This window comes from Tamandua tetradactyla, chromosome 1, assembly GCF_023851605.1.
Source record: "Tamandua tetradactyla isolate mTamTet1 chromosome 1, mTamTet1.pri, whole genome shotgun sequence".
NCBI lineage: Eukaryota > Metazoa > Chordata > Mammalia > Pilosa > Myrmecophagidae > Tamandua > Tamandua tetradactyla.
Window position 1 is genome coordinate 183,423,803 of NC_135327.1, and position 144,179 is coordinate 183,567,981.

Consider the following 144,179-nt stretch of genomic DNA (forward strand, 5'->3'; position numbering starts at 1 on the left):
CTTGATTTCACCCACCTTTATCCCAACCAATTTTTTTTTCTACACCTAAGCTTTTGATATAGCTCCATATCTGGACTCCAGTTTTATTTATTTTCCTAGCTGTTGTCAGGGTAAGTTATGTAAAACAAAAATCTGACCTGTTAAAAATCATACAATGGTACATCATGTACAAGTTACTTTATTTAACAACTGCCAAGCACCTCAATGATCTAGTAATACCAAATGCTTATCACTCACCTATCCCTAACAGTCTCTTGCCTCTGCCTCTGGTCATAGCAGCAACTCTGCCTAACATATCCCATCATCCCCCAACACACATATTCCAAGAGTCCCTGATCCTTTCCCTTCTCAGGGACTTGAAGAAGGCCCCCACTTCAAGGGGCCCCCACTAGCTTCCTCCCACTCCCAAGTTAAATGTCCTTTTTTTTTATGCACCCATGATATCAGAAACAGTGTCTGTCTTGTTCAAGAATCTCTCTCTAACACCTGACACATAGATGTCACCCAAATATTTGTCAAATATGAACAACTACCCCTGCAGCTCTTTCACTCTATTACTATAACTACCTGTGTCTCTATTTCTATTCCCACTGGGCTGAGGTCCTGGAACATGAGTGCTCTTAAGCCCCTGTATCCATTTCCACATCTCAGCCTCATCATGCCAATCACCCTTCTGTGTTCTTTCCTCTCTTTCGGCAGGTACTTTTTCCCTTCCTCAAATCATTTCCCAGGGTTCAGCAAGTAGAAAAAGGGCACACAAATCAGAATTGTAGATATAATTCAGATTTTTTCTTCCAAAGACATTTTATACAACTTTCAACATGTATATGTTCAAAGAAAATGGTCAAAAAATACACTGAGTGCTAAAAAAATCAAAACAAAAGTAATACAATTTTAATTTCAATATTTTAAAATACAGAAATTGGAAAGTAAGAATACCCAATACAACTTTAAACAAGTCACTTGCTCCCCTCAATAATAACCAATGTAAGCTACATAAAGACTTACAAATTTAAAGTAAAACAAACAAAATAAATACTGTACACTTTCCCTGCCTGCAGGCAAAAGATGGGAAATACTGTTATGAATCGAAAAAAAAATGCTCTTAAAGCTTCAGCATCCCATTTCCCAGCCACACACCACTCCATTGTAACACAGTGCACTTTTGTATTAAAAGGGCACACATGTGCACACACATTGACTGCCTATACAAATAAACGAGACACTATTCCGCAGACACCCTAGGAAAGAAAAGATAACAGTCATCTTAGACCATGGGCATAAAAATCAGTAAGGAAAGTCAGTCAGGCTAGTAAAACATTGCTACAAAACTAGTAAATACCATAGCCAACAACTGTTCTCTTTTCAAATTTCACAGATTTAAAACCCCTAAAACCAATACTACCCCTTCCCATTGCCACCCTCCACCCCCTCCCCTGACAAAAAACCTGCTGAAGCACTGGTAAAGTTAGACATTTCACAGTAAATGTGAAAATGCATACATATAATCTTTTAAAATGAACCTTTCACCCTCTCTCCACAGCATGAAACTGTTATGGCTTAATTTATATTAAAAGTAGAAAAGTCTTTTCTGAAGGAAATACAGTTTGCAAAGATGCATATGCATTTCCTGATCAGTGCTATTTCATATCTAACAACTGCATGACTTGCTTTTGCAGTCAGAAGCTGTTTTTGGAATAATTGAGGTTATAGCTTTTGATTCAGTCTAACCATAAACTGTAAGGCCCTTAGTTTGGTTTAGGTTTCTTTTGCAAGATAAAATAACCTTGGGGTTCACTTAGCAAGTTACACCTCAGGTCCCTGACTATAATGTGGAAGTTATATGTATGTATTGCAAAAATAAAATATTACTTATGAATTTTAGAGGGAAGAAATGCTTTTAGGCAAGGAAATCAACGCCTCATTCTATATTACATTTAATGCTGGTAATTTTTACCAACCAAAATCTACCAAAGTAATATGAATATGTCTGGGTTATTTTATCCCTGCAAAATATTGTATGTTCCAGCAGTTATGATCATTGTTTTGGTGAAAAATCTTGGGGTAAAAACGCTGACATTTTGAAAAGGAAAGGCCAAAATAAAATGGAGTGGAGGAAAGTTTTACCTTTATGACTAAGTTCCATTTAGGACTGCTTTCTGAAATAAAGAATGAATGAATTCAGGATGTCACAGGTTTTTGCATAGGTAAACTACTTGGAGGTCAAAGGCTACGTGGTAGCCAGGGTTTATTAGTGAAATAGTGCAGAGCAGATAAGCATGTTGGAAGAATCACTGAATACAATTTCAAAAAGATTTTAACTAAAAAATTAAACGTTGCACTTGTTAAGACAAAGCCTCAGGGTAATTAATAGAAGGGGGCACCAAGAGCGTGAGAGAATCTAAGTGGTGGAATGCAGGTATTTCAAATGAGTATTATCTTCCTTTACCTGCTGAAGTGGAAAAAAAAATACTATAAAAGAATAAAACTACAGCCTATCAGAGTAAGCTAACTACTTTGGAAATAGGCATTTGCTTCTTAATGACCTTCATTTTAAATTTATTAATGCAAAGGAAATCAAATATTTGACTTATGGCATTTGCTGGCATGCCATTAACTGAAAAACAAATTAAGGGAAGGGTTTTAGTAAGGCTACAGTATTAAAATTATATTGAGTTCATGAGCAATACAGTGAGCTTATTAATTCTTCCCTTTCTTTCCAAATGGCTTCAAGGAGGCATATCAACACCATCCACCACAGGACAAGCAGAGGCTACAGAGTATCAAAGATCGGGGGGTGCTTTAAGAAGCAAGGTTATCAGACATCTAGTATCCACTGTGTGACTCCAGGGAAATCATTCTATTTAGGTTTTACTTGTCTACTTTATTTATTGTGACATTGCCTAGGCCAAAGATCTTATGCTCGACCTTCTCAAGATTGCTTTTTATTAAGTTCTAGGACTTCAGGAAATGACTGGTAATATTTAGCTTCTGAGAGCAACTATTTTAATATTTAATGAGAAAAATGAATTTTTGAAAAAATTTCAAATTTACCCTATTGAAGCCCTCATATCAAAGTGAAATGTTTTAAATGTTTACCTGCTACAATCATTACTTCTAACAGTAGTATACTCGGACATAATTATTCTAATCAGCTCTTTGGGGAATAGTCTTATCATAGACAGCATCTTGTGAAAAAAGCAGAATATTTTCTTTTGAAGATGTCCAGTTGAGTCTCCTTTCCTATTCTATTACACAACTGTGGTCTCTCTTTACCCAACAAGTCACTGTTACTCATGAATCCCATCTTTCTAATCACCTTATTTTTATTTTCTTCTACTTCCATAGGTAATTGCTAAATTTTATTCATTCCATGACTTGTTTCACTTTTATCTAGTGTCTGAAGAGTATGCCGAACCTGTGGGGTAGTGCTATCCTCATTTCTCTTTAAGAAAAACCTAAAACTATCTTTCAATTGCTTTAAATCATCTTAATGTACTTAAGGATAAGCATTCTCATTCTGTTATCCTAAACTATCTCACTTCTGCTTCTTTCACTTTAAGAACTGAATCTGATTTTAATCTAGCACCTTGTTAGAGATTCTTCAGATTTTTTAGGTAGCATGCTCTGGGTATATATTTGATATGAAGCAAAATCTATGAATAATGCAGTTTTAATTTTAAAATGTTTATAAAGGTACATTCATAAATAATCAGCTGTAACTTAAATGATAAATTCCCTGCAAATGTGAAGTGTTAATAGATAGAGGAATGCTTTTCTTTATATTTTTCTTAACTGATAATAGAAAGTACATTTTTATCCAAACTCACAAATGAGACAACAGAGACTCAAAAAGAACAACAGATGTACTCAAGGTCACATAGCTGATACATAAATGGCAGAACTTGCAAAAAAAAGTCCAGATCTTTTGCCCTCTTCCATACAGTAGAGTATGCCCCTCTACTGCCAATATTAAAATCCTAACTTTTGAAATGTTTCTTAAATATTTACAAATAATTCAGGTCTTTTTTCAATTTCTACTTCTATAGTAGTATACCTCACTACAGGGAAACTTGATTAGTGAACCTAATAACATCAGGCTGTCTTTTATGAATGGACCCTCTTTTGCTTAAGTTTCCTTAGAAGTGAAAATAATACTGCGTCTCTCTACCTTCAAGGGCAGAGACCTCAACAACATTGTATTTCCCCACAGAACTAAGTAACGCTGGGCACATAGTAGATGTTTGATAAATACCTGATCTCCTATGAATGGCGTTCATTAAAAAGGCAATAATAGGATTATTTAAAAATAGAGGAGTATTCAAGTTAAGTATTTAACTAGTGATAAAGATGAACTTGTTTCCTCTCTGGGTTTATAAGATGATTTCCATCAGAATTTCCAATTTTATAGGCTTTAAAAATTAACTGATGTTTAAGAAGTTCAATATATTTATAGTATACTGAACTATTATAAAATTGGAAACTTTGTATTGTTTACATCATTAATCAATACTGGAGAGCATAATGTGAGATTGTGAATTACAGTACAGTGGTTCCCACATTAAAGAAGTCACTTATTGGAAGATAGGATAATTATCTATTACTACTATTAAAACTACATTTGTTAAATCATGATTCTTAGTTTTACACATGTATATTTGCTTAGTAGTTGAATGCTATCACTGCTATCCTTCTATCTAAGTGTCTGTATGGTAGTAGTGCTTACAAATGAGACTGAGAGGAAGAAGAAAGGTTGTCTGTTACAGATGAGCCCAGATACTGGCTGCATTTACCTCAAAGTTCAGTCATTCCCATGAGGGATAAAGAAATGAATCATAGCCAGTGACTTTACAAGAGGTTCAACTGGGAAAGTCACTGGATCAGTGGCTGGATGTTCATTAATTCAGAAAATTAGGCATGTTTTCTGTTATAGTGGTTACATTACCTTTCTGAAAGTCTTTTAAATTAGCCAGTTAATGGGTTAAAACTGCCAAAAACAAATCCACAGTATCTTCACTTAAAAATTCCATATATTGCCTATTCAAAATCAGTATTCACTGGCCTTAGTATACAGAATAGATACTGGCCACAATTTTAATCCATAAAAGTAGATTAAATTTTATTTTAAGTTTTATGGGTAAAGAAAAAAGAATCAGGTAACTAAAAATACTTAGAGCTGTGAAAAGTATAAAGAAAAAAGCAAAAAAGGAAACCCAGATCATGATGCAACTAGAAAAGGAAATTATAGTTATTTCTTAAACCAAAACAAAAGCAAAAAACAATAGTGTGTACTGTAACATACAGTGTCTACAGAAAACCAAAACATCACAATAATATAGTTTGGGGGTGGTAGGAGAAAGAAATCAGTCAAATCCAAATTTTACATCATTGAGATAAAATGGCCAATCAAATGACTGACTATATACATTTCTTAACAAGTTTTGGCAGAGTGTAGACAGTGTTTAAGTATCATTTACAGACCTTTAGACTATCCATAATGATTCTTCTTCCTAACCCCCAGATAATTTTCAGGTTTGAGCCAAGTCACTTTGGCCCAGAAAGGTTAATTTATGAGTTATTTTTTACAATTATTGCATGAAATCTTGGAGTGGACCCAGAGTAAGAAATATTTCTTTGAAACATTTGAATGCAACCATGAAAGATGATGGTACAGATTTTCTTTCTTAGCTTTTCAAGTAATATTTAATATAGAAGGTAAAGTCCAGTTACCTTGCTGAGCAAAAAAGAAAAATCCATAGTATGGCCAGATTTCTTCTCCATAAAAATACATTTTATCCTATTTGCCTATATGATTTTTACTGAGCTTGTAAAATGCTTTACTGTCATAATTGGGACTGTCTGCACCCCACCCCCAGAAATTATTTTTATACCATGGGAATTAAAAAGGAAGACATAAGCTATTACAAGCAACAGAAAAATGGCGTTTTGTAAAAATTATGCATAAAGGAGATAAATGATTACCATAAAGTTCAACCAGATACTTAATATGCACTGGTTTAAGCTGGGATAGATGGAAGAAACTGTAAAAAGCACCCATTTTACTCCAAATTCATTATATCTTAAATAATTCAGTAGAAGGATAAGAAATAAAACACACACACACTCACACACACACACAATCTATTCCAACATGCTTGTTTCTATATAACTTAATATAGTATAATCCTATTATATTATGACTTATTATTATGCAGATTTGAATATACTAAGTCAAATAATATTTTTCAACAAATTACGTACACAGAATAAAAGCATCGTAAAATATAACCTATATGGCAGGTATCAGTCCTGTCCTCCAACACCAGCATTATAAAGAAGATCCACTGTAGTTACAAATGTATTTGAAAAACTACAAACATGACAATTTAACCAAACTTATAATACTTTTCCCAGAAGTAGGAAAAAGATATTAAAGCTTTTCTCTTTGGGACCCATATATGATCAGCAGAAATGAAAATGCAAGAAGCCTGGTTTTATATTTAGAAGGAAATCATAATGCCAAACAAAATGAGAAACGTGGGATCTTTTATGTAATTCTTACACATTGGCTATGAAAGTGTTTCCCTGCAAAGAGAAGTCTTGTTGGGTTGTCACAAAATGATGGAGTGCAGAGGGAAGGTGGGATATAAGGTAATCAACCTGGATAAAAGTATGCACCTTGGATATTAGCAAAAGCGAAGCTGATAGCTTATAAAAAGCACATGAAATATATAAAATAAAATGATTTTCATATACATCTTAATTTAAAATAATTAATGCATCAAATCCCTGTTTAAGACTTTAACCTGAATATCAAATTTAAGAGTCCAGACTAGTTACTGTTACTGTGGCTCTTCCCCACATGTAACACATACACTATCAAAAATAATTTAAAAACCTTCACATTCTTAAATCTAAATTAGTGAGATATTTCTCCAGAAATCTTCCAAATAAATAGTTTAAAAAAAGAATTTAAAAGCTGTTAACTTAAAAAAAAATCTGTTAAATAAATTACTGATAATTCTTTACCCTACCACTGAAAATAAATCAAGACACTACCAACAACAAAATGAAATTCAAGCCCTGACAAGAGACCCTTTACAGTTCAAGGTCTCTTTTTAAGGTTCTACCCTCCTTCTTTCTCTCCCCCACCAGGTCCAAAATGGTTATTGCTGAGTGGGTGTGGCACAGTGAAAATGCAGCATCAGGTTCATTTTGTTCTTCAGGCAGTGTTTTCTATAGTACATGCAAAACTGCTTCAGGAAGAGGGATAGCGGAAGCTCCAGGCTCCAGTACCCCCAAGACAAGTCCCCAAAGGGAAGAGTAGCTGCAACAGCAGCTACTTCACACAAAGAAACGTGCATGGCCATTTCTGTTCAACTTAAGGATCTTCCCAAGACGTTGTTTGGCTGTTGCCATTCCTTTTTTCGGACGTTTACCTATAAAACACCAAACAGTGCAAATCAGTAATGATTTTAAAAGCATACTTGAAAGAAAAAAGCATACTTGACAGAAAACACCAGGAAGACTCGGGTTTTAAAGGGAAAATTATTTAATAACCCTTTTAGGTATTCTGAATGGAAAATTAGACACTTCTGAAATTCTACAGCTTAAAATCTTTCCATCTCATTACAGTTGGGTTAACAGCCAAGACTTACAAAGTCCTCAATCAGTCTGATCTCAGCCTACCCCTTTGGCGTTAAGCACTTACCATATCTTACATGAAACTATACTTAAGTAACAAAATTGACTGTAATTTCATAAATATCCCATATACTGTTTCTCACCTTTGTACCTTGGGTTATGCTATCTCCTGTGCCTTCAATGCTGTCTATCCTGACATCTTCCCCAACTCTGTATGGCTAACACTTTGTTGTCCCTTTCAGGATCCACCTTCTGCTCAGAAAGCCATTCCTGATCCTCAGAGGTGAGTTAGCTATCCTTCTTTTTTGTTCCCATAGTAGCCTGGGCATAGTGCTATCCATAATGCATTAGATTGTGAACAACTTTCTGAGCACAGAGGCTATATCTAAACTGCCATTATTACCATTATGCACACTGAGGAATATGGTTAATCTATAAATGTGTAAAGTTACCTTTTGTGGCCTGATTGCTGATAGGTGGTGGATTTGATGCAGGTCTCTTGGTGGGGTGAAGGGGCACTGAAAAGGAAGTTTCACCAACTGGCCTTTCTGGGCTTTGACTGCCATTATTTATCTGACATTGCCCCGAAATCAAGCTTGAGTTCTGTGTATACTTTCCATTCTGAAGGCTTGAACCACCGCTGTCCACAAAATTTCTATTTTGTACCTTCTGACTTGCTTCTGATAAACCTTCCTTTTTGATGTACTTTTGGCCTCTACTTAGATCCTGAAGAAGAGGTAAGGAAATAAAGTTGAATTTCTATGGTTCGTTTAAGATAAGTGAGGTATTTAACTTCTCCATGCATGAGCAAAGTCGAGAGAGAGAAAAAATTGACTACCAAACTTTGTCTTTCTTAATATGTATTAGCCACAGAAGACTACCCCTTTATCATGGTCATCTAATATTTCAGAAAGATTCAACTCCTGAAGTGAAATCATAACTTCAGTCAAAAAAAAAAAACAATAAAGAGAAAGAGAAAACTATTTCACCATGTAGAGTGATCTGCTTACCATTCCATTCAGTGAGGTGAACATATACCATGGAGGGAATTCAAGATGAGAGAAGATGTGGACCTACCATTTTCTTAGAATGTCACAGTTCCTGTATATCACTCATGGTGTGATACACTATGTTTTTTTAGAACCTCACTTCTATAAGGTTTATTTCCACTGTACTTAAGTTGTTTGCTAAACAAACAAACAAAGAAACAAAAAAAACCCTAGACCCCAAGCCTCAAATCCAGTTTTTCTCTAAGGACAACTCCTCCTGCAGACTACTGGATGGAATATTAGAAAACCACCACAACAAAACTACCTATTGGTGGGTCTTGAAATCAACTGAGAAGTTTGTGACCGGCATTAAAAAGAGAAAGGAATAGACTAGATTTGAAAAGAATACATTTTAAGTAGGTGTGTGCTGGTTTGAAAGGATGTATGTTCCCTAGAAAAGCCATGTTTTAATCTAAATCCCATTTCACAAAGGCAGAATAATCCCTATTCAATACTGTATGTTTGAAACTGTAATCAGATCATCTCCCTGGAGATGTGATTTAATCAAGAGTGGTTAAACTGGATTAGATGACAACGTCTCCACCCATTTGGGTGGGTCTTGATTAGTTTTTGGAGTCCTATAAAAGAGGAAACATTTTGGAAAATGAAGAGATTCGGAGAGAGCAGAGAATGCTGCAGCACCACAAAGCAGAGAGTCCATGAGCCAGCGAGTTTTAGAGATGAAGAAGGAAAACGCCTCCCAGGGAGCTTCATGAAACCAGAAGCCAGGAGAGAAAGCTAGCAGATGATGCAGTGTTCGCCAGGTGCCCTTCCAGCTGAGAGAGAAGCCCTGACTGTGTTCGCCATGTGCCTTCTCATTTGAGAGAGAGAGAGACCTTGAACTTCTTTGGCCTTCTTGAATCAAAGGATCTTTCCCTGGATGCCTGTGACTGGACATTTCTATAGACTTGTTTAATTGGGACATTTTCTTGGCCTTAGAACTGTAAACTAGCAACTCATTAAATTCCCTTTTTTAAAAGCCATTCTGGTATATTGCATTCCGGCAGCTAGCAAACTAGAACAGATGTAACTGTTTCATGAAACTAGTTTTAATTATATATGTGTTGTGATACAAAACAAATCTCTTACTCTTGGTCATAATCATCTAAGCTTCAGAAACAATATTAAACACACTTGTTTCAAATTGTTCTTACAAATATTCTTCAGCATGAAGAAATAATTGTTATGACTTGGCGTGGCATTATAATAACTCTACAGATTATAAGCCAAAAGAAATTTGGTTTTCTCTAAGGTAATCTTGCTAATCATCTGTCTTCTACTTTATTTATTTTCAGTCAATCTTAAAAACAACAGCCAGGTCTAAATATTAGCTTACTTTTGGTACTGAATCCTATAACGGTAGTAACAGGTGATAAACTTTATGACCAGTTTCAGTGAAGTATTACAAAATCACACAATGAATAAGTGAAGCATTTCTTACTTGACCTCTGACTCTGGAGCAGATTCTTCTGCTCAAAGAACTTGCACTCACAAAGCATTGCCTTAAAAAAAATAACTTGGCTCTTTTGCTATTATAAAAGTAGTTGCTAAATATTTAGAAAATAGAAAATATAAATATCACTCAAAGAAAATAAAACCACCCACAATTTACGACTCAGAGATAATGATGTTAAACATTTAGGGGTATAGTCTATTAGTCGTTTCTGTCTATTTTACAAATATAACCACCTCCATGGGTTTTGGTCTATACCTCCAACTCAACCCAGGGCTCTGGAAAAGGCAAAACCTAGAGGCCTTTTCCACTGAGGTCTCAGTGGTATATAATGGCTTTTATTCACATGAAAATTTTCTTTACATTTTCTTAAGCTGCCTATTCCTCATTCTACCACCCTGCCAGAAAATATTTCTTTCCATACTGGAGAGAACTAGTATTTCTGCTTTTGCTGATTTACTTTCTTTCTTAAGTATGTTTGGGGTAGGAGAGGCTTAGGGGCCCCACTCTGCCACATTAGCATTTTCTGATTCTTTCTTTGGCTGCCATTTTCCAAGCTGTTCAGCAAAAGGTTGTATCCCTTTCCTTGTTTGGTGCTTCTGATAAACTTATGTTTTTTAAAAAGCTGTTTTTGGGGCGGGCCGCGGTGGCTCAGCGGGCAAAGTGCTTGCCTGCTATGCCGGAGGACCTCGGTTCGATTCCCGGCCCCAGCCCATGTAACAAAAAAAAACGGAGAAACAGAATACAATAAAACAAGAAAATGTTTAAAAAATGTTTCCCTTTCTTCCTTCCTTCCTTCCTTCTATCCTTCCTTCCTTCTCTCTGTCTTTCCTTTAAAAAAAAAAAAAAAAAAAAAAGCTGTTTTTGGTTCATTATGTTTGGTATAAGCATTAACATGCCGGGATTCTAAGACATGTATTTTCTTCTGTAAGAGCAGGGGTTATTAATTTGGAGCAAATGGATGATGGGCTTGGGGTAAAGAGATTATAAACCATGAGAAAATGTAAGCAAAAGTAAGTTAGTGTTTATGATGAACATTTTTTCTGGGAAGAGAATCCATAACTGTCATCAAATTCTTAAAGAAATTTAATACCCAAAACTATCCAAGACCCAATGTTAGAGACTTAAAAAGAGAGTCTCATGGTACCATTCTTCCTTTCATGTTCATTCTAACCAGATATAACCTATAGGTGTGGCTGTATCGTGATTTTTAACTACTTCCTTGAACAAACTATTCTTTTCCAGATCACATTCTATCCGTGAGCCTTGGAATCTCTAAAAATAGATAGTTCATCAAATGTGTATTTAAGGGGTGCATGGGAAGTTCAATGGTAGAATTCTTGTCTACCATGAGGGAGGCTCGAGTTTGATTCCAGGCCCATACACTTCAAAAAAAAAAAAACCCAACCAATGGTGTTGCAAAAATGGGATAATTACATGGAAAAGAATGAATTGTGACACCCACAACACAGAAAACAAAAGTGCACTTATAATTGCAATATTTTGCCTTACAGATCTGGTGGTTGATAACTAGTTGCATAAAAAAAAAGTAAAAACAAATTAATAACAATTCCAATCTCCTTTTAATGTTCCAAACCTTGAAAATACCTGAGGATTAAATCTGGAAATTGTATCAAACTGTTTAGTCCAGGACGAATTCCTCAAGTCTTGATCTCCAGTCTTGACTTGGTATCCTAAAGAGAAGTTTTAATTAAAGTATCTTCACACAAACTTGCTCTTGAAGGAAAAAGTTTGCCTAATACTCAAAATTGAAGGCAAGTTTACTTTACCATTTTATTTTAAAATAAATACATTAACTCTTTAGACATTTATTCATACATATCTTCATTATACTCCTTTTTCCCTCAAAAGCAAAAATAAAAGTCACCAGCTCACTACCAATGATGTTAACTTTTAAAATTCTCTCAAAGACTATCTTTACATGACAGGTTTGTATTAGATGCCAGAATATCTAGAGTCAATACTATGGCCATCTGCTGTAGATGTAAAACCAAACACAGCATACACTTTCTAAAACTCATATATATTACCATTCAGAATGAAGGTATATATTTGCCTGAATTTTGCAGCATTTCCGTAAAAGCTTTCTTTTCAAGGGACCAAAGAGATTATGGGAACAGTACAGAGGAAAGACAGATAAACCCAGATTTGAATTTGGGTTCTTCTACTACCAACGCAACTTCAGAAAAATTATTAACTTCTCCAAACATCAGTTTCCTCTTATACAATAAACAAAGGATCTGGAGGTCAGATGACCCTGGGTTCAAATTGCAATACCACTGAATAATACCTGTGTTAAGTGTGGGCAAGTTAACTTCACTAGGTCTTATTTGCTTTACCTGTAAAATGGGATTGATATCACCTATACCATAGTGCTAGTTCAAGGATAACTGAAATGCATGTCAAGTTCCTGGTCTATATTACACTTAATTAAGTGGGAACAAAAACTATTGTTACAATACACATTTTTAATGTTGTGCCCTCTTCTCCTTCCTCCTCCTGACTTTTATGGAAACAAAAAATTTCCCTAAAGGCACAGGCAAGAAAACACTATGTAGTATCATTGCCATTGCCATTGATTCTGCTCTTTCCAAATAGTTTCCTTTCAAGTAAGAAAGAAGATATCTTCAAACAGAAAAACAGTTCAACACTTATTTTCCCTTTTCATAAAAGGAAAAAAGGTTGGTTGCTAAAGCTTAGCAGACCATTTAAGGTACCAAATATTCCTTTCACTCCAATTGGCTTAACTACTGGTAAAAGGGAAATAATACTGACTGTCTTGCAGTAGAAATGGTAGAATTATGCCAGTGAACACAATTCTCAATCCCAGGTAATTTACATTTTCAGTTCTTATACTTGCATCCTTATATGACTTGTCAGCATTATGCATTTTTGTTAGCCAATATTCTTTACACTATTTCCAGCTAAACATGTGCAATGAGCAGTCTTTATTCATAATCACTAACCTAAACTAGGATTATAGAGCTATTAAATTGGGTCATATGTTGATTTTTAGAGACTGATAATTGATGTTTCTTACCACATTCCACTGGTTTATCATAGCGACACAACTGTCTTTCCTCATGGTTACTGCTGAGGCAACCGCTGGGATCCTGAACCGAGTTTCTTTCAACATTGCAGTCTGTGCTGTGAATTTGCCTTTGTAAACATGTGGAATAGTGCAACCCTGCCATAGACAGCATGCCCTGAATAGCTTCTTCCTCTGTACTCGTCGAGGTAGGACATTCTCTAAAGAGCACATAATAAAAAACAAGAGCCTATTTTTTTCTGATAAAACTTTTGATAAAATTTGAAACTAAAAAAAATGTTTTCACATTATTCATCACAACGCAATATGACTACTACTATCAGCAAGCCTACCTTTTAATTGGAATTTCACTTCTAGATGGCTTCTGGCTCTTTTGAAGGAAGCTCCTCATCACAATAGATTCCTCCTTAAAGTTTGATGTTATTTCTTGTTTCTTTTCGTCACCTGAACTTTCAGACTCTTCAGTGGTAAAATTATTTTTCTGAGATAATAAAGAATTAGGCAGAAGCAAAGCTGCATAAGACATCTGACTATATCTGTACAAACCAACAAAAAGACTTTATCCATTTAGGAAAAGTTGACACTTAATTATCATGGATTCATTTTATATTTCATATTAACAAATGAAAATCTGAGTAACTATAGTAATATAAAACCTTAATAAAAATACACAGTAAAGATTTTCTGTAAGGCAAAATGAAGTATAACCTATGGGAAATACAAGAATAGTATAAGCAGAACAGTCTCTCCTTCCATCCCCTTTAAAACCAAACAAAAACTGTATTTATCAATTATAGTCATAATGGTACGTATATATAATTACGACTGCGGTGAAAAGACTCTGTGACACAAAAATCAAAGAAATCAAGCTTTTAGAAAAGCTGTCATTTACTTTAATCCTGGGTCAAGATGAATGGGTGGTCATCTTTCCATGAAATAATGTAAAAGTCAGAGGGCTTCAGGCTTACCAGTGCAGTACAATCAGGCCCAGAATCTTCTGAATCAGAAATATCAGAATATTCTGATGATTTATTCCTGAGTTCTGACTTCACACTTGTAAAAAACCCTGAAAAAGAGGGGAGAGGACAAGAGAAAAGGAAAAAGTCACTCAAATTTTATGAATAAGATGATCACTAAAGTAAAGCTTTTTATTATGTCTCCATCCTACCACCCTGTCCTTCTTTTTCACTGCTTTCATCTCTCCACTTCTTTCCCCCTCCCAAGGTCTTTCTCCCTAATTGACCAAGACATTTTAAAGATATTTGTTGTATTTGTTGAATACAACTAAATTTCCTCATTTGGATGGGCTGACTGTTATATATTTCTTTCCAGGAAAAAAAACTCCAAAACTAAAGTTAGCTGCAAGATGTTTTTCACTTTTCCTTTTGGGTTAGTGCCTTCAATAAAACACAAGTAGATACTTCTCCTAAACCTAGAAAGTATCCAAATAGATAGTGAATTCAGCAAGCTTGCACTCTGGGCTTGAACACTGCCGTTTTCTTCCATGCAGCACTGGCTACAGAGCAACTGTTTGGTAAATACCCATTGATTAAGCTGCCTTTTCCCTGGCATATGAGCAAAGGCAGAGTAACCAACTACAGCAATACCAAATTTACTTGGAATTAGCACTAACTCGTGTATTTAACATGGGATAAATAAACGTTAGTTATCTAAAGCATTTAGTTGTCAAATACCAACATTTTAATTTTAATTACTTTTTAAAAATAGAAGGGTATAGGTAGGCTTTGCAAAACTGGAGAAATTAAGACTATTTAAAGAAGACCTCAAGAAAAAGGAATTGCTCTTTCGTCACACTGATGATAAACAATTAAAAACCAAGTAGAGGCATTCCTATCAAGAGGCCAAAACAAACAAACAAACAAAAACCAAACCACTAATAGCTCAGATCCACCAGTTATTTATATATGTAATATCTATATTATATATATATAGATATATAAAATCTTCTAATTCTGAAATGATAAATACTTCAGCTAAAATTATATATGAATTAGCAAAGTATAATAAATCACAACTTTTATTATTATTTGGAGTAGAACCCCATGAAATGAGTGAGCATCCAGGTGACTTTTTTAAAGCCTCTGTCACTGGATGATGGTAGCCCTAACCCCACCTACATGCTCATCATTAAAACACGTTCACCGAGCAGTGCTTCACTTGGCATTCATACTCAGTATTTCCCTGATGGATGATCTAGTAAACACTTCAGATTTTTCAAAAGAGTATTAGAGACATAAAAAATTTGAATCCTACTTACAAACTTCAGAACATTAAAATTAGCAAACTGTTGTTCATACTATCATAGTAGCAATGAACAGACCTTTAAATGAGCATTAAAACAAACGTACTGTTAAGCGGTTTTTGAGAGTGTTCATTCTCCATTCCCTCTATTCCTGAACTGTCTTCTATCTTCATTTTTGCCTTTTTTGTCCTTCTCTTATCCTCTTCATTTTCACTATCTGCTGTATAAAGACTCTGATCAGTGAAGGGCTGTCTTTCATCTCTGTGGCATAAGGAAAACAGTCAAGTTGGAAAACAGTACAAGACTATGAAGCCAAACAATATCAGACTGTCCTTTAATTTATATATTTGCATATTTAGTCAGCTGTGGAGTAGTAAGAACTAGGGATTAAGTGAACAAAGGGAATCTACTGAACATTAATCTATGATACTCAGATCTACTTTACATACTTAATTATTCTTCCATTTGTCAGCAGTAATCGTAGATCATTATCTTTTGCTCTCCATTCAGGTACTGTGGAAGATGGCTGGAGATGTTTGTTGAATTTTCCATTCAGTTTTGAGCTCAAGATGTCCTTAAAGTATAAAAGCAGAACTTACTTAACCGCCACATTCAAACATGCCTGCCTGACCACAGGAATACAGTGTATCTGTCCTTCTCCACCTTTCCTGCCATGAACCTCGAGGGTTTCAAAACCCAAAGCGTGGCTATGGTTCATCTTTCTGCAGGGCCATTAACAGTGAAACACACTCCATAAAGTAGAATATAAAATTTGCATATAATGAATTCAAAGAAATTTCTTTCTTGCAGAAGACTGAAAAGCTGGACAAGCAATGCCTTAATATATTTTAATTCTCATCCCTTTGCTTTTTCCAACTGAAGTGTTAGCTGCTGGGTCCCTCACATTCATCCTATCCTGAACCAAATACCCAGTCTTCCCTACCAGGCATATTAGCAACTTATAGGCACCACTGAGCTATCTACCATTAGGACAAAGGCCACTACGTGACATAAAAGTACAGAAACAGCTGAGTTTTAATACATAAAAATTAATGCTTGTTTTGGTAATTTCTTTCCTGTATAAAAAAATAGAACCTTTCATAATAAGCTAAATCTTCCCAAGATAGTTATGAGTTAAATAGGTTTAGAACATCAACACAATCTGAAAACAATATAAATATAATTGTATATGACAGTAAATTCCATATAATTTTTTCCTGTATTTTAAATTCAGAGAATACTTTTATCTTAATTCATTTTAAATAATTGCTAATCCTCTACTTAAAATATAAAATTAGATGATACAAACCTCATCATAAACTCTTTATCATGCCGTTATTGCCTCCCACTCTCCCACCTTTGTCCATTAGGCCAGTATTTCCCAAACTTTAAAAAGGTTATGAATCTCCTGAGTGTCCTGTTAAAAATGCAGATTCTGATTCTCATTTTAACATTTCTAACAATCTCCCAGGTGATTGATGTTGGTTCAAATATGGGCTTTCTGCATTTGTTCATCCCCCTGCCTACAATGCTATTTCACAAATATCTATATATCCATCTGACTTCTTCCATTATTTAAGGGTCAGTTTCAATGTCACCAGAGGCTCTCTGACCACCCTAGACAAAGTAGCCAGCCACCTCCATCTCCTTTATTCTATTGCTCTATTGTTCTGGTTTCCTTCTTAACACTTACTAATATCTGAAATTATATTAAATTATTATATGTATTATCCTTACAACCTTAACTAGACTGGAAGCTTCATGAGGGCAGGACTTAACATTTTTTTCACTCTGGTATCTTTTCTAGAGTCTAAAAGAACATATGGCACTTGGTAAACACTCAATAAAACTTGTCAATGAATGAATGAGATATATTTATCCTATCTCTAAACTGATACCTAGAAAGATTAAGCACCAGCCCCATTAACAGGTCGGCATCTATGAGGCTACAACAGCAAAGATGAGCTAAGAACTGTCAGACCATTTTCTTTTTATTACACTTTTGAAGAATTTTAAGGGAACAACCAAGTTCTGTTATGTTTTCACAGAGAATAGAACTTGCCTCTTCCCATGGACACATCTCTAGTCTCTTGAGGACCTCCCTCGTATGGAGCTCTAAGATGTCTAGATTAGAAGGAGTTCGGACATTATGATCTCGAAGTTTCCTCATCTTTCGTCGGGAATGGTACGGAGAAGTTGATTCACTTGAGGATCGTGAAACTGGACACACAGTAGGAATTCCCTGAGATTTAACTGGTTTGCCGTTTTCCTCCTTTAAGGATTAAATTCAGAGTATTTATGTAACTAGATATATACATGCCTGAATCATCAGCCATAAAAATATTCTAGCAAACAAAAAACATTCAATTTAATCATATAAAAAAGCCCAAATCATAAGAAGCAAACTTTTCTTTCCTTTTTTCCCTCCACTGTGAGCTTATTTTCTTAATTTTCAATATCATTTTAAAGGCTGTAGCATTACACTGTATGGATGGAGCATAATTTACTGACCAAATACATTACTGGTAGCTATTTTTAGGTTACTGCCATTTTTTTCAATGTTGAACATTCTTTCAAATATATATTTGCATAAATCAATAGTTTTTACATCAGTCACACATATATGTAGATTTAAAAATTAAATACTCTTTATAAAGCATATAAAAAAATCACAGTTGTGTTCTTCTTTATCCCCAAATCCCACTTCTCCAGAGGCAATCATTTATAGCTCTTATAGCTATCTTTTTTTTCTTTCAGTTATTTGCCTCCAAATTTCTAAATAACCTTATTGTTATTTCTTGGTTTTTCAGTTTCAGACTTCCTACTATGCAAGATGAGCTCTTAGCCCTTGTATACTTCTCTCCAAATGTACACATTTCTCTTTCCTTCAATACTCATTATTTAAATTGGACTCAGTAAAAATTTTAATATTATTATATTTCCTTTCTTTTACATCCTTTGATTTTTTCCCTTGAGCTTATAATTATCTTATTTTCCACCTACTTAGTTTTCTATGTATTTATTATGAATTAACCACAAATTCTCCAAATAAACATTCAAACACACTAGGTCATCTATCAATATAATATTTTTCTTTGGAGCCATCCTTCCTGGGGAGGACTGCCAGATAAAGCACAGGACACCCAGTTAAATCTGGATTTCAGATAAATAACAAATTGTATAAAAATATCCCATGCAGTATTTGAGAAATACCCATACTAGGAAAAAAATAATTCAGTTTGTCTGAAACGCAAATTCAACTGTATCTTTATATGTTAAATCTGGACTCATTATTCCTGGAATCTTGTATTCTCCTGATCCAAACTAGACTGGTTGCTCTCTGGAACTGCACATGTCATCAAAGGCATTTTCTGCCCTGCTCCCAACCCCATTTTATAATTGCAATTTCTACCACTATCTCCAGCTGTCATTCCCTAGCCCTTCCTACTCTGCTTTGTTTTTCTTCATAGCACCTATTAATTCCTGATATACTAAAACATTTATGATTTGCCTCTTCCTATTAAGCTCCATGAGGGCAGGCCATTTGTTTTGTTCACTGCACTAAGCCCGTCCTAGATAGTATATAGCGCAAAGATGGTACTCAGTATTTGTTGAGAAAATGAATCCCATGTCTCCATTCTCTTTTTCGGTTTATTCCTTCTTTTTGGAATAGTACATGCTCTAAGAGTTTCCTAAGAAAGGGTATATGGGAGATAAATTTTTTGAGAGCTTGTCTCTTTGACATCTTTATTCTACCATCGTATTTGATAAATGCAGAATTCTAAGTTGATACTTCCACTCCCCTCCCCCAACAGAATGTTACAAAGACATTTCTTCAATGTTGTCTAGTATTTTCAGTGTTATTGTTGAGAAATTTGATATTATCACATTTCCCAATTCTCTGTATATTACCTATATTGTCTTCTCTAATGCTTTTTTAGAGTACTCTTTGTTATGTGTAAGCTAAAATTTCACCACAATGTGACTTTGGTATAGGTTTTTTTTCACCCACCACACTGGGTTTTCAGTAGGGGCTCTCAGTCTGGAAGGTTGTGTCCTGGAATTCCAAACGCTTTTCTTTGATTATTTCTTCAATAATCTTATTTTCTTTGCTCTCTCTGAAACTCCTATACTTTTATGTTGATGTCATAAAATAACGTGATTTTTCTCTCCTTCTTTCTTCTTTTTTTTCCTATTTTATGGGAGACTTTCTCAATTTTCTCTTCCAATCTGAATTGTGTTTCTATTGTATTTATAATTTACAAAAATGTTCTTTTCTTTCTTCTCTGAATGTTCCTTTATCATATCCTGTTCTTTTTTCATGGAGGAAATATTTTCTCTCTTGAGGATATCAATTATATTTAAGTCTTATTTATTGATTGGTTTGTGACATCATTTTTGGTGATCTACTCTTTGCGGCTCTCTAAGGACTTTCAAAGGAGAAGCATTAAAAAGCTCATTGGTTTAAAAAAACGGTGCTAAATTTCACAATGTATCTGATGCTCCTTTTATCTAGGATATGGACAGATGAGTAAAAATATGGATAAAACATAAATAATTGGGAGGAAAAGGTTAAAATAAATTGGGTAGATGGAAATACTAGTGGTCAACGAGAGGGAGGGGTAAGGGGTATGGTATGTGTTCTAGTTTGCTAGCTGCTGGAATGCAACACACCAGAGATGCAATGACTTTTAATAAAAGGGGATTTGTTTTGTTAGTTCTTCAGAGGAAAGGCAGCTAACTTTCAACTGAGGTTATTTCTTACGTAGGAAGGTTCAGGGTGATCTCTGCTGGCCTTCTCTCTAGGCCTCTGGGTTCCAACAACTTTCCACGGGGTGATTTCTTTATGCATCTCCAAAGGCCTGGGCTGAGGTGCTTGTGCTGGGATGAGGTATGCTGAGCTTGGGCTGTGCTACGTTGAGCTCGCTCATTTAAGCACCAGCCAATTAAATAAAAAATCATTCATGGCAGCAGGCACACCTCCTAGCCGACTGCAGATGTAATGAGCAACAGATGAGGTTCATGTATCATTGGCTCACGTGCACAGCAACAGAACTAGGCACCTTCACCTGGCCAAGCTGACAACTGAATCTAACTACCACAGTATGCATGAGTTTTTTATGTTTTCTTTTTCTGAGTGATGCAAATGTTCTAAAAAATGATCATGGTGATAAGCATACAACCATGCGATGATATAGTAAGCCACTGATTGTATACCATGCATGGACTGTGTGTGTGTTAAGATTTAGCAATAAAAATATTCAAAAAAAAATCCCATAGATATTCTTTGGGATAGAATTCTATGGCCTGTTGCACAAAAGACAAAAGAGAAAAAAAGGTGCTAGAAAACCTAGACTACCAAAATATGTCTTGACCTACCTTACACTACACACACAAATTCCATATTGATTATTTACCTAAATGTAAAAGTTTCAAATATCTTCAAGATTTTGGGGTAGGCAAAGATTTCTTAGGACATACACAAAAAATACTAACTACAAAAGAAACAAATGATAAATTGAACTTCATCAAAATTAAAGACTTCTGATCATCAAAAGACACTATTTAAGATAATAAAGAGATAAGTCACAGGCTGGAGGAAAATTTTTGACATATTGTACGTATATCTGACAAAGAACTTGAATCCAGAATACATAATTAACTGTACAAATCAAAAATAAAAGCAACCTAATTTTTAAAACAGGCAAAAATCTCAAACAGATATCTCATAAAAGATACACAGAACAGCTACACACATGAAAAGGTGCTCATCATGATTAGTCTTAAAGAAAATGCAAATTAACATCACAGTGAAGTAACATTAATACTCTCTAGAATAACTAAAATTAGAAGACTGAAAATAGCAAATATTGGCAAGGATATGAAACAAGTGGAATTCTTATACATTACTGGTGGGGAAGTAAAATGGTACAATCACTTTGGAAAACTGTTTGGCAGATTCTCATATAGAGTTAAAAAATTTAACCTATCCTATGACTTCACGGTTCTACTCTCAGAAATTTATCCAAGTAAAATGAAAACATACATTTACCATAAAAAGACATAAAAGAATGTTTATGGTAGTTTTATTCATAATGGCCAAAACTGATACAAGCCAAATATCCATCAACAGGAGAATGAGAAACAAATTACACTATATTCATTCAATGGAATACCACTAACAAAAAAAAAAACCCAAATATGTAATAACAGGGATGAATCTCAAAAGCATTATGCTAAGTGAAAGAAGTTAGACACAAAAAGACTATGATTCCTTTTATCTGAAATACAATAACAGGCAGAACTGATACAACAGCAACAGAAATCAGAACAGTGGCCCGCTGGAGTCAGGGCTTGACTGGAAATGGCATTTCTGGGGTGATGAAAATGATCTACATCTCAACTGGAGAGTTGATTACAAGAGCATATACATTTGTCAGAACTCAAATTGCACTTATGATCTGTATATTTCACTGTATGTAAAATTTACTTCATAAAAACAAAAAGCTAATTGGGAGCCCATGTGAGTGGGGTTTTGTCAACTGGGTGGGTTACACTCAGAGATCTGTCTGGGATGGGCTGTTTCATTGGAAGATTTCCAACTGGAAGTATCTGTGAATTTTCTTCTAGGTCTGGGAGGTACAACAAGCCAGGCTAGCAGTGTTTTGGTAGCCAAGTGGAAGAAGAATCACTGGCTATATATTCTCCTATTTCAATACGGTACCCATCTGTGTTCAGAGTCCCAAAATCCAGTTTCACATTCATCTCTCAAATAAGCAACTCTCTAGTTTTCTGCAAGTGTTAAGGAGGGAACTGGAGATCTACTCGCTTTTTGTAAACAGCTTTTTTTTTAACACCAGGAATCGAACCCGGGTCTCTGGCATGGCAGGTGAGAACTCTGCCTGCTGAGCCACCGTGGCCTGGCTGTAAATAGAGTTTTGATCAATCCTATTTTCAATCCCATATCCATTCTCATATTTAGAGGGTCCTAGTGTCCCCAATTCCTAAGAGTTCTGAAGGTTCTGCTGTATAAATAAGCCCATTTCTAATCTTCACCCATTGTCCACAGAGGCATCAGCTCTCTCTGGCTGCAGAATCAGTTACCACTTGTCCATTTGCTTTCCTGCTTCCAAAACTTTGTTGGAGGTTTTGTCTCTTTAGGGATGTATATTTTGTGTGTTTTTTTAACTGTCATTTTAGTTTTCAGAGGTGGTAGTAATAATAAGCAAGTATGTTCAATTTACCAAGTTTAAATGGAATCCTTTATTAGATTAAAATGGATCTGCTAAGGTCAAGCGATATGTCATCTAGAAAGCATAAACTAATTATACTACCTACCAGTAGAGTAAGAGTGTAGCCATTTCACCACCACTTATTTTAGCAGATTCCTGATATCATCTTTTCTTTTGATATTTGCCAATTGATAAATGATTATATGAAGTCATAAATTATTTGGCAAAATGTGGTTATACGTTTTCCCCACACTTTGAGACCTATGGTTCCTTTAATATAAACAATTTTTTTAATTAAAAAAGATCATATTTTAAATTTGTCTATAGAACTTTAAAAGCCTGAAAACTGAGAGTCCTTCAAAAACCTCAGCTCATTCTATTTCCTTCAAGTATTCAAGAACTTTGAGATGTTTAATATGGTGGTAGATTCATTTGCTTCTCAAAGCAGAAAGCAACCAAGCATTTAGATGATAGTTTCTACTCTTACCTCTATTGCTCGAATTACTTTAGAAAGTTCTTTAATAAGATGTCCAGGTCTAACATTGTCTGGAATTTCAAAAGCATGTTCAGATACAAGCTGTATTTGGATTAACAAAGATAAGAAAACCAGTTACTTAATATGTAAATATTTTACTTTAATATGTAAAAACTAATTTACTAAATCAATCTTGGGGTTCTTTAGATTTTATACACATAGCTAAATACCACAGTGCTCCTTAATAAGCCAGGTCTCAGAGTTCATGTAGGTGGTATTATACCTTCTAAGGAGAGCCTCATTAACTCATACAATTCTTTTAGATTCGGTTAAGGAATGGAATTGCCTCACAACGAATTTTGTTTTATATTACATTGAGTGGTAAACTTGTACTCCACATCTCAAAGTCTACCAAAATTCTAACTACTACTAGTTAGTAAAGTAACTAATTAAGTCTAAAATTTACTTCACCTCACATAAAGGATTGGAACATAGGCACTAAAAAAAATCCTAGTTCTCATGAGAAGTCTAATTTAAATAATTTTTGCTAACTTTTCCTACATAAAGGATTTTATGTAGGAAAAAAATCCTAGTTCTTATGAGAAGTCTAATTTAAATAATTTTTGCCAACTTTTTTTAAGAGTCAAAAACAAAATAGGAAAAAGATCCCTTCAATGCGAAAGAGGAATTAATTGATGAGTTACCCTGTCAAATGAACTGTCAACTACTGTCATTATTTATAATGTCCATTTCCAAGTATTAATCTCTACATCTAAGAACATTTTGCTTTTTCAGAGACACTCAATATACCGGTTTCTACTTTTGTTTTGCACACTTCCTCCTTGATTGTAGCGTAATTTTAAAAACAAACCAGTAACAAATAACAGTTAAGTGCTAATTGTGCCAGGCAAGATACTGTTTGTTCTAAATACTTTACAAGCATTAACTCATTTAGCTCTTCCAACAACACTAAGACATCAACACTACTATTATTCCCATTTTACAACTGAGGGAACTGAAGTAATTTGTCCAAGATCCCAAAGCTAATTTATTAGTAGCAACACTAAGATTTGACTCCAGATTTTTTATAGCAGTTTTAATTGCTATGTTAAGCCTCCTCTCACCAATCTTAGAGTAAATTTAACAGATATTTAAATATAAACATCCTTTTTAAAATGCATTTCAAATGTAATATATTAACAGTATTTATTATCTACATCAAATTTTGGCCTGCATCAAAATCATCCACAGAGTGTGTTTAAACCAAAAGATCCAGATCCTATCTCAGACCTATTAAATAAGAATCTTTATAGGAGGACCAACAGGTTTTACTTTTAAAAAGCTCTAAAGGCATTTGGATATATGCACACAAGTTTAAAAACACTAGTCTAAAGCGCTGAGCAAACAATCACTCACAATTTTTGCAACATATCTTTTGTTTTAACGTCATTATACAGTTTTTAATTTTTTTTGTACTTTTGCATTTCCTCTAGATGGTGAGGACTCTGACAGCAGAAACATGACTTTTACTTTTTTAAACCCTTCCGCAGTAGATACATAACAATGATAAAGTGAAAGGGAGTAGAAAATTACTGGGAGCATAAACTATTAATTACAGTCTCCCAATATTTCTTAAGAGCAGGATTTTTATTTCAAGTGGGCATTAAAGAAATGAAAATGTAAATGTATTTTCATCAGGTCACATATCTATCATTTATCAAAGTGTTGTGTGCAAGTTCCATAGGGGAAGTATAGATGTGAGACAGTACCCAATCTTTAAATGTTCATAAACCTATTTAGGAAGACATGGATACATTACTTTACATCTTTACATTTAAATCCTACTACAACACTGGCACAAGAAATATGGTATGGAAGCATAAGGCAAAGAAATATTAGTTCCAAATGGAGATCTGGGATGACGTCTTGGGGGTAGTGGGATTCAAATGCAAACAACTAGACAGCATTTTACTGAAAATGCAAAGTTATGCTTGAACCTTTAATTCTCCTCTCCTTCATTTTTATATATGTTCAGTAGAGTGGTTAGGAGCATAGGTTTTGCAATTGTTGAAACCTAGGTTAAGTTCTAGCTCTACCAGTTATCTTAGGCAAGTTCCTTAAGCTCTTTGAACCTTACCTTTCCCATCTGTAAAATGAGATAACTAGCATCCAGATCTCATAAACTGCTTTGAGGATTAAATGGAATTATGTGTGTAAAGACTTGTCACAGTATTTAGCAGCTATAAGAGCTCAATGTTATCTACTATTATTCTACATCTACTCATTTCTTAGTCAATATCCTAGATATATTTGAACTTTCTTTTCCAGATTAAAGGTATACCTAAGTACTTTATTCTCCTAAATATAAATATAAACTAGCACATTTGTATACACTGTAAAATAAAATTCACATTGTATTTAAAGCACTTTCCATTCCTTTTACTACTGTCACTCACAAGTATTGCCAAAACAGTATAAGGAATCTCTTTTCCTAATCTTTGTCACATGAAATACAAAAATTATTTCACCAAAGCACAGTACTTACATCTTTTTTCATCCATAATTTTAAAGCAGTATGCAGTGCTTTCACTCCCTGTACTAGGTAAGTCTGAGGCTGGTAACCATCTTCTCTCAGTTCTGTGGAATTGCAAATGGGGTAGGGCAAAGGAGTTAAAGTGTTATCTTCATCTTCTTCTCATATTTGATTAACCATTAAGAGAACAGAGTCAAACTGCATAACTTCAAGTTAAAAGGAAAAAAATGGAATAAGAAACAATTCAGAAAGCAAGAAAGAAAAAGAAACCGAATTAAATATAATTGCACTTAATGTTACAGTTAAAAGACTGTCCCACCACATTAAAAATTAAACTCAAAAGACATAAAAAACATAAAAAATACAGAAAGACTGAAAATTAAAAGATGGAAAATGGGTAGACTTTCAAAAGAAAGCTGATGTAGCTATCTCATTAGACTGTCATTTTAATAAAGGATTTCATAATGATAAGACATTCAATTCACCAAAAAGACATAATCTTCTAAAATTTGTGTAGACTTAATAACCTAGGCTGAATATATAGAAACCAGTAACTAGACAGAACTATAAGAATTAATGTTATTATTTAATAATAACAGTAGGAGGTTTTAACAAACCTCTCTTGTAGGATTTACATTTAAATGCTACTACAATGTAAATCCTACTACAACACTGGCATAAGAAATATGGTATGGAAACAAAAGGCATAGAAATATCAAGCACATAAGATTCCTCAACTATGTTTTGTCTCTTAGTGAATGACAAAATAAGAAGATCCCATTTGCAAAAGAAAACCCCCAAACCAGTTGGCATACATTCAATTTGAAAAATATAAGACGATTCAGTGGTCATAAAGAGAAGACCCTACCGAGCAATTACAGAATATATATTCTTTTCAAGAGAACATTTACAGAAGCCATTCGTGACCCTGGGCAGTAAACAAATCTCAACAAATGCCTGAGGATCAAAATCAGACATAGTATCTTCTTCAGTCACAATGCAATTAAGCTAGAAATCAGTACTTCAGAAATTAGTAACAGAAGATAATCAGAGAAATCTAGTTTTGGAAATTAGGAAATACAGATACTAAGAAATAGATTTTTAATATTTGGATCAAGCAAAAGTATATTGGAAATAGGGAAAATAGCTTGCTTAAATAATAATGAAAACGTCAAAATGTGTAACATACCATACATAGAGGGAATGTAGAATCTTAAATACTTATGTTAGAAAATAAAGAATGAAAATTACTAAGCCCAGGACTCACTAAAAAAAAATTAAAAACAAACAAAACAACAACAATAACAAAAGAAGCTGAAGAAAAAAAAGACAGGTAAAAATTAACAAAACAGAAAACAAATAGAGAGGATTAATAAGCCTCAAAGTGGTTCTTTAAATAGACAATAAACTCCAATGAACCTCTTTTATTGCTCAGATGAGGTTTCTCTCTCTCTCTCTCTCTCTCTCAGGCCAACTCTGCAAGTGAAACCACTGCCCTCCCCACTGCATGGTACATGATATCCAGGGATGAAAGTCCCTGGCAGAGTGGGAGATGACCCCCCAGAAATGAGTCTGGTCCTGCCACCATGGGCTCAACAATGCCATCCAGAGAAGTGTAGCAAATAAGGTATTGGTGGAGAGAGTTCAAATAGAGTTGAGAGGCTAATCTGGAGGTCACTCTTATGCAAACTTCAGTTAGACATTGCTATCATCATAACTTGCCAAAGCCCAACCAAAACCATTCCTGCCAATCCTAAAGAAGACCTAGGGCATTATGTAAGATTCTACAAAGGTGCCATGCACTAGGGTAACTTTCCAGAAAGCCACAGCCTTCAGATGGGTCTCTGGACCACATAAATCCTGAAACCTAGAGGGTCCAACCTCTCCAGACATCAGCTAGTTCCATCTCCCTATCCCATATTATTGACAGTCCCTTCCAATATGAATGTTAGAGTGGCCACAGTCCAAATACTCCTAAAGAGCGGGAGAAAGATCAAAGGTGATAATGGAGCTGTACACAGAAGGTCGGGTTTAACAAATGAGTATGAGTGCTGAATCAGTCTATTTGATATTTCTTTTAGTCTTCAGTACCTTAGAGCAGCTAGAAGTAAAAACCTAAATTATGGAATTGTAACCCATATCAAACTCTGAAATCTGTTCTACAACTAATTGTTGCAATGTACTTTGAAATTTATTGCTTTTTTGCATATATATTATGTTTCACTAAAAGGAAAAAAAATAAAGAAAGAGTATAATAGAGAAGATAGGATTTAACAAATGAATATGACTGCTGAATCAATATATTGATCTTTCTGTTGGTCTCCAGTATCTAAGAGCAACCAGAAGAAGAAAATGAAAAATTGTGGAACTGAAACCCATACCAAAGTTTAAAATTTGTTGTATAACCACTTGCTAAAATGTACTTGGAAATTTATTGTTTTTTGGATATATGTTATTTTTCAAAATTAAAAAAGACATTTAAAAAAAGACAATAAAGCTGGTAAGAAGAGAAAATAGACAAATACCAAAGAGACATCACTACAAATGCTACAGTTGTTAACTAGTTAAGCGAATAATACAAACTCGATGCCAATAATTGTAAAAATTTAGATGAGACACATTTCTAGAAATTAATTTATCAGAAAAGACTCAGCAAAAACTAACTTTTCAAAAGAACAGAAAAAGAAGGGACAGTCTCAGCTTTTCTGAAGCTAATGTAACTTTCATGCCAAAACCCAACAAAGACAATGTGAAAAGGCAAAATTATGGGCCAATTTCACTCATAAATATCATGCCAAAAGAGAAAAAAACTTTTCTCTCTCTCTCTCTCTATAAAACAATATGTATACATTTATAATTATAATTTATTATATTATATAAAACAATAAATGTATATATGAACACATATGCAAATATATAATGTAAATAATATTTTAATCTAACCCACAATTATATAACCATGATACTACATCAGCACCAAGGTCGGTATAATATTAGAGAATCAAATAAATGTAACAAATAAATTAACAGATTAAAGAGAAAAATCATAGGACTAATATGTGCAGGAAAAGTTCTGATAAAATTCAACCACCACTGATAGTTTTTTAAAAAGAAAGAAAAAAATACCACCTTGCAGTGGTTAGGTTCAGGTGCCAACTTGGCCAGTGAAGGTGCCTAGTTCTGTTGCTGTGGACATGAGCATGTGAACCTCATCTGTAGCCGGATTACATCTGTAGTCGGCTAGAGGGAGTGTCTGCTGCAATGAATGACCTTTGATTTAATTGGCCGGTGCTTAGTGAGAGCTCAACACCACACAGCCCAAGCAGTTCAGGATACCTCATCTCAGCACTCGCAGCTCACCCTAGGCCTTTGGAGATACACAAAGGAATCAGTTGGAACCCAGAGACCTGGAGAGAAAGCCAACAGAGATAGCCCTTTGCTTTCCCGTGTAAGAAAGAACCTCAGAGGAAAGTTAGCTGCCTTTCCTCTAAAGGACTATACGTTTTTAACTAAATAAACCCTCTTTTATTAAAAACCAATCCATCTCTGATGTGCTGCATTCTGGCAGCATTGGCAGACTAAAACACACCTTTTTGCCAACTTCAAGGAGAAAGGAACTGCTCTTCAAATCTAAATAAAGTTATCAAAAAAAAAAGCTTTTTTAAAAATAATACTTAATGGGGAAAGGCAGAAGGCTCTCCCTTTGAGACTGGGAACAAGATTAAGGAGCTGACACACCACTTCTATTCAAATTGCCCTGCAGGTCCCAGCTGACCCACTGAAGCAATAAAAATAAATAAAAGATGTAAAGATTGGAAAAGAAGGAGTGAAACTGTTATAATTCAAGGAGGATGTGTGTATTAGAGAACCCAAAAGAATCTTCAGACAAATTATTAGAATTAATTATAATTTTTACAAGGTTAGATAAAAAATAAGTAAAAAATTAACTGCTTCTGTATTCCAGCATCATATGGTTATTAGGTTGAACCATATGAAATTGCCAATATATGACCACTTTTGACCTACAAAAATAGTAGTTTCATATGTTTCCATCATATGTATATAATTTTATACATAATAATGATTACTATAATGATATATATATAATTTATAATAGCACTAAAGAATATGAAATACCTAGGAATAAATTTAGTAAGAGTTGTATGTTCAAGATTTTTATCAAAATTTTGAAAGACATTAAAGAAGATCTAAATAAATGAGAGGTCTCAGGATTAGTTCTAGAAAACCCAATATTGCAATGATGTAAAATTTTACCAAAATTATCTCTGGATTCAATATGGTCCAAGTCAAATCCCAAGATATTTTTGTTCATTTGCTTGCCTTTGGGGGGGAGTGTTGGGAGGTTCAGTTTGCAATAAACTAAAAAATTTATATAAAAAAGGCAAAGAAAAGCCAAGGCACACTTGTTGAAGAAAAATAAATCAGTAAGACATCAGATATCAAGTTTTATTACAGTGCTAATAAGATAATGTGATTAAAGTAGAGAGAGACTAACAGACCAATGGAAGAGAAGAGAATATGTTGAAGGACAGGTATATATATCAATACTTGATATAGGGCTGGACTAGTATTCTCAAGAATAGAAAAGAATGGACTATTTAAAATATGGTACTTGAATATACATATTCAAAATAATCCTTATCAAAATTCCAAGGGCATTTTTTGTAAAATAGATAACTTCATTCTAAAATTCATATGTAATGTCAAGGGACCCTGAATAGCCAAAATAATCTTGAAAAAGAAGAAAAAAGATGGAGGATTCACACTCCCCTATTTCAGAATTTACTACAAGCTACAGTAATTAAAATAGTGTGGGAAAGACATATAGAATAATGGAATAGATTTGAGAGTCCAGAAATCAACCCATATATTTATGGGTACCAAGACCATCTAATAGGGGAAAGAATAGTCTCTTCAATAAATGATGCTGGGAAAACTAGATATGCATATACAAAAGAACAAAAGTGGGCCCTTACTTTATATCACATATGAAAATTACCTCAAATGGATCAAAGACCCAAATTCAACAACTAAAACTGTAAAACTCTAGTTTTTCTGTTTCTAGCCCTGCCTACATGGAGCCCTTTTTTCTCTTTTTTTTTTTAGGAGGGTCTACTCAGATATTATAGACCCCTGTCAGATTTCCCAGACCAGACTGGCCTCCTCTCAGGAGGAAAGAGTCACCTGCATCAGTTTTTCCTGAGGGTGAGACCCAGCAGGTTGACAAAATTTCCTATGAAGCCTCTAGATTCTGTTTTTCCTATTCTGCCTGGTACATGGTGCTTGTCTGCCCGCAGCTTCTCACCAGCATAAAATGATGTGGTGCCTTTAACTTCATCAGACTCTCCCCGCCGGGGGATGGGATTCCACCTGAGCTGGGCCCCACCCCTCTCCTGGAAAAGGCACAGCCTTAAGAGAATTAACTCCTTTCACCTGTCCAGATACTTTGTCTCTCAGACAAGCTTAATTCTGCCCTGTAAAACTATAAGATGAAAGCACAGGGGCAAATCTTCCTGACCTTGGATTTGGCAACAGTTTCTTAAATACCATACCAAATGCATGGGCAACAGAAGGAAAAAGTAGAGAAATTAAATTTCATTAAAATAAAAAACTTGTACATTAAAGGATACTATCAAGAGAGTGAAAAAATAACCCACAGAAAGGAAGAAAATATTTGTAAATCATGTATCTGTTAACAGTTTACCATCCAGAATATATAAAGAACCCCTACAACTCAACAACAGAAGGAACTCCTATAACCCAGTCCAATTTAAAAAATAGGCAAAAGACTTGAGTAGACATTTCTCCAAAGAAGATAAAGAAACGGCCAATGAACACATGAAAAGATATTCAACATCATTAGGAAAATACATATCAAAACCACAATGATATCACTTCACAGGGATGGCTAGAATAATAATTTTTAAAAAGGAAAATCACTGTTGGAGAGCTTGTGGAGAAATTGATCCCTTGTATATTGTTGGTGGGAATGTAAAATGGTTCAACCGCTATGGAAAACAGTTTATTGGTGTCTCAAAAAGTTGAACATAGAATTAACATATGACCTGGCAATTCTACTCTTAGGTATATACCCAAAAGAACTGAGAACAAGGACTCAAGCAGATACTTGTGTAACGATGTTCACAGCAACATTATTCACAAATAGCTAAAGGGTGGAAACAACCCAAGTGTCCAATAGCAGATGAACGGATAAACAAAATGTGTTATGCCCATACAGTGGAATATTATTCAGCCAGAAAAAGGAATGAAGTTCTAATATATGCCAACATTGATGAACTTTCTTAGACTTCATGTTGAGTGAATTAAAAAGTAGATTAGAGGTTACCAGAGATAGAGGGGAGGGAGGGTGGGGAATTATTATTTAATTGGTGTAGTTTCTATTTGGAGTGATGAAAAAAATTTTGGAAATAGAAAGCGGTGATAGTTACCCACAATTGTGAATGTAATTAATGCCACTGAATTGTACACTTAAAATGGCAAATTTTATATTATTATATTATACCACAATAAAGATATATGCAGTACTGCAACAACCAGATATTTGCAAGGAATCATATGAAAATATATCCCCTGCCTTACATCATCCACAAAAATATCAATTCCATATGCGATAAGGACTTAAATGTAAAACAAAAAACTGTAAAGGCTTTTAGAAGACAAAGAATATCTTGGGATAAGAAGGAACTTCTTAAACAAGGCGTAAAAAGTACTAACTGTAAAAGTTGAAAAAACTATTTTTTAAACGTTTTAATTGTCAAATATAATATATATATAAAAGGCAATAAATTTCTGAGTACATTGAACAAACAATTACAGAACAGATTTTAAAGTTTGTTATGGGTTATAGTTCCACAATTACTCGTTTTTTTCTTCTAACTGCTCCAAGACACTGGAGACCAACAGAAATACCCATATAATGATTCAGTCATACTCATTTGTTAAATTCTATCTTTACTGTTATACTCCTCTTCTTCAAATAACATATATACATAAAAGCAATAAATTTCAAAGCACATTGGAACAATTAGTTGCAGAACAGATTTCAGAGTTTGGTATAGGTTATAATTCCACAATTTTAGGTTTTTATTTCTAGCTGCTCTAAGGTACTGGAGGCTAAAAGAAATATGACTATAGTAACTCAGCACTCACACTCATTTGTTAAACCTGACACCCTCTGTATAACTTCACCATCACCTTTGATCTTTCTCCCACTCATTAGGGGTATTTGGGGTATGCCCATTCCAATTTTCTCATGTGGGAAGGGACCATCGATAATATGGGATAGGGGGATGGAACTAGTTGATGTTCTTGAAGACTGGCCCCACTGATTTCAGGATTTACCTGGTCAGGGACCCATCTGGAAGTGGTAGGTTTTGCAAAGCTACCCTAGTTCATGGAATATTTGTAGAATCTTATATAATGCCCTAGGACTGGCAGGAATGGCTTTGGTTGGAGTTTGGCAAATGAAAAAACAATATTTAAAAATTAAGAAATTTTGCTCACCAATAGACATGAATTAAAGCCAAAATTGAAGATGTCTGCAACATGTATTATGATGGGACTAGAATCCAGAACCTTCAAAGAACTTCCATAAATCAAATGGAAACTACCAACTTAAAATACTAGCAAAAGACCTGAAGAGGTATCAGTAAAGAAGAAATCTGATAGGTCAAAAAACATGAAAAAATGCTGAACTGCATTAACAATCAGGGAAATGTACATTAAAAGCATAAAGAATACTACTATATACCCATCAGATTGTCCAACATTAAAATTTGACAATACCAGGTGCTGGCCAAATGATGAGCATCTGGAATGCTTATAGCCTGCCACTGGAAATGTGAATGGTGCATCCTCTTTGGGAAACAATTTGGCACTAACCAATAAATTCTGTCTGTGACTTAGCAATTCACTCATGGGTCTGATCTCTATAGTAGAAAAGGGCCTTTCTTTCTGTCATGTGGCTTTTAGTGAATTTAAAATCATACATAGTATCATACAATAAAATATATAAATTATCAATTACCTTTCAGGGTTTCCAGCAAGTTTTTGGCTACAAACCAACATATGGCTTCAAAGAAAGGGAATTTGAAAAGATCTGGTGTTTTTAGCCTTTTTTCCATCTCATAACACCTAAATTAATAAGGTAAAATTTGAAGAAATATTTAACATTAGCATTTCAAAATTAAATGAAGGTGTACTGTTAGTTAAATTAAATAATACAATATTATAATATTCTTTCATCAATTTTAAGAAATGAGCCACACTAATGCAAAAGGTGTCAATAATTAGAGCGTTTAAAAAAATTAAATGGAGGTAACCCACTTAAGGAAAATAAGCAGTCCATGACATGTAAGACTAATCAAGTATTGTGTATTTCTTAACAATATTGCATTTGGACAAGACTGAATTGTGATGTTATCCAGGTTCTGACCTTAGCAAATTTGACAGCGCACCTAAAAATTACTTCGGGCTTCATAAAACATCATACTTTGGGTTTATATCCTACTTTTAACAGAAGGAATTTTATGAGCAGTCCGCTATAATAAATAAAACGATATGTTTAGAAAAAGCTCCATGTGTTAGACAACTCTCAGTTAAGTCACATGTCTACCATGAGACCACATGGCACCAATTTTTAAGAAGATGAAGACAAGGAGCAACAGCTTACCACAGTGTTAGTCTTCTGTGGGAATCCTTACTGCAGTCCATATAGCAGGAGCTATCTATCTCCCAGTTTATAAAGATGAGATCCATACTTTGCAGGTGTGGGAGCTGCCCTGGCTTAAAGCTTGACGCCCCATGAAAGCCAATGACCTTTGTAATATTAGTTTCCAGGGTTCTCACAGGGCTTCCGGCCAAGTATTTCTAGTTCTCCCAGCCTTGATGAAGTTTATCAATTAGGGATTATTTTACCAGAAACAATGTTGTCTAGTAATATGCTAACCTCATCAGGCAACCAGGGTAAGAGAACTACCCCAAAAGTCAATTCTCACATAGAAGGAAAGAGAATTCTTAATCCTTTACTCACAGCAAAATTAAAATGGGTGTTTTCACTGTAATCCTGACTTAGAGATGTTTGTTTCCAGCACCATATGTCACACCTATGCATTTGACTGGAGTTAGTTCATTTCCTTCATTGCAATAATAGCTAAAGGAAAGCACATGCATTTTTATAAATTTTGAAATTTGGGGAGATACTCAGTTCCAAACTGAATGAATTTCTTTGTTTCATACTTGAATTACATCAAGGTCTCCTGATAAAATTTCAAAACTTTTAAAAGTTCTTATTCCTATTCATCTCTCAGGGCCTGTCTCCATGGGATTTAAATTAAAATATGTTTAAAATATATTTTTGAAACGTTTAAAGAATGTCCTATTTAAGAAAGGACAAAATACCAATAACACAAACCTGAGCTGCATGCCAATGTTAAGGTTGTGTAGAAAGTTCCCCCCAAAAGCCATACAGTCCTGAGAAGTGAGCACAGCATGAATCCACCCTGAAATGGTTAAAAGTATATAAATCAGTGATTTAGACCAAACAAATGTGTATCTACCTGTGAAACAAAAAACTAATTCAAAATGTCCACATGAATTTACTTCATATTCCAGTGCTAGAGAAGTTAATGTCTATTACAACCTATAGATTCAGCCATTTAAATATTTATTAAATGCCAGGCTTTGCACACAGTATTGAGAAACAAAGGCATTGATCCAATTACACAAAAACAGGATAAAGGATAAGGTGAAGAATTTTGTATTGCTGTCATTTTTGTTTCTTGGTTTAAAAACAATTTACAGTCCCATCCCAATCAAGATGGTAGAGTGAGACACTTCAAGGCTCCATCCCCCACAGAAGCTTTGAACAATGAGCAAAATCTGAAAAAAACATCTTTTTCAAGCTACAGGAAACAGTTAAAGGACTGTAGTAACAGGGTAAGCACCAAATCAAGAAAAAGGCTACTTAAAAGGGATAGGATCTCATGGCACCCTTGCTGACCACTCCCCCACCTTAGTAACTCACGCATGGGCTGGCCCTTGCACCCAATGCAGATCCCTGGTTGTAGTTCTGTAGTGAACAGAGTAACCTCACACAGCTGCTAGGAATAAGTCTTCTGGCCCAAGCTGTCTGGTGGTGGCCTGAGGGACATATTGTCCACAATTTTCCCTGAAGGCAGCTCATACAGCTATCCTACAGAACAGCTGTGGGAGAGCAGTCAAGTTGTGCTGCCTGGTGCAAGGGATTGCTGGCTGTAGGATATAGAGTGTGGTGCCCAGGACTGTGAGGAACTGCTTTCAAAGGAGAAGACATTCATATCCAAGTAAATGGGAGAATTCCTAGGGCTACATGTGCATGCCCTAGATAAGATGCATGTGCAAAAAGGATCAGGGAGACCGCTGTTCTTTGGCTTCAAGCTATTCTGTAAATACACTGTACAGATAAACACTGAAGGAGAGCACTTGTATAGGTCAATCTGCAAAGCTGGAAAAACTGTTTTCTCCCCCCACCCTTTTCTTTTGGTTAGCACTTGGCATTCAAGGAAAGCTCTGTCATAACACTAGCTGGATACAAGCTGAAGGTACAGATGACTCAGAGTCTAAATTCCAGTAATAACACATTAAAATATCAACATATCCAGATTTCAACAAAAGATTACAAAACATACAAAGTAACAGGAAGCAATGGTTCAAGCAAAAGAGAAGATTAAAGCATTAGACACCATCAATGAGGAGGAGCAGACCTGGGACATATCAGATAAACTATAAAAAAAAAAATTATCCTAAATACACTCAAAGAGCTAAAGGAAAACATGAACAAATAACTAAAGGAAATCAGGAAAATGACAGATGAAGAGTATATGCATAGAGAGATGGAAATTATGAAAAGGAACTAAACAGAGCTGAACTAAAGATCACAGAAATTAAAATTCCCTTAAGGGGTTCAACAACAAATTGATGCTAGCAAATGAAAGAATCAGTAAACTGGAAGATAGGACAATTGAAGTCACCCAATTTGAGAAGCAGAAGGAAGAAAAAATGTCAAATGTCAAGGTTAAAGAGAGAATGCTGAAAGCTTCAAGGGAGAGGCAATGTGAAACATACAAAGTAAGCCTCGATAAGATTAAGTTCTAATTTTTCATCAGAAACCACGGAGGCAAGAAGGCAGCAGGATGACTTATTTAAAGTATTGAAAGCAAGAAACTACCAACCAAGAAATTTATGTATCCAGCAACACCGTCTTTCAAAAATGAAGGACAGATTTATTTTGGACATCATCCATGATGCCCAATAGATGGAGATGGCTGAAGGGTACAATGACTGAGAAGCAGATAGGTGAACTGTAGTGTATATATATGATGGGATATTGTGCAGGTACAAAAAGGAATGAAGCTGTGAGGCAGGCAATGAGGTGAAAGAAACTTGAGGACATTACGTTGTGCAAAATAAGCTAGAAACAAAAGGACAAATATTGTATGGTCTCTTTTAGAGAATACTTATAAGAAAATTGGGGCCTAGACTGTAAACTCTTATAGCAGTCATGTTTATTCCTGAGCTTTAAATGTTACTTCTAGATTCTGAAATGCTGTGTATAATCTGTTATTTTCCTGGAACTTTGCGTATCTGTGTGAAACCTTAGACTCAGAGTTTTGCAGCTCTGAAAGTCAACATTGTTATATACAACTGTTAAAGTACCAAAAAAGAGATCAGGCTTCAATTAGAGGTAACAACAAAGCCAATCAGGCTGGGACTAAGGTAAATCAGAAGACAAGGTAAAGAATGACTGTCAGTATTTTAGAATTTCACCTACTGTCTGAGACCAAAGGAAGAGAGCTTTATTTTGTCCAAAACTTAAATTTTCTGGAGCACACAATCTAACTCAACCTGTTTGAATAGTTTATTTAAACAACTCAAACACATGGAGCCCAGAATAGGAACAAGGACTTGTAATTCTGTATAGATTAATGTAATACCCTGATATATCCCTGAGTATGTTGGGCAGATAATTTAAAAGTATTGGTAAAGTCCCTTGAGAGACTGGAGAAAAAATATGGAACTATTAAACTTTCCCACCCGGGAAACCCCTGAAACTCTCTCAAACACTAGTGACTCCCAAGTTAATAGGCCAAGCCTCTGATCTTGAGGCTTGTTCTTATAAAATTTATTTCTGTAGCAGGGAAGCTAAGCTTCCACTATAAATCTCCCTGGCAACATGGGACAGAACTCCTGGCATGAGCTGGGACTCGGCATTAAGGTATTGAGAAAGCCTTCTTGACCAAAAGAGGGGAGGAGAAAAGAGACAAAATAAAGTTTCAGTAGCTCAGAGATTTCAAATAGAGTTGAGAGGTTATCCTGGAGGTTATTCTTATACATTATATAGATATTCCTTTTTAGTTTATGGTGTATTAGAGTGGCTAGAGGGAAGTACCTGAAACTGTTGAGCTGTATTCTAGTAGCCTTGATTCTGGCAGATGATTGCGTAAGGGTATGCTTTTTGCAATGTGACTGTGTGATTGTGGAAACACTGCATCTGATGCACCTTTTATCCATGGTATGTACAGATGAATAAAAAATATATGAATAAAGAATAAATAAATAATAGGGGGAAATGGGGTAAAATAAATTGGGTAAATTGAAATATTAGTGGTCCATAAGAGGGAGGGGTAAGGGGTATGGGATGTATGAGTTTTCTGTGTTGTTCTTTTTATTTCTTTTTTCTGGAGTAATGCAAATGTTCTAAAAATGTTCTTCATGGTGAAGAATACACAACTATGTGATGATATTGTGAGCTACTGATTCTACACTATGTATGTACTGTATGTGTGTGAAGATTTGTCAATAAAAATATTTTTTAAAAATCCATGGGAAAGTGTACAACACAAACAGTGAATACTAAGTTAAACTATGGATTATAGTTAATAGTACAATTATAAAAATGTGCTTTCATCAATAGTAACAAATGTACCATACCAATACAAGATGTTAATAATAGGATGGTATAAGGGAATTCTTTATTTTATGTATGATTGTACTGTAAACCCACAACTTCTCTAACTAAAAAAGAAAGAAAGAAAGAAAGAAAGCAAATGACAGAAAACACAAACCCAAAATAAATCCTAACAGCAAGAAGAATCCTCCTAGGGAACAAATGCATTAAAACCAAAGGTTCTAATTAAGAACAAACTCCATGTGACCGAGGATAACTATGGGGGGATGGGATTAAAATCTTACCTGTAGGAACAAATAAGGTATGTCCCTGCTTTACCACACATTTATAGCATTTGTCCACCTTATCTCCAAAGAATACCTCACTCTGGGTCACAGATGAACTCCAAGATTCATAAAGGGCCAAATTTTCATCTGTTGGCTTTATCAAATAAAAAATTTTCTCACCCTAGAAGGAAGAAATCATACTATTTTTTTAAAAAGGAAAAGCCATTCTTCAGGATGGCGTACATTTTCCACTATGACATTCTAAATTAAATCAGATAATTATCAAATTTTTTAGGCTCAGAAAGATATTTTTCACATACCTGATCAGTAGCTATTGCCCTTAAAAAGCATCTTCACAGGTGCTCAAACTTCCCTTCCCAAATATGATAAGGCATCAATAAAGTAGTGTTGAAGAAATAAAGAGGAAAGCAAAGAACCAATACATCCCACTGGTCTCCACTCATTTTTAAGGCATGAAAGTAAATACATATTAACAGTTCCCAAGTTAAAGAGACATCTTTGAAAACTTTGCTCTTTCTTCTACGATCTATACTAAAGTGATTATTTTTAAAGACCTGTAAGTAAACTTCTCTAATGAACTATTCTTTGCTTCCTGATGGAGAAAAGGAACAGGAGCTCAAGCACACAAGGTCAAATATAGTCCAGAGCATTAGTGAAACATAGACATTTGAGGTAGAATAAGATATGATACTAGATAAATGCTATCCAGTAGAATTTTCTGCCATGAAGGAAATGTTTAATATCAGAGCTATCCAGTACAGTATCACTAGCAAGATGTGGCTACTAAGCACTTGAAATGTGGCTAGTACAAATGAGGAACTGAAATTTTTACTGTATTTATTTTACTCTTTTAAATTTAAACAGCTACACATGGCTCCTATATTCAGTATTACAGTTCTATATAAAGCAAGGTGAATATAAGTTGGGAAGAAAAAGAAAGTATTTTTATGGGCATTCTTGCCTTATCTAACTAGTAGTTCTAGTTCAACCTTAAGGCCAGAAACAATTGTTACTGCAATTTGGCTCCTTCTCAGTTACATGACTCCAGCATTAACTGATTATTGGCAAAGGGGAAGAAGAAACAAAAAGAGACAATGGGCTAAGAGAAAAGAACTTTAAAAATAAATTAAGAGAAATGAACTTGAAAAATAAGAACTTCTGTCTCTTTCATTACTTGAGATAGAAAACGTAAGGTACAAAGAGATGAAAAAACATTAATGAAAAAAAATAGAAAGCATTTTATTCCAATAGTTCATTCCTAATAACTTGTTTCATCTCAAACAATTAATCCTTCATTTACTTAAAATCCTCAATTGTTCAAAAAAAACCATATAAAAATACAAAAACATTTCCCTTCATAAATGTCATTTACAGCAAAAAAGCTTACCACTAGAAAAATATGGCTATATTTTTGGTCAATAGTAGAACAAAGAAATACCACAATCTTACCCAGAGGACATGGTACCAAACTGAAGTTCCACCAAAGTCAATGTGGAAATCCGTATAGCTGTCTTGAACTCCCATTAAGCAGTATTTCTGAACAAATGGCTTGGGAAAAACTGAATCATCTGGCCAATAATTTTCGACCCAGGAAAGTTTTTTGGCTATATCAGGGACCTCCACCAATTCAGACATCCTTTAAAAAAACAAACATACACATACATACACACACATAATGCAAATTAAAACTTCTTAAAGCAGCATCTCCCCTCTCAAGCCAAACCATGTAATTAAATGGTTGCTCAAGGTTACAATAATAAAAGTTTAAAACATATCTTATTTCTAAATATTCTCTCAGTATTCCAAATAAAAAATTACCACATTGCTACTACTGGACCGCGTTAAAAGTAATAATTAGTTTCTTGATAAAATATATTTATCACTTAACTATATTTAGCTTAGCTAACACCCAGAATGCTAAATCCAAATGGCTAGAGCTACTCACTTAGTGTCTGAAAATTCAAGGCTGATCACGTTTAACACTTTTGGTCTGTTAGGATTCATGAAGTATTTAACATAATTGTGAAGTGTCATTTTGCTGTCTGCCTGTCTTGCTACATCAATGACATCTATCACTTTGTCACCACCTGCAGAGAGAAATTAGTCTTATTATTGGGCTTAAGAGTTATATCAATAGATACCCTAAACAAAAATATTTAAAGAACATATTTACTTGGTATGATAATTAAGTTAACTATAAAACTACACTGCCAAGACAAAGATTCTTTTTATAGTCTTACTTTTTAAGTCCCATTGGGACTTTTGAAAAAAAATGGACATTTTTTTTGAGGGAAAGAATAAAATAATTAGACAGCACCACATAATTAACACCGAGTATAAAAATTTACAGGGCTTATAAAACTTTCTATATACCAATGATTTCTTATATATAGCTCATAATGACAAAAATGCATTATCACATTGTATGTAGAAATTGTGCAATGTTCTCTGGGTTTCAATTTCTTCATTCATAAAATGTGCCAATGATGAATTAGTAAACAGGTTGACCAGGACAAACGATTTCTGCTCACCTGGTAGTACCTTCTCTTTTAATATTTATCTGCTTCAAGTAAAAATAAGTGGTTAGAAAGCAAAAATCAGGTTATATTAGTGTCTGAGAAGTGAGTTATGATTAATATATATTAGTGTCTGTGAAGTGAATTGTGAATTGTGATTAATCTACAATATTCCTATAAAACCACGATATTGTTTGCACATCATTGCACTGCAACCCCAGCTAGGAAGCATCATCAGTTTTACAGGATAAGGCAGAACTTAAAATGTGGCAATATTTAACCAGCTGAAATAGAAAAAAACAAATTTCACTTTCTTACTTTAACTTGATACAAGCTAAGAAAGTAATAGACTTCTTTATTTTACCTTGAGGAGGCAAGAAAATTCTGTTACTGATATATATATATATATATATATATATTTTGTCTTGGGCAGGTTCAGGAATGGAACCTGGTCTCTGGCATGGTCTCATGACTTCTGCCACTGAGCCACCATTGCACCATCCTCTGTTATTGATATTTAACTGAAGAGAAAAGTGCTTTGGAATACTGAAAATTAGCTATCAAGCCGTTTCATCAGTTTGTTTCCTATACTTATATTACAAAATCATTTATTTTATAGGGCTACCTATGCATATGAGTTTGGATTAAACATCAGTTTCATTCATGATTTATCAAGTATTCAAAACTAGATGAATGTGAAGTCATGATATTTAATTGAATTTCCTCAGTGAAACAGTTATTAATGAGAATTGTCAACTGATGTCTCAATAAAGGACAAGTTCTCAGATATTTCATGCTGGGCAGGTAATATATCTAGTGTATGACAATTTTGAGTCTAGCTATATTTGAGATCTAATTTCAAATAATCTTCACTGCTGACAGTGAATAGGAGACAATCAGTTTTACCTATAAATACCATGATGAGAATTAACAAAATGTAACATTATCACAATAGATGAAGGGTTTTTCCCCATATTTTTAAAATTCTCTCTGGGCTCTGAAATCACAAATTAAGTCCAGAAGTCATTATATGGTAATATCTACCAAGTCATTAATAAAAAAATAGGTTTTAAAATGATCATCTTTTTTTTATGGTCCCTCCTTTGACCAGTAGTAGACAACTAAAGTAAGATCCAGAGGACTAATTATGTTAAAAAAGTAGTTGGTGTATTGGGCGATAAGGATATATATATATATATATTTTTTTTTTTTTGGCAGTAAGAATCTTATACCTGTATTCTACAGATGCCTAGAAGCCAGTTCTATTTACAAATGTTATCTTCTGCCTGGTATATACGACTACATTTCAGAAATGTTTTTTCCTAAGCAAAAATTGAAAACTTTACTGACATCAAAAAAAAAAAAAGCAGAAGAATTAAGTTAAGTAAGAACGGGAAATGTTTCATTTTTTTTTTCCTGACAATTGTAGGTCTACTGAGACAAAATAGTTTTCAACATAGATGACATTGAGTATTACTTACTCTGTCCCAAGAAACTGAACTAAATTAACCTTTCTTCATTCAACTTTTAATAGTATGACACTGATCATTTTTCCTTTTACTAATTTTTCTCAGTACTTAAATGGATCACGTTCGTACCTACATAACGTTCCACATCCATAACAGAAAAAGTAGGTGGAGGGAGCCTGAGTCCTAAATCGTCTAATTTAGGGACCATGATAGGGACATCAAATCCATGTTTCTCCAGGTACCTCTGGGTCAGTTGGCTGCCATGCATCTTTACAATGATTTCATCAGCACTAAAGAAAACATAATAGTGAAATAAATTGGTAGAAATAGATTAATTCATATACTGTATTGTTATTAATTCATATACTGTATTGTTATTAATATCAGTGGTTCTCAACCAATCATATCTAATTCCTCTTTTTATAAAGTAAAATTCATAGATAATATAACCTACTTGCTCCAATATATATAATTGGAAAAGAAACACACACACACACACATATATATACAATGCTTTAATGTTGACAAGATTAAAAAAAAGTAGTTATACAAAATATGGATTTCAATAAGCAAATTCAGGTCAACTACCTTAAAAGACATAAAGTATGAGATGCTTACCCCAATAGTAAGGAACAGCTGACATTATAAGGAATGAAAACGTGGACATTAGAGTAAAAAACAGAGCTAGGATAGGTAAAACCTAGACCAGATATTATCTGACTATAAAATTCTACAGGCATATGAAGTTTGACATTTCAAAGTGTACCAGGACATAGGTTAACTCATTGTTATTCTGAATTGGCCTGGCACTCTGGAGGTTGAGCAGTATCCATGGCTTCTACCCATTGAGACCAATTTCTAAAATACCCCAATTTGAGAATCACTGATTTAAATGATATGTCATAGCCATTATTAAACAAGTTTTAATACTAGGTAGTCACTTTAATCCACTGAAAAGAACTGCTGAACTCATCTCCGACAATCAAGTCATTATAGACATGGCACTTAAATGTGTTATGTCCCTTATCACTTTCTTCCATTTAACCACAAATACAAAGAACTCCACTTCTCTTTAAAGAGGGGATATTCTTGGTTTTACTTCCTAACCGCTGAAAGAATGCAGCTACTGTACATTTGAAATTAAGTGCAACATCTTCATTATAAATAGGTTAAAACACAACATATTCATTTTATACAATCAGATCTTAACTGTCATGATATCATCTGTAGTCTAGGTGGCAAGGAAAGGAGAAGAAACTAGCTCTCTGAATTTCTAGGGTTTGATCTCTACACCCTTTCATAAGGCAAAGTCAGTTTGCAGCCTAAAAAAGTTGAGTCTTTTCCTGGATAGTTTAATAAGTAGAGGGCTTAAATTTTCTTCATCTTATTCATTTTGAGTTTTTATACTGTCTTTTAGTTTCTCCTGTAAGCATCCACAATTATCTCTTTTCCCCCAAATCTCTGAGGAGCAAATAATTCCTTATACTCTAACTTAAGGGAAAATTGGAAATCATTTGTACTCGCTGATCTCAAATGTTTAGTATTTTATTTCCCCTGTGGATCAAAAACATGGGTATAAGAAAACTGGGGCCTAGACTGTAAGCTCTTACAGCAGTCAACTTTAGTCCAGAGTAGTAATTGTTATTTCTGGATTTTGAGAGGCTGTTTTATGTATGTATGACCTGGTATTTAGAGATAAGAATGAAGCCAATTGGGTCAGGATTAAGGTAATTCAGAATACAGGGCTAAGGAAGACATTGCCTATATTTTAGAACTTCACTTACTCTTTGAGATGAAAGGAGGAAAGTTTTATTATGTTCAGTACCTAAATTATCTGTAGAACATAATCTAACTCAACCTGTCTAGACAGATCATTTAAACAATCCTAACACAGGGAGACTAGAATGAGAATGAGAGCCTTTCATCCTATACAGTTAAATGTAATGCCTGCATACACATTAAACAGATAATCAAAAAGCATTGCCAAGTCCCTTGAGGAATGAGAAAAACAATACAGAACTATTAAACTTTACCACAGGGGAAATCCTGGAAACTGTGTCAAACAAATCAATAAGCCATGCCCTTGATCTTGAGGCTTGCTCCTGTGAAACTAATGCATGGAGTGGAGAAGCTTTAGCCTACCTACCTATAGGTATGCCTAAGAGTCACCTCTAGAGGACCTCTGTTGTTGCTCAGATGTGGCCTTTCTCTCTAAGCCCAACTCTGCAAGTGAAACCATTGCCGCCCCCTCAACGTGGGACATGACATCCAGGGATGAAAGTCTCCCTGGCAGTGTGGGAGATGACTCCCAGGGATGAGCCTGGCCCTGGCACTGTGGGCTCAACAATGCCATCCCGACAAAAAGGGAGGAAAGAAGCATAACAAATAAGGTATCAGGGGCCAAGAGAGTTTAAATAGAGCTGAAAGGCTACTCTGGAGTCATACTTATGCATGCTTCAGTTACACATCACTACTTATCATAACTTGCCAAACCCCAACCAAAACCACTTCAGCCAATTGTAAAGAACACTTAGGGCAATATATAAGATTCTATAAAGGTTCCATGCACTAGGGTAATTTTCCAGAAACCTATAACTTTCAGATAGTTCCTAGACCAGATTAAGTCCTGAAACCTAGAGGGGCCAGGCTCTCCAGAACATCATCTAGTTCCATCTCCCTACCCCATATTATTATATTTTTAAAATTTTTTTATTAATTTTTAAATTAAAAACAAAATTACAAGAAACACAAACATTCTTAATGTATGATCATTCCATTTTCCATATATAATCAGTAATTCACAATATCATCAGATAGTTGCATATTCATCATCATGATCATTTCTTAGAACAATTGTATCAACTCAGAAAAGGAATAAAAAGACAACAGAAAAATAAAACGAAAACAGAAAAAAAAAAGATTATATATACCATACCCCTTACCCCTCCCTTTCATTGATCACTAGCATTTCAATCTAAATTTATTTTAACATTCGTTCCCCCTATTATTTATTTTTATTCCGTATGTTCTACTCATCTGTTCACAAGGTAGATAAAAGGAGCATCAGACACAAGGTTTTCACAATCACACAGTCACATTGTGAAAGCTATATCATTAAACAATCATCATCAAGAAACATGGCTACTGGAACACAGCTCTACATTTTCAGGCAGTTCCCTCTAGCCTCTCCATTACATCTTGGATAACAAGGTGATATCTACTTAATGCGTAAGAATAACCTCCAGGATAAACTCTTGATTCTGTTTGGAATCTCTCAGCCATTGACACTTTGTCACATTTCCCTCTTCCCTCTTTTGGTTGAGAAGGTCTTCTCAATCTCTTAATGCTGGGTCTCAGCTCATTCTAGAGTTTTTCTCAATCCCTTGAGGCTGAGTCTCAGCTCATTCTGGGATTTCTGTCCCACACTGCCAGGAAGGTCCACACCCCTGGGAGTCATGTCCCAGGTAGACAGGGGAGGGTGATGAGTTTGCTTGCTGTGTTGGCTGGAGAGGTCACATCTGAGCAACAAAAGAGGTTCTCTTGGGGGTGACTCTTAGGCCTAATTTTAAGTAGTCTTCACCTACCCTTTGTGGGGCTAAGTTTCATATGAACAAACCCCAAGACTGGGGTCTCAGCCTATAGCTTTGGTTGTCCACACTGCTTGTGAGAGTATCAAGGATTCAACTTGGGGAGGTTGAATTTTCCCCCGTTCTCACCATTCTCCAAAGAGGACTTTGCAAACACTTTTCCACTCACTGATCAAATCATTCTGGGATTCATCAGGGCATCACTCTGGACAAACCAACAAAATCTCATGTCCTACCCAAGATTCCGTGTACCTAAACATAAGTTATATTAGGAAATGCACTAGTCAAAATATAAATTTTGTACCAAATAAACATTTTTTGCTTTAGTCTCACACATTAGTTGAAATTTTAAAATATTAAGTACCATCTATTTTCAGCACACTGCAGTAATGACATTCTTTTGTTCTTCCTAATGCAAAAATATTTTTAAAATTTGTACATTTAGTCACTATCATTATACACTCTAGGCATTCCTAGATTATACCATCTCAATCTTTATCGTCTTTCTTTGTGATTTCATTTATGCCCCAGCCCTCCTCCCTCTATCATTCTCACATGCAGCTTCATTCAGTGTTTTAACACAATTGTATTAGTTAGGTAGTATTGTGCTGTCCATTTCTGAGTTTTTACATTCAGTCCTGTTGCACAATCTGTATCCCTTCAGCTCCAATTACCCAATATCTTACCCTATTTCTATCTCCTGATGGTCTCTGTTACCAGCGAAATATTCCAAGTTTATTCACTAATGTCAGTTCCTATCAGTGAGACCATGCAGTATTTGTCCTTTTGTTTTTGGCTAATCTCACTCAGCATAACGTCCTTAAGGTCCATCCATGTTGTTACACACTTCACAACTTTATTCTGTCTTACAGCTGCATAATATTCCATCATATGTATATGGCAGTTTGTTTAGCCACCCGTCTGTTGATGGATATTTTGGCTGTTTCCATCTCTTGGTAATTGTAAATAATGCTGCTATAAACACTGGTGTGCAAATGTCCTTTTGTGTCCTTGCCCTCATGTCCTTTGAGTAGAGACAGCATATAGATGGGTCCTGTTTTTTAATCCATTCTGCCAGTCTGAGTCTTTTGATTGGTGAGTTTAATCCATTAACATTTAGTGTTATTACTGCACGGGTAGTACTTTCTTCTACCATTTCGCCTTTTGGATTTTATATGTCAGATCTAATTTTCCTTCTTTTTACCTTTACTTATAGTCTTCCTTTCTACAGTCTTCTCCACACCTCTCTCTTCTGTCTTTTCATATCTGTCTCTAGTGCTCCCTTTAGTATTTCTTGCAGAGCTGATCTCTTGGTCACAAATTCTCTTAGTGATTTTTTTGTCTGAAAATGTTTTAATGTCTCCCTTATTTTTGAAGGACAATTTTGGTGGATATAGAATTCTTGGTTGGCAGTTTTTCTCTTTTAATAATTTAAATATATCATCCCACTGTCTTTTCACCTCCATGGTTTCTGCTGAGAAATCTACGCATAGTCTTATTGGGCTTCCCTTGTATGTGATGGATTGTTTTTCTCTTGCTGCTTTCAAGATTCTCTCTTTCTTTTTGACCTCTGACATTCTGATTATTAAATGTTTTGGAGTAGGTCTATTTGGATGTATTCTCTTTGGGGTACGCTGTACTTCTTGGATCTGTAATTTTAAGTCTTTCATAAGAGCTGGGAAATATTCAGTGATAATTTCCTCCATTAGTTTTTCTCCTTTTTTCCCTTCTCTTCTCCTTCTGGGACACCCACAACATGTATATTCATGCAATTCATATTGTCATTCAATTCCCTGAGTCCCTGCTCGTATTTTTCCATATATTTTCTTTTTCTTGTTGGATTTCAGATGTTCCGTCCTCCAGTTCACTAATCCTATCTTCTGCCTCTCGAAATTTACTGCTGTAGGTTTCCATTGTCTTTTTCATCTCTTCCACCGTGCCTTTCATTCCCATAAGTTCTGTGATTTGTTTTTTCAGACTTTCAATTTCTTCTTTTTGTTCTTTCTTTGCCTTCTTTATATCCTCCCTCAATTCACTGATTTGGTTTTTTGATGAGGTTTTCCATGTCTGTTCGTATATTCTGAATTGTTTCAACTCCTGTATCTCATCTGGATTGTTGGTTTGTTCCTTTGACTGGGCCATATCTTCAATTTTCCTAGTGTGATTTGTTATTTTTTGCTGGTGTCTAGGCATTTAATTACCTTAGTTTATTCTGGAGATTGCTTGCACTTCTTTTACCTAGGGTTTTCTTACTGGATGAATTTGTTGTCTATCTGTTCTTTGACATTCAGTTCAGCTTTATTTGGACCTCTAGCTCAGGTTTTGTTTAACAGAGAATTTTTTCAGTTCTTGTTTTCTTGTTTCTTGCCCTGCTTATGTGGTGCCTTTTACCCCCCACCCTTAGGAGGGTCTACTTAGGTATTATAGACCCCAGCTGGATTTTCCCAGACCAAACTGGCCTCCTATCAGGAGGAAAGAGTCACCTGTGTCATTTTTCCCTAAGGGTGAGACCCAGCAGGTTGAAAGACTTTCCTGTGAAGTCTCTGGACTCTGTTTTTCTTATCCTGCCCAGTATGTGGCACTTGTCTGCCTGCAGGTCCCACCAGCATAAGATGATGTGATACCTTTAACTTTGGCAGACTCTCCCTGCTGGGGGCGTGGTGGAGACAGAGGAGAGGTTGTAGGCTGGTTTTAATGGCTTCAAATTACCAAGCCCTGGGGTCTGAGTTCCTTTAGGGAGGGATTCCACCTGAGTTGGGCTTCACCCCTCCCCTGGGAAAGGCACAGGCTCCAGACAAGCCCTCAAATGAGCTTGTTTCTGCCTACGCCTGGGGCAGTTGCAGCCTGGGAAGCCCTATCGCTGTATCCAAAGGCAGTCAAACCTCTGTAGAAACACAGCCACAAAACCTCTGTTTCTTTTTTTTTTTTTCTTTTTGTGTCAGCCCTGCACCCTTGGCACCGGGGCAAAAATGAGCAACCTCCACTTTGACCAGGTTCACCTGAGCTGGGGACCTATTTTTCAGTATTCAGAATTTGTTAGTTAATTCCACAATTGGCGTTTGGTTGGGCTCAGCCCCTGCTGCTGGTAAAGTCTCTTTCCTTTCCCCTCTGGGAAGCAGCCTATGGTGGAGGGGCGCCAGCCGCCACGGCTTGGGGAACTCACGGTTCTTGGGGGGGGGCTCACAGCCAGTCCAGCTGGTCTAGACTGGGGTACACTGTGTGTATGGTCACTGACATGACCCCAAGAGCTGTTCTGTAGTGTTTCTGGTTATTTAGTAGTTGTTCTGGAGGACGAACTAAAACGTGTACATTGCTAAGCCGCCATCTTGGCCCGGAAGTCCCCTACCCCTTATTATTGATAGCCCTTTCCAACATGAAAAGGTTAGAATGGGCATTACCCAAATACCCCTAAAGAGTGGGAGAAAGATCAAAAGTGATGTTGGAGTTATACAGAGAAGGTAGGGTTTAACAAACAAGTATGACTGCTGAATCATTATATTGATATTTCTGTTAGTCTCCAGTATCTTAGAACAGCTTGAAGAAAAACCTAAACTTGTGGAAGTGTAACTCATAACAACTCTGAAATTTGTTCTACACCTAATTGTTGTGCTGTGCTTTGAAATTTATTGTTTTGTATATATATGTTATTTTTCACACAAAAAAAGGTTGATTGTGATGATAAAAAAATATTTATTACTTTTAGCCTCCAATGTTCTGGAGCAGCTAGAAGAAAAAATCTTAGATGATAGTATAGTAGCCCACGACAAACTGTGGATTCTGTCCTGTAACTACTTGTTGAAGGGTGCTTTGAAAACTATTGCTTTATTTTTCTTTGCTTTGTATATATGTTATATTATACAATTAAAAAAAGTTAAGAAAAAAAGATTCTACAAAGGTTCTATGCACTAGGGTAACTTTCCAAAACCTATAACCTCTAGATTGTCCCTGGACCAGATAAGCCCTGAAATGCAGAGGCCAGCCGTTCCAGAACATCAACTAGTTCCATCCACTATTCCATATTATTGACAGCCCTTTCCAACATGAAAAAGTTAGAATGGGCATAGCCCAAATGCCCCTAAAGAGTGGGAGAAAGATCAAAGGTGATGGTGGAGATATACAGAGTAAGTCGGATTTAGTTAATGAGCATGAGTGTTATAACATTATACTGATATTTCTTTTAGCCTCCAGTACCTTAGAGCAGCTAGAAATAAATACCTAAAATTGTAGAACTGTAAACCATACCAAACTTTGAAATCTATTCTACAACTAATTGTTCCAATGTACTTTGACATTTATTGCTTTATATATATATATAAATATAACATATTATAACATAAAATTATATAAATAACATATATGTTATATATATTTATATATATAAATATAACATATATATTATAATATAACATTATATAAATAACATATATATGTCATTTAAAGAGGAGGAGGAGTTTAACAGAAAGATAGGATTTAACAAATGAATATGACTGTTGAATCATTATATTGATATTTCTGTTGGTCTCCAATGTCTTGGAGCAGCTAGAAGAAAAAACAAAAAATTGTGGAACTGTAATCCATACTAAACTTTAAAATTTGTTCTATAACTGTTTGTTCAAATGTACTTGGAAATTTATTGCTTTTTTGTATACATGTTATATTTTACAATAAAAACAAACAAACAAACAACATATGGGTAGGGAGTGGTTCAGTGGTAGAATGCTCGCTGCTATGTGGGACACCTGGGTTCAATTCCCAGCCTGTGCATTCAAAAAAACAAACAGAAAAAACACATGGGTACAAATGTTAAAAGTGTAGTACATTATTTAGAAGCAAGAAATCGGAGACAAACTAAACATATACCACAGGGGAATGGTTAAGTCAAGTCAATTATGATACTACTGTATATTACACAGTTGTTAAGGAATGAGACAAATCTATTTATACATGAAAGGATATCTATGAAATATAGTAAAGTAGAAAAACCAAGTTGCACAACACTTTGCATAAGTTATTTAATTTTTTAAAATTATATGCATACATACATCCATACATCTATATACACAGATTTTTTAACTGTTAGTATTTATGCATGAAAAGGTTGCAAAAGATTTACACATGGAGGAGAGGTAAGATAACCCATTCATTTGCTTTTCTTATACTGCACACTTCTGTGTTAACCACGTCAAGTATGTGTAATTTAGTAATTACACGTTTTTAAATGATTTGAAGGTTTATGGAGTTGAAATAAAACCAAAAGACCTCTTATTAATGGTAATCACAGTTTAAACATTTGTGATCATCTCTATAATGTACTCTAATTTATGCTCACATTGGCAGAAAAGCCACATGCATTAGCTAACCCCGTTTTTTTAAATTTATTTATTAATTAAAAAATAAACAAAATAAAACATACATAATCAGTAATTCACAATATCATCACTTAGTTGCATATTCACCATTTCTTAGAACATTTGCATTAATTCAGAAAAAGAAATAAAAAGACAATAGAAAAAGAAATAAAACGAACACAGGAAAGAAAAAAAAAAGATTATACCTACCATACCCCTTACCCCTCGCTTTCATTGATCACTAGTATTTCAAACTAAATTTCTTTTAGCATTTGTTCCCCCTATTATTTATTTTTATTCCATCTGTTCTACTCCTTTGTTGACAAGGTAGATAAAAGATGCATCAGACACAAGGTTTTCACAATCATACAGTCACATTGTGACAGCTGTATCATTATTCAATCATCCTCAAGAAACATGGCTACTGGAACACAGCTCGACATTTTCAGGCATTTCCCTCCAGCCTCACCATTACATCTTGAATGACAAGATGATATCTATTTGATGCATAAGAATAACATCCAGGATAACCTCTCTTCTCTGTTTGTACTCTCTCAGCCATTGACACTTTGTCTCATTTCCCTCTTCCCCCTTTTGGTCGAGAAGGTTTTCTCAATCCGTTGATGCTAAGTCTCAGCTCATTCTAGGGTTTTTCTCAATCCCTTGATGCTGAGTCTCCGTTCATTCCAAGATCTCTGTCCCACATTGCTAGGAAGGTCCACACCCCTGAGAGTCATGTCCCACGTGGAGAGGGGTAGGGTGGTGAGACTGCTCGTTGTGTTGGCTGGAGAGAAGTAACCCCCATTTTTGATACTACCTTTTCTGGTCTAATGAAAATCTACAGCTCGTCCCCTGAAAAACACCCATTCACACGATGACACTAAATTGTATATGCAGTTTTAGGGACTCACAAACCTCCCTAAAGCATGCCCATTGCATGCCCAGGTTGAAAACTCTGGCCCCAAAGTCCAAAACAGTCAAGTATTATCCAATAAAAAGGGAGCAAACGAATAAACAAATATTATTCCTACAATTTGAAACTGATAAAGAAGAGTATTTGAGAATAAGGCCTTTAACAATACAAAAACCATGTAAAAACACTATGTTTCATATATGTTATTTTTCTCCCAGTAGACCTCTGGGATAGAATAGTAGATACCTATCATTTATATTATTCAGTGTATGGATTAAGGAAGGGGAATGAGTTTAGGCGAGAATCCTAAAGATTATGGAGAAACAGTAGAGGTTTTATATTTACAAGATCTAAAATAATTCCATAATAGGTTGCATGTTATATTGTGATTTAAATTTAAACTTTAACAAGCCTGGATATGATCCAGCTTGTAAAAACCTATTAACATTATCACTTTAAATAGATGTGAGGCAGTGTAGGAAATTATCTAAATTAGCATGATTAAGTGACTTTTAATGCTTTTCACTCTCTCTGAGCCATATATAACTCAAATACATTTCATTCTTTTTAAAAAATCCAAAAGCTCAGTCCTGATGTCACCAGAGTCTGACAGATGGTGGTGGGTACTTCTGACTGGATCTAGGGATATACAGATATGGAAACAACATAGGAAACAAAAAGAGCTGGAAAAAAGGAGAAGGTTGAGGTGAAAGGAAAAGAGAAGAAACAGCTGCATATCATAAAGAAACCATTTGAGAACAATTACCTTTAATCAGAGTATTTCAAACTTTTTGGACTATGACCCACCTAAGAAATAAATTTTTACATGGTTATATATGTATATCTATAGATATCTAGTTTCATGGAAATTTTATTATATATATATATAGATATATATATAATAAAATTTCCATGAAACTATGCTCACCCCTCTTACTTGGAACAAACTGATATTTTCTATTTTACTCTATTGCCTATAATCAATTGCTACCTGAATCTGAAAAACATTGCTTTAGATAATGTCACTTTATCAGCCAATATTCTTATATTTTGTTTGGTCAGAAGTTTCCATACCTTGGAAAGACTCGAGAACGTAATTCCTTAACAAAAGTTCTAGTCCCAGCTTGTACTGGTTTGGAACCATCATCAACTTCTGTGTAGTCATGCCTGTGCCAGTTCCTCCTCTTTTTCACTAGATTTTTACAAGATTAAAAAAAAGAAAACGTTTTTGGTAACTGGTGATGCCATGTAATCTGGAGTCATTACATTCTACTACAATCAGAAATAATTCTATGGATAATAAAAAACATTCAAATTTTTAATGCATTTATAGAATAAAGAAGTAAATTCTATTTAATGTAATGCTGCAATTATAGGAAACTAACTGGAATTTTTTTAGCCTACCTTTTTTAAAACTTCAAAATAATTTAAAAATTAAATCAAGGAATTCAAATTGACAGATGGAGCCTTTTAAAATGTCTACATTTATGCATACTATAAAATTTCACAATTATTTAGAAATCATTGTTTTCACTGGAACATTAGGCTATAATATGATTTTTACCAATCATCCAAATCATCCTCTCAAGATAAAGCCTTTCAATGAGGGATGCATATCAAAGCCCTACTTCAATAAATGGTAGCACTCAGTATCATTTAAAAATATATATACAAAGCTTTTGATTCCACATCAGAAAGCTATTTTAACAGCACAGTTTCCTTCACTAATGGAAAGATTTACTCCCAAAATAAGCACGAATATACTGACACAAATAAAAACAGGTGACCGCATCATAATTGGAGGAAGGTGGGTCAGATGACACAAGAAAAAACTTTTTGATTCATTCCAACTCTAAGATCCTGTGATTTTACAGTTTTGGGAAACTATAATCCTTAGCAGTCACAGCAATCAAAATCAGGAGATTTGGAATCAATTCCTATTACAGCAATTAATTTATTCAGCAACTTTGGGCAACAAGTGCTTGCTGAAACACTTCTGAATACAATTTCCTTACTGTGGAAATGAAGGGGATCCACCAGAGTGCTGTTTTTCAGATTGTCTTAGGGAATCCTTATAAAGGGGAAGATAGAGAAGAGCTCAAGGAAGGAGATCTGGACCCCATAACTCTTTCCACTCTTTCTTTTCTGTGATATCATGTAAGATTTTATTTTTAAATCTTTTCTTTTTTAAAGTTTGAAAATCACTTCTAAACCTAAAACTTTCAGGATTCTTGGCAAGGCAGTGACATCTGCAACTAAAAAATGAATTAAAATTGGGCGGGCCGCGGTGGCTCAGCGGGCAAAGTGCTTGCCTGCTATGCCGGAGGACCTCGGTTCGATTCCCGGCCCCAGCCCATGTAACAAAAACGGAGAAACAGAATACAATAAAACAAGAAAATGTTTAAAAATGTTTCCCTTTCTTCCTTCCTTCCTTCCTTCTCTCTGTCTTTCCTTTAAAAAAAAAAAAAAAAAATGAATTAAAATTAAAATGGATAGATAATGGGATAGTTTCATGGATGGATACTGCTAAAAGAAATAACATAAAATGTTGAAAATCTAGATCATGGATTTACAGGTGTTCGCTGTGAAATTTTTCAACTTTTCCTGTATTTTTGACCATTTTCATAACAAAATGTTGGCGAGGGGGGAACAACTCCATTATTCTAAGTTATTTCAAACCTTCAACGTACAAAGACCATAATAATTACATAATACTGAATTCTCATATGGATAAAGAGAGGTTACACTAAACAATTAATAGGGATAGAAATCAGGCTTATCAATATCTAAGTCTAAAACAAGATTCCCAAGTAACTTACAGCAGCCAGATCCTCAAAACGGAACAGAGTAAATCCATTTAAAAAAAATCTCACTAGAAAAATTGAGAATCACAAAAAACCACTTTGCTAGAGATTTTTAGGTATTAAGTAAGAAGAAATATATACAGATTTATTTTAAACTAGATGATGAATTTGGAGATTCTATTAAGGTATTCCTCATGTTATTTTCTCTCATTATAAACCACTTTTAAAAATTCAAGAGTATTTCATTCCAGGCCTTTTTCCTGGAATTTTTATTTCAGCCATTAATTTACTATGCAATCTATATATAGATACATAACCCCATGTTATCTTCATCTGGGGTCACAATGTTTATACTGCTGACTTTTCTTATTATATCATAAGCATTTTCCCCTTATTAAATATTCCAAAGCAATTTAAAGGCAGTCTAGAATTTTAAGATGTAGATACACCATATTATAATTATTTTAAAAAAGATTCCTAAGCTTAGTTAATTCTGAATTTTTATTCAAATAATGTTGAGATTAAAATTCATACACATTTGTTTTTCTAATTCCTCAGGATAAACTCCTAAAAATGCCAGAAGAAACATTAAACATTTTTAAGATTCTTGCTACATAATGCAAAACTGCCTCCAGAAATGTGGTACTCACACTCTCACCAATATTATATAAAAGCTGCCTATTTCAAAGCCCTGGGTCAATGAGCATTAACATTTAAAAAAATTAAAACCTGCCCATTTTTATTGAAGAGTACAATGTATTACACTGTTTTAATGTACATGTTTGCAGAACAGCTTAATCAGTGAAGAGTACTGGCTTTGGGTTCAAACTTCAGATCTGCCAAATAGACTGCACTAGTTAGATAATTTTTCTGATTTTTCACACTGAGTTTTTAAAAGCGTCAAAGCAGAATACAGAGGTCAAGTATTTACTCAGCATAAAGTCTGACATGTAATACACTGCCAATTACTATTTCTTTTTAAATGTGCTGACTTGTATGAAGGTTAACAGAAGGATAAAACAGTCTTGTTAGGTCAACCTGCTTAAAATCTAAATTGGTATCAGCAACAGCTGAATGAACTGCTTAAAGGAAGGAGCCCAGACCTTTTGGAAGGAATATTTTAAGAGTAATCACAGAGAAAATAGAAAATGCTGTGTTTGAATTGCATTTGCCTGAGTGCACCAAAAAAAACATCTTTAAGTTTGGGCTGTTTTTCTGATACCTGTCCTCAGAGTTCTTAAGTCCCATTTAAGAGGGTAAAGTCTAAATTCACCATATAAAGTGAGTATTGCATTGTTTAAATGGTATACATATATATAGTAAGGATTGCTGGGGAGCTCTGAAAATAGGAAATCCTAGATAGCAAGCAAGACAGGTTTAATAAGAATCAAAAAGATTACCTAAACTGGGGCTGGAGGGTGAGCCTTAAGATAAAACAGCTAACTGAATCTTGGGCATTTTCCCTATGAGTATTCAGAGTTGGACTTTTGCCCAAAAGAAAGCCAATGCCTGATATTATGTTATTCAAGGATGAGCAGCATATGAAGGACCAGGTAACAGACAACCTTCTTTCTGAAGCAGTGTTTTTCAAAGTGCAGGTCATGACCCATTACAGATTATGAAATCAATTTAGTGAGCATAAGTTTTAGTTTAAATCATACAGGAAAAATAGAAAACAATTGCACTGCATATAGGGTATGTGATATATATTATTATGCCTCATAATAACCCACACAATATTTTATAGAAGTTAAATTCAAATTATTTTATTTTGGAATTAAATAATTAAATTCTAAACTAAAACTGCAATAAATTTTAGTTCTGCTATAACAACCCAGTATTATTTACTTCCTCCAAGAATTACACTTGGTCAACAATTATTTCAAATTATATACTACTCACTTCAGTGCTGCACAAGATCCTTTAAAAACATTTAAGCAATAAACTCACCAATTACACATGCAAGAATTTAACCAATTTGCTAAACCTTAGATTTTATACCATGGACTTAGTACAACAGATAATCTGTATTTTATAAGGAAAGATATTAATGCATTCATATAGCTTAAATTTCTAAACCTCTTATAAAAAATTACAATGTTACTAAAAAAACAGAAGAGCAACAACTTAGTAAGCCTCTTTTTAAAAATGATTTATCCAATATTTCAGTACACAATTTCTACTAAAAAAAAAGTACTAGGGAAAAAGATGCATTTAAATAAAGTAAAGAAGTGGTGTACGTTATCTACATCCATCTAAAGTATGTATCAAAGTTTGTTCAGGTAAAGGTTCCTTCCAGCTCTAAAAATGACTAAGACTATAGTTTTCACTTTAGTTTGGGAATACAAGAACATTAGCTCGCAGTCCAAAATTTTAAGAAAATAACTAGTTATCAGAATTCCAAACTTTTTTTATGCTCTCTTTTGTACAATGACAGTTGATATCTCAATTTATTCTTCTGAAACATACATAAAAGGCTAAAACTAAATATCATTTTATATATAAGGTTTCAGTCCCAAATTTATATGGACATATTGCTGATACTGTTACTATACACTTCAGAGAATGCTTGGGGTTTCCAAGCCTTTGCTCTCACTCTCTCAGGAAGAAAAGTACAGAGTATGGATTTGTTCTAGGCCTGTCCTCTGTGCCTGTATTTTCCTAGGGACCTTATGAGAGTGGTTTCAAGAAGAGTAGATAGTGGGGCAAGATTCCTGGCAAGATTCCATACTCAATTTGACTACCAAATTCAGAAAATATAATTAATATTTTAACTATCAATGCCCTGATTTTCTATTAAAATTATTGGGCATACATGTACATTAAAGTCCTATTCTACACACTGCCCCCAAATACTACTGAAAATCTTTTTTTGTTCATTTTTTTTGAAAATGAAACAGTTGAAATGAGTTTCCAGAATCAGAAAATTTTTACTTTAACCCTTTTCTCAAATTTTCAGCTTTGAAAATATGTACTTGAGTTGGAAGGTTTTACATTGGCAATTAAGAATGACAGTATTTTCCCCCTTAATCATTTGACTTATTTAGTAAGTTAATTAATAATTCAGAAAAAAATGTATTCTAAATATCTTCAAGAAAATCTTTACGTTCTTTTCTTGGTGGGTGTAGTATAACCAGAGTACTATTAAAGTATTTTCATGTTACATGTTAAGTTCTAAGCTTAATTTTATTTAACCATCTAGTACTTACTTAAAGATGAGCCATGTAGAACTGCACAGTTGGGACAGTGATACAGGTCAATGTCAACAGCATGATGTTCCTCTACTCCAACACAGCTAGGATGAAGAAAAAAAGTCAATATGGAAATAAGTTGAAAATATTAATCTAACTATAATAATTGAAATAAGTTGGAATTTAGCTGATAAATGTACAATAATCTCACCAACAGATTTTGTAGAGTACAGAAACATAAGCAAGACAAGATTTATTCTCTTCCTTGCACAAATGCTAAATAATTATGGGAGGAAAGAGACCCAAATACATGGGAAATGATTCACTGTTAACTGCAGTAGAGGTAACAGAAACAATACAATTATAAGCTATAAGATCCTAAATCATTATGTAAAGGTCACCTGACTGGTTGGGAGAAAATATATGGAAATATTAAACTTTGCCACCAGGGAAACCCTGATACTGTGTCAAACATTAGGGACTCCCAAGTCAACAGGCCAAGCCCTTGATTTTGAGGCTTGCTCTTGCAAAATTTATTTACATAGTGGAGAAGCTTAGCCTACCTACAGCTATACCTAAGAGTTACTTCCAGAGGACCTCTTTTGTTGCTCAGATGTGGCTTCTCTCTCTCTTTAAGCCCAACTCTGCAAGTAAGATCATTACCCTGCCTTCTATGTGTGACATGACATCCAGGGGTGAAAGCGTCCCTGAAACATGGGAAGGATGAGCCTAACCCAGTACCGTGGTATTAGCAATGCCATCCTGACCAAAAGGGGGAAAAGAAATTTAACAAATAATGTATCAGTGCCTGAGAAAGTTCAAATAGAGTCGAGAAGCTACTACTGTGGAGGCTACTCTTAAGCAAGCTATAGCAAGATATTGCTATTGATCATGGTTTGTCAAAACCATTGTTGACAACCCTAAAGAAACCTAGGGCTTTACCTGAGATTCTACAAAGGGTCCATGCTCTAGGATTACTTTCCAGAAACCTAAAACCTCCACATGGGTTCCTATGCTACATAAGACCTGAAACGCAGAGGGGCCAACCTTTACAAAACATTAGCTAGTTCCATTCCCCTATCCCATATTTTCGACTGCCCCTTCCAATGTGAAAAAGGTAGAATGGGCATAGCTCAAATACCCCTTAAGAGTGGGAAAAGGATCAAAGGTGATGGTGGAGTTATACAGAGAAGGTAGGGTTTAACAAATGAGTATGATTGCTGAATCATTATATTGATATTTCTTTTAGTCTCCAGTGTCTTGTAACAGCTAGTAGTAAAAACCTAAAATTGTGGAAATGTAACCCATACCAAACTCTGAAATCTGTTCTAAAACTAATTGTTGCAGTGTGCTTTGAAATTTATTGCTTTTTCTGTACATGTGTCATTTTTCACAAAAAAGAAAAAAAAAAAGTCGATTGTGATGATGAATGCACAGCTATATGATGATTCTGTGAACTGATTGTACACTTTGGATGATTACCTGGTATGTGAATATATAATATATTTCAATAAAAGTGCATTAAAATAAAAATAAGATTCATTGGAAGAAGATGGCGGCTTAGTAAGGTACGTGCGTCTTAGTTCCTCCTCCTCCAAAGCAACTACTAGGTGAACTGAAACAGCGCAGAACAGCTCCCGGGGCTATGGCAGGGAATGGACACACAGCGTACCCCAGTCTGGACTGGCTAGTCTGACTGCGAGACTCGGCTGCAGTGAGATCCCCGAGCGGCGCGCGATTTCCCGAGCAGCAGCAGCTGCGGCGGCCGGAGCTACTCCCTCCCTCCTTCCCGGGCCGGCTGAGAGTCTCGGAGAGGCAAGTTTCCCAAGCCGAGGCGGCCGGCGCCCCTCTTTTGCGGTCGGCTTCGAGTCTCGGCTTCAAGTCCGCAGCTACGAGTCTCGGATCAGAGGGCTATCCAAGCCGCGGTGGCCCCCCGCCGTGGGCGGCTTCATGGTCCGGTGGGGAATTCCCCAGGCCGCATCGGCCGGTGACCGACGCCCCTCCACCGCGGGCGACTTCCTGGTCTGGTGGCGAATTCCCCGGGCCCGCTGCGGCCGGCGACCAGCCACAGGGTCCCCTCAAGCCGCGGTGGCTGATGCCCCACCATGCGCGGCCCCTGAACCAACGGAGAGAATTGGATCGGAAATCCCCAGGCCGCGGAGATCGGTGACCGGGGGGGATCCCTTCCAAACACGTGAGACAAACGTGTGCCACGAGCGCCACCTACTGGGCAGGATAATAAAAACAGAACCCAGAGATTTCACAGAAAAATCTTACAACCTTGTTGGGTCCGACACCCAGGGAAATCTGACTAAATGCCCAGATGCCAGCAGCAGAAGATAACGGTCCACGCTCAGTAGATTGTGAATATGACCCAATCAAAGGAACAAACCAATAGTTCAAATGAGATACAAGAGCTGAGACAACTAATGCTGAATACACAAACAGAAATGGAAAACCTCTTCAAAAATGAAATCGATAAATTGAGGGAGGACATGAAGAAGACATGGGCTGAACATAAAGAAGAAATAGAAAAACTGAAAAAACAAATCACAGAACTTATGGAAGTGAAGGATAAAGTAGAAAAGATGGAAAAAACAATGGATACCTACAATGATAGATTTAAAGAGACAGAAGATAGAATTAGTGATTTGGAGGATGGAACATCTGAATTCCAAAAAGAAACAGAAACTATCGGGAAAAGAATGGAAAAATTTGAACAGGGTATCAGGGAACTGAATGACAATATGAAGCGCACAAATATACGTGTTGTGGGTGTCCCAGAAGGAGAAGAGAAGGGAAAAGGAGGAGAAAAACTAATGGAAGAAATTATCACTGAAAATTTCCCAACTCTTATGAAAGACCTAAAATTACAGATCCAAGAAGTGCAGCGCACCCCAAAGAGATTAGACCCAAATAGGCGTTCTCCAAGAAACACTTACTAGTTAGAATGTCAGAGGTGAAAGAGAAAGAGAGGATCTTGAAAGCAGCAAGAGAAAAACAATCCGTCACATACAAGGGAAACCCAATAAGACTATGTGTAGATTTCTCAGCAGAAACCATGGAAGCTAGAAGACAGTGGGATGATATATTTAAATTACTAAAAGAGAAAAACTGCCAACCAAGACTCCTATATCCAGCAAAATTATCCTTCAAAAATGAGGGAGAAATTAGAACATTCTCAGACAAAAAGTCGCTGAGAGAATTTGTGACCAAGAGACCAGCTCTGCAAGAAATACTAAAGGGAGCACTAGAGTCAGATACAAAAAGACAGAAGAGAGAGGTATGGGGAAGAGTGTAGAAAGAGGGAAAATCAGATATGATATATATAATACGAAAGGCAAAATGTTAGAGGAAAATATTATCCAAACAGTAAGAACACTAAATGTCAATGGACTGAATTCCCCAATCAAAAGACATAGATTGGCAGAATGGATTAAAAAACAGGATCCTTCTATATGCTGTCTACAGGAAACACATCTTAGACCCAAAGATAAACATAGGTTGAAAGTGAAAGGTTGGGAAAAGATATTTCATGCAAATAACAACCAGAAAAGAGCAGGAGTGGCTATACTAATATCCAACAAATTAGACTTCAAATGTAAAACAGTTAAAAGAGACAAAGAAGGACACTATATACTAATAAAAGGAACAATTAAACAAGAAGACATAACAATCATAAATATTTACGCACCGAACCAGAATGCCCCAAAATACGTGAGGAATACACTGCAAACACTGAAAAGGGAAATGACTCATATACCATAATAGTTGGAGACTTCAATTCACCACTCTCATCAATGGACAGAACATCTAGACAGAGGATCAATAAAGAAATAGAGAATATGAATATTACTATAAATGAGCTAGACTTAACAGACATTTATAGGACATTACATCCCACAACAGCAGGATACACCTTTTTCTCAAGTGCTCATGGATCATTCTCAAAGATAGACCATATGCTGGGTCACAAAGCAAGTCTTAACAAATTTAAAAAGATTGAAATCATACACAACACTTTCTCGGATCATAAAGGAATGAAGTTGGAAATCAATAATAGGCGGAGTGCCAGAAAATTCACAAATACGTGGAGGCTCAACAACACACTCCTAAACAACAAGTGGGTCAAAGAAGAAATTGCTAGAGAAATTAGCAAATACCTAGAGGCGAATGAAAATGAAAACACAACATATCAAAACTTATGGGACGCAGCAAAGGCAGTGCTAAGAGGGAAATTTATTGCCCTAAATGCCTATACCAGAAAAGAAGAAAAGGCAAAAATGCAGTAATTAACTGTCCACTTGGAAGAACTGGAGAAAGAACAGCAAACTAATCCCAAAGCAAGCAAAAGGAAAGAAATAACAAAGATTAGAGAAGAAATAAATGAAATTGAAAACAACAGAGAAAATCAATAACCCAGAAGTTGGTTCTATGAGAAAATCAATAAGATTGATGGGCCCTTAGCAGGATTGACAAGAAGAAGAAGAGAGAGGATGCAAATAAATAAGATCAGAAATGGAAGAGGAGACATAACTACTGACCTCACAGAAATAAAGGAGGTGATAACAGGATACGATGAACAACTTTACGCTAATAAATACAACAATTTAGAGGAAATGGACGGGTTCCTGGAAAGACATGAACAACCAACTTTGAATCAAGAAGACATAGATGACCTCAACAAACCAATCACAAGTAAAGAAATTGAATCAGTCATTCAAAAGCTTCCTAAAAAGAAAAGTCCAGGACCAGACGGCTTCACATCTGAATTCTATCAAACATTCCAGAAAGAATTAGTACCAACTCTCCTCAAACTCTTCAAAAAAATCGAAGTGGAGGGAAAGCTACCTAATTCATTCTATGAAGCCAACATCACCCTCATACCAAAACCAGGCAAAGATATTACAAAAAAAGAAAACTACAGGCCAATCTCTCTAATGAATACAGATGCAAAAATCCTCAATAAAATTCTAGCAAATCGTATCCAACAACACATTAAAAGAATTATACATCATGACCAAGTAGGATTCATCCCAGGTATGCAAGGATGGTTCAACATAAGAAATTCAATTAATGTAATACACCATATCAACAAATCAAAGCAGAAAAATCACATGATCATCTCAATTGATGCAGAGAAGGCATTTGACAAGATTCAACATCCTTTCCTGTTGAAAACACTTCAAAGGATAGGAATACAAGGGAACCTCCTTAAAATGATAGAGGGAATATATGAAAAACCCACAGCTAATATCATCCTCAATGGGAAAAAATTGAAAACTTTCCCCCTAAGATCAGGAACAAGACAAGGATGTCCACTATCACCACTATTATTCAACATCGTGTTGGAGGTTCTAGCCAGAGCAATTAGACAAGAAAAAGAAATACAAGGCATCAAAATTGGAAAGGAAGAAGTAAAACTATCACTGTTTGCAGACGATATGATACTATATGTCGAAAACCCAGAAAAATCCACAACAAAACTACTAGAGCTAATAAATGAGTACAGCAAAGTAGCAGGTTACAAGATCAACATTCAAAAATCTGTAGCATTTCTATACACTAGCACTGAACAAGGTGAGGGGGAAATCAAGAAACGAATCCCATTTACAATTGCAACTAAAAGAATAAAATACCTAGGAATAAATTTAACTAAAGAGACAAAAAACCTATATAAAGAAAACTACAAAAAACTGCTAAAAGAAATCACAGAAGACTTAAATAGATGGAAGGGCATACCGTGTTCATGGATTGGAAGACTAAATATAGTTAAGATGTCAATCCTACCTAAATTGATTTACAGATTCAATGCAATACCAATCAAAATCCCAACAACTTATTTTTCAGAAATAGAAAAACCAATAAGCAAATTTATCTGGAAGGGCAGGGTGCCCCGAATTGCTAAAAGTATCTTGAGAAAAAAAACGAAGCTGGAGGTCTCACGCTGCCTGACTTTAAGGCATATTATGAAGCCACAGTGGTCAAAACAGCATGGTACTGGCATAAAGATAGATATATCGACCAATGGAATCGAATAGAGTGCTCAGATATAGACCCTCTCATCTATGGACATTTGATCTTTGATAAGGCAGTCAAGCCAACTCAGCTGGGACAGAACAGTCTCTTCAATAAATGGTGCCTAGAGAACTGGATATCCATATGCAAAAGAATGAAAGAGGACCCGTATCTTACACCCTATACAAAAGTTAACTCAAAATGGATCAAAGATCTAAACATCAGGTCTAAGACCATAAAACAGTTAGAGGAAAATGTAGGGAGATATCTTATGAATCTTACACTTGGAGGCAGTTTTATGGAACTTAAACCTAAAGCAAGAGCACTGAAGAAGGAAATAAATAAATGGGAACTCCTCAAAATAAACACTTTTGTGCATCAAAGAACTTCATCAAGAAAGTAGAAAGACAGCCTACACAATGGGAATCAATATTTGGAAACGACATGTCAGATAAAGGTCTAGTATCCAGAATTTATAAAGAGATTGTTCAACTCAACAACAAAAAGACAGCCAACCCAATTACAAAATGGGAAAAAGACTTGAATAGACACCTCTCAGAGGAGGAAATACAAATGGCCAAAAGGCACATGAAGAGATGCTCAATGTCCCTGGCCATTAGAGAAATGCAAATCAAAACCACAATGAGATATCATCTCACACCCACCAGAATGGCCATTATCAACAAAACAGAAAATGACAAGTGCTGGAGAGGATGCGGTGAAAGAGGCACACTTATCCACTGTTGGTGGGAATGTCAAATGGTGCAACCACTGTGGAAGGTAGTTTGGCGGTTCCTCAAAAAGCTGAATATAGAATTGCCATATGACCCAGCAATGGTATTGCTGGGAATCTACTCAAAGGAATTAAGGGCAAAAACTCAAACGAACATTTGCACACCAATGTTTATAGCAGCATTATTTACAACTGCAAAGATATGAAAACAGCCAAAATGTCTATCAACAGACGAGTGGCTAAACAAACTGTGGTATATACATACGATGGAATATTATGCAGCTTTAAGGCAGGATAAACTTATGAAGCATGTAATAACATGGATGAACATTATGCTGAGTGAGTCTAGCCAAAAACTAAAAGACAAATACTGTATGGTCCCAATGATGTGAATCGACACTCGAGAATAAACTTGGAATATGTCATTGGTAACAGAGTTCAGCAGGAGTTAGAAACAGGGTAAGATAATGGGTAATTGGAGCTGATGGGATACAGACTGTGCAATAGGACTAGATACAAAAACTCAAAAATGGACAGCACAATAATACCTAATTGTAAAGTAATCATGTTAAAACACTGAATGAAGCTGCATCCGAGCTATAGGTTTTTGTTTTGTTTTGTTTTGTGTTGTTTTGTTCTTACTATTATTACTTTTATTTTTTTTCTCTATATTAACATTCTATATCTTTTTCGGTTGTATTGCTAGTTCTTCTAAAGCGATGCAAATGTACTAAGAAACGATGATCATGCATCTGTGTGATGATGTTAAGAATTACTGATTGCATATGTAGAATGGTATGATTTCTAAAAAAAAAAAAAAAAAGTCAGCACAATACTACCTGTATTAGTTAGGGTTCTCTAGAGAAACAGAATCAACAGGGAACACTTGCAAATATAAAATTTATAAAAGTGTCTCACGTGACCGTAGGAACGCAGAGTCCAAAATCCACAGGGCAGGCTGCGAAGCCGATGACTCCAATGGATGGCCTGGATGAACTCCACAGGAGAGGCTCACCAGCCAAAGCAGGAATGCAACCTGTCTCCTCTGAGTCCTCCTTAAAAGGCTTCCCATGATTGGATTTAGCATCACTAATTGCAGAAGACACTCCCCTTTGGCTGATTACAAATGGAATCAGCTGTGGATGTAGCTGACGTGATCATGACCTAATCCTATGAAATGTCCTCATTGCAACAGACAGGCCGGCGCTTGCCCAATCAGATGAACAGGTACCACAACTTGGCCAAGTTGACACCTGTCCCTAACCATGACAGTCCACCCCTTGTCAACTTGGCATATATATATATATATATATATATATATATATATCACCTTAGACCATACTTAATTTCCAAATGAAAACAAGCACACATTTTTTCTTTTACCTGACAATACTCAACTGTCTTGCATATAACTGGAAACACATTAAATCTCTCCAGAATAGCATGCAAATCCTTGGGCAACATTCATTCTTAAACTTGATATCTTACAACTTAAATAGTATAACACGAACAAAACAGCATTACAGTCCTCGTTTCTGTAACTGATCACGTGGTCGAAGTTCATATTTATCACTACCTTCTTCCACTACCCATTCCATGTTCCCTTTCCCCTCAGCAAGCACTTCAGCTGGCCGTGGTTCTTTGCCTGGTGGGGTGACCCAAACCTTCATTCCTGAAGTCTCAGAGCCATTAGTGGTCCTGCCTGGATTGTGTTGTTGTAGTTTTCCATTGATTTTAATCACAGGGCATGGTAGTACTAATAGACGCCCCAGGGGATCTCCTATATTCCAAGAAAACTCTTCTTTACCTCCATTATGTAGTTGCAGTCCTACTTCCTTCTGATAGTCAGGGTCAATTACCCCAGACAATAATGTAATCCCCTTCTTGGTGTGTTGATCCAGAGGCTTAAGTAGCCCAAAGTGACCAGGTGGCAATCTTAACTTCCAATTCAGTGGTATCACTGTTGTTTCTCCTGGAGAAAGCACACCCTGTTTTGGAACTAAAACCTGTAGACCAGCAGAACTCAGGGTAGCAGGGACAGGAAGCAAAAATTTTCCTAGTGGATCACTAGGAGTAATAGTGAGTGGCACCACACCCATTTCCACCCCTTGGTTCCTGGACCCATGGATCCTGGCTATGGGAGAAACAGCACCATACAGTGGACGCTGATTCAGAGCATACACAGCTTCCTGGAGAACATTACCCCAGCCTTTCAAGTTTTTGCCACCTAGTTGGCACCGTAATTGAGTTTTCAAAAGGCCATTCCACCGTTCTATCAATCCAGCAGCTTCTGGATGATGGGGAACATGGTAAGACCAGAGAATTCCATGAGCATGTGCCCATTCCCGCACTTCATTTGCTGTGAAGTGTGTTCCTTGATCCGAAGCAATGCTATGTGGAATACCATGACGATGGATAAGGCATTCTGTAAGCCCACGGATAGTAGTTTTGGCAGAAGCATTGTGTGCAGGGAAAGCAAACCCATATCCAGAGTATGTGTCTATTCCAGTTAGAACAAATCGCTGCCCCTTCCATGAAGGGAGTGGTCCAATGTAATCAACCTGCCACCATGTAGCTGGCTGGTCACCTCGGGGAATGGTGCCATATCGGGGGCTGAGTGTGGGTCTCTGCTGCTGGCAGATTGGGCACTCAGCAGTGGCTGTAGCCAGGTCAGCCTTGGTGAGTGGAAGTCCATGTTGCTGAGCCCATGCATAACCTCCATCCCTACCACCATGACCACTTTGTTCATGAGCCCATTGGGCAATAACAGGAGTTGCTGGGGAAAGAGGCTGACTGGTATCCATAGAACGGGTCATCTTATCCACTTGATTATTAAAATCTTCCTCTGCTGAAGTCACCCTCTGGTGTGCATTCACATGGGACACAAATATCTTCATGTTTTTAGCCCACTCAGAAAGGTCTATCCACATACTTCTTCCCCAGACCTCTTTGTCACCAATTTTCCAATTATGGTCTTTCCAAGTCCCTGACCATCCAGCCAAACCATTAGCAACAGCCTATGAGTCAGTATACAAACGCACCTCTGGCCAGTTTTCCTTCCAAGCAAAATGAACAACCAGGTGCACTGCTCGAAGTTCTGCCCACTGGGAGGATTTCCCCTCACCACTGTCCTTTAAAGACACCCCAGAAAGGGGTTGTAATGCTGCAGCTGTCCACTTTCGGGTGGTACCTGCATATCGTGCTGAACCATCTGTAAACCAGGCCCGAGTTTTCTCTTCCTCAGTTAATTCACTGTAAGGAACTCCCCAAGAGGCCATAGCTCTGGTCTGGGAAAGAGAAGGTAATGTGGCAGCAGGAGTGGAAACCATGGGCGTTTGTGCCACTTCTTCATGTAACTTACTTGTGCCTTCAGGACCTGCTCTGGCTCTATCTCGTATATACCATTTCCACTTTACAATAGAGTGCTGCTGTGCATGCCCAACTTTATGGCTTGGTGGGTCAGACAACACCCAACTCATGATAGGCAACTCAGGTCTCATGGTAACTTGGTGGCCCATGGTTAAGCGTTCAGTCTCTACTAAGGCCCAGTAGCAGGCCAAAAGCTGTTTCTCAAAAGGAGAGTAGTTATCTGCAGCAGATGGTAAGGCTTTGCTCCAAAATCCTAAGGGTCTGCGTTGTGATTCTCCTATAGGGGCCTGCCAAAGGCTCCAGACAGCATCTCTATTTGCCACTGACACTTCCAGCACCATTGGGTCTGCTGGATCATATGGCCCAAGTGGCAGAGCAGCTTGCACAGCAGCCTGGACCTGTCGCAGAGCCTCCTCTTGTTCAGGTCCCCACTCAAAATTAGCAGCTTTTCTGGTCACTCGATAAATGGGCCGGAGTAGCACACCCAAATGAGGAATATGTTGTCGCCAAAATCCAAAAAGACCAACTAGGCGTTGTGCCTCTTTTTTGGTTGTGGGAGGGGCCAGATGCAGCAATTTATCCTTCACCTTAGAAGGGATATCTCGACAAGCCCCACACCACTGGACACCTAGAAATTTTACTGAGGTGGAAGGCCCCTGTATTTTTGTTGGATTTATCTCCCATCCTCTGACACGCAAATGCCTTACCAGTAAATCTAGAGTAGTTGCTACTTCTTGCTCACTAGGTCCAATCAACATGATATCATCAATATAATGGACCAGTGTGATGTCTTGTGGGAGGCAGAAACGATCAAGGTCTCTGCGAACAAGATTATGACATAGGGCTGGAGAGTTGATATACCCCTGAGGTAGGACAGTGAAAGTATATTGCTGACCTTGCCAGCTGAAAGCAAACTGTTTCTGGTGGTCCTTACTAATAGCTATTGAGAAAAAAGCATTTGCCAGATCAATAGCTGCATACCAGGTACCAGGGGATGTATTGATTTGCTCAAGCAATGATACTACATCTGGAACAGCAGCTGCAATTGGAGTTACCACCTGGTTGAGTTTACGATAATCCACTGTCATTCTCCAAGACCCATCTGTTTTCTGCACAGGCCAAATAGGAGAGTTGAATGGGGATGTGGTGGGAATACCACCCCTGCATCTTTCAAGTCCTTAAGAGTGGCAGTAATCTCTGCAATCCCTCCAGGAATACGGTATTGCTTTTGATTTACTATTTTGCTTGGTAGGGGCAGTTCTAGTGGCTTCCACTTGGCCTTTCCCACCATAATAGCCCTCACTGCACTAGTTAGAGAACCAACGTGGGGATTCTGCCAGTTGCTCAGTATGTCTATGCCAATTATACATTCCGGAACTGGGGAAATAACTACAGGATGGGTCCGGGGGCCCACTGGACCCACTGTGAGACGGACCTGAGCTAAAACTCCATTGATCACCTGGCCTCCATAAGCCCCCACTCTGACTGGTGGTCCAGAGTGACGTTTTGGGTCCCCTGGAATTAATGTCACTTCTGAACCAGTGTCTAATAATCCCCGAAATATCTGATCATTTCCTTTTCCCCAATGCACAGTTACCCTGGTAAAAGGCTGTCGGTCTCCTTGGGGAAGACTTAGAGGAAGGTCAACAGTATAAATTTGTGGCAGTGTAACAGGTTTCTTCCCCATAGGGACCTGGCCTCCCCTTCATTCAAGGGGCTCAGGGTCTGTAAACTGTTTCAAATCTGGAAATTGATTAAGGGGCCGTGACTCTGTGTTTTTGTAATTCAGGTTAGACTTCTGTTCCCTTGACCTAGAACTCTTTTGTTTATACAGCTCCAACAAGAATTTAGTAGACTGCCCTTCTATTGTATTTCTAGGCACCCCATGATTTACTAGCCAATGCCACAAATCTCTGCGTGTCATATAATTTTGATGCCTCCTTTGAGTTTGTTGTCTATTATAATACCCGCGTCTACCCTGTCTTTGGTGATTAAGTGCTGCCACCTGGCTTCTGCCAACTCGGGATCCTGTCATCCCCATTGTGTTTAAGGATTCCAGCTCAGTGACAGCAGTTCCTACAGTAATATCTGACCTACAGAGAAGTGCAACCACAGAGCTCTTGAGGGATGATGGTGCTAGTCTCACAAACTTATTTCTCACTGTTCTGGTAAAAGGTGCATCTTCTGGACATTCCTGGGGTGTAAGAGCAGGCTTTGCATGATAAATCCACTCTAACATCCCAATCTCTCTAAGCCTCTGGATCCCCTCATCTACATTATACCAGGGCAGTTCTGGCATTTCAACCTCAGGTAATGTTGGCCACCTTTTGATCCATGTTTCAACCAACCACTCAAACAAGCTGTTAACACCTTTTCTAACTGCTCTAGCTATAACATTGAATGCAGAATCTCTGCTTAGTGGGCCCATATCAATAAATTCAGCCTGATCCAGCCTTATATTCCTCCCACCATTATCCCACACTCTTAAAATCCATTGCCACACATATTCCCCTGATTTCTGTCTATATAAATTGGAAAACTCACACAGTTCTTTTGGAGTATAACGTACCTCCTCATGTGTGATACTTTGTACCTCACCTTTAGGGGCCTGTTGGGACTTTAGTCTAGTTATAGGTCTAGAAGAAATGAGGGGTGGTGGAGGTGAATCATGAAAAGAATTAGAAATATCTTCCAAGCCATTTGCTTCAGGGCTTTCATTTGCAGTTTCATCTGGTGAAACAGGATTAATAACTCTAGGGCTAATCCCTTCAGGAGGAGGTTGGGTGGCCAATTCCTCAAGGCAGGCTGGAGGTGGGACGGCTATGTCCTCAGGGCAGACTATTACAGGGTTATCTAAAGAAGGCTCAGCATGGTCTAGGGTTTCAACCTCACCCCCAACATCATTATCAATCCATATGTCACCATCCCATTTTTCAGGGTCCCACTCCTTTCCAATCAATGCCCTCACTTTAACGGCAGACACCATGCAAGACTGAGATTTCAGTTTACGTTGTAAAGTTGCTACTCTAACAATAAGATTCTGAGTCTGATTTTCAGAGATCTCAAGTCTACGGCTACAGGAAATAAAATTTTCCTTCGGGATACTCATAGAAACCTCTACATCTTTCAGACGGCACTTAAGCTTCTTGTTTGAAGCCTTAAGCCCATCCCTTTCACCCTTTAATGTAGACAGTGTATCTAACAACAACCAACCAACATCTCTATAACTCTTATTTCTACAAAACTCTGTAAAGGTGTCAAAAACATTATCCCCCAGAGTCTGGCTTCGTACAAGCGAAGCATTAGGAGAATCGAATGATGATATTTTGACTATCTCCTTTGCCAACTCAGTCCATGGATTGGGAGTGTCATTCTGATTACGGGAATCAGAGTCCTTAGTGTCTCTGAGCCCAGTCAGAGTAGAAAACCATTCATAAAAACCCATTTTTAAGATTCTGTTCCTTAAGAACCACTCCTGGTACCAAGATGTATTAGTTAGGGTTCTCTAGAGAAACAGAATCAACAGGGAACACTTGCAAATATAAAATTTATAAAAGTGTCTCACGTGACCGTAGGAACGCAGAGTCCAAAATCCACAGGGCAGGCTGCGAAGCCGATGACTCCAATGGATGGCCTGGATGAACTCCACAGGAGAGGCTCACCAGCCAAAGCAGGAATGCAACCTGTCTCCTCTGAGTCCTCCTTAAAAGGCTTCCCATGATTGGATTTAGCATCACTAATTGCAGAAGACACTCCCCTTTGGCTGATTACAAATGGAATCAGCTGTGGATGTAGCTGACGTGATCATGACCTAATCCTATGAAATGTCCTCATTGCAACAGACAGGCCGGCGCTTGCCCAATCAGATGAACAGGAACCACAACTTGGCCAAGTTGACACCTGTCCCTAACCATGACACTACCTAATTGTAATGTAATTATGTTAAAACACTGAATGAAGCTGCATCTGAGCTATAGTTTTTTTTCTTATATATTTTTGTATATTTTATTTTTATTTTTTCTCTATATTATCATTTTATTTCTTTTTCTGTTGTCTTGCTATTTCTTTTTCTAAATCGATGCATATGTACTAAGAAATGATGATCATACATCTATGTGATGATATTAAGAATTACTGATTGCATATGTAGAATGGAATGATTTCTAAATGTTGTGTTAGCTAATTTTTTTTAATAAATAAAAAAATAAAAATAAGTAAATAAAGACATACTTCTCATCCCCCTTCCAAAAAAAAATTGGGCTTTTAGAGGTAGTTAGTAAGTTTGGGTAACACCTCTGACATGTTGAGAACACTGAGCCCTAATAGTTCTGCTTTAGGTTTCATATCCTCAAACTATAGTTAAATTAGTTAAATAGTTTATTAGTTAAATAGTTAAATAGTTAAATTAGTTTGAGGCACCATACCTGGGATACTCCATCTTTCCATGGAATTCAATTTAAAGAGGAAGGCCTCTGACTCCCTCTATATAAGTAAGGCAAGACACGTTTGTATGAAGGTAACCATCACAAACTTCACTTGCCCAGATATCATGTAGATATCCAGACCAACCCCTCATCACCACAAGTAACTGGTGCTAAACTTCAGCTTCCTTAGCATCAACCTCTTTCTTCTTTCCCTCAATTTATCAAAGTTTAATGTTAATCATAACTTCCCCGTCCCCTTCCAGGTCAACCTATACTGGAACTGGGGGGTGGGGGGTGGGGTAGGGAATGACTGATAAACTGAGAGGAAGAACAAAGAGAAAAAGAAACAAAAGAACATAAGAAAATGGAGGTATAATTTCAAATATACCAGAAATATTATATTCTATGCAAACAGACAAGGTGCTCTGGTTAAAAGACACAGATTACTCGGCGATGATGAGCTTAGACTGTGGAGGCAGACAAAAAAAAAAAAAGACACAGATTATCTGCTGGACTTAAAAAATACAATTCAACAGCAAGTTATTTACAAGAAACACAAAGAAAAAGAAGGATACCTAAAGACTGAAAGTAGGAGGACAGAAAAATAAACACCCTTCAAAGAGTAATCTAAGGAAAGAATAGCTATATTAATATTGTGCAAGACAGAATTTAAAACAAAACAAAACACCAAAATAATTACATATACTTCATTATAAAAGTTCCAATTCATCAGGAAGACATAACAATAACAAATGTAGTGAGAGATCTGACAACTCTCTCAAGCAACTGACAGAACAAGCAGGTCTATGAAATCCATGAGACATAGAAGATTTGAACTAAAGAATTAAAAAACATAGCCTATTGCATGTGTACAGAATACTATGCCCATAGAACACAAATTCTTCTCAAATACATGTGTAGAAAATATAGATAGAAGGGGTAAACATAAATCACAAAGAAACAGAATATTTGAACAGTCCCATAACTTACTGCTAAATAATTTTAAAAATCTTCCTACAGCAAAAACTCCAGGCTCAGATGGCCTCACAATCAAGTTCTGAAAAATATTCAAGGTACAAATAATTCCAATCTTACATAAAATTTGCTCCAGACAGTAGGAAAAAATTATTTACTCCCCAGTTTACTTTATGAGGACAGCATAACCTTGGTTACCAAACTTGGAAAAGAGATACAAGAAAGGAAAAACAGGCCAATCTTATTTATGAGCGAAGATGCAACTAACAAGTGGGATCTATCCCAGGGATGCAAGACAGTTTAACACTTAAAAAAAAAAAAATTAATCTATGTAATTCACCTCATTAATAAATTAAAACAAATGATCAGATGAAGAGTTTTAAAATGTAGAAAAAAGCTTTGACAAAACTCAACATTTACTTATGATTAAAAAGCAAGAAACAAAACCTCTTAGAATTTAGGAACAGAAGGATACTTCCATAATCTGGTAAAGGATATTTCTAAACAATTCTACATAAGTAACATGAAAGATGGTGGTGATAGAAGAACAACATTGTGAATGTAATATTTTGAATTGCATTCATAAAATGGGAAATTTTATTTTGTATATATGTTACAATAAATTTAAATTTAAAAAAGGAATGTGCTTACAATTGCTTTGAGATTAAGAATAAGACAAGAATATCACCACATCTAGTGAACATGGTACTGGAGGATCTACCTGGCTTAGTAAAATAAGAAAAACAATGAAATATACAGGAATTGGAAAAGTAAAAGCAAAGCTGTCATATTTAGATGTATGGCTACACACATAAAAAATGTAAAGAATCTATAAGATACAAAATCAGTACATAAAAAGTAATGATCATATGCCAGCCATATAAAACTAAAAAACGAATTAAAACACCATGTACAACAGCATAAAAATATCAAGTATACTGGAATAAATTTAACAAAAACCATGCAAGACTTCTCTGTATTGTTATTTCATAATAAAAATACTTTTAAGGATAAAAATTTTATTTATAACCATCGAGCAAACAAAAATCTTGAAATATATTAATTCAATAATGACAACAAAACATAAAAAATAATGAATCTCAGAGATCCCTAGGTACCCAAACACAAGCCTACTCTCATCTGAGAACCCCAATACCATTTATTACAATAAGGTCTTTGAGAGTCTTGAATAGAGCTTACTGCAATCAAGACAAAAAAATGTCAAAACCAACTAGATGTAAAAAAATATGATATTGCCTTGGAATACTTAACCCATGTAACTGATTGAATTAACTGAAATTCACCTTGAGCAAAATTGAAGTTCTCTTGGTTTTATTTGTCTAATTTGGATTTACTTTGTTGTGTTTTTTCCAGCAAACAAAAGATAACATGCTACTTCTTTAGAAATTTTCTTTTAAAGAAAAGGATATTATTTATTGTGCAATAAAATGAACTTAATGTGAAATTTTCTATACATTTATATAAAATTTCCTGGGTCCATAGTCTTTTAAATGAGTCTCAAAAGGGTTTAAAAAAGGGTTTCTGTAACCCAAGGTACCAGTTAAGAATCAAGGGATGGAGAACTCCTATTTCCCCATGTTAAACCTTACGAAGCTACAGGAATCAAGACAGTGTGTTACTGGCATAAAGATAGATCTACAGATCAATGGAATAGAAATGTGAGTCCAGAAATAAATTCTCACACTTTCGTTCAATTGATTTTCAGTAGAGGTGTGAAGACCATTACTTTGGGGAAAGAACAGTCTTTTCAACAAACGCTGATGAGACAATATACATGCATATGTGAATAATACACCTATACAAAAAACTAACCCAAATGAATCACAGACTTAAATAAGAGCTAAAACTTCTAAAATAAAATCTAGGAATAAATCTTTATGACTTTTAATCAGGCAACGGTTTCTCACACATGAAACCAAAAGCACAAGGAACAAAAGAAAAATTGATAAATTGGACTTAATCAAAATTTAAAATTTGGGAGCTTCAAAGAACACCATCAAAAAGTGTGAAGAGGGTGGGCCACGGTGGCTCAGCAGGCAAGAATGCTTGCCTGCCATGTCAGAGGACCCGGGTTCGATTCCCAGTGCCTGCCCATGTTTAAAAAAAAAAAAAAAGTGCGAAGGGCGGGCGGGCCACGGTAGGTCAGCTGGAAGAGTTCTCACCTGCCATGTCAGAGACCTGGGTTCAATTTCCAGTGCCTGCCCATGCAAAAAAAAAAACAAAGTGTGAAAAAAACCACAGAATGGGAGAAAAATTTGTCTGATAAGGGACTTGTGTCAAAAATAAACAAAAAACTCTTACTACTCAACAATAAAAAGATAAATAACCCAATCAAAAGATGGGCAAAGGATCTGAACAGACACTTCTCCCAAGAAGACATAGAAATGGCCAATAAGCACATAAAAAGATGCTCAGCATCATTAGTCATTAGGGAAATACAAATGAAAACCAGAATGAGAAAAATTCACATCCACTAGGATGGCTAAAATAAAATGGACAGACAGTAAATGTTAACAAGTATGTGGAAAAACTGGAACCCTTACACAATGCTGGTGGTAATGTAAAATGGTGCAGCTGCAGAGGAAAACAGTTTGGCAGTTCCTCAAACATTTAATCCAGCAATTCTACCTCTTAGTATATATTCAAAGAAAAGAAAACCTATGTCCATGCAAAAATTTGTACACAAATGTTCACAGCAGCATTATTCATAAAAGCCAAAGAATGAAAATCACCCAAATGTCCATCAGCTGATGAATGGAAAAACAAAATATACTGTACCTATACCTATACAATGGTATAAAATATCCTTAAAAAGGAATGAAGTACTGTTATGTGCTAAAACATGCATGAATCCTGGAAACATTATGCTAAATGAAGGAAGCCACACAAAAAACACAATATATTCTATGATTCTGATTATATGAAATATCCAAAATTGGCAAGTTCATAGACACAGAAATTAATGGTTGCCAGGGGTTAATGGGAGGTTAGAATGGGAAGTGACTGCTAATGAGTACAGGATTTCTTTCAGGAGTGACCAAAAAATGTTCTAAAATTAGATAATGGTGATGGTTGCACAACCTTGTTAGAATACTTAAAACCACTGAACTATACACTTTAAAAGTGTGAATCTGGTATAATAATTATCTCAATAAGGTTGTAACTAAAAACAAATAATAATATTCTGAAAGTCTCCAGTTCCTCAAACACTAGGGTTTAACTGATTGACAGCCTTTTACAACCAAACGGCACATAATTTCACATATGGATAAGGAGATACCATAATAACTGGTCAAAAAATATGATTTGAAAACCCCATTTAATATACATAATCCTATGGCCTTATTAGTTTTGCTCCCAAACATTTACTGAGTGCTAATTTATACGTCAGGACATATCCTGATACTGGGGATAGAGTAGTAAACCAAATAGAAATGGTTCTTGCCTTAATGGAGCCAAAAAATCTGACAGAATGAGATACAATAAAAACTATTTAAATTTATAATCTACAAGTCAACAGCATTTCTTTCATTGTAAGAGAACATAAGGAAGGGTGCATACACATATAGGAAGGCGTAGAAATGGTGGGAAAAGATGATAAAATTACAGTCTGAAGTTTCTGTTTTCTCAGCTTACTTATATAGAGAGCTGTGAGGAAAGAAAGTATAAAATAGTTGTTTTGGATAATGAAGGAATAAGTTTACTGAAGAAGCACAGATTGCTAGGCAGTATTGACTGCCCACCTGAGGTTTATGATAATGAATTCCAGGTGAAACCACTTCTGCAAAATGATTTTCCCCCCACCAAGGTTTAATCGCACAGATTCAGACCCAGAGTAGGAAGTTGGGTCTATCCAGAGTTGCAGTTTTTATAAGCAGGTAAAAGAAAAGCTGAGCATATTTATATTTGCAAGGGAATTAATATAATGATGGACTATGAAATCTAAGCTGGACAAAAGGACATGAAGACAGAAGGAGGTAGCGAGCAAGTGGTGAGATGGTCTGAAGTATCTCAGTGTGGTGCTAGCATCGTCTCAGTGGAACGCCTTGAGCAAGTGACCTGTAAGGAGAGGAGGCTAAACTCAAAGAGTGAAATGTTTAGAATTTGAAACTTCCAAGATGGTAGTCTGTAACTGTAATATGGTTCAAGTGCGACAGTAGCAGGTGGCTAAAGTAGAACAAAGAAAAAGATCACTACAGATAGGATAATAAATGAGATATGTGAGAGGTATCCCTACATTCAATAAAATTGAGTTTGAAATCAACCTTTCCTGATTTTTACATTGAGCTTTATAGTTGCTGATAATCAGTGCTATACCCCCAATCAGAACAGAAACCAACTTAATACTTGCTCTAGAAATTCATGGTTTGTCTTATATACCGTAGCTATGGTTACATTCTTGATATGATGGATTGTTACACCAAAAGAATTAAGTAAGAAAAAAAAAAAGATGTGTCCTGAAAAACCTAAACCATCATAATAAACTGGCTCAGCTGAAGCTTAGGGGATAAAGTAGAAATAGGAATGTTCCAGTTAATTTAAAATTAAGGATGCTCTTTGCAACATTTGACTATTAAGCCTCAAAGATCCATGGGTTCCTTTCTCTAGCTCTTACTCTTCACCCCATGCTCAGCCCATATAGTTTCTTACATTAAAATGTCAGTGACATCTTCAGGTTTTGATGAATTCTCATCAACTAAAAAAAAACACCGTACATTAAAAAAAAACCTTAGCAAATCTGATAAATTAGTAAATCTTAAAAAGCAATCCTTTAAACTTAATCATTCCAAATGTAATTTTGCCCCAATGCAGTTTTTTTAAATCAAACTACATGTTTAAAAAAGATAAGAATGACATGTTCCTAAAATAAGAAGGCTACTTCAGATCTAAAAGGAACTAATAAATAAATTTCCATTTTTCTCTCAGAGGGAGGAAATAATTTCTTCCTACTCTTTATCCAGCCTACCTACTCCACTCCTCACCCATCCTTTCCTTAAAAGAAGTCTAGAATCACTACAGTATAACAAATATGTTAAGAGCAAAAGTAACGTGACACAAAAAACACAGAACTCTAAAAGCAAATTTTGTAAGAATCACTTTCAAATCTGGTGAACAACCTTCTTTGGTCTCTCCAACTTCATTTACTTCTCTTATTAAAAACTTTTCTCCATATACAAATAACCACACTTTTCCCCTAACAGCAAGCAAAATGTTCAATGTTTATTAGACCGCTGTTGTGGTGGTGAGAGTGTTTTAGTTTGCTAGCCGCCGGAATGCAATATACCAGAAACAGAATGGCTTTAAAAAAGGGAAATTTAATAAGTTGCTACTTCACAGTTCTAAGGCTGAGAAAATGTCCCAATTAAAACAAGTCTATAGAAATGTCCAATTAAAGGCATCCAGGGAAAGATACCTTAGTTCAAGAAGACCGATGAAGTTCACACTTTCTCTCTCATCTGAAAAGGCACATGGCAAACACAGCTAGGGTTTCTCTCTCGGCTGGAAGGGCACATAGCGAACACGGCGTCATCTGCTAGCTTTCTCTTCTGGCTTCCTGTTTCATGACGCTCTCCGGGAGACATTTTCCTTCTTCATCTCCAAAGTGCTGGCTGGTGGACTCTGCTTCATGGTTCTGTAGCATTCTCTGCTCTCTCTGAATCTCCTGCTTTCTCCAAAATGTTTCGTCTCTTACAGGATTCCTAAAAACTAATCAAGACCCACCTGAATGGGTGGAGACACGCCTCCACCTAATCCAGTTTAACAATCACTCTTGATTGAGTCACATCTCCAGGGAGATGATCTAATTATAGTCTCAAACATACAGTACTGAATAGGGATTAGAAGAAACGGATGCCTTTACAAAATGGGATTTGGATTAAAACATGGCTTTTCTAAGGTACATACATCCTTTCAAGCCAGCACAGGGGGTATGTATTTTTCTATAGACGTGGCAATGCTATAGGATTGTTGAACAGCTTCTATCTAGAGAAGAACAGCCTCATTGTCATTTGGTGAGTGGGACAGTGACAGCTTTAGCATTTTCTATTGTCTTAATCTTCTGAAATTGTTACTCAGCTGGTATTTTATTATTATTATTATTTGACACTTGACAAGAACAGAATTGAATTAATGACTAACCAGAATTCCCTGGAATCTGCCAAACATTCTCTTTTTCCTCTCTAGATAATACTCCCATTTATATTCTCTATAATCTTGGTGTTAGAAGAGTAGATGGTCAAACTCTTTAAGATCTTACTGTCAGTGGAGTCATTATGTATTCCTCTTGCTTCAAATGCTCTCACCATCCTTCCTTCACCAAGTAATGCTACATTACCTACTCTTTGAAGACCAAAGCAAATTCCTCCTGCTTGGTGAAACTTTATTTGATTACCCCACAGAAAGTCATTCAACATTTTACTGATCCACATTTCCACTTATTCATGGCTTAATACTAAGTTATTTTTATTTTTTACATGTGCAAGCACCAGGAATCAAACCCAGGTCTCAAGCATGGCAGGTGAGAACTCTGCCACTGAGCCACCATTGCCCTTAAATTATTTTATATACTCTATTTCCTCAATTGAGGTTCTTAACAGTACCCCTTAAACATCATGGCTCCAGTAAATTTCCATGATTGTTCTTATTTCTTGCTGTTTAAAGTTTATTTCTCAGTTTTAAAGATTATTTCCCCTTCCCCATGTTTTTAGAATTTCCTGTATTCCCCCATTCAGTATTGGCAGCTACAATCAGACAGTTCGAGGTCCTTTTTTTCTTGCATCTACAGTGAAATCCTTAGCTGCATATATTAACTACTCCAGGTTTGTCAGAGATGCATTTCCATTGATTATAAACTGTACTGAAAACTTATTTGAAAACTGATACATTGTGGTAAACCTACAACTAACTTTTTAAAAATTTCTTCAACTTGAATTTTTTAACCTAGAGGAAAATTTGGGTACAGGAACTAAACAGGTGATTAAAAAGGAACAATCTTTCAACATACAAATTAGATTTTTCCTCTTTCCTTAGATGGTAGTTTGTGGTTGTGAAATGTATATATTTTTAAAATTTGCTTTAGCAAAATGTGGTAAATACATACAATGGAACATAATTCAGCTGTAAAAAGGAATAAATAGGGGCAGGCAATAGTGGCTCAGTGGTAGGGTTCTCGCCTGCCATACCTAGGTTTGATTCCCAGTGCCTGCCTATGCAAAAAAAAAAAGGAATAAATAAAGTCCTGATACATGCTACAACATGGATGAACCTTGGAAGACATTATGCTGCGTGAAATAAACCAGATACAAAAGGACAAATACTATATGATCTCACTGATATGAAATAATTCAAATATACAAATTCAGAGTCAGAAATTAGAATACAGGTGACCAGGGGTAAGGGTATGGATGGAGAATAGGGAGTTAATGCTTAACTGGTATAGAGTTTCTGTTTTGTGTGATGCAAAGTTTTGGTAATGGATGGGGTAATGGTAGTGCAACATTGTGAATATAATTAACATCACGGAATTCTATACTTGAAAATAGCTAAATGATTAATTTTAGTTGAGAACAGAACTGTACAACACAAAGTGAACCCTAATGTAAACTATGGGCTATAGTTAATAATATAATTATAATACTGTTTCATCAATTGCAAAAAAGGTATCACACTAATGCAAAACGGTATAGAGAATGGTATATAGGAACTCTATTTTCTATAAATCTCTAACTACTCTAATAAGTTTTTTGTAATTTGCTTTAGGACAAGCTTTCACCTGTATATCACAAGTTCACCTTTCTCACCTAAAGCACCTACTACTTGATTTTTTTTTCCACTGGGAAGTGTTTGATAATCAGAGGACTGAGTCACTATGCAAACCTTAAAGCCCCACACTAACATCAGCAATGAGACATAGAGAATTGGCCTTTGAGGTGTATTAGCTTCAAGAATATAGAGGATAATTTATAATTTGTTCTTCATATTTCCTTTCATATTATTAACTTAGGTCAGTTTAGGTCTCGGGACAGCTATAGGCCAGGCAAAGTCTATCCAGTCTAGTACAATGTCACCAGGCAAAAAACAGTCAATAGCTTCAGTGAAATTTATAGATTTTGAAATTAGACTTGGTTTGATTTCTAGATCTACTGGGTTTGAGGCTGAGCAAGTTTCTCAAAATTGTCCTAGGATTAAATATGATAATGTATATAAAGCATAGGCCAAGGCATACAGAAATGGTATAATAAATACAGTTAGTAATAAACAGTAACCATTACTATTTTGGTTCTATTAGGTGCCACTCAGTTCATATAACTCTGCTCAACAGATTTTTAGCTTGAGGGTTTGAGACTAAGCAGGGAACTAGGCTTTATGATCAGGCTTAATATTTTTTCCTTCAATGACATCTCATAGTAAGTACTCAAATGGCCATTCCTTAAGGAAAAAAAGAATGTTTTCAACTTTTAATTAATTTTTCATGATTAGGTTGATAAAAATGTGAGCTCTGGAAGCAATCTGCCTAGACACCCCACTGACTGGGCAACTTACTTCAGGCTTTTTGTCCATTTCCTTATCTGTAAAGATAAGAAATTATAATATCTCCTACAAAGTGTTAAGAAAATTAATCAAGTTAATATACATAAAATGTTTACAATGAAATTGTAACATATTGGTTTTTCTGTGTTTTTTTTTTTGCAATATAAAACAAAACCTTATTTTGCTTAATACTGGCAAACCTTAATATAGGTTTTCCTTAATATAGGTCGACATTCCTATCAAAACTACAAGGAGGCCAATAGGTATTTTCACTTTTAAATTGTTAATAGTTTTAATTGTTAATGGTTTTATGCAGTGTTTTAACTTTGAGACATATCACTTTTTTACAGGTATCAGCTATGATAAAAATTTATAATTTGTACACATGAAGTATTTTCATTGAAAAATCACACCTGAAATTTATAATTAAATCTGTGGTTCAGAAAAAGCCAACTACAGTTATTTTCTTGCTGACACATAAAATTATTTTCACAAAATTAAATACCTTTATAAATTGAGTAAAGCATATTCCAACTTTCATGAAGATTATATTTTTGACATATTAAAGCTGTTTATTGATATACTAAATGCTTAGCTATATTTAACAAAGGGTTTTAACAAGTGCATACTCAGAATCAAATTTCTTTGGTTCACAATAATCTCAGAAAATAAATACTTTTCCTACCTCCAACAGCTGGTTCAGGCTTCCAACGGTCCTACAGCTTCCCAAGTTATTTTCAAACAGTTGACTGAAAACATCTATGTTAATAAGCATGAAAGGAGGAAGACAATATAAAAAGGCACTGAACCAATAACAAGAAAGGAAAATAAGGGGGCTTAAGGAATTAGTCAGTATACTCACTGGTACCAAATATACAACTCTCAAAAAGCTGAAAGTACTGTTGACTAGCTTCTAATAAAATTTATTCTGAGATGAATACACGAAATTTATACATCACATATAATTTACATGTTAAAGTGTTAAATTATCTGCTCCTTGAGTGCAGAAACATACTGTTTTGTCTATCTAACACCTAGTACACAAAGGAGACATCTAATACTGATTAGTGGATCCTTATGAATAACTCATCTTCTCATGAAGACAATTTTTACTTGAATGTTCTAAAAAAAAGGAAAAGTTTTTTTTTTAATTTCTGTGGTGGTCAAAAAGCTAAATATATTTGTTTTTAACCATCTTGTGGTCATTCTACTAGCCATTCAACCTCTTAAGCTAATACTCCTACTCCCTTTCACCAATCACCTTTCTGCCTATGTATGGGCTATGTTTACAGAGACAAGAGGGAGCTACTGTGCAATCAATGCCTAATAGATCTGCTATTTCATGGAGATACAGACTATACTTCTATAATGTAACCAGTGACCTAGCAAATAAATGCCATCCCAAAATGAGTATCATATAAAAATCTGATATGAACTTTGTAAATTACCTTGGGAGAGAAAAAAACTTGCCATGCCAATAAAAAGTAAACAGTATGAATTTCATAAAGGTTTCTTGGTGATGTTTTTAAGTTAATAAAGGAAAGTAATTAAAAGTATGCTATGGGATGCAGGTGGAGGATGCACTGATGGAGAAGTAGAATGGCAAGAGATGGTGTATACTTTTGAATGAAGGCTGTGCTGCTACGAAAGGAACATTGCCGTGAGGCAAGTAATGATGTGAATGAACATGTGGGATATTTGGTGAGACAAAATAAACCGGAAACAAAAAACAATGGTATAGTCACCTTTAGAAAATGCTTATAAGAAAACAGGGGCCTAGACTGTAAGCTTTTAGAGCAGACAGATTAAGTCCAGAGTGGTAATTATTTCTGGATTTTGAGAGGCTGTTTTATATATATAACCTGATATTTAGAGATAACAACAAAGTCAAACAGGTTGGGGTTAAGTAATTCAGAACACTCGGGGAAGGAAGACAGTGTCTATATTTTAGAACCACACATACTCTTGGAGACCAATGGAAGAAACGTTTACTTGATCTGGAACTGAAATTTTCTGCAGCGCATAATCTTATTCAACCTATCTGTATAGCTCATTTGAACAACTGAAACACAGAGAGTGCAGAATGACAAAGAGGTCCTTTAATTCTGTATAGATCATTGCAATGCCTGGAAACATCCTAGAGTATATTAACCATATATATATATATAATATCAGTATATTAACCAGATTATCTAATCAGAAAGTATTGGCAAAGTCCCCTGAGGAGGGGAGAAAGACTATGGCACTATTAAAACTTACCATCAGGGAATCCCCGGATGCTGTGCCAAACTTTAGGAATACCCAATTCAGTAGGTCATGCCCTATGATCATCAGGCTTACTCTTGTGAAGCTTATGTAGATAGCATAGAAGCTTAGACTACCTATAGGCATGCCCAAGAATCACTTCTAGAGGACCTCTGTTGTTGCTCAGATGTGGCCTTAGTCTCTCTAAATCCAACTCTGCAAGTGAAACCATTGTCCTCTTCCCTAAATGGGACATGACATCCAGGGGTGAAAGTCTCCCTGGCGACGTAGGAGAGGACCCCAAGGGATAAATCCAGACCTGGCACATGGGGATCAACAATTCCATCCTGAGCAAATAGGGGAAGAGAAGTGTAATTAATAAAGTATCAGTAGCAGAGAGAGTTCAAATAGAGTTGAGAGGCTACTGTGGAGGTTGCTCTTATGCAAGCTTCAGGTAGACCTTGCTACCTATCATAACCTGCCAAACCCCAAACTGGACCATTCCAGCCAATCCTACAGAACACCTAGGGCAATATATAAGACTCCACAAGGGCTCCAGGCACTAGAGTAACTTGCCAGAAACCTACAACCTCCAGATGGGTCCCTGATCCTGATAAGTCCTGAAACCTAGCCCAGCCTCTCCAGAACATCAGATAGTTCTATCTCCCTACCCCATATTAGTGACAAACCCTTCCAATATCAAAAATTTAGAATTGCCATGGCCCAAACAACCTCAATGAGAGGTATGGAAAGATCAAAGGTGACAGTGGAATTATACATAGAAGACAGGACAAATGAATATGAATGTTGAATCATTAAACTGGTATCTCTTTTAGTCTCCAGTATTTTAGAGCAGCAAGAAGTAAAAACGTAAAGTTATGAAATTGTAACCCATGTCAAAGCCTGAAATATGTTCTACAATAATTGTGGTGCTGTGCTTGAAAATTTATAGCTTTTCTGTATATATGTTATTGTTCACAAAAAAAGATGGAAAAAAGCAGTCGATTGTGATGATAAAAAAGTAGTTCAGCCTGCTAGCCTTCTATATTCTGGAGCAGCTAGACAGAAAAATATGAGAAGATCATACGGTAGCCCGTGACAAACTCTGGGATCTCCTGCAAACATTTTTTGAAGAGTGCTTTGAAAACTATTGTTTTTTTATTTCTTTGCTTTGTACATATGCTATACTATACAATTAAAAAATTGAAAAAAAAAAAGTATGCTGTCGGGTAGTGTGGCGGTGGCTCAGTGGCAGAACTCTCCACCTGCCATGCCAGAGATCTGGGCTCAATTTCCGGTGCCTGCCCATGCAAAAAAAAAAAGTATGTTATCTGAATGTATATCTGAAGTTATGTATATAAGTATGTATAAATGTGAATATTTACATGTATCTCTTGCATATGGATATTATAGTGAAAGACATGTAAAAGAAGAAAATTACTCCTTTTATAAAGTGTTATGCTATACTTTGTAACTGGCTTCTGCCTTCTTCTCTATCTACCCCTACCTTATCAACATCAAAAGAATGCAAAACAACAGTGAGCACTTCTAACTCAAAGGTGGAAAATGGAAAATCTCTCCTGTTTTTAGCTGATTTGGCCATCACACAGTGCCCCCTCAAGTAAATAAGTAAATAAACACTCATACCTTCTACTACTACCTTCATGCATTTTTGATGAATTCTACCTTATAACTATAGCAAGGAAGAAACATTACACAAACATTTATTCTAGAAAGTACATGAAATCTGAGTCTGGTTCGTTGTTGTGAAATGTAAGACTTAGGAAATTAACATTTCAAGAGAACTTTTTATAAATCCTTTTATGCTCAGTCTCTGTGGATCCCAAACCTGGCTGTGTATTAGAATCCCTAAAGAGCTTTTTATAACTTGCTACTTACTATGCAGCCTTTCAAATGAATTGAGACAGTTCTATAGGAAGAGATATGGAACGATCTCCAAGAAATGCTGAAAAACTACAAAAGCAAGGTACAGAAGAGTTTGTATAATATAACCACCTAGCCACCAATGCATATGTACATAAATGTTTGTAAATGTAGAACATATGTCTGGGAGGATATGCAGAAAACTGGTAAAAGTCATCGCTTCTAGGAAATAAAACTAACTACATACTAAATACAGAATGGAGGAGAAAGAATTGCTTTTTTTTTTTTGTTGTTCCTGATTTGATGATAATAGTTTTCAGTATTTTTACCTTTTAATGTAACATTTGCTGTTTTTCTTTTATTTCAAGAAACAGTTATTACCATTTTCTCATATTGATTTAGTTTTATTATTTTAATAATTTACTTCAATTTTATTTGGAATGACAGTTGGATTTTTCCAAAAAATTCACACCTGAGAAATTTTTGCCACCTGTGGATATAATCACGTTTTTGTTGTTTGATTTAATATAATGAATTACATTGAAGGTTTCCTATTGTAAAGCCATCCTCGTATATTTTTTGAATAAATCGTACTTCTCTATATTGTATTTTTCTTCAGTACACTGCTAGATTCAACTTATGTTTATTATAGTACTTACACCGGTAAGCTACTTGAAGGCATAGACAGGGCCTTGTAAATTGATTTAGCTTCAGCACCTAGAACAAGGGCAGCCAGTATACTGTCATGTTCCCTGTATAACTCGAGGTTGTACATTTTTTTTTATTAATTAAAGTAAAAAAAGAAATTAACACAACATTTAGAAATCATTCCATTCTACATATGCAATCAGTAATTCTTAATATCATCACATAGATGCATGATCATCATTTCTTAGTACATTTGCATCGATTTAGGAAAAGAACTAGAAAAACAACAGAAAAAGATACAGAATGTTAATATAGAGAAAAAATAAAAATAATAATAATAGTAAAAAAAAAAAGACACAAACAAACAAACAGACAAAAAAAATTGCTTTTTACTATTTAATCCTTTATACTTTTTGAAATTTGTACTGGGTATTGCCCAGTTAAAAAAAAACGTAAAGAAAAATAAAAACAAATTTCTGAATCCCACCCTAGACCTACTTGATCTACTGGGAAAAATTAATGGGTGGGACCTGATAATCTTTACTTTTAACAAAAGCCCTGCATAAAATGGTACTGAGGAACTACTGATCTAAAATCCTAACATGGAGCTTACCATAATACCGTATTCATGACTGCTTCATATAAAAAGTTTGTTTTTAGACTTAGACTTTTAAGTTCCTTAAAGAAATGGGTAATATTCAATAATCCATAATTTCCTATTCCCCACAGATCTACCCTAAGCTAAACAGATAATGGATCCTCACAAAATATTTACTGATTGACACAAAATAGGAATTGCACACTGGGGAGACATTAATTTGGGCTACTATCCTGGTGTTTAAGTATGACTCTTGCAAACATAAAAGGTAGAAAATGGGTGTGAGGGTAAAATACAAAGAACTAATGAATTTTTCATTCAAGATTTTATTTTGAAATTTCCATACACTTTGTCTAAAAAAAAGGATGCAGAATTCTTGACTATTTAAGTTCAATTACAAGTAGAATCCTATTATACAGAAGGTTCCTACTTCTTTACAGATTTCTATATTTTGTCCATTTGATTTGTTCTGCTTTCATGTGTCCCCTATCTTAACTTGGTTTCCCAATAAGATATCTATTAAAAGAATAGATAGATTAAATAGGTTATAAACAGATATAAAAAGAATAAGCTAATATCTATCAGAAACATTTCAACCCAGTTGACAGTTTTCTTTCTCATTGTGAACATAGGAAGGAAAGCTGTATTTTATAGGTCTTAATGACACTTACAAATGGTTCAGTATATGCAGGGCTATCCTAGAGATCACACTCTAGGATAAAAGAAAACAAGTCAAGAATTTTTATATCTAGGACACTTAGTAATGACTCAGCTACTTCCCAAAAGAATATTCTGGATCTTCTACAAAGGACAGGAATCAACTAAAGCAGACCAAATAGATCTGTTTTCCTAATAATCTTTCTCATCTTGTAAACTGTCTTCAGTGCCAGCTTCTAAGGGGAAAGATCACATTTCAAGCCAAGCAGAAAAAGAATACATATAAGAAAACTCTGTTCATTAGAAGAATGGCTGGGACTGCAACTAAGGTATCCTTATAAACAGGACTTACTATCTTCAGCATGCTTCTTTATTCTCAGTGAAGGTTGGAGTAGGAAATCTTGATATAATCCATACCTACATTGATTTTTATATATGATCCAGAATGATTTTCATATATGACCCAGAAGAGCACAAAAGAATTTCAATACAATTACAAATCAAAAGGATTCATCAATAACAAAATGTGTAATACTGAGTTATCCAGGTAAGTAAGGTCAGCAGCAAATACTCTACCAACCAACTTCAAGATACGCAAATAAAGGGTAAAATGTAAAGTGTGTAATATGTAAGAGGACTTTTACATATTTACACGTTAGAGCCATCCAGAAGGTAATTTGTCACGATAAATCCCTCAAAGTCCATTTTGTAATTCTTCTTAATTTTCACTAGAAATCAAATGATAGATGATTCGCAAAGGTAAGAAAAATACCAGCAGTCCTTGTATTGTATACCAGGGACCATTAAAATGACCATGTAAGCCAAAATGTGCAAAATAATCTTAAGAATTAATGAAAAAATTATATTGTTCTGTGACCCTTAAAGTTTTTCACCAAAGCATTAAAAACTCTTATTGTCTGTTATAATATATAGGGAAATGAAAAATAGTAAAACTAGTATTAATTTAGTACACTGTAACTTAAAACATTTGTCAGTAAGTTCACAAATGCTTCTAGTTGCATATATATAGCCTCTCAAACGACAGCAATGTCAACATTTCAAGAGTCAGTTATTTCTTTTATTATTCCAGTTAGCGCAATTCAAATTTCACTTCCTGCATTATTCCTTTTCATTTCTTTGCTGTAGTTTCCTCTTTGCTGCCCAAGTCCCTCTTTCAATTATCCATTTCTGTAAAATGTCACATGGATTTATCACTGGAAGACAAGGAGGCAGCACAACTACACACTTTCTTGTCTGTGCATAAAGTGAATAGCAAAATGCACATCTGTTATTTATGGGATGGTTTGCTGATTTGGGGATTGAAACATTAGCAGTAAAAGCCTGTACTTTATGTAATTACTAACAGTTGATATACCATGGTCACTAAAATTTGAATTGTGTTGTTGGCGGTCCAGTGCTATTTAACAAAACCATGGTAACTGAAATCTGTGCATATCAGAACCATGCTAAGTGAGAACTCCTATATAGCATTCTCTAAAAAAGAGAGATTCCTACTGTCCCAGAGGAGTCAATGCTACTCACAGAAAGATTCCACAGTCAAATAAGATTAGCAGATGCTGAGCTGAGATCTAATCACTTTTATTTACCACTAGGACTTCTCAGAAAATTCAACAAATTAATGGGCACTTTGAATTTCCATGATGGGGATCTAGCATAAATGATAAATACTGCAATCAACTTCAGTTCTCTCTTTTTATTTTCATGAAACACTCTGTAGGGCTATTATTTTCCACCTTTAGAAATGCTTTAGAAGTTAATTTTCAGACTCACCAGCTGTGAAGATTTTATTATAAATTTAATGTTTTTACAATTAAAGTACCAATAAATCCAGTGTGTTGTAGAAACCACCACCTTAACAACAGGCGATTAAATTAGTGACAGCATTACCAAGCATTTACTGAACATGAGCAAAGTGCACATTAATGAAATGCATATAAGCAAAAAAAGTCAATAATTGATCAAACACTAAAACATTTAAAACTATCTTTTTAACCTCAAAAGAAACTAATCCAAGATGTTTATCTCAGATTTCCCTTATGGTGATATAATGTAAAATATTCATAGGGCACTTCCTAAACTCAAGATTAATGGCTGAGTACCCTTAACAGGTGACAATTTTGTTGAAAGATGAGATCTATACAAGAAGATACACCTCTCTATGCCTATCTCATCAACCATCTGATTTTCTTCTGTGTAAAATTATCTACAGCCAGAACTAGCCTCACTTACCAGGCAGACCTTCTGTCCCAGGGTAATAATTCAAAATTATTATCTAGCACCAGGAGCACTCTCTGATTTCTAGAATCTTAACCCTGCCTGTCCAACCCTACTTAAATAATATTTGCCAAATCTCTTTTGCATAGCTTAACTTGATTCCTGACTAGGTCCATCCTGTTATCACCAATGCATCAGAATGACAAAGTACACAATTTAAGAAGACCTGTTGTCTGAGGTGATTCCCCACAGAAATAAGTTTTGCCCTAGTTAAGAAAACACAGAAGAATAAACCCCTGCCGTGGGAGCTGGTCAGAGCAAACTAAGAGGAAGGAGGAAAAACAGATAGCAAATTAGGAGATGAAACACTATCAGTAAATGCCCACCAGTTTGTTTTGGTTGGGGTTTGGCAAACTGTGGTAGGTAGCAATGTCTAACTGAAGCTTGCATAAAAGTGACCTCCAGAGTAGCCTCTTCACTTTATTTGAACTTTCTCAGTCACTGATACCTTATTTGTTATACTTCTGTCCCCACTTTTGGTCAGGATGACATTGTTGATCCTGCCAGGGCCAGGCTCATCCCTGGGAGTCATCTCCCATGCCACCAGGGAAACTTTCACCCCTGTATGCCATGCCCCACATAATGGGGAGGGCACTGGTTTCACTTGCAGAGTTGGGCTTAGAGAGAAATAGGCTACATCTGAGCATTGAGTGCACAGACAGTTCAACACATGTCAATAGCCCACACAGCACAGAAGATAACTAAGATCCAAGATGCTTAGTCATCAAAGTTAAAGAGCATAGTATTCTATTAATTAAGGCGAGCATAATACGTAGCTGTCAAATCCTTCTAAATACAGTTGATAAAGACTTATCTCCTGAGTAGCTTTTCTAAAGACACTCTGCAACATTTCACAACTATACTCTACAGCTATAGGAAAATCTTAGACCGCAAGTACTTTCTAGTTTTCTATTTCGATAATTAATCTCTGAAATGTCAACACTTGACTGAAATTGTTCCCATGCTAAATGCTACTTAACTACTATGAGATGATTCTGGCATCTTGAAGAGGGAGGGAAGGAGGGAGGGAGGGAGAAAGAAACTAAAACAGTAACAAACAGCTCCAATTAAAATCATACCAAAACACTATGCCTAAGAGAACCTCTTGTGTTGCTCAGATGTAGCCTATTTCTCTCTAAGCCCAACTCTGCAAGTGAAACCAGTGCCCTCCCCATTATGTGGGGCATGGCATACAGGGGTGAAAGTTTCCCTGGTGGCATGGGAGATGACTCCCAGGGATGAGCCTGGCCCTGGCAGGATCAACAATGTCATCCTGACCAAAAGTGGGGACAGAAGTATAACAAATAAGGTATCAGTGACTGAGAAAGTTCAAATAAAGTGAAGAGGCTACTCTGGAGGTCACTTTTATGCAAGCTTCAGTTAGACATTGCTACCTACCACAGTTTGCCAAACCCCAACCAAAACCATTCCTGCCAATCCTAAAGAACACCTAGGGCATTATATAAAATTCTACAAAGGTTCCAAGCACTAGGGTAACTTTCCAGAAACTTACAACCTCCAGATGGGTCCCTGGACCAGATAAGTCCTGAAATGCAGAAGGGCCAGCCTGTCCAGAACAATCAACTAGTTCCATCCCGCAACCCATATTATCAACAGCTTCTACCAACACGAAAAAGTTAGAACAGCATAGCAGAAATACCCCTAAAGGGTGGGAGAAGGAACAAAGGTGATGATGGAATTTTACACAGAAGGTAGGGTTTAACAAATAAGTTGATTGCTGGGTCATTATATTGATATTTCTTTTAGTCTCTAGTACCTTAGAGTAACTAGAAGTAAAATTAAATTGTGGAATTGTAACCCATACCAAACTCTGAAATCTGTTCTACAACTAATTATTAAGATGTGCTTTGAAATTTATTGCTTTTTTGTATATATATCATTTATCATAAGAAGAAGAAAAGAAAAGGAGGAACATAACAGAGAAGACAGGACTTAACAAATGAGTATGAAAGCTGAACCATTATATTGCTATTTCTTTTAGTCTCCAGCATCTTGGAGCAACTAGAAGAAAAAGTGAAAAATCGTGAAACTGTAACCCATACCAAACTTTAAAATCTGTTCTATGACTACTTGTTAAAATGTACTTGGAAATTTATTGCTTTTTTTATATATATATTTCACAATTAAAAAAAGTAAAACAACAACAACAACACACATACAAAATCACAACAAAACACACAAAAGCAAGACATCTTTTCAAAGTAGCAGGACCAGCAAACTACAAAGTATTCAGTGAGCCAGCAAAGCAGCTTTCCTTCATATTTCTTTGAAAGCCATGTTCACAATGTATCTGCACACTGATGTAAGTATATGGAATCACACATATATGCATTAATATACAAACATGATCATCATTGCAAAAAATCTGTTATCTGCTATTTAAGTAATGAAATCTAAACTCTACTTTCAAATACATCTCTTGCTTGTGACCTTTCTTCTTATTAATAATCAATCTATTAGTTTAGGTTGAAGTCCCCCAGAAGCAGATCCTGAGACAAGGATCTGAATCGAGTGTTCTTACGGAAGGTGATCCCTGGAAGCACTGGTAGGGTAGTAGACAAGGAAGGAATGAAAGCCAATGAGCCCTGTGGGCAACTGGGACTCATTTCCTCTGGGGACATCTAGAAGACTATTGGAGAACAGGTTTCAGAGTGGCCCCACCCAAGGGGCAAGGATTCTATAAATTTATCCACTCTCTCCTATTAGTAGATGGTTGAGGCTGTATCTCAGGGATGTTAACTCCCCAGCATTTCCAGCCTGCTTCAAGTACAAACTGTTGAGAGCTGCTAGATCCAGAAAGCACATAAGGCATGTTTCAGATGTTTTCAGCAAAAAGTATTCTTTATATATATATATTCTTTATATATATATTCTTTATATATACTATATATATAAAGTATATATATAGTATATATATAGTATACATATGCACACACATACACAAATAAATATATGCACACACACATAGACATACATATACACACACATACAGTGAAAGCCAGGAGATAAGGTAGTACTCCCACAGAGCCTACCTACCACATGATGTAAAATTCTAGTCTAGACAAACTAATATGCACACACACTTATAATCTGTTCATTCTTTGTACACATTTGCTCATCTTAACACTTGCTGTGTTCTCTACCTTTCTTTTCATTATTCCCCCGACCTCTCTTGGATAAACACTGAACAAATACATACATAAAATGAGCAAAGTTATTATAATAAGCATAAATTAAGTAGGCAATTATATATTCAAGATTAGAGTCTAAGGGAGAGGTCTTCAAAGGATAAAAATTTGGTAGTCAGCTATATAAAAATGAAATCTGAGGTTATGAAATTAGATAAGTGCCAGAAAAAGAAATCTGCAGAGGACTGATCCCAGGGTATTCCAATATTAAAAAGAGAACATTGCAATAAGGACTTAGAAGAAGGGTGGTGAAGCAGGAAAAAAAAAAAATAAAACAGCACAGGGGTTTCCTAGAAGTCAAGCAAAGAAAATGATTCAAAACAGACATTTTACACAATCAACCACATAATTGATGCTTGCAGTTTAAATTAGACAAAGTCTGAGAACTGACCACTGGATTTAACAATGTGATGCTCACTGGTGACTTTGACAAGAGCTGTTTCAATGGAGTGGTAAAGATGAAAACCTGACTAGATTGGGTTCAAGAAAAAACAGGACCTCAATTTAAAAGGGAGAGAGGAAAAAAATAACTGGAGACAGCAAATATTGATAACTCTGTTGATGAATTTTGATACAAAGGGAACAAAGAAATGTAGATACAGCTGTAAGGGATGCGAAGTCAAGGAAGCTTTGTTTTTGTTGTTGTTTTTTAATGAAGGATATATACTTATTTGCATACTAATGAGAAAAAATGATATTGCTGAGAGAGAGAAACTCTCTGAAGCCCTGTCCTTGAATAAATCAGAAAGGATGGGACCTAACATACCTAAAGATAATTTCCAACTATCACCAAAGATCACAGTCCATATGGCTTAGAAATTTCCTTTTTTTTTTTGTCTGCTGTATGGTGGGGTCACATTTCATTCTTTTTTCCATGTGCATAGCCTGTTACTACAGCACCATTTGTTGAATTTCTGTTTGTTCATTTTTGTTGGTTTCTTTTTGTTTTGGGAAGTGCATGGGCCAGGAATCAAAGCCGGGTCCCCTGGAAATTTCCTTTTCTTTTGAAATAACAACATCTCCAGAAACTTCCTGAATCTGAAAATAGATCTCTCCATACTAAGGCAAATTTGGCAAATGTGGCTCACATATAAATGGCTGAATATAAGATATGTAGCACTGATATTGCAAAAGCAATTACTAGTACAAAAATTTCTAAGGGGGAGAAATGTTATTTATTCCAAGAATATGCTACTTCAACAAAAATAGATATGCTATTTTTAACCATTTCAGGGAGCCCTTCTTCCTGGTGGTGCGTAACAAGCCTTCTAGTTACTTTTTAGTGATTTTGTTCAATGCCAAAGTGTAGTTATGTGTATCTGGAGGAAGAGACTTCAAGCAGGTTTGAAGCCTGCTAAGATGATGATCCACCTCAGAAGCTGATCTCAATTCACCCAGTCTTATCAGAAATACTAAGAAAAGTGCTAAGGTTGGGCAGGTAAGGTCATCATTAAAACAGAGAAGAAGGAAAAGAACCCCAACACCATCACCATGTGAGAATGGCTGCCCCGATGGGATCCAGATCCCAGTCAGCATTCTCACTGGTAGCAGGGCACCTTGAAGGCCAGAGAAACTTGCACTGCCAATGGGACAAACTCTGCTAAGCCACCTGTTTTGTACAGTCATTCTTATTTGAATAAATTCTTCAATCCTTTACTTCCACTAAAGAAACCCGTATCCTTTCCCTGTGTCTGTTTTTCTCCCATTATTCACCCTCATTCTCGTGAAGACAACCTTGCAGGTACACATTTCAGAGCATATTCTTTATTTAAATATCTTTTATTATACATATTAAAATATGTACCCAACATTGCAAAGATGTGCTTTAACATCTGTTTACAACAAAACTAAATTTTTTTAAACGTCCATTTAAAGTTGTTTTAAATAAAGATATTAGGGCAGGCCACAGTGGCTCAGTAGGCAGAGTTCTCTCCGGCCATGCCGGAGGCCTGGGTTTGATTCCCAATGCCTGCCCATGCAAAAATTAATTAATTAATTATTACAAGTGGTACACAAATATGGCAAAAATTGTGATGGTGGTAAATGAAGGCTTTAAGTTAAAAAATCATTGATCTAGTAGAGAGGAAGAAAGTTAAAGAGAAAAAAATCACCCATTTCCCAATGTTATTTGATCTCAAAGTCATAAGATTTAGCAATAGTTTTCCTCTATTCTATCCAAAGAAACTAAAGAATCTGTTGGACTGTTAGAGTGGGCAAATGAACCACATAGCTCTGGGGATGGGGTGAGCTGAAATACAAAGCAAACAAAGAAACCCACTATCTTCTTCACTATTCAATACTGTATGAGTGCATAAGCCTGTACAATTAGATAAATCAATTAGAGTTATAAGAATAGGTAAAGAAGAAATAAAACTATCTCCATTTGCATATGATATAACAGTGTATCTGGAAACTTCCAAGGAAGTAGTAATAAAACTAACTCAAATAATTATTTCAGTAAAGTAGCAAGATATAAAATTAATATACAAAAAACAATCAGCTTTATATACTCAAACAATAACCAAATGGACTGTTTACTAAATAGTCCTAGGACACCTGGGTAGCCATTTAGAAAAAGAAAAAATTAGATTCCTATTTTGTACCATATACAAAAATAAACTCTAAATGGATTAGGGATCTAAATGCAAAAAATAAAACTCTACAAAGTACCAGAAAAACAACAGAGGTAAAACCTTCTTTAATCTTGGAATAGAGATAGACTTGTTAAATATGACTTAAAATCCAGAGCAATAAAAGAAAATACTGTGAAATTTGGCTACATAAATAATAATTAAAAAAATCTGAAATAGTAAAAGGTCTTGCTATAAAACCAAAAGCCACCATAAAGCCAGAAGACAACTGACAAACTAGAAGAGACTATTTATAACATATACAACAGCAAAGGGCTAATAACCCTCATATGCAAAAAACTCTTTAACAAATGAACAAAATAACACAAACGTAATATAATCATAACAAAAAACATGAACAGATGAAAGAAAGAATGAGAGAGAGAGAAAGAAGGAATAAAGAAGGAAAGAAAGAGAAAGAAGGAAAGATGGCTCTCAAACATATGAAAACCTGCTCAAACTTAGAGAAATGCAAATTAAAACTTGTATGCCATTTTTCACATAATAGACTGCTGACGTTTAAAAATATGACAACATATCCTGTTGGCAAGGATGCGAGTAAAGAGATACCCTCATACTCTCTTGGTAAGAATTCAAATTGGTCCAACCATTCTGGAGGGATATTTGGTAATAATAACAATGCATATACACTTGTCTTTCGACCAAGTAATTACGTTTCTAGCAGTCTACACGGAAGACAGATATCCGACATGAAAACATACACGTACTAGGTTTTCATTGTAGTATTGTCTGTAACTGCAAAAGATTATTTACAGTATGCCACTTTCCATGTAAACAAAGTAGAAAAAAGAAAATACATATATATTTTCTCATTTGTGGAAAAAAATCCCACACACAGAAAAATAAACCAGAAACTAAAGAGATTAATTATTTACAGTGGTAGATGGACAGAGATGTAAAGAATGGGAGAAGGTGGAAAAGGGTTGAAGTGGAAGTGACATTTCTGAGTATACCTTTCTATACAGCTCCAACATTTTAGAACCATGTAATGTTTTACATACCCAAGAAATAACAATTAAAATCAACTAGGACATAAGAGGAATCCAAAATGAAATGCAAATAGTAAAATATAAGCCTAACTGCATCACAGATAAAAGACATAACACACTAAAGTGAGTGAGGAAGGAAAGAATTAACCTAAGTGACTTTGAAAACAATTATTTTTTACTGGATACTGTAAAGCTGAAGATAAAAAGAACTGCACACAAATACTTTAGGTAGTAAATCTGTTTCCCACAAAGATATGAGTTAGCAATTCTTAAGCTATTTATGCATATACTAGAATTGAACAAATAAATATATTGTAGATAAGGAAAGTTGGATTTCTCACTGTTAAACAAAAAAGTTACAAGTAAGGAAAGGAGGAAGGCTAAAATGAACCCTGTGATATTGGATTAGAATCAGAGGTATCACTATGAAAATTTATGCTTTTTAATATATACAGATAGATATAGAAATACACAGATGTGAGCATGTGTGTGGGTTAGTATATTTCCTAGCTCTGGCCACTGAGAAATGAGCACCCCCAGCACCCAGATCTTGGTTTCTAAACACCATTCTCAAACACAAGGAATGTAGACAAAACAGTCTTCTGTTGGAAGAAGATGCCATCTAGGACTTTGATAGCTGAAAAGGAGAAGTCAATGCCTGGCTTCAAAGCTTCAAAGGACAGGCGGGCTCTCCGATGTAGCTGGCAATTTCTATGTTGAAGTCAATGCTTATTTACCATACCAAAAACCCCAGGGCTGTTAAGAACTAAGTTAAATATACTCTGCCTGTGCTCTATAAATGGAACAATAAAGCCTGGATGACAACACAACTGTTTACAATATGGTCAACTGAATAATTTGAACCCACTATTGAGATCTATTGCTCAGAGAGAGTCCTTTCAAAATATGACTGCTCATTGTCAATGCACCTGGTCACCCAAGAGATATGATGGAGATGTATGAGACTAACATTGTTTTCCTGCCTGCTAACACAATATCCACTCTGCACCCATGTGTGCTAGTTTGAAAGTGTTGCGTACTCCAGGAAAGCCATGTATTTTAATCTTGATTCAATACTGTACGGTGGAAAATTTTTATTAGATTGTTTCCATGGGGCCTGGCCTGTGGGTATGACTTTTTGATTAGATTACTCCATGGAGATACACAGCACACCCATTTGTGGATGTTGCCTTTTGATTAGATGGAGATATGACTCTGCCCATTTCAGGTGGGTCTTAATTAGTTTACTAGAGTCTATTAAATGGAGAAACATGTTGGAGAAACATTAGATGCAAACGCTTAAAGAACAGCCCCTTCAAAGCTGACAGAGAAGCAAAGCAGACATTTGGAGATGCTTGGCGTTCAAACAGAGAGAGCAGATGCCTAAACACAGATATTTGGAGAGCGTGAGTCCAGCAGACGTGACCATGTGCCTTCCGCTGAGATGCTAAGCAAGTCAGAGCCCAGAGTTGTGCCCCAGAGGAGCTAAGTGAAGTCCCACAGATACTCAGAGAGGAAACCACTGGCATCAGAAGCTGGAAGCAACAGAACAGGGAGCGAGGAGCAGCAGATGCCAGCCACATACCTTCCTATGTGACAAATATCAGCCTTTCTTGAGAGAAGGCATCTTTCTCTGGATGCCTTAGTCTGGATATTTTTATGGACCTAAAATTGTAAACTTCTAACTTAAATGAATTCCCCTTTTAAAAGCTGTTTCATTTCTGGTATATTGCATTCCAGCAGCATTTAGAAAACTAATACACCATGGATCAAGGAGTCATTTCAATTTTCAATTTATATGACTGAAGAAATACATTTCATAAGGTTATAGCTGCCAAGGAGAGTAATTCCTCTGATGGATCTGGGCAGAGCACATTGAAAACCTACTGGAAAGGATTCACCGTTCTAGATGCCATTAAGAACGTTCACGATTATTAACAGGAAGAGGTCAAAATATCAACATTAGCAGGAGTGTGGAAGAAGTTGATTCCAATCTTCATGGATGATTTTCAGGGGTTCAAGACTTGCAGAGAAGTAACTGCAGATGTGATAGAAATAGCAAGAGAACTAGAATTAGAAGTGGAGCCTGAAGGTGTGACTGAATTGCTGCAACCTCATGAAAACTTAATGGAGCTGCTCCTTATAAATGAGCAAAAAAAGTGGTTTGTTAAGATGGTATCTACTTCTGGTGGAGATGACGTAAACACTGTTGAATTGACAACAAAGAATTTAGAATACCCCATAAACTTAGCTGTTAAAACAGCAGGAGGAGGGTTTGAGAGGATTGACTCCAATTTTAAAAGAAGTTCTACAGTAGGTAAAATGCTATTAAATAGCATTGCATGCTACAGAGAAATCTTTCATGAAAGGAAGAGTCAATTGATGCGGCAAACTTCTTGTTGCCTTATTTTAAGAAAATGCTACAGTCACTCCAACCTTCAGCAACCACTACCCTAATTATTAGTCAGTAGCCATCAACATCAAGTAAGATCCTCCATTGGCCAAAAGATTACAACTTACTGAAGGCTCAGATAATGGTTAGCATTTTTTAGCAATAAAGTATTTTTAAATTAAGTTACGTACATTTTTCAAACATTATGCTATTGCACATTAAGAGACTATAGTATAGCATAACCATAACATATCTGCACTGTGAAACCAAAATATTTGTGTGACTTGTTTTATTGCCATATTTACTTTATAGTAGAGGTCTGGGACACAACTGGAAATATCTCCTATGTATGCCTGTAAACAATCACTATAATAATAAAATGTAAGTTCCAAAACTAATCAAAAACTTTGTAGCAGCTGCAAATCAGCTCTGACCAGCTGTTCAAAAACTGTCCAAAGTATCTTGGCATTTAAACCAAACCAAATCCAACCAAAACGTGCTTTATAGTCAAATTCCTCCACACTTGTTATGTTTTATTCTTGAGCCTCCCACTTCAGAGCTTCAAAAGAAAGGCATTCTTCCCTTTCAATAATCAGAAAACTCAATTTCATACATAAGAACATGGACTATGACAGCATACCAAGTACTATACTGATGGTTAAAAAAAGAAAAAAAAAACTTGCTGAGAGAACTACATGCCTCATACCTCTAAGCAGCCTGAGAAAATACTCCCATATTACAACATAGCTTGTTTATAAAGTAAAAATGAGTATATCTGTGTAAAATTCACAAATGGAACACACAAAGAGGAAACTCATGTATTCTCCTATGATTAAACTGTCATATAAAAAAATTGAGAAGTTCAATAACTGGGCTTTTCGTTTTCTTTTGGTATGAGGCATGTTCACCAAATGAGGTTCTGTAATAACACTGAAAGACTTTATTTTTTAAATTTTTTTCAAACATATAACAACAAACAAACAAACACAAACATTCTTAACTTATGATCATTCCGTTCTACATATATAATCAGTAATACACAGTATCATCACATGGTTGCATATTCATCATCATGATCATTTCTTAGAACATTTGCATCAATTCAGAAAAAGAAAAAGACAACATAAAAAAATTCATACATACCATACCCCTTACCCCTCCCTTTCACTGATCACTAGCATTTCAAACTAAATTTATTTTAACATTTGCTCCCCCTGTTATTTATTTCTATTCCATATGTTTTACTGGCCTGTTGATAAGGTAGATAAAAGGAGCATCAGACACATGGTTTTCACAATCACATAGTCACACTGTAAAAGCTGTATCATTATACAGTCATCTTCAAGAAACATGGCTACTGGAACACAGCTCTACATTTTCAGGCAGTTCCCTCCAGCCTCTCCATTACATTTTGACTAACAAGGTGATATCTATTTAATGCCTAAGAATAACCTCCAGGATAACCTCTCGACTCTGTTTGGAATCTCTCAGCCATTGACACTTTATTTTGGAAAGACTTCATTTTAACATTGAAAGGTAAAGGCTTCATTATTAAAGGGAAACATATGTAGAAGAGGTTTAAAATATAATTTCATTGTGCCAGGTCTGGATTCATCCCTGGGAGTCATCTCCCACATCTCCAGGGAGACTTTCATCCTTGGATGTCATGTCCCACTTAGGGGGGAGGGCAATGATTTCACTTGCAGAGTTGGGCTTAGAGAGACTGAGGCCACACCTGAGCAACAAAAGAGGTTTAGGTGTGCCTATAGGTAGTCTAAGCTTCTCCACTACCTACATAAGCTTCACAAGTGCAAGCCTCATGATGGAGGGCATGGCTTATTGATTCGGGTGCCCTAAAGTTTGACACAGTTTGTCCCTAAAGTTTGATCCCCCAGCACTGTGGGATCAACAATTCCATCCAGACCAAAAAGGGTAAAAGAAGTGTAATTAATAAAGTATCAGAGGAAGAGAGAGTTTAAATAGAGTCGAAAGGCTACTCTGGAGGTTGCTCTTATGCAAGCTTCAGTTAGACCTTGCTACCTATCATAACCAGCCAACCCCCAACAAGGACCATTCCAGCCAATCCTAAAGAACACCTAGGGCAATATATAAGATTCCACAAGGGTTCCACACACTAGAGTAACTTGCCAGAAATCTATAACCTCCAGATGGGTCCCTGGTCCAGATAAGTCCTGAAACCTAACCCAGCCTCTCCAGAACATCAGATAGTTCCATCTTCATACCCCCTATTAGTGACAAACCCTTCCAATATCAAAAATTCAGAATTGCCATAGCCCAAGCACCCCTAAAGGGAGGAATGGAAAGATCAAAAGTGATGGTGGAGTTATACAGAGAAGATAGGACTTAACAAATGAATGTGACTATTGAATCATTAAATTCATATCTCTTTCAGTCTCCAGTATCTCAGAGTAGCTAGAAGTAAAAATGCAAAATTGTCAAAATGTAACCCATGTCAAACTATGAAATATATTCTACAACTAATTGTGCCGTGCTTTGAAATTTATTGCTTTTTTGTATATATGTTATTTTTCACAAAAAAAAAGAAGGAAAAAAAGTCGATTGGATTGATAAAAAAATATTTAAGCCCTCTAGCCTCCTATATTCTGGAGCAGCTAGAAGGAAAAATATGAGAGGATTGCAGAGCAGCCTGTGACAAACTCTGGGATCTGTCCTGTAACTACTTGTTGAAGAGTGCTTTGAAAACTATTGCTTTTCCATTTCCTTGCTTTGTATATATGTAATACTATACAATAAAAAAAGTTAAAAAAAAAAAAACAGTTAAACTGTGGGATATGTATAGAATGGAATTCTACACAACAGTTTTTAAAAGTATGAAGTACTGCTACATGCAACAACATTGACGAAGCTCATAGACATAGTATTGAATGAGAAAAGCCAGAAATAAAAACATATGCTGCAAAAAATAATAATAATTCCAACCAAATTAATTTAAAAAGCAAAATACAGTACAGTAAGAAATCTATTGTAATAAGAATGAAAGCAGAGTTAAATTACAAAACTTATCAAATAAATATTTTATAAATACTGTTCCAATGGCAATTTCTAACATTAGAAAATAATTTTAAGAAAAAATTACAACAAAAAGGTAAGATGTTCACGGGTATCTCTCTGGAACCCTATTACATCTATTCCATCTAGACCCTCAGTATAAGAGACAAGACAAGACAAACTTAATATACTCTTCCTTATGATGGCTGTAGAGGAAACAGAAGAGGAGACCTAGTATTGCCTTCGGGTTGAAATCATGAGCTTTGGAGTCAGCCTGCCTGAGTCAGCTTTGCAACCCTGAGAAAGTTACTGAACTCTCTAACCTCAGATTCTTTAACTGAAAAATGGGATGAAAATACGCTTATCCTACAAGGTGACATTAATGAGTTAATTAACATAGGTCAAACCATTAGAACAGTACCAAGCACTTGGTAAAGCATTCAATAAGCGTTCCAGTGAATTCCTGGGAACCTATAGAGTGAGTACCTGAGAAATCACTGCCCAATACTATTGTTCTAGACATTCTTCTATCCCTATAATCTAAACTCCCATTTGATTCAAACTTTAGAAATAAATATTAACATAAGACACTTGTAAATTACCAAAATGAGTTCAAAAATTTTAAATCATCTCTCACTAGATTATTACATTAGCCTCTTACTAGTCTTTCTAGTCTCACCTTTGTATCTCTATAATCAATTCCCTACATAATAGCCAGAGTATTCCTATTAAGGTCCAAGCCAAATCATTTTTCCTCTACTCAAAACATGTAATTTGCTCAGAGCAAAATCCAAACTATTGACCATTGCCTACAAGATCTGACAATGAACTGTCCCACTTCACTCCACATGGGTGGCTCTTGCTCTTTTCAGAACATGATCCAGTCTCAGAACTTTGTATTTCTTTTTTCTTTGGCCTAGCACTTTCCTTCTAGACATTTAATGGCTTGCTTCCACACTTGTGCTCAAATATCTCTTCTCAAGGCCTTCCCTAGTCACTATATAAAAATAGCTTTGCCACCACCACCCATCCCTTTCTAATCCACTAACTCAATTTTTCTTCACAGTATTTTCACTCTCTTGTCCTATCTATTCTTTCACATTCCCCTGCTAGAATATAAATTACAAGAGCTAGGACTTTGTTATATCAATTGCTACATCGTGAGCACAATGAACAGCACCTGGCATACTGCAAATACTCAATTATGTTCTGAACAAATGAATGATATATCACATCAAGAGTTCAAAGGAGAAAAGCTATATGATCATCTTCATAGAGGTCAACAAAATTCAACTTCATCCTTAAATTCTTACAACACTATGATAAGAAAACTACTTTTAATGTGTCAAAAAACACCTTTCTTAACCAAAGCCATCATAAGTAATGATAAAACTCAAGAGTAAATCTCATTAAATAAATTTAATCTCTTTAAATACATTTAAATAAAATTACAAAATACTACGTCAACCATCAAATTGGTGAATTTTTAATTTTTTTAACTTTTTAATATTTGCAGTGTTTGAAAAGTCTTTTAAAATGTTCAGTGTACATGCAGCTCTGAATTTTTACATTTGTATATACCCTTGTAACCACCACCCAAGATCAAGATTAAAAAAAATTTCCTGCACATGTCTCTTGAGGTCCCTCTTAGTCAATTACCCCCCCCACAAAGGTAACCACTATTCTGATTTGTATCACCAGTCGTACCTGCACCTGAACATAATATAAGGTGAATTAAAAAGTATATACTCTTTTTTAAACTGGCTTCTTTTGTTCAACTTATAACTGTGCGATTCATCCATGTTGATGCATGTAGCAGTTCTTTTTTTATGAGTGACTAATATTCCATTTTATGATTATACCACAATTTATCTAACCTAATGCTAATGGCATTTAGGTTGTTCCAGTTTGCGGATAATATATATAACACTCCATGAACATTCTTGGGTATGTCTTTTAGAAGAATAGTCACTTATTTGCAGATTGGCAAAGTTTTTTTGTCTATTTGATGGGGGGGGGAATAATACCTTGGATTGGCAAGGTTGGAGAGAACTAGAAAATGAGCATTGCTGATGAGAGTATAAACAGGAATAACGTTTCTGGAGGACAATCTAGCAATAGGCATAAGAAGCCTAAAAACGTCTGTACCCTTTGACTAGTAATTCTAATTCTAGGAAATCTCCTAGTGAGTACTTATATATGCTATGTCTTTTAAGTGTTTTACATGTATTAACTGAAGGAAATAGAGATGCCCTGAAAGATGTCAGTCATATCATCATCAGTACAAAAAAAGAAGTAAACATGTAAAATAACAGTGAGGCAGTTAGACATAGGAAAAACATCTTACAGGCCCTGAGGCACCTTTAAACCCAGTGCAGGGGAAGGGCATCTGGAGAAACAATCAGGTTCTTGAAACCACAAGAAGTTGAGTAAAAGAGGATATACTGTTCAACCACAGGGCGTGGACCAATCCCAATAATCCATTTACAATCCTTAATTTGAATGTCTGAAATAAGGGAATGATTTTAAAATGTATTGTACCTCATGGAAATTAAATACTTTAAAATGACTTTCAAAGAACATGAAAGATATAGGGAAAAGTATACATTAATGTAAAAAGGTAACAGTCAAATGCATGAAATGAATTCCAATTTTAAAAAAAAAATACGCATACACGCAAACCTCAAATGTTAAAAGATTGGTAATCTCTAGAAGTTATGAGTACTTCCATATTCTTCATGATTTTCTGTGCTTTCCAAATTTTTAAATAAAACATTACTTTTGTCAATCAAAGAAAACATGCTAAAAAATTGAAAGCAGGTGCTCAAACAGATACTTGTGCACCAATGTTCACAGCAGATTATTCACAAAAGTCAAAAAGTGCAAACAGCCCAGAGTCCATCAACAGACGAATGGAAACAAAATGTGGTATAGACATACAATAAAATATTATTCAGCCACAAAAAGGAATGTAATTCTGATAGATGCTACATGTATGAACCTTGAAAACATTAAGCTGAGTGAAATAAGCCAGATAAGAAAGGACAAATATAATACGATTTCATTTATGTGAAATATCTAGAACAAGCAGATTCATAAAGACAGAAAGGAGATTAGGGCTTGGGGGGTTGAGAATGGGGAGTTAATGCTTAATGGTATAGAGCTTCTGTTTGGGGTAATGAAAAAGTTTTGGTAATTAATGTTGTTCACATCAGCACAACACTGTGAATATAATTAATGCCACTGAATTGTATACTTAACAATGGTTAAAATGGCAAATTTCATTATATATACATGACCACAATTTTAAAATGACCACATTATTAGAAAAATTAATAAAGGCGTTTATATTCGAATGGGAAGACAACAGACATTACAATACAATTTAATTAGGACAAGGATATTTTGAGTTTTGCATTGGAGAATATAAGAACTTTGGAAAGACATCTACCCTTAAGATTACTGGGGTAGGACATTATCTGGAAAGATCTACACTGTCTTTCACTCAAGCTCTAGGTTGGAAAGAACCTTCCAGGAATATTCTGTTAGTTCCTCAGCTCTCTGCCCCTTAAGTATCAACTATACATTGTACCAAGAAAGTTTCCTTTTCCCCTCACACTTGCAAAAACGGCTTAGGAAGACTAAGAGATGGGAATTTCTGAACACCATGGATGAAGTCAACATTCAATAACCTCAAACTCTGCTGCCTAGCTGAAAAGCATCAAGGCCTTCTTTTTCCCTATCAGGATAAAGTAAAGTCAAAACTTTTTAGACTTCCAGATGTCAGAGCTTCAGGCAGAACAAACCAACATTTACACCAAGATCCACTCATTCTCCAACTTTAAAAAAAATTCTTCTACTTGAAAAAATAAAATTATTGAGATATTATCCAGGTGAGCTAGTTTGAAACATTGTATACCCCAGAAAAACCATGTTCTTTAATTCTCATTCAATATTGCTGGATGGGACACTCTGATTAGATGGTTTCCATAGAGATGCATTTCTATCCATTTATGCTGGGGTTGCTTACTGGAGCCCTTAAAGGGGGAACCATTTTGGAAAGAGCTGAAGAAGCAACAGAGTCAAAAGGAGACACAGGCTTTTGGAGATGCAGAAAGAAAATGCCCCTGGGGAAGCTGTTTGAAATGAAAAGCTAAAGACCCCAGTAGATGCCAGCCACGTGCCTTCCCAGTGGGCAGAGGTGTTCTGGACCCACTCCTCTGGAGTTAAGGCATCTTTTTCTCAATGTCTTAGCTTGGACATTTCTAAGGCCTTAGAACTGTAAGCCTGCAACTTAAATCCCTTTATAAAAGCTGTTCCTTTCTGTTATATTGCATTCTGACAGCATTAACAAACTAAAACACCAGATCAAGACTGTATCCAACCAGCCACCCTCCTGTGCAGATGGACCACCCCTGGAAATCAAAGGAAAGCTAAGCATGGGATTAAAAAATAACCTTTGTCCTTTAGGGGCCAATTCTCATATTTGTTTAATAATTAATACATAGGGAATATTTTGCTCTACTCAAGAAAACAATTGCTCAATTCATGCTACAATAAACATTACAGTAAACACTGATCACAGGAAAAAAAAATAGACCCCAAATTACTAACACTTCATTAGGAATTAAACTTACTAATAAGATATTGCTTTTACCTGATAGGGCAATATTGCTAAATTTTCTAAATTTTGACATCTGAGCCACATCACATGCCAAAGATTGTTGGCAAAAAAAAAAAAAACAACTGTGCTCAAAAGAATAATATATTTTATACTCACTTCCAAAGATATGAAGTCACACAAAATTTATTTGACAAAGCAGAGCATAGTTGTTTTGATCTTGCTCTTGTTCCCTTGTATATACACCCTCTTTACTTCCTCTTCAACTTCAGCTTACAAGTCTACACTTAAATTCTCCACACAGAATTTTCATAGCTATAGTGTTACTGTATAAGTTAAGATAAATAAGATTCTAGTCTAAAATTTATTAACCTATCAAACTCTACCCTGCACAATGGAGCAAATTTCTTGTGTGGCTTAAAATGTCTCAATTTCATAAAACAGCTCTTTTTAAAAAAGCATCTACACACTCACCTGGGGATCTGAGTTTATTCTATATACAACTTAAATTTTTGGACAAACTCTATTCTGGCTGCCTAGAATATGCTATGGGAACAGAATATAGAAATAGAACTGACAAGATTTTGTATCATCAAATTTTTCAAAATATAATCAAAATAAAAACAGCGTATTAAAGAAGTACTAAGTGAAGGCAGTCCCTTCTTGTAAAGTGATAGTTTATTATTTTTGTTTTTATTATCAGAATCTTCCTACCTGAAAACTAAGTAAAACCAACTGTACCTGAAATTTTAGGTTCACCAACACTAAATACTGAAAAGAACACAGTAATTTAAATGTTTTTTCCCTCCCCAGGCCAGTAGAGGGAGACGAAGACATCTGGCCTGGTCCTGCAGTGTTTCTGTAAAATTGGGGAGGGGGGAAGCGGAGGCTGTATTTAAATGTCCTGCTGTCAATCAAAGGACACTTCCTACAATCACAGTCACCATATCTGCTATTACCCCTAAGCGTCCCTCGCCAAGATACACCACCAAACGGTGCTCAGGAAATCTGCTTCACCTAAAGGTGACCACGGGCTTTACCAGAACACCCAAATAAGGACTTTGGGAGCCCAAGGCCAACTAGTTTCTTTGTTTAAATGTCTGTGAATCCCTCCCACGCCGGAGTCAAGAGGCTGTGGCGCCGCCCTTTATTAGCCTCACACTTTGATTACAAAACACACGAGTCGGCGGCCTGGCTGCGGAGGCGGCCCGATCTCTCACAAACGTCAAACCAGAAACGCAAGCGGCTGCTGAATCAGAGGGCAACGTTCACCGCCACCTCCCTTACCCTGGACCCAAAGTACCCACCCGCAAGACTAAAGTTCGCTGCCACAAAGCGCCGGGGGCGAAAGCCGCGGGTGGCAGTGCGGGGTCTCGCCCGCCCCTCAGATGATGCGAAATTTCACTCTTTGTAAAGTTGAGCTGCGGAGGGAGGGCAGCGCTCGGGGTTTGGGACGAAAAACAGTACTTTCTGACCCCCCACTCCAAACTCCCTCAGCTCCACTCACCCACAAGGAGGGGATGTACGGCGGGGGTGGGAGGGTGAGAGGCGGGTGCCATCCGACTCCAACCTGTCGCCCCTCGGGGGAGAACCAGATCCCAAAGTTAAAATTAACATCTTTTTAAGTCCTTGAGAGTGCCTCATCTGTTGCTCTGTTTACTTCGGCAAAGCCTCGCTGGGCTTGCACTGTAGATTACGAGGTACCGCCGACGCCCCCCTTCCTCAAACCACGCCAGCCGAGGAAGTTTTATAAAGAAGAGGGGAAGGGGGCGCGACGGGGAACCGCCATGGGGGAGGGGACGAGGGCAATTTCTTGAGAAGACAGTGAAGTGGAGCAAGCCCGTCGCCGCCCGGAAGGAAGGCGCAGCGCGACGGAGGTGGGCAGAGCGGCCGGGCCAGCGAGGACTCCCCGGCTAGGAGCCCCGGGCGGGGCGGCGGCCGGGGATGTGAGGGCGGCGAGGGGCGACCGGCCAGGCTGGCTCTGCGCGCCCCCGCCAGCGCCTCCCCCGGTCCGCGGTCCCCTCGCCCGGCCTCCCTCTGCCAACTTCTCTCTCGGCCCCCTTTGTTCCTGTTTGTTGTGGCGACTCTTCGCTCCGGCCAGTGGATCCCACTACCTCCCCTCAGTCCAACCGGCTCCGGGCGAACCAGGGGACCTTGCGCACCCTGCTGCCCCGGGCCCGGGCTCGGGGCCGGTGTCGGCGCCAGGGCCCCCTGGGCGCTCGGCGCGGCGGCCGGGGCAGGAGAGAGGCGCGGGCGGCCAGCGCGGAGGCGGCGGTTGGTCGGTGGCCGGCGGTGGCGGCGACAGAGCTGGAGGGGGGGTTTATTTACCTGCCGTGGAACCAGTCCTTGCAGATATCGCACTCGATCATGAAGCGGTTCACGTCATATGGCTGCCGGCACACGCAGTATACCGGTGGAGGCGGCGGGGGTGCCGAGGCCCGGCCCGGAGCCGCCACCGACACAGCTGCCGCTGCGGCTCCAGCTGCTGCTCCCGCGGCCACCGCCGCCGCCGCTCCGGCCATCTTTAAAAAACACACACACGCTCGCTCGCTCGTTCGCTCGCCTACTGGAGCGAGCGCAGCCGCCTGCCAGCGCCGCCTCCCGCAGCAGCCGGAGCAGCAGCCGCGGCCGCGGCGGCGGCGGCGGCGGCGGCGGCTCCTGAGTTCGCGCGCACGCGCGCTCGAGGCCGCGGACGCGAGGTGGGGGAGGCTGGGAGCGCGCCGCAACTCGCGAGGTCCGGGTCCTGGCTCCTTCCGGCGCTCCTCGCGGGGACGTGCGTCTCGCTCACGTCTGTCTCCGGCGCGCGCTCCCCGCTTCGCGTCGGCGGGCAGAGGGACGCACGAAAGGGCACGCGGAGCCAGGGAGGCGGAGAGATGCAGAGGCTCCTTGAGGACTAGAGCGCCGGCGCTGGGAGCGCGAGTCTCAAAGGAAGCGGACTGTGTGCCTAAGCCTGCGAAGAACCGTCATCGTTTCTCAGTTAAAGCGGAGTCCTGGGAAAGTTCCTGCGGAGCGAAGAAGGGCAGATGTTGTGTCTGTGATTTAAAGGTGGCTAACCAAGGAAATTACAGCTCCTCCAGGTTTACATTAAGACTAGGGGGGGATATCTCAATTCACTTAGCAGCCACCCACTGAGAACATGAGATATTGTGCAGCTACCTACCTGGATCTGAGCTAGCATGCCGAGCCAGTGATGCCTTTCTAAGGTGGAAGAATTTGTTGTGGATTCAGTCATACTTTTGTAAACGTCCCTTCCGAATTCCCACAGACCACCTAGGAAATTAAAGTGTCGTTCAGACCATTGTTACTGAATGATAGTGTTCCCAAGAGAAATTTATTAAAGTCTTTCACCCTGGAGGAATGAATCTTGAAATGTGATTGGTGGTGTAAAGAAGAAAGGAATGGAAAATAACTCTGCATATATATGACTTCCAGGTTAATGCTTTGGATTCCAAAATTTGGAAGACAGGAATAAATTTCTGAATGACTATAACCACTCGGAAAAGGAATGCTACGAAAATCGGATAACAGTAGTTGGTAATAACAGGACATCAATAAATATTTTTAAATGAAGAATAAAGCACGGAGGTATGTATAAGATAATAAGCTGAAGAATAAAAACAGCTAACAAATATTTATGAGAAAAATTGGTTTGGAATCTTAGCTAGCGATTAGGAAGGGATGGGGGGATTTATCTAGTTATTATTGAGCTGTAAGTGCTCTTTAAACATTCTAGAAACAAATCCCTTTTCTCCCATTTTGTGGGTGATTCTTTCACTTTCTCAATGTCTTTGAAGAACAAAAGATTTTAATTTTGATGAAGTCCAGTGTATCTATTTGTTGTTGTTGTTGTTGCTTATGCTTTTGCTGTCATGTCTAAAGAGGCATTGCCTAACCCAAAGTAATGAAGATTTACTCATATTTTCTAAGAATTTTATAATTTTAGCTACTAAGTTTAGGCCACTTCCCCTTTCCACCACATTCACGCGCCATTCAACGCTGTTAATTATTCTCACAATAATATTCTACCATCATCTCTGTCCACTTCCAAACAGAGAGTTTTAAGGATTATTTGATCAGATATTTCTGGCTGATTTCTGGACGCACTGTGTCATTGGAAAAAGCACTAAAGCTCTCTAGGTGCTTTTTATTAAGGAGCGTGGGAGGGGATCACCCACTACCAAGCAGAGAATTGTTGATCTGTTATTTTAAAAAAAAAAAGGAAAGAAAAAGAAAAAGTGTTTTTCACAAAAATCATGCATAAAGTAGAATTCCCATATACCATCCTTTATTTTATTATTAACACCTTGCATTGATGTAGTACATTTTGGCAATTGATAAAAACATGTTTCTATGATTGCATTATTAAGGATATCTCATGATTTACTTCAGAATTCACTATTTGTATTGTACAGTCCTGTGGATTTTCTTTAATTTTTATTCCATTAACATATTCAACCTAAAATTTCCCTTCATAAATGCATTGAACATATTTCAGTGATATTAAATATGTTTACAATGTTGTGCTACCATTACTTTGTGCTACCATTACCAAAATTTTTCCATCCAAATATAAACTTTCCCATTTAAGTATTAACTCCCTATTCACTCCCCACACTCTGACTCTGGAAACCTGTAGTCTAGTTTCTGACTATAATTTGCTTATACTAATTATTTCATATAAGTGAGATAATAAAGTGCTGGCTTATTTCACTCAACATGACATCTTCAAGCTTCACCTATGATTTCACCTGTATCAAAACTTCATTCCTTTATATGGCTGAATAATATTACATTAAATGAATATACCGCATTTTGTTTATCCAGACATGGCTTAATGGACACTTGGGTTGATTACACCTTTTAGCAATTGTAAATAATGCCTCCATGAACATTGGTGTGCAAGTAACTGTTCAAGTCTCTGCTTTCCATTCTTTCAGGCATACCTAGAAGTAGGGATTGGCAGATCATATGGAAATTCTATACCTAACTTTCTGAGGAACCACCACACTGTCTTCAACACCAGCTACACCATTTATATTCCAACCAACAATGAATAAGTGTTCCTATTCCTTTACATCCTGTCCAACACTTGTAATTTTTCTGCTTTTTTATAATAAGCCATTCTTGTGGATGTGAAATGGTATATTGGGATTTCAATTTGCATTTCCCTAATGGCTAATGATGTTGAGCATGTTTTCATGTATTTTTCTGCTATTTGTACATCTTTCTTAGAGAAATGCCCATTCAAAGCTTTTGCCCATTTTTTCATTGGATTGTTTGACTTTTTGTTATTGAATTGTAAGTGTTTTTTTTTATTCTAGTTAGAAAGATTTACTGGATATGTGGTTTACACATATTTTCTTCCATTATATGTGTTCTTGTTTACTCTCATGGTGAAATCCTTTGATGAACAAAGTTTTTAATTTTGAAGTGGTCCCATTTATCTATTTTTAATATTGTTGCTTGTGATTTGGGTATAAAGTTGTGCGAAACTGTTGCCTGCAGAGGTCCTGAATATGCTTCCCTGTGTTTTCTTCTAGGAGTTTTATAGTTTTAAAATTCAGGTCTTTGATCCATTTTGAGTTGGATTTTGAATATCATGTGAGATAAGGATTCATCTTCATTCTTTTGCGTATGTACGTCCGGTTAACCCAACATCATTCGTTTAAGAGTCTATTCTTTCCCAACTGAGTGAACTTAGCATCACGGTCAAAAATCAGTTGGCCATGGCTAGATGTCCAGGGAAGGTGGCAGAGTAGAGTGCTGCAGACTCAGTCCTCCAAACAAAACAACTTTAAACAGGCATGAACTGTCTGAAGCAAATATTTCGAAACCCCACAACCCATAAGAACACTATATGACATCCAGGGAAGAGTGGGAGAAAGAGCTAGATAAATGACAGTAAAGAACTGTAAATTGCTCTCTTGGCACGGCAGCTACCAGTGCCCATCCCACACTCTTGCAGAAGGCTGCTGTGGTATCCAGTCCCTGGCTAGCTACTAATGACAGAAAGAGACATAAAACTCCTCTTCCACAAGAACAGAGTGGTCAGGGGGTGGGGATTGCGGGAGTGGACATAGCCAGTCACTGATCACAGCTTTTGATTAGCAAATTTCGATCACTAAGTCCCAGCTCTGAGGGCAGCTCCTATTTCAACCCACCACAAAGGAAGTGGCAGCCATTGTTTCAACCTCCCCTGGATGGGGGCAGAGGTAGTGGAGATTTAAAGACACAGTGCTTCCTCAGGACCGCAGGGGACACTTAGCTAAAGGCTTGCATTTGCTGGGCATGCCAGGAAAGCTTAGCTGTGAGGAGCCATTAGAGAAGCTTTTGGAAACCTTCCTGATCCAGGACACTTTGAAGCCTCCCAGAGTTAACGCTGTAAAATATTAAAATGTACAGTAACAAGAAAAGAGTATAAGACAAAGAAACAGGAAATGATGGCCCATCCAAAGGAAGAGGATAAAAATACAGAGAACACCAATGAAGAAGACAAGAACGTGAACATGCTTGTGGTAGTTAGATTCAGTTGTCAACTTGGCCAGGTGAAGGCACTTAGTTCTATTGCTGTGGACATGAGCCAATGGTACATGAACCTCATCTGTTGCTCATTACATCTGCAGTCAGCTAAGAGGCGTGCCTGCTGTAATGAATGATGTTTGACTTAATTGGCTGGTGCTTAAATGAGAGAGTTCAATGTAGCACAGCCCAAGCAGCTCAGCATACCTCATCTCAGCACTCTCAGCTCAGCCCAGTCCTTTGTAGATGCAGAAAGAAATCACCTTGGGAAAAGTTGTTGGAACCCAGAGGCCTGGAGAGAAGGCCAGCAGAGACCATCCTGCACCTTCCCATGTAAGAAAGAACCTCAGTGGAAAGTTAGCTGCCTTTCCTCTGAAGAACTAACAAAATAAATCCCCTTTTATTAAAAGCCAATTCATCTCTGGTGTGTTGCATTCTGGCAGCTAGCAAACTAGAACAATACTAACAAAGCTTTTTAAAAAATGATCTTAAAAATGTTCAAGGAGATAAAGAAAAGTCCAGAGAATAAAATACAGTATATCAGAAAAACAATGAATATGCAATATGAGAGTCTCAGTAAAGAGACAGAAGTTATAAAAAGGAACCAAACAAAACTACTGGAATTGACCACAATAACTGAAATAAAAAATGCCCAGGAGAGTTTCAAAAACAGATTGGAGCTGGCAGGAAAAGAATCATCGAATTTGAAGACAAGACACTTGAAATGGGTCAGGCTGAAGAGCAGAAAGAAAAAAGAAATATTAAAAGTGAGATTAGTCCTTTCAAACCAGCACACCAGCTGAAAGAAAAAAAAAGGTGATATTAGGTTTCCGGGAAGATAGTGAATAGGATAGGTTGAGTTCAGCCCTGCTCCAAAGAACAGCTACAAAAGAGACAGAAAACAGACCGGGAGAGCGATTCCAGGGTGTGAGTGACCTGGGAGGGTCTTCTGCACCACATAGGGAGTCCCTGATTGAGAAAGCAGAAGAATTGAGATGCAGAGAACCAGAGACTGGCCACCTAGTGCAAACAGCCTAGCACATCCATTTCCAGAGCCGTCAAGGAGTGCATGGATAGGGAGACAGGGACTAGGAAGTAAGCCAAGCTCGTTCCTTGAACATGCTACCCTCACATGTGTCGCCCCCAACCCTGTGACCCATGACTAATCCCACACCCCACACACCTGAACCCCATCACCTGTCCCCCCACTATGCTGAAAGCACCCCCACGACCCCACATCCTCACCCCACACCCCCACCCTATGTATTCATGCAAGCCTGTCCCAGCCGACCTCTCTCCTGTGCAAGCGCATAGTCTTGCCCCTCCCCTCCCCAGACCCATATATCTGCAGCCAGCCCCCAACCACCACTTCTCCCTCCCTGCCCCCAGCAGGCAGTCACCTGCACATCCAGACTGCAGACTCTTACCTTCATACCCGAGCCACACCCACACCTAGCCCATACAGTCACTCAACCCTACCAGCTCCCCTCTGAGCTCTTCACACGCTCACAGAAGCCTCTGGCCCCTCAGACACATGCGCATGCACGTGCCCTCAGCTCTGGACAAGTGCTGATCTGTGCATCCAGGCCACACCCGTCCCCAGCCCATGCAGGCACAATACCCCCTTGCTGCCCCTGAGATCTGCATATGTACACACCAGGGGCCTACCCCCCCAGACCCGTGCACACTAGGGCCTTGCCCCCTAGACCTGCACATACCAGGGCCCTGCCCCACCAGATCCATTCACCAGCACAGCCACGTCCTCTCTGCAGTCATCCACGTATCCGTGCATGGACCTCTTGACCCCTACCCCACACAAGTGCACACCCTTGCCCCACCCCACAACACAAGTGCCCTTCTCCCACAACTGACAAGTGCTCTCAGGCACATGTGTACCATATAGCCTCTGCCCTGCACAAGCGGGCATCCCTACCCCATCCCGCCCCTGCGCCCGCAGACCTGTGCCAGGGCCACACCCATCCATCATAACCCACCCCTGACACATGTCCCACAACCTCTGTGACCTGTTCCCAGCCCCTACACACTCATGGATCCTCATCTCGGCCCCCTGAATGCCTCCCTCTGCACAAGGACACACCCATGCCCCAACCTCCCTGTGCCCCAACTTCTGTGCCACTTACCCTGCACCCTGATACCCACAACTCACATGGTTCACATGCCCACCCACATCCTGCCCACATACCAGCCCCAGCACATCTGCTCAGCTCCCCCATCTGCCTCCTACCAGGCCCTATCTGTGTGTCCCCTATGCCACACCCTGCTCCTGTGCTCCAAGGTCGGCCTGTGCTGCTTCTCGCCCCTACAGTCCCCATACCACACATCCACAACCCTGTGACCTGAACCCCACACTCACAGAAACCAACATAGAGTCCCAACCCATGAATATACCTGCACTACAAACCATCACCACATTGTTGTGCCTCTCCCCATCCTGCTCCACACCCATTCCAAAATACAAAGCTTTAGTCTACTGAAGAAAACCAATATCCAAAGTAACCCTATCAAGATGTTTAAATGCTGCAAAGACAAAAGAAGATCACTAACCATATAAGATGCTGAATATGTGTCTTTGTGGATATTTGCACTTATTGCTGGCTTATTCATATATGTTGCTTTGGTTGATATGGTACCTGAGATGCTCCACAATTATGCTAGCGACCATGTGTTCTAGTTTGCTAGCTGCTGGAATGCAACACACCAGAGATAGATTGGCTTTCAATAAAAGGGGATTTATTTAGTTAAGGTATAGTTCTTCAGAGGAAAGGCAGTTAATTTTCAACTAAGGTTCTTTCTTACGTGGGAAGGCACAGGAAGATCTCTGCTGGCCTTCTCTCCAGGCCTCTGGGTTCCAACATCTTTCCCCTGAGTGATTCCTTTCTGCATTTCCAAAGCCCTGGGCTGAGCTGCAAGTGCTGAGATGAGATTTGCTGAGATGCTTGGCTGTGCTACATTGAGCTCTCTCATTTAAGCGCCATCCAATTAAATCAAACATCATTCCTTGCAGCAAGCACGCCTCCTAGCCGACTGCAGATGTAATGACCAACAGATGAGGTTCATGTACCTTTGGCTCATGGCCACAGCAACAGAGCTAGGCACCTTCACCTGGCCAAGTTGACACCTGAGCCTAACTACCACACCATAGATGTAGCCACTGGAAATATTTCTTTTTACAGAATCTGGGATGCTGTTGGGTTTTGGAATTATGTTGCTTATTTCTGTATTTGAACATAAAATAGTGTTTTGTATAAATTTCTAATTAGAATATAAATAATATAGTAGTTTATAAAACATTGCTATCTGTAGTTTGATTAGGTCATGGGGAGATAAGTTTATATGCTGTGATAGGCAGCTTTTATGGTTAGTGGATTTTGTGAGTTTTGAATTGAATATTGTCATTTATTATGCTTATAAGGTCAATTATGATGGTAACTTAAAGGTACATTTTAATATTTAACTTATTCTTTTTGGGGACTATAAGCTGTAGGTGCAGTTCACCAATATTACCAGTTTATCATATAAACAAGAGGTTTGGCATGACATGTTGTGTATATTTCAGGAAAAATGTCTCTAATTCTTTTTCTTGAACTAATTTAATACAATAATTTACATGCTGGATTTTAAGCCTCCGAAAAACTTCTGGTATTTAGAAGTAAAAATGTGCCTGAAGCCTAAGATACCAATGAAGCTTGTTTGTACTATATTTAAGCTAGGATATAAGAAGGAAAAAGAGAAGAATCTGCTAGAATTAAGGAGGCATTGATTTTTTATACTAAACTATGAAACTGTTCATAAAATAGAAGAGTAAAACATTAGATGTAAATTGAAATAGGTGAAATTAATTAAGTATAGAGTGCATTCATAAACTTCTTGTTAGAGGATTGAAGTTCCCATAAAAAAAACCTGAGGACTTTTTATATGCTAATTTAGTTGTAACTTTGTATAGTAGTGAAGCCTAAATATAATTAATGAGTTCAAACAATAAATCCACTGACAAATTGGAATTTAACATATTTATGTGGAAATATGTCAGATGAATATAATAAGTTTATGTATCACCAGAAGACTTGAGTAATGAGTTATATGATTAATTGAGTGTTCTGATTATCTGGTTTAGATAAATGTCAAAGTTTTAGAACTGTAAAATATATGAGACCATTAAAACCATGGTGGTTCAGTGGGCCAAGTTCTTGCCTACCATGCTGGAGACCCGAGTTTGATTCCCAGTGCCTGCCCATGCAAAACAAAAACAAAACAAAACAAAAACCATATTGATTATAATTTGACTTCTTGGATTCAGAAAGTACTTTGGTATCTTTCAGTGCTTCAGTGTTGTTGTTATTAGCAATTGTCAGTATAGTACTGTAGACACACTAGGACCATTTGTGGCATTCTCTAGATGTTGTTTTTCTAAAAAATAAATTCTTCATCTTAGGAAAAAAAGGCATATGTGAAAAACCCATAGCCAGCATTGTACTCAAGGATGAGAGGCTGAAAACATTTCCCCTAAGATTGGGAACAAGACAAGGATGCCCTCTGTCACCACTATTATTCAACATTGTATGGGAAGTTCTAGTGAGAGAAATTAGGCAGGAAAAAGAAATAAAAAGCACCTTCATTGGAAAGGAAGAAGTAAAACTTTCATTGTCTGCAGATGACATGATACTGTACTTGAAAAATCCTGAGAAATCTACAACAAAGTTATCTGAGCTAATAAACAAATTCAGCAAGGTGGCAAGAAATACAATTATTGTGCAAAAATCAGTAATATTTCTATACACAAGCAATAACCTAATTGAGGAGTGAATTAAGAAAAAAATTCCATTCAAAATAACAAGTAAAGAATCAAGTATCTGGGAATGAACTTAACTAGGGATGTAAAGGACTTGTACACAGAGAACCATATAACATTGTTAAAAGAAATCAAAGAACTAAATAGGTGGAAAGACATTCCATGCCCATGGATAAGAAGGTTAAATATTATTAAGATTTCGGTTGTACCCAAATTGCTCTACAGATTCAAGGCAGTACCAATAAAAATCCCAAAAACCTACTTTGAAGATTTGGAAATGCTAGTTACCAAATTCATCTGGAAGGAAAAGAGATCCTGAATAGCTAAAAGCATCCTAAAAAAGGAAGAATGAAGTGAGAAGATAAACACTCCCAGATTTTAAAATTTATTATAAAGCCACAGTGGTCAAAACAGCATGGTACTGGAGAAAGATAGAAGTATTGACCAATGGAATTGAATCAAGAGTGCAGAAATAGACCACCAAATCTATGGTCAACTGATCTTTGACAAAGCCCCCAAATCCACTGAACTGGGACAAAATAGTCTTTTCAATAAATGGGCATGGGAGAACTGGATAACAATAGCCAGAAGAATGCAAGAGGACCCTTATCTTGCACCCTATACAAAAATTAACTCAAATTGGATCAAACACCTAAATATAAAAACCAGTACCATATATATGGAACCTTGAGTAGGACATGAGATTTTGTTGGTTTTTCCAGAGTGATGGATGCCCTGATAAATCCCAGAGTGATTTGAACAGTGAATAAAAAAGTATTTGCAAAGTCCCCTTTGGGGAATGGTGAGAACAGGGGAAAATTCAATCTCCCCAAGTTGAATTCTTGATATTCTCACAAGCAGTGTGGACAACCAAAGCTATAGGCTGAGCCCCCCAATCTTGGGGTTTGTTCATATGAAACTTAAGCCCACAAAGGATAGGTCAAGCCTACCTAAAATTAGGCCTAAGAGTCACCCCCAAGAGAACCTCTTTTGTTGCTCAGATGTGGCCTCTCTCTCCAACCAACACAACAAGCAAACTCACCACCCTCCCCCTGTCTACATGGGACATGATTCCCAGAGGTGTGGACCTTCCTGGCAATGTGGGACAGAAATCCTGGAATGAGCTGAGACTCAGCCTCAAGGGATTGAGAAAACCCCTAGAATGAACTGAGACTCAGCATCAGGGAATTGAGAAAATCTTCTTGACCAAAAGAGGGAAGAGTGAAATGAGACAAAATAAAGTGTCAATGGCTGAGAGATTCCAAACAGAGTCAAGAGGTTATCCTGGAGGTTGTTCTTACGCATTAAGTAGATATCACCTTGTTAGTCAAGATGTAGTGGAGAGGCTGGAGGGAACTGCCTGAAAATGTGGAGCTGTGTTCCAGTAGCCATGTTTCTTGAAGATGATTGTATATGATATAGCTTTCACAATGTGACTGTGCAATTGTAAAAACCTTGTGTCTGATGCTTCCTTTATCTACCTTATCAACAGATGAGTAAAACATATGGAATAAAGATGAATAATGGGAACAAATGTTAAAATACATTTAGATTGAAACGCTGGTGATCAATGAGGGGGGAGGGGGAGGGGTAGGTATGTGTGAATTTTTTTACTGTTTTCTTTTTATTTCTTTTTCTGAATAGATGCAAATGTTCCAAGAAATGATCATGATGATGAATATGCAACTATGTGATGATATTGTGAATTACTGATTATATATGTAGAATGGAAAAAAAAAAAAGGAAAAACCAGTACCATAAAGCTCCTAGAAGAAAATGTAGGGAAACATCTTCAAGACCTAGTAATAGAAGGTAACTTCCTAAACTTTACATCCAAAGAACAAGCAACAAAAGAAAGAATAGATAAATGGGAATGCCTCAAACTCAAATGCTTTTGTGCCTCAAAAGACTTTGTCAAAGAGGTGAAGAGGTAGCCAATTCAATGGGAGAAAATATTTGGAAATCACACATTGAATAAAGGGTTAATATCCTGTATACATAAAGAAATCATACAACTCAACAGCAAAAGAACAAGCAACCCAATCATAAAGTGGCCTACAGATATGAATGGACATTTTTTTCTGAAGAGCAAATCAGATGGCTAAAAGCACATGAAGATATGCTTATTCTCATTAGCAGTAAGGGAAATACAGATCAAGACTACAATGAGCTACTGCTTCACACCTATAAGAATGACTGCTATTAAACAAACAGGAAACTACCAATGTTGGAGAGGATGTGGAGAAATGGAGCACTTATGCACTGCTGGTGGGAATGTATAATGGTGAAAGACAGTCTGGCGGTTCCTCAGAAAACCAAATATCAAGTTGCCCTCTGACCCAGCAATACCACTCACTACTCAGTATATATCCAGAACAGCTGAAAGCAGTGACACAAAGAAAGATTTGCTCACTGATATTCATAGCTGCACTATTCACAATTACCAAAAGCTGGAAACAATCCAAGTGCCCATCAATAAATGAGTGGATCAACAAAATGTGGCATATACATATGATGGGATATTATGCAGCTGTAAAATGAAATGATGTCCTGAACCATATGACAAGATGGATGAGCCTTGAGGACATAATGCTGAGTGAAATAAGCCAGACACGACAGGATAGATACTGTATGACTCCATTTTTATGACCATGGTAAAGGTAAAATCTGAGGCTTATAATACAGAATATAGGGGACCTAGAAATACACAGAGGCTTGAGATGAGTGAACAATTTGCTAATGAGGTTGAACTTAATTGTAAGGTAATAGACAGAAGTGAAGGCAGTTCACTAGTAAGTCTATAAGTAATATTATCATATTGAAGGGGAACATGATTGAAAGGTGTTATATAGACTCATGTGTCCCAGCAATTAACACTACAAATATAAATAAATTCTTGCATGAACTACTGCAAAGGTAAGAATCTTGAACAAAGAGTGTATAATTTCAGGATGGAGGGGTGGGAAATGCTATTACATGCTATGGGCTATGTTTAACAGGAAAAGTGAGATTAACATAAGACAGCTATGGGACACCATCAAGCATATTAATATATGTACTGTGGAAGTCTCAGAAGGAGAAGAAAGAAAGGGGCAGAGGAATACTCAAAGAAATCATGACAGAGAACTTCCCAAACTTATGGTAAAGGTAAACATTTGGGTAATTATAAATGCCAGTATTATTGTATTGTATTGTTTGGTATATAACACCACTTCTTACTTTCTACAGGTGCTAAAATACAAATGCATAAAACGTAATGATAAATCTAGGTGTTAAGACATAAGATGTACAAAGATATGTGGTAACAAATACAAAAATATTGTGGGGGGGTTGGAGTATAAGAAAAGTATATGTGCATACTATTGAAGTTAAGTTGGTATCAAACCAAATATAATTATTATATGTTTAGAATGTTAAATTTTAACATCACAAGGAAAATAAATTAAAAGTATCTTGATAGAAGTGAGAAGACATCCAATGTGGTACAACACAAAAAATCAAATAAATATAAAAGTAAGCTTTAGCAGAAGTGAGGGACAAAAAAGTCCCTATAGGACTTACAAAGGCTAAATCCTTCAACTTAACAACAAAAAGACAAACAACTCAATTAAAAATGGGCAAAAGACTTTGTATTAGTTTGCTGATGCTGCCAGAAAGCAATATAATAGAAATAGGATGGCGTTTAAAAAGGGAATTTTATAAGTTGCAAGCTTACATTTCTAAAGCTATAAAAATGTCCAAACTAATAAAGAGATACCTTGTCCAGTAAAAGATACCTTGATTCAAGAAAGGCTGCTGCTTGTCACATGGGAAAGCACATGACATCATTGTTCCTGGTTCCATGCTTCCAGCTTCTGATGCTAGTGGTTTCCAACCTGAGTGTCTGCAGGCCTTCACTTAGCTCCTCAAGGATGCAACTCTGGAATCTGGCTTGCTTAGCTTCTCATGGGAAGGCACATGGTGATGTCTGCTGGGCTCTGCCCATGTCTAGACATCTGCTTTCTCTGTCAGCACTCCAAGCATCTCCAAACATCTGTGTCTCTCTCAGCTCTGAAGAACTGTTCTCCAAACATCTGCATCTGTGGTTTCTCCAAAATGTTTCCCCTTTTAAAGGACTCTAGTAAACTATTAAAGACCCCCCTTGAACAGGTGGAGTCACATCTCCATCTAATCAAAAAGCAACACCCATGATTGGACGTGTTCCATCTCCATGGAATTAATCTAACCAAAAGGTCACACCCACAACTGGGTGTGTCACATCTCCATGGAAACAATCCAATCAATGTTTTCCACGTAAAACAATAAGTCTGGCCCTACAAGATTGGATCAGGATTAAAACATGGCTTTTCTGGGGTACATAATAGTTTCAAACTGGCACAGATGTGAACAGACATCCCTCCAAAGAAGGTATACAGATGGCCAGAAATTACATGAAAAAATGCTCAGCATCATTAGCCATCAGGGAGATGCAAATTAAAACCATACTGAGATAACCATTTCACACCCACTAGGATGGCTATTATTTTTCTAAAAATGGAAAATTGCATGAGTTGGAAAGGATGTGGAGAACTAAGAACATTATTCATTGTTGGTGGCAATATAAAAAGGTACACCCACTGTGGAAGAAGTTTGGTGGGTCCTCAGAAAGCTAAGTATAGAACTACCACATGATCCATCTTTCCCACTACTAGGTATATACCCCAAAGAATTGAAAGCAGGTACTTGAACACTCTTTTGCACACTGATGTTCATCAATGGTTTATTCACAATTGCCAAAATGAAAACAACCCAACTGTCCATCAGCAAATAGATAAGCAAAATGTAGACTATCCACAGAATGGAAGATGATTCATCCATTAAAAGGAATAAAATTCTGATATATGCAAAAACATGCCACAATCAATTGTTTCCTACTCTGCTTTTGGTGTCTCAAGCTGCCTTTGCCTAGTGGGCAAATTTAGGGGGAGGGGGGCTTGAGAAGGAGAGGAGTGTCCCAGGTCAGTCTTCCCATCTGGAACAAGGCAGGAACTGACAAAGGGAGTATGTATTGGCTTCATACTGCCCTGGAGAGGGGATAAGGAAGGGACCAGCAAGGGTCCCACGGGTTTCTCCTATGGCTCTTTGAGTCTGTGTTTTCTTGATTTAGGATTTTCCCAGTAAATGCAACCCATTAACGCTTTTCCACAGTTATGAAGAAGGGTGCTGTCTTTGAGTCTTCTCTGCTGCTTTTGCCCTCAGTGGGTTGGAACAATGGTCATCCTCAGAGCTGGCCCCCAACAATCTTAAGTTGCTAATAAAAGTGATGAGCAGTGATTGAGCAGCACACACCATGATCTTGGGGAATTAGGTCTTTATATCCCACTCTGGCACCAGCAACTTGCACTGAGGAATGGGGTCAAGTACCTCATTGCTACCTTCCAGGAGTCTAGGGGATGGGCCGTGGCAGCTGCTGCACAGTGTGTGAACTTACCAGTATTTACGATTTTCCAGCCTTTTCCTCCTGCTCTTCCTTGAATGCTGCAGTGTTCTGGTATACTCCAGAGTTTCAAAACAGTTGATTCAGACAGTTCTGCCTGTTTAATAGTTATTCTGGTGGAGGGACTGATTCCAGGAGTGTCTTCCTTCTTTCCACCATCTTCTATCTTACTTTTCATGGTTGTGGAAAGTGACTTGCCTAAAGTCACCCAAAGCAGAGCTGGAACTAAAATTTAACTGTCTTGATTCTGCACCTTTTGCTACTACATAACCTGCTTGGCATATGTATGTCAGGAAAAGAAAACCTGGAAATCATAGTTGACCATAAAATAAATGAGTTTGAAACGTGTTTCTACTGTGGAAAAAAGAAGTTATTGTAATTTTGGCATATGTTCAGGGGCGTCATGGACTGGTCGAGTGAAAGAGCTCTACATTTACAGTCTGCTTTGTATACACTGTATAACCTTGGGCAAGCCACTACATTTTTCTGGAATAGATACTTGAGGGTCTGTTAAAAGAAAAGTGAAAAATTAGGGATAATAATACCTTCCTTAACTATTAAGTGAGTTTTGTAAGAAGCAAAGGAGATGATGTATTATAAAAAGAACTTTGTAGAGAGTTGTGTTTGTTGAGGGACAGCCAGCAGAGTGTGTCAGCCAGAATTCAGCAGGGAAGGAGTCAGTGAAGGGAAACAGCCAAGGCTGTTATGTTGTAGCCTGAGGCAGATGAGGAGGGCTTCCATGTAAAGTAACAACCTAGTATGGGTTATTCTCTTTACCCTACAGGATTAGAAGAACCTCCATGCTGGAGGGACCCACCTGGCCTTGGGCGAGAGTGAAGAGGGCATCTGAGAAGAGTAGGGGATGTAGAAGCCACGGGAGATTGGTTGTGTGGAAGGGAGTTTATCAAATAAGTAAATATATTATGGAAAATTGATTTCTCACTGTTGGGGAAAACAGTTACCATTATGGAAAGAAAACTAGGTTGAAGCCTTTGGTGTTGGGCTGGCACTTATATCACTATGTACTTATACATTTATATCTTCATGTATATATACCTATATGTATGTACCTATATCTGTTTCTATTTATAAGATTATAAGGTATATAAGTACATACATACTCTCTCCACTGAGAGGGCCTGGAAGGGGTCTGGAGGTAGTGATACCACTAAAGAGTGAGTGCATCTAGCCTACATCTTGACTTCTACATGCCATTATACATTTCTTCATTGACTGATCCCAAGACTGGAGAAGGGAAAGTACAGGATGAGCCTGGAGTCTATTATTGTGTCTGAAAATAAAGACTAAAGGAGCACATCAAAAGATGCAAGCCAACCTATGCCCCCCTGGCCAATTCTGAGACAAATTGAGCTCCAAAATAAAAAGTGATAATAATTTATATAACAACCCATTGCATAACATAACAATCCCCCTAAAGGCTGGAACTCTAAAAAATGCAATGTTTTAGTGGCAAGCCCCATGAATAGTAAGTAAGAATGTGAGCTTAGATTCCACAACTCATACTCCTGTGACAGCTTACTGATTTTAGTAGAAAACTGGCATACTTTTTTTCATTTAATGGAAATCATAAAAGCATCTATCTTACAGCATTGGGTTCATTAAATGAGATAATAAAATGCTGGCCACAAATTTTTTCTTAATATTTTTATTGATAAATCTTCACAAACATACATTCCACACATGGTGTACAATCAGTGGCTTACAGTATCATCACATAGCAGTGTATTCATCACCATGATCATTTTTAGAACATCTGCGCCACTCCAGAAAAATAAAAAGGAAAAAGTCATAAACACCATACCCCTGACCCCTCTCTCTCATTGACCACTAGTATTTCAATCTACCAATTTATTTTACCCTTTGTCCTCCCTATTATTTGTTTATTTTTATCCATTTTTTTTACTTATCTGTCTATACCCTGGATAAAAGGAGCATCAGACACAAGGTGTTCACAATCACACAGTCACATTGTAAAAGTTGCATCTTTATACAATTGTCTTCAAGAATCAAGGCTATACTGGAACACAACTTAACAGCTTCAGGCACTTTCCTCCAGCCACTCTAATATACCATAAACTAAAAAGGGATATCTATTTAGTGCATAAGAATAACCTGCAGAATGACCTCTTGACTCTGTTTGAAATCTCTCAGCCCCTGGAACTTTATTTTGTCTTATTTCGCTCTTCCCACTTTTGGTCAAGAAGTCCTTCTCAATCCCTTGATGTTGGGTCCCTTCTCATCCCAGGAGTTCTGTCCCACATTGCCAGGGAGATTTACACCTGTGGGAGTCAGGTCTCACATTGTGGGGAGGGCAGTGAGTTCACTTGCTGTATTGGCTTAGAGAGAGAGACCACAAGGGAGCAAAAAAAGAGGTTCTCTGGGGGTGAATTTTAGGCCTAATTTTAAGTAGGCTTAGCCTATCCTTTGCAGGAATAAATTTCATAGGTGAGAGCCCCAAGATCGAGGGCTCAGTCTATTGATTTGGTTGTCCCCACTTTTTGCAATAATATCAGCAATTCTCCAAATGTGGCCACAGATTTTTAAAACATAAGCCCTCAATAGCTGTTAGCTATAATTGTGAATAATCACCATGTTGCTTGTTTATTAATAAAAACAGAAGGGAGTGAAGAGTAGCTAGAGAGCTAGAAAAGAAGACTAGGATGGTATTGTCTCAAAAATAAGTGGAAAGTAGAGGAAGGGGGAGCCTAGTGGGGAAACAAGAAAGAAAATATTTTGAAGAAAAACACCCAGCTCCATGCCAGGTTGGGACATTGGCTGTGGGACTCTGTGTTATTTAGATTCAGTTGTCAACTTGGCCAGGTGAGCATACCTAGTCTTGTTGCTGCAGACATAAGCCAACGGTACATGAGCCTCATCTGTTGCCAATTACATCTGCAGTCAGCTAGGAGGCATGTCTGCTGCAATGAGTGACGTTTGACTTAGTTGGCTGGTGCTTAAATGAGAGATCACAACGTAGCACAGCTAAGCAGCTTGGCATTCCTCATCTCAGCACTTGCAGCTCAGCCCAGGCCTTTGGAGATGCAGAAAGAAGTCACCCTGGGGAAAGTTGTTGGAACCCAGGGGCCTGGAAAGAAGACCAGCAGAGACCATCCTGTGCCTTCCACGTAAGAAAGAACCTCAGTGGAAAGTTAGCTGCCTTTCCTCTGAAGAATCAACAAAATAAATCTCCTTTTATTAAAAGCCAATCCATCTCTGGTGTGTTGCATTCCGGCAGCTAGCAAACTAGAACAGACTCCCTCTGACTTTCTCCTTTCTCTTACTTTCCATATTAAATCTAACTGCTCTGGTTTGGGTTGTGTTTGTTGTTACTGTTGTTTACACTCCACTTGTCCATAAAAACCTCACTTCTCTGACAAGGAATGTTCACTCAACTTAATAATTCTCCTTACTACTTCCAGTACTTGTTTATCTCCATAACTGGGCCTGCTATTCTCTTCCTCAGTACTTCCTCTCTCCTTTGTTCCTCAAAACTCTGCTCAAAATGTATCTTCAGGTCTCTGAAAGAAAGGATGATTGTAGGATATTAACAGTAGCTCTGAATGTTTCTTTGGTGCCAAAGGTTTAGACCATTTGTCCTATGTAGTGCAATTTGGGGATCCTGAAAGAAATTACCTACCCCAAGTGGTTTTCCTCCCCAGCCTGCCAGGGTGCAGAAAACTCCCACTAACAGAGACATTCCTTAAAGGTATGGGTGAGTAGGGTTCATTATCCTCAGAAGATTCCTAAAGAAGAAGAGCTATGCCCTGATGTAAGGGGTATCCCTTGATAATGATTTCTATGTGATAGTAAAAATGAGAAATATTCTGGAGGCTGAGGGATTTCCATAGTCATATAGGTATGGACAAAGCTACATATGTGCTTTTGCAGTGAAGGACCTGGAGACTGTTTAATTTTGCCTCAGTGTCTCTCAAAGTCATTTAACCTGTTAAGGTATTGTTGTATACTAATAGCCATTAATGTCCCACTGAGTTTGGGAAGGCTACTTTAAACCATTGTCATTGATTAAATGGTAATCATGTACTCTTCTTTTTTTTTTTATTAATTAAAAAAAGAATTAACAGAACAATTAGAAATCATTCCAATCTACATGTACACTCAGTAATTCTTAATAACATCACATAGTTGCATATTCATCATTTCTTAGTACATTTGCATCGATTTAGAAAAAGAAATAAAAAGACAACAGAATAAGAATTAAAACAATAATAGAAAGAAAAAAAAAAAAGCAAAAAACCTATACCTCACACGCAGCTTCATTCAGTATTTTAACATAATTGCATTACAATTGGGTAGTATTGTGCTGTCCATTTCTGAGTTTTTATATCCAGTCCCGTTGTACAGTCTGTATCCCTTCAGCTCCAATTACCCCTTCTCTTTTTTTTTTTTAAATTAACGGAAAAAAGAAATTAACCCAACATTTAGAGATCATACCATTCTACATATGCAATCAGTAATTCTTAACATCATCACATAGATGCATGATCATCATTTCTTAGTACATTTGCATTGGTTTAGAAGAACTAGCAACATAACCGAAAAAGATATAGAATGTTAATATAGAGAAAAAAATAAAAGTAATAATAGTAAAATCAAAACAAAACAAAGCAAAAACCTATAGCTCAGATGCAGCTTCATTCAGTGTTTTAACATGATTACTTTACAATTAGGTATTATTGTGCTGTCCATTTTTGAGTTTTTGTATCTAGTCCTGTTACACCGTCTGTATCCCTTCAACTCCAATTGGCCATTATCTTACCCTGTTTCTACCTCCTGCTGGACTCTGTTATCAAGGACATATTCCAAATTTATTCTCAAATGTCTGTTCACATCAGTGGGACCATACAGTATTTGTCCTTTAGTTTTTGGCTAGACTCACTCAGCATAATGTTCTCTAGGTCCATCCATGTTATTACATGCTTCATAAGTTTATCCTGTCTTAAAGCTGCATAGTATTCCATCGTATGTATATACCACAGTTTGTTTAGCCACTCTTCTGTTGATGGAGATTTCGGCTGTTTCCATCTCTTTGCAATTGTAAATAACGCTGCTATAAACATTGGTGTGCAAATGTCCGTTTGTGTCTTTGCCCTTAAGTCCTTTGAGTATATTCCCAGCAATGGTATTGCTGGGTCGTATGGCAATTCTATATTCAGCTTTTAATCATGTACTCTTTATAGCACTTTATACTACTTAATCTTCACAATGACCTGTTCCTCAGATTAGCTAAAGAAAACAGGGAACTACCTGCCTGAAGCTTTGGTCAGAAAACTGAGAGATTTTACTGAGCTGAAGATAATATCTAGACTGTAAGTCTTGTCCAGAAAGAATAGAGTTTGAAGAGGGATGAGGTGGTTCAGAACTCTACGTACCCCTCAGAAAATGTTTTTAAAGCTAATCCATTCCTATCAGTGTAAACCTATTATAAATAAGACCTTTTGATGATGTTGCTCCAGTTTAGTTGTGGCCTAGGGTAGGTGTTAATCCTTTTACTGAGTCCTTTATGTACAGACACACACACACACACACAAACACATAGAGAGAGAGAGAGAAAGTTATGGAAGTAAAAAGCTGAAAGCAATGAAACCCAGAATAGAAGGGAGAGACCGGCAGACACCACCATGTGCCTTGCTATATGGCAGAGAGAAGAGCCAAGGATGACCAGCAGCCAGTCTTTGGGTATAAAGCATTGTCTTAATGATGCCTTGATTTGGACATTTTCAGGGACTCAAACTGTAAGCTAATAATTCTCAATATTTAAGCTAACACATTTCATGGTATCTGCTTTAAGCAGCCTAGGATACTAAAATATGGAATACCTTTGGTGCTGAGAGGAAAGAGAGCAGGGTCCCAGAACAGGAGAGCAGGCAGGCCACCAACAGGCAAAACTCAGCAGCTTTGTTGCCAATCAGTCTGATATTTTTGCTTCTACCCCAGGAGATAGGAAAAATCCTAATCTGACAGCTCAAGATTAAGAAGTTATTAAAAGGAGACTGTCATCATGTTGAACATATTCAATCAAAGTACAAATCTAAGAATAAAAGTGATGAGAAAGCAGTATGTATGACAGCAAAGTAGATGAGTGACATTAGTAAGGAAAGTGGATCAAAGTGTGCCTGACATAGTATACCTCCTGAAAGGTATAGTATAAAGTATACAGCATCACTTATGAAGCATTCTTGTCAAAAATGAACCTGAGTGTAATTAAGCCTTTAGACTTAACTTCCAGTTTACAGAAAATTCACGGGATAAAGCAAAATATTGCATGATATTCTGAAGAAATAATCAGACAAATCTTAAATGTGAATATTGTATAAGACAACTGGCTTACTTTCCCTAAAAAGTTGTCATTAAAAAAAGAAGATGCAGTACAGAGGAGGGAAGGAACTTTGTTCTATATGAAAATCTTAAGAGGGGTGCGAGGGTAGTTCAGTGGTAGAATTCTCACCTGCCATGTGAAAGGCAAGGGTTCAATTCCCAGCCCATGCACTCACCACAAAAAACAAACAAACAAAAATTCAACAAATGGAGCTGCAATAATGGGATATTCACATGGAAAAAGTATGAAATGTGACCCCTGCCATACAGCATACAAAAAAAATCTTAAGAAACATAACCAAATACACTCATGAACCTTGATGGATCCTAATTCTAAAAAGTCAGCTATAAAAGAAAGTCTTGGGGATAACTGGGGACATTATAAAGTAGAATAGATATTAGATGATATTAAGAAAATATTTTCTTTGATGTGGTACAGTATTGTGGTTTTGTAGAAGAATGTCATTTTTAGGAGATGCATGCTGAGATTTTTTAAGTGAAGCATTATGAAGTCTAACTTGTTTTGAAAGAGTCAAGAAAAAGGAGGGAGAGAGATGAGGGTGAAAAAAGCAAATATTAACAATTGTCAAATCTAGGTAATGGTGTTCATTGTACTAGCCTTTCAACTTTCCTGTATGTTAGAAACTTTTCATATTAAAAAGTTGAAAATAGAGCCTTTTTTCTTGCCTCTGTTCAGAAGTTAAATAAATGATATTTGAGTAGTTAATGACTTCCTATTATGAATATTTCTATAGGTTATTTCCTATTATGATGCCTTCTAGAAGTACACTTGTCTTCTAGAGACCAAAGTTATATGGGACCATTCTTCTGTTAAGTTTTACAACCCAAATAGGTTATGAAATAAGTGGAGGTTAAATGCAATCCTTATCAATGATTGGGAGGTGGGCACTGTTTTAGACTTCATACACATATCCAGAGAATCTCCTAAATCCTCATAGGGCTTTTCCCCACCCCTCTATCCCTTATTTAATGAGAGATGTTACGCATGGAAGTGTGTTGTACTTGTGAACAGCGTGGAAGTAGACGAATGTTGAGAAACACTGTGTTAAACTATGATGTGTTCTTACAAAGAGTTCTACCTCTGCCCCAGTCTCACAATTACAAAAGCATCAAATTTCAATAGGGGGCATTCTATAAAATACCCCACTAGTACTACTCAAAATTGTCAAGGTTATCAAAAAACAAGGAAAGTCTGGGAAACTGTCACAGCCAAGAGAAGCCTAAGGAAACATGATGCCTCAATGTATTGTAGTAGCCTGGATGGGATCCTGGAACAGAAAAAAGGCAGGAGTTTAAAACTAAGGAAATCTGAAATAAACTCTGGTGTTTATTTAATGACAATGTATCAATATTGGTTCCTCAATCATAAAAATGTACTATACTAATGTAAGATGTTAATAATAGGGGAAACTGGGTGTTGGTATATGGGAATTTTCTGTACTATCTTTCAATTTGGGGATAACTCTAAAACTTTTTTTTTTAAGTCTATTTTTAAAAAAAGTTTCACCTTTCAGGGACCTAAAGTTTAGAGATATCCCATAAATCATAAATTCTTCGAACTTGAATATTACCTGGGTCAATCAAAACACTGTTGCATGGATCACCTACATAGTTTCCATGATTCAAATACCAACCTAAAAATAGTTATGCAGGGCACTAGATCAGAATCTCTCATTCTGACTTCTGTGGCAGTTTGACATAGTTTGGGAAGATATTCCTGGTGGGATCAGCAATATGTTAATAGTGGTTGAGTCATGTACGGGGGGTCGGGGGGCAGTAGTGTGCGTTTTGTTCTTGTGTCTCTATTAGCCTGAGGGGTTGGCTAAATTTGAAAAGTAGAATCTTTTCCATCCAACCAGTGATTCATTGGTTATTATTGATTGTCTACTGAATATATATGATAGTTGGTAAGATTATAAGGATAAAAGACACAGTCCTTGTCCTCAATGGGCTGCCAGTCTATGAAAGAAATAAACAAGTAAATATAAAATTGCAACATAATGTCATGAATGTTGTGGTAGAGAAAAACACAGAGAGCTGTGGCAGCCTGTAGGAAGGACGCTTAACCCAGACTGGGGTAGGCCATGAATGTCCACTCCTACAGGACAAATAAATGTTGAAAGAAATCCTGGGCGAGCAAGGGTAGCTCAGTGGTAGAATTCTCACCCGTGATGCAGGAGACCTGGGTCCGATTCCTGGAATCTTCACATGCCAAAAAAAAAGAAAGAAAGAAAGAAATCCTGTGTCCTTCACCATCCCCATTTATGAAATGTGAACGTTTTTACTTTCCAAATAGCATAAAGATGTTTTACTCCCACCTGAAGTAGATTTTTTTCCCCAATGTTAGCTGTTGTTTTTTAGTTTATAAGAAGCAAACCAAATAATTAAGATAATACTTACCAATAAATGAGGTTGGGGTAAGCATCCATAAAAGGGATTAAGTGAGAGATAGTGGCAAACTCCCTGGTGTACCAACAACCGCAACATTTATTAATATTCAAGGCAGTATGTTTAGCAATGTTGCAGGTATTAGAAAAAGTCAGTAAAAAAATGCTGCAATAGAAAATTCTGTACAAGTTCTTAAATTGTGTTTCATTCTTATTTCAGGGATGATTGTCTTCTCTGATTGATGTCAACTAGTATTTGCTCTTAATGATTAGTAACCAAATATTTTTAAAACTTAAAGAATCTATTTCCCATTGAACTCACAATGTGAGTACTTATGTGACCTGAAAATTGCAGCATTAAATATATATCTAATTAGATTAGATATTGTATATTTAAAAACTTCTCTTTCTATGGATAACTAATTTACAGCCTATTAAATCTATAGATTTAATTAAAGTGTAAATTCTGCCTCTTAATTTTTAAAAATATCTTTATTGTAAAAACTTATCATGCAAACATATATTCTTGACATAAAAACATTCCATACATGGTGTACAATCGATGGCTCACAATAGCATCACTTAGTTGTATATTCATCACCATGATCATTTTTTGAACACTTGCATCACTCCAGCAAAAGAAAAAACTTAAACATACCATACCCTTCACCCTCCCTCTCACTAGTGTTTCCACCTACCCAATTTATTTTACCTTTTGTCCCCCCAATTATTTATTTTTTTATTTTTATCCATATTTTTTACTCATCTGATAAAAGGAGCATCAGACACAAGGTTCTCACAATCACACAGTCAAATTGTAAATGTTTTATCTTTATACAATTGTTTTCAAGAATCTAGGCTACTGGAACACAGCTCAACAATTTGAGGTACTTCCCTCTAGCCACTCCAATACACCATAAACTAAAAAGGGATATCTATATAGTGTATAAGAATAACCTCTAGAGTAACTCCTCAACTGTGTTTGAAATCTCTCAGCCACTGAAACTTTATTTTGTCTCATTTCTCTCTTCCCCCTTTTGGTCAAGAAGGCTTTCTTGATCTCTTGATGCCATATCCTGGCTTATCCCAGGCTTCCTGTCCTATGTTGCCAGAGAGATTTACACCCCTAAGTCATATCCCACGTGGGAGTGGGAGAAGGCAGTGAGTCCACATGCTGAGTTGGCTTAGAAAGAGAGACCACATCTGAGCAACAAAAGAAGTTCTCTGGAGGTGACTCTCAGGCATAATTATCAGTAGACTTAGCCTGTCCTTTGTAGGAGTAAGTTTCTTAGGGGCAAACCCCAATATTGAGGGTTCAGCCTATTGATTTGGTTGTCCTCATTGCTTGCAAGAATATCAGGAATTCTCCAAATGGGGAAGTTGAATTTTCCCCATTTCCCCAAGGGAACTTTGCAAATACCTCTTTATTCACTGTTCAAATCACTCTGGGATTTATTGGGGCATCACACTAACCTGGACAAACCTACAAAATCTCATGCCCTATTCAAGGTTCCCTGTACTTATGGTGTTCAATTAAACTGTCCATATATGATCTATTAGGAAATTCTGCCTCTTAGTTTTATTGTCTCACAAATTTATTCTTTTATAGATCTAATTAAGAAATTAACATTAAACTGAAAGGCATTTGAAGTTCAAGTTTGTTTTCTAATTGCACAAAAGCTGCACAATACCACTGAATATATTTCTTCATAGTAAAGGAGAGAAATCGGAATGCCCAGCTATCTTTTGCTTAAGTATTAAAAAATAGTAATTAACCTATTGTCAGCTTTAATATGCAGAGCCAGAAATGGGAAAGAAATTTGTATTTCCATATATTTGGGGAAGAATAGCTTTAACTAACATAATAGTATGCTTTTAACTAATATACCAATAGGAATTTTAAAGATGCTTTTAACTAACATACTAAAAAGAATTATTTTAGCATGCAGATAACAAAACTGAAGTAGAATTAATAATATTTTACATCTCCATGGATGCTGTGCTGGTTCGAAATCTTTTGTGTACCCCAGAAAAGCCAAGTTCTTTCAGCCTCATTCAATATTTCTGGATTAGAGCTTTTTGATTATCCATGGAGATGTGAACCACCCAATTGTGGGTGGTAACTTTTGACCGGATGGTTTCCAGGGAGATGTGTCTCCACCCATTTAGGGTGGGGTTGCTTACTGGAGCCCTTTAAGAGGGAACCATTTTGTAAAAAGCTTAAGAGCCACAAGAGCCCACTCAGCCAGGGACCTTTGGAGATGAAGAAGGGAAATTCCCCCGGGGAAGCTTCATGAAACAAGAAACTTGGAGCAAAAGCTAACAGAGGTCTCCATGTTTGCCATGTGTTTTTTCAGTTAAGAGAGAAACCCTGAACTTCATTGGTCTTCTTGAACCAAAATATCTTTCCCTGGATGCCTTGGATTAGACATTTCTACAGTCTTGTTTTAATTTGGACATTTTCATGCCCTTGAACTATAAATGTGCAACTTAATAATTCCCCCTTTTTAAATGCTGTTCCATTTCTGGTATATCGCATTCCAGCAGCTTGCAAACTAGAACAGATGCCATGAAGAAAATGAAAGAAATAAAAATTGTTCCTGCTTTTAAGAAACTAACAGTATACAAGAGTAAAAACAGGGAACAAGGGGTTAATAGTGAGGTACGCAGGGAGCCCTGAAAAGGCAAGAGTTTCAGAGAACTTGCAGAAAGGGACATTCAATCAAGAACAAATGTAAAATTGCAGTATGGACTTGTATAAAAGATGTGGGGAGGATTAAAGTCTTGGATGAACTTGGCCTTGCCAGTATAAGTTAAAGACAACTGAAAGAACTCTGTAATCTAAATTTAGACTAAGAAAAAGAACAAGGAAGATGTAGGCATGACGCTCAGGGCAGATCGTGTAATACTGACAGATGATAAAACAAAATTGCTATTTCGTTTTAATCTCTCTTATGAGGAGACATCCTCAAGCTAGAAAATACTCTCTACCAAAAAGAATGGCACATGGGACTATGTCTTGATTTAATCCCTTATTTGTACAGGATTGGGAAGACTGAAAATGTTCTCTATTTGAGACTAGACATACCTTCTTGAGTGGAACCAAAGGGAAATATCAAAGTATGAGAGAGGTAGAGGAGGAGGTGCTCGAGAGACAGACTCAGGTATAGATTCCTAGAGAAAGGTCAGGTTTTCATTTCTAAAAAGCCCATTGTCCAAAGGAAACAATAAAACCATATGGCAATGCCAAAAATTGTTGGAGGTGGGACCAGAGACAAGGTAATAAAGAATGGAGACTATAATTAATATTCATGTACCAGGAACTATCCTAGATATTTAATATAGCTAATCTCTACAACAACCTTAATGAGGGTGGTTTTGTGATCTTTGGGCTTTTCTAATATGGAAGGCAAGGCTTAACTTGTCCAAGGTTATACAGCTAGCAAGAAGAGCAGGTGAGATTTGAACCCAGAACTGTATGACTTCTAGACCATCTCTTCCCTCTCTATGCTGAGGGGGCATGATAGCATGGAATCCAAGGGAAAATAAAACCAAGAATTCAGGCCATCCATTGGCATCAGGGAAAGCTTCTGAGCAGGTATTAGGGGCTCTGTCATTGAACTGGATGAGGATGTAAGGGAAGGAGAATGGCAAGGATAAATTTAGGTACTAGGCCAAAGTGGCCTTGGATATATCCAAAGAATTACCCAAGGACAGAAGGCTCAGAATTAGAAGTACAATTCAAGAAAGTGTGATGTGATGTTGAGCTGCTGAAGTACTTCTTGCGAAGATTCATAAAACATGGGAGAATGTTAAAGGGGAATCCCAGGATTATAATTGAGCAGAGGTCTAGAGAACAACCTACCAGACTGAAGGGGAGAACAGGAGTATATGAGTAAAGCTGGTGGAGGTTAACAAATAATGAAGTTCAAAAATATGTTTTTAAAATTTTTTTTAATGAAGTTCATAGATTGTTTAAAATGACCTTTTAATATTAGAAAGAAATTGAAGAGAGGGTGATATATATTGGAGAATTGGGGGACTAATAATGAACAAGCATGTAGGAAAATAAGAAGATAAAATATGCCTAACCTGAGACAAACTAAAGTAGTAAAATAAAGGATACAATCACATATACTACTTGGTTCCCATTTAAACTCTAGCTTTTGATTTAAACAAAAAATTGTAATATAAGTGTACTTAAAAATTGGAACAAGGAGAAAAAGGGGTGAGAGAATGGAAAGAGAATTAAACCCTCAATATCAGTAACTGTAAGTCACTAGGTAATGTCCAAAATTGATAAATTGAGAAATAGTTATATAGCTTTTTATTTAGATATATGGAATGAAACAACAGAAAAATGACTAGAAGAGTTCAAAGATATATCAGAACTTCATTCTTTTTGTGGCTGAATAATATTCCATTGCATATATATATGTATGTATATACACCATATCTTGTTATCCATTCATTAGTAGATGGACACTTGGGTTGCTTTCATCTTTTGGTAATTGTGAATAAGGACATTATAAACATCAGTGTGCAAATGTTTATCTGTTCAAGTCCCAGCTTTCAATATAAACCTTGAAGACATCATATTGAATGAAATAAGCCAAACACAAAGGGACGAATATTGTATGATCTCATTAATATGGAATAATTAGAATAAGCAGACTTATAGAGTCAGAATCTAGAATACAGGTTACCAGGGAATGGGGTGGGGGGAGGGAATAGGGAATTAATGCTCAAAATGTACAGAGTTTCTATTTGGGACGATGGGAAAGTTTTAGTAATGGATGATGGTAATAGCAGTACAACAATGTGAATGTAACTAACAGCACTGATTTATGTATTTTAATGTGTGGTTAAAGGAGAAATTTTTGGTTATATCACTGGAATAAAAAAAATTTTTTAATCTATAGAACTGTACTACACATTGAACCCTAACTTAAACCATGGACTATAGTTAGTTAATAGTACAATCATAAATTATAGCAAATGTATCACACTAATTAAAGTATTAATAATAGTGTATTATATGGGAATCCTGTATTTTATGGATTATTATTCTGTTAACCCATAACTTCTCTAAATGGCGAGAAAGGAGGAAGTGTTCAACTTCCCCAATTAGAGAATTTCTGATATTCTGATATTAGAGACAACCAAGTTAATAGACAGAGCCCTCAATCTTGGAGTTCATTCCTTTGGGACTTATTCCTGCAAAGGATAGGCTAGGCCTACTTAAAATTAGGCCTAAGAGTCACCCCTAGAGAACCTCTTTTGTTGCTCAGATGTGGTCTCTCTCTCTAAGCCAATATGGCAGGTGAGCTCACAGGCCTCCACCACCATGTGGCAAATGACTCCCAGGGGTGTAAATCTCCCTGGCAATGTAGGACAGAAGTCTCAGGATGAGCTGGGACCCGCCATTAAGGGATTGAGAGAGACTTCTTGACCAAAAGGGGGAAGAGAAAAATGATATAAAATAAAATTTCAGTGGCTGAGAAATTTCAAACAGAGTTGAGAGGTTATCCTGAAGGTTATTCATGTGCATTATATAAATACCCCTTTTTGGATTGTGGTGTAGTAGAGTGGCTAGAGGGAAGTACCTGAAATTGTTGAGCTGTGTTCCAGTAGCCTTGATTCTTGAAGATGATTGTATAACGATATTGCTTTCACAATGTGACTGTGTGATTGTGAAAACCTTGTATCTGATGCTCCTTTTATTTAGGGTATGGACAGATGAGTAAAAAATATGGATGGAGAATGAACAAATAATAGGGGGGACAAAGGTTAAAATAAATTGGGTAGATGGAAATACTAGTGGACAAAGAGAGGGAAGAAAGGGGTAAGGGGTATGGTATATATGAGTTTTTTCTTTTTTCTTCTTATTTCTTTTTCCAAAGTGATGCAAATGTTCTGAAAAATGATCATGGTGATGAGTGCACAACTATGTGACGATATTATGAGCCATTGATTGTAAACCATGTATGGAATATTTGTATGTTAAAATTATCAATAAAAATATTTTTTAAAAAGTGAAAATATATATATATATATGCTGGTACAACAAACTAGGAATTCTGTTGGTTCTAAGTTCAGTACTGATTTCCTCCTTATTAAGGAAGTGGTGCTAACCTTTAAGTAGTGGAGCTGTGAAAGGAATTTCTGTCCAGATCATTCAAGAACCTCTATTTTGAATGTTCTAAATTATTCTTGCCCTCTGTGTTTCCGTTCCTTACTTCAAAGTCCTTGATTCTTTTTCACACTAATGCTCCAGTGTGCTTTAGAAAGCAAGGCTTTTGTTGTTGTTGTTAACCCTGGAAGTGGCTGCAACTTCCCTCTCTCACCTCTGGGTCCACAGGCTCCATTAGTCCACATTCTTGTGCTCTGGGGGCCAAATTTTCTCAGTTTATAGGGACAAGGTTTCAAAGCTCCTCTGGTGGGAAGCTAAGAGTTCTTTGTGCTGAGAGCTCAAATTTTTAAATGGCCTCCCTTTGTACAAAGCCCCTTCCTTCTCTTTATTATATCATTGACATCAAGAGTGGCAAATTAGGACATTATTTACTTATACCATGCCCAATATTACATGGCACACAATATATAATACCTTAAAAAAGGAGGAGAGGGTGGGCCATGATGGCTCAGCAGGCAGAGTTCTTGCCTGCCATGCTGGAGACCCTGGTTTGATTCCCGGTGTCTGCCTATGCAAAAAAAGAGAGAAAAAAGGAGGAGATTCTTTAATTTGTAACTTTATGGGGACAACAAAAAGATCTGTTGGAATTAGCTGAATTTCAGCAAGATCTTTGATAAAACCTCATTGATTCTTCATGAACAAGGTGGAATAAAAAGGAATACACAGTGGAATGGATTCATGACTGATTGGGCAATGCTTCATAGAGAGTGTTGATTAATTAACTTCTCAGGAAGGCCTGCCACAGGGCTCTGTCCTTAACCTCATCCTTATCACCATGGTTAGTCATAACTTCAGTGTGGCTCTTGATAGCAAGTGATCAAAATCTTTATATAATCAGAGGTTGGAAAGGAAGGCTAATGTTAGGTGACAAAATTAGGATTCAAACAGATCTTAAAAGGTTAGAATCTGGACAGAGTCTAATCAAGATATGATTAGGATAAATATATATCCTATACAGAATTATCCCAAAGCAATTTCATAATTTTATGATGAGATGAAGAGTAGGGGCTGGGGAGCAAGCTATTCTACAGCAGGATATGTGAAAAAGAAATTAGAGGAAATTGTTTAAATATAAGATACATTCATGCATTATTTCTCTAATAAAAAATGTATCAATAATGTAATGAGAATGCCCCATCCCCCCAAACTTTATACATCTGGAAGAGGACAACTGAACTGCCAAAAAGTCTGGATCCATGTGATATGAGGAATGGGCAAAGGACCTAGGGTTGCTTAATCAGGTAAAAGAGAAAGGTCGGGGGAGGGCATTATTGTTTTCTATTTTAAGGGTTATCGTATAGAAAAGGAATTAGAATAGGACAAGGAAAGAAAATTAGATACCATGACTTGGATATGCAAAAAATCTTAACTTGATTTTGTATAACTTATCTCATTATGCTCCTGAGCTGCTATTGTCACCTTGGGGTTGAAGTGGGATTAAAGATGGTTTAAAATAGTCTCTTTCAAATATTAACATGGTAGCTCATGATTTCAATCCAGTCTGTTCTGGATGCTTCTCCTCTGCCTTCTTCAGTTCTTCTCCCCAAAGGCCAGCTAAGATCATGATAGGTGAAGGGACTCTGGGTCATCCTGAGTCTATGGAGAGATGTCCATAGCCTCCACCTGCAAGGTGGCACCACGTTGCCCTATACCATTGTAAATGAAGGGTTTCTCTAAACAGACTTGCTATTTTCTTGAGCAATACTCTGAGAAGCAAAGAACAAGCCCCCTGCTCTGGGATCCCTCAAACCAGTGACAGACACAAGTTTTGTGAAGTCTGAATCATATTCAATTGAGGCAACTGTCTAAGAAAGGAACACAAAACAATGAACACAAAATTAAGTATGAAAATGAGTATCTACCTAGAACGAGAAAAGAAATCCCAACAAATTATATATTTTCAAAACTGATGAGTATTAGAAGTGTTTTAGTTTGTGAGCTGCCAGAATGCAATATATCATAAATGGAATAGCTTTTAAAAGGGGAAATTTATTAAGTTGCTAGTTTACAGTTCTAAGGCTGTGAAAATGTCCAGATTAAAACAAGCCTATAAAAATGTCCAATCTAAGGAATCCAGAGAAAGATACCTTGGTTCAAGAAGGCCGATGATGTTCAGGATTTCTCTCTCAGCTGGAAAGGCACTTGGCAAGATCTGCTAGCTTTCTCTTCAATGACTTTCCCTGGGCTCTGTCCATTCTGGTGGCTCTGTCAGTTCTGGTGGCTCTCCTCATGGCTATAAAGCTTTCTCCAAAATAGTTCCCTCTTAAAGGGCTCCAGTAAGCAACCGCACCTTCAATGGGTGGAGACACATCTCCACGGAAACCATCTAATCAAAATTTATCACCCACAATTGGGTGGGACACATCTCCATAGAAACAATCAGAAAGGTCATACCCAGCAATATTGAATGAGGATTAAAGGAAATGGCTTTTCTGGAGTATGTAATAGCTTTAAACCAACATAACAAGTATCACAAAATCCATAAAAATCACATAATATTTTTGTTAATTCACAGCATGACACACTTTCATAATATATTTTTCCATTTATTTTCCTATATTTCCTACATTTACTACATACTCTTTGATTATACTTTAATATGACAAATATTGGAACAATACTTCTATAGAGAGCCTACAAAGCCTATTCAATCTTTCCCCTAGCCTCACTGATTAAATTTTTAAAACTCATTGTCTAGAAAAGTTTCTTTCAGTTCCACAACTCTTTAGTAGAAATGCCATATATATTCTTAGGATTGCTTTTGAATTTTGGAAATACTTTCACTTAGCTTCTTGCATATATGAACTATGAGACTTCAAGGCAATTTAAATTTTCTTGTACAGGGACTAATCTTAAATATTTTTATAACTGATGACACTCAATAACCAGTTTGTTATTTCTATGCCCATTGTAATGACATTATCAGTTTTTGTTACCTTACTTGATGTCAATATTTGAGTCATATTAGCAAATTAAAATCTTTTACCCATGTGTGGTATAATTCACTCCTCTTCTTTAATTGGATTTTTGAAAAGTCTAAGTCTATTCATTACTTCTATTTGAAGGGAATGATAGATGTTTCAACAATAATAGTAGGAGACTTCAATTCACCACTCTCCTCTATAGATAGAACAACCAGACAGATCAACAAGGAAATAGAGAAGTTAAATAACTTGACAAATGAATTATACCTAATAGACATATATAGGTCATTGCAGCCCAAAACACAAGGATATACATTCTTCTCTAGTGCTCGTGGAGCATTCTCCAGGGTAGATCATATGCTGGGGCACAAAATGGGTCTTTATAAATTTAAAAACATTGGAATTATTCAAAGCACTTTCTCTGATCACAATGGGATGAAACTGGATCTCACCAAAGAACAAGAACATTCTCAAATATATGGAGATTAAATAACACATTCTTAATTGATGAGTGGGTCAAAGAAGAAACTACTAGAGAAATCCTAGCTATCCTGAGACAAATGAAAATGAGAACACAACTTATCGGAACTTATGGGATATGGCAAAGGCCATGCTGAGAGGGAAATTTATTGCCCTAAATGCACAAATTAAAAAAACAAAAAAGATAAAAAATCGAGGACTTAAGAGTACATCTGGAGGAACTTGAGAAAGAACAGCAAACTAACCTCAAAGCAAATAGAAGAGAAATAACAAAGATTAAAGCAGAGACAGATGAACGGGAGAACAAAAGAACAATAGGAAGAATCAATAAAACCAGATGTTGGTTCTTTGAGAAAATCATTAAAATCAATGGGCCATTGCCTGCCCATGCAAAAAAAAAAAAAAAAAATTGATGGGCCACTAGCAAGACTGACAAAGAAAAAAAGAGAGGGGATGCAAATAAACAAAATCAGAAATCAGAAGGGGTGTGTCACCACAGACCCTGAAGAAATAAAAGAAATCATAAGACCATACTATGAACAACTATATGCTAACAAAATAGACAACTTAGATGAATTGGACAAATTCCTGGAAACACACAAACAAGCTACACTGACTCAGTAAGAAATAGAAGATCTCAACAAACCAACCACAAGTAAAGAGATTCAATCAGTCATCAAAAATCTTCCTACAAAGAAAAGCCCAGGGCCAGATGGCTTCACAGGGGAATTTTATCAAACATTCCAAAAATAACTAACACCAATCTTGCTCAAACTTTTCAAAGAAATTGAGCAAAAAGGAACTCTACCTAACTCATTTTATGAAGCTAATATCATTTTAATACCAAAACCAGGTAAAGATGCTATAAGAAAGGAAAACTACAGGCCAATCTCCCTAATGAAC

The 144,179-nt window shown here is 36.7% G+C and overlaps 1 protein-coding gene across 2 annotated transcripts; it reads right to left on the reverse strand.

Moving 5' to 3' along the window:
• Positions 1-874: 874 nt before the first annotated feature.
• Positions 875-110,717, reverse strand: KDM7A (lysine demethylase 7A). Of its 2 annotated transcripts, none has more exons than XM_077147377.1 (20): positions 110,438-110,717; positions 58,841-58,926; positions 53,902-54,019; positions 43,109-43,269; positions 40,940-41,081; positions 40,444-40,630; positions 38,992-39,154; positions 35,174-35,261; positions 33,788-33,894; positions 25,732-25,823; positions 23,199-23,288; positions 17,542-17,751; positions 15,929-16,053; positions 15,586-15,740; positions 14,185-14,282; positions 13,549-13,697; positions 13,208-13,416; positions 11,755-11,840; positions 8,097-8,370; positions 875-7,439 (listed from the first exon to the last, which is right to left on the reverse strand). In XM_077147377.1, exons 1-20 carry the CDS (start codon positions 110,629-110,631, stop codon positions 7,345-7,347), a joined length of 2,829 nt encoding a protein of 942 aa, XP_077003492.1. In that variant the 5' UTR covers positions 110,632-110,717; the 3' UTR covers positions 875-7,344. The 2 variants fall into 2 exon arrangements, with proteins under 2 accessions (XP_077003492.1, XP_077003525.1); XM_077147410.1 differs by lacking the exon at positions 110,438-110,717 and adding an exon at positions 109,617-109,972.
• Positions 110,718-144,179: the final 33,462 nt, after the last annotated feature.

Coding starts and splice junctions, on each gene's coding strand:
- KDM7A (XM_077147377.1), bottom strand. CDS start 110,631: ATGGCCGGAGCGGCGGCGGCGGTGGCCGCGGGAGCAGCAGCTGGAGCC. Junction 39,155..40,443: donor TTTGGTACCATGTCCTCTGG/GTAAGATTGTGG, acceptor TCTTCCTTCTAG/GGTGAGAAAATTTTTTATTT. Junction 35,262..38,991: donor TACCTTATTTGTTCCTACAG/GTAAGATTTTAA, acceptor TAACCATTTCAG/GGTGGATTCATGCTGTGCTC.